Genomic DNA, 144,179 nt, shown 5'->3' with positions numbered 1-144,179 from the left:
CCATAACTTGCTTATTGCTCGTCCACCGGGGGGGGGGGGGGGCACTTCCATTCACGAGTGGATACCATGCGCGACCATGGGGTCTCGAAAAGCACCCTAAACACGTAATTTCCATATTCTGAAAATGCACCCCTTAACAAGTATTGGCTTGTGAAATCCTACCCTTAACAAGTATTGGAAACAAAACGATACTCTTGGCAAATATTCCCTGAAATGAACCCCTTAACAAGTACAGGAATGTTTTATTGTTACGGGTCATTCGGTCGTCGGCTTTACCTTATTTGGTTTATTGCGACCCCACCTTCTACACCTCGCGCAAATAGGACTCTAAACACGTGGTGTTGGGGCAAAAAGGACATCCTTTATAAAACATTTTAATTTTGTTTTATCATCCTCGCAAATTCGACCCTAAACACGTAATTTTCCTAGCGAAATAGATACCCTTTTTTCATTGTTTTTGTGTTTTTGACACCCTTATCACGTTACGTACGTAACGTGCCCTATCGTGAAAAGGACATCCTTTTTAAGTGTTTTTTGGTCGCGCATGGTATCCACTCGTCAATGTAAGTGCCCCCCCCCGGGCTTGTCCAATGTCTTTCAAACTTTCACTACTCTCTTTCGGTTATTCTCCCCTCTCTCACAACATTCATTTATTCCTTGATTCTTTATATGATAGGAGTGACAATAATTTACGCACATTTTAAAAATTACGATGAAGTCGATCTTTCAATCAAAAATTTCCCACAGTTCACAAAAAAATTAATCGAAGTCATAAATACCAGACGGAAGGCAATAGTCAAATTCGCTTGATGGGATTATAAATCAAGGGTTTCGCTGGTATCGCGATTTCAAAATTCCATCGACCAGTGCGCGCTGGGCTGAAAAAGTGTCATAAAGAAGTGTGACCTTAATTTTCGCAGAGTGTTTAGCAAAGCTTTAGAGACAAAATCAAGCAGGTATATGTAAGATAACTGTATCAAAACCAAGAAAAAGGGAAAAAAGATACAGAAAAAAGGGAAAAGGGTGGATTCTGGGAGCGTTATAATGGAACAGGGTGGAAGCGTTGTGGTGAAGTGGCTCTGACACTAGCGTTCGCCTTGTCACCAGAAGGTTGTGTGTTCGAATTATACCGCAGCCTAGAGTCCTTTTGCAAGGCCACTTTGCCACTCTCCACCCGGGTAGTAATATATGGGTATCTGGTAGGATACGAAAACCTATGTATCTCGGAACTCTTGTTGGAATGTCCCGGGTGGAATGCTCACCAGGAAGTGAAGGAAGTTCATACATTGTGTGGGGGGCACGCGACGATCCGATGATAATTGCAATAATAATCTGAATGTAAATCGCTTAGAAACATTATGTACACATGTTAATGTTCATTTATTATATATATTTTAGTGTCATTGTATCATATTTTGATATTATGTTTCAATTTATCTTAAACTTAGATTTTGTATTACATGTAAACAGGTGCGGATCCATCCTTCACCAATAATATATTATATTATAGGGGATGGGGGCCCGGATTTTTTTTAAACCACATTTTCACGGATCGGCCGCTCAAAGTTGATTTTTGTTTGTTTCTTTGAAGGGGTATTCCTAATAGTCATTTCAATGCTTCATTCTTATAAATCAACATAAATATATACTAATATCATAAGCCTTAATTAAATAGCGCGAGCTTTTTTATTTTAGTTAGTTTGTCCTTAAAACATTTTGGGCAATGTTTGGGATCCTATAAGAGATGTGTATCCAACTAAATAATTACTGCGAGCGCGAAGCGCGAGCAGAATTCTTATATTCGTCTTGATCTGATAAAAAAAGGATATGTTAATGGCTGCTTGTTAGCCATGAAGACGTTACATATTTCGACTATCAAATAATGCGAGCGCAGCGCGCGAGCTGAAAATTTTGACTTTTACACCTGAAGACTAGACATTCTAAGAGCTTTTTGCAATCGTGAAAAGGATAATTATATCACTAAATAATTGATGCGAGTGGAAAATAAATCGAGATTTACACTTAAAAATGGGACTCTCTTTTCATGTTTTGTAAATCATGAAAAGGGTGAGTAATAGGAAATCTTCCTACATTAATAATGCGAGCGCGAAGCGCGAGTAGATTTTTTGTTTTAATATATGTTTTGATCTGATCAAAACAGGATCTGTTAACGGCTGCTTGTTAGCCATTAAGACGTTACATATTTCGACTATCAAATGGTGCGAGCGGGAAGCGTGAGCTGAATTTTTTACTTTTATACCTGAAGAATATAAATTCTAAGCACTTTTTTCAATTATGAAACGGATAAGTATATCACTAAATAATAATTGATGCGACCGCGAAGCGCGAGCGGAAGAAATCGAGATTTACACTTAAAAATGGGACACTCTATTCTTGTTTTGTAAATCATGAACAGGATGAGTAATTTGAAATCTTCCTACATGAACAATGCGAGCGCAAAGCGCGAGTAATTTTTTTTTTTATTTTTAATAAACGTTTTGATCTGATCAAAACAGGATTTGTTAACGGCTGCTTGTTAGCCATGAAGACGTAACGTATTTTGACTATCAAATAATGCGAGCGCAAAGCGCGAGCTAAAAGTTTTGACCTTTTTACCTGAAGAATGGAAATTCTATCTAAGCACTTTTTGAAAAATGCGAGCGCGAGCGAACAAATTTAAGATTTACACCAAAATTTTGACACTCTATATATTCATGTTTTGTAAATCATGAAAAGGATGAGTTATTAGAAATCTTCCTACATTAATAATACGAGCGTGCAGCTCTAGCTGATACGCTTTGACAATCTGACTTGAATAGGGATATTTTGAGAAATTTATGGAATACAGGAAAATAATAGGTACCTTACAAATCAAATTTTGCGAGCGCGCAGCGCGAGCAGGAAATGGTAACATTTAGACCCTCAAACATACAGAGCACTATTTATAAATCATTTTGTATATCAAACAAATTTGCTCGATTTCCGAGCTGAAATATGTTTTGCATATTGACTTCAAAACTTGATATTTGAAGCTCCATTGAGCAATGCATGTGAATCACCTCAAAGGCAATGCGAACGTGGCGCGTGAGCGAAAAGTTTACGTAGTGACATGAAAGATTTTTTTATAATTTTGTTAGTCTTCCCCTCCTCTTATTTTATTCACTCGTCTTCCTCCTCGATTTTTATGTTTCCCCTTCTTTTGTCTCCTCTTTTTTCCCTCCTTTTCCTTGTTTTCTTTTTTTTCTCCACCAACAGGGGGATGGGGGTCGGGCCCCTCGCCCCGCCCCCCGGATCCGCTTATGCATAAAGGTCAAAATCTTTGCTCGCAGCTAGTTTATAAAAAAAAATTGCCCATATGCGATTGTTTCATGCATCGTAGTATGAAATGCCTTGGCCTTGAGTTACAATGCCTTGGATTAGACCAGTTCGTAATTACTTCATGGGAAATTTTGGTCAAATGACCTTTCATTTCTTTCATCATGATAGGCAGATTTCAAAGCAAGATATTACGTAAGCTTGCCTTACATAGCAGGATGAAGGAATTGAATAGACCAGGTGACCAGAATAGCACACCAATGAACGCTTAATGAAGGTATTTGTTGCATTCCTACTTTGAATGCATATTAGCATGTTGCACAATGTACTTGACAAACTGTGAAATACTAGTCGTTCGTGGAAGCATTGTTGTTTTTTGTGGATGTAAATGAAAACGACAATTCAAAAGAATATATGAATAATCAAGACATCAAAGTTGGTGCTTATCTCATTAGATTTTAAAGCACCATGTCACTTCAGTGCAAATGACCTTCTTCTGATCATGCGTAGAATCTCTTTATCATGCGCAGAAAGGAACTACGAACTGGCTTATTGGCCTTGGGCATTAAATCCTTCGGCCTTATTATGGGTTTTGACCTTGACTCAACACAGGTTCATACCTGATCCGACTTGTCAACATTAATATTCCTTTCCAATCCTGAGTCAACTCATCATAGATTATGAACCCTCATTTGCATTGCCCCTGCGGGAGCATAACTGAGAATGGTATACACCAAAGGAACCACGCCCTGGAATCAGGTTGGTCAATGGCGTAGGCTGTGGGAGGGGGTGCGCGTGCATCCTCCCGCTGAGGCAGAGGAGTTCCGACGCTGGCAAGCAAAACGGAATTTGTACCACTTTTTTCTGCTTTGAACACCAGCCCACGATGTGCACGCGGCCCCCATGCCGTAAAGTTCCACCTCCCCAGACTCAAACCAGCCTACGCCCTTGCTGGTATGCTCAAAAGTGGAAGTTGTATATATGAGCCATATTTCCTTTATTTTCATGATTTTTTTAGGTTTTTTATTCTATTCTATTTTTTTTATTTTATTTATTTATTTATTTTTTTGGGGGGAGGGGGCTTGTTTCTTTTTTCCTGACCAAAATCACCTTTTCTTTGCATGTCAATTTGTTTTCCCTAACCAACATCCAGTCTTCAAAATTCGTTCCTAGTGCCCTCCTCAATTGATAAAATTTTATCACTGGATGTGAGATGTTATCCAATTTTAGTTGTAGATAAAAAAAAATTGTTGTAGAAAAATTTGGGACGCGTAAAATTAAAATTAGATTTTTTTAAATTAAAATCATCGAGTGTCAGTAGGCCAACAATAAAGACCCCTCTACATAGATGGGTTTTTTTTATTGACGGGGGCATTGGACCGCTTGTTGGAATTGAGCGTAAACACTGTTATCACAATCATCAAAATTGACACATAAAATTTATTTATGGGTATTAAAGTAATTGCCGACAGATATTGATAATTTATCGTGATTGTTCGTGTAAAGTGTTTCATTGTGATATATTGCACTTTTCATCTCTGTGCATATGATTGTTAAAAACCATTTGAAACCAAATGTCTTTATTGTATTCGTACATTGACCAACAGAGGCGTCGATCCAGGGGGGGGGCGATAGCCCCACCAATGAAAATATTGGGGGGGCAAACATCGTTTTGCCCCCCAATAATTCCAAATGTGTGCAAAAATTAAATAGGATTGTCATGTAACACAGAAATCAGCAAGCGAGATTGATATACACAACTCGTTCTTTACTTAAAATCGTGCTAAAAATGTCCGGTTTTCAGATTACAATTTAAAAATTTTCGGCTCGTGCTTCGCGTTCGCATAATTTCTGAAGCAAGAACCCATACTTTTCATGATTTATTAGGTAAATAGAATGTCCCGTTTTCAGTTCTAAACCCCAAAAGAACTCCCGCTTCGGTTTGCAATAATCTTTTGTTAGATATATATCTTGTTTGTTATTAACACGCCCATTAAACTGTCAATTTGTTTCAGATCGAAATATCAAAATTTTCAGCTCGCGCTTCGCGCTCGCATCATCTGTGTAGTGAGATATGTATCCTCCTCATGAGTTACTACTAACAGTCTTAAACAATACCTTTTTCCTGTTTTCAGTTCAGTATAATAAAAAATTTCAGCTCGCGCTTTGCGCTCGCATTAATTTGCTGGTGAGAGATGTATCTCTTTCTCATGAGTCATATATATATATATATATATATATATATATATATAGTAAATAGTGGTAGTAAAATACGAGCTGTGATTGGCTGGATTTGTACCACGTGACCTCCCTTCAAAAAGTTATATTGTACATATGTACAATATAACTTTCGATTTTTGGATGGCAAAATCCATGATGGGGGGGCTTAGATTAAGGGATCTATTTACTATAATAAATAGTGAACGTTCTATCATACAATATTACTGCACTATATGAACTCCAAATATAAAATTATCCCTCGTGCAAGCCTATTTCACCTCGGCCTTCGGCCTCGGTGAAATAAACCTGCACTCGGGATAATTTTATATTTGTCGTACATATAATCCAGTATATTGTACAATAGATTGTACACTATTTATATAATATATATATATATATAGTAAATAGTGGTAGTAAAATACGAGCTGTGATTGGCTGGATTGGTACCACGTGACCTCCCTTCAAAAAGTTATATTGTACATATGTACAATATAACTTTCGATTTTTGGATGGCAAAACCCGTGTTAAATGAATGGGGAGAATATCGATTAATTTGTTTTCAATCGATATATTTGTATATCGATTTCCCAAAGTAGCATTTTTATAATTTCCGATAGCAGATAGAAATACAAATTTACGTGGTTTAACCCCTTGCAGCAGACGACAAATTGAACATCGTGTTCAATTGGAATTTCACAAATATAAAGTAAGAAGAACGTATGCCATCTAGATCTAGACTATGGTAAAATCCATGATGGGGGGCTTAGATTGAGGGATCTATTTACTATAATAAATAGTGAACGTTCTATCATACAATGAATATTACTGGACTATATGAACTCCAAATATAAAGTTATCCCTCGTGCAAGCCTATTTCACCTCGGCCTTCGGCCTCGGTGAAATAAACCTGCACTCGGGATAATTTTATATTTGTCGTACATATAATCCAGTATATTGTACAATAGATTGTACACTATTTATATAATATATTGTAAAGAAATGGATGAAGAGAGCAATGGTAGGCGGATGTAAAACTTTGTTTTTTGTGATCGAGCACCTTTCAAACGTTCAGTCATGACCCCCCCCCCCCCATCTGAAAAATGGATCGACGCCCCTGTTGACCAATAAATGAATCTTGAATCTTGAACATTACCTGCAATCATGTATCCATGCTTTACTTCACTTGCACTTCTTTCAAGGACAATTCCATCCCAACAAAAAGTCGATTTGAATAAAAAGAGAAAAATTCAACTAGCATACCACTGAAAATTTCATGAACATGATCAAAATCGGATGTAAAATAAGAAAGTTATGACATTTTAAAGTTTCGCTTCATTTCACAAAACAGTTACATGCACATCTCGGTCGGTATGCAAATGAGGAACTGATGACATCCCTCACTGCTTTTGTTTTAATTATTATATGAAATATCGTCATTGTCATATAAAATGAAGTTCCATTCCCCCTGAACACGTGGAATTCCATTATTTTAACATTTTGTGCTTCGGGCAAGGAGGTCCTTATCGTCAAATTCGTAAAAATTGAAATATTGTATAATTCAAACAATAAAAACAAAAGAAATAAACGTGAGTGACATCATCGACTCTCCCATTTGGATGTAACTGACTCGTTCTTTTAACTATTTTGTTAAATATAAGCAAAACTTTGAAATGTCATAACTTTCTTAATTTACATCCGATTCTGATGAAATTTGATTCAAACTAAATATTTTTCTGAGGTGGACTTGACCTTTAATCTTTTGGAGTTTGAACGGTTGTTATTTTTACTAAAAATTATAGTATAATATACATCATCTTAATTGAAAGAGAGAGAGAGGAAATGAGAGAGAGCATAAGGATCCGAGCAAGGTGGGGAGAGAAAAAAAAATCATCCGCAACAATCATAGGGCTCTATAGTTTTTTTAAACAATTGGATACCTAGTTAACAATAATGCATATAGCATTTCCATTTATTTGAAAAGAAAAATAAAAGAGCATTGTAGATTAAATGCCTTGCTCATGGGCATAGGTGCCGCGACCGGGGATCGAACCCCGGACTTTCCATGTATAGGCAGGCGCCTTACGGCCTTTACGGCACCTCAGTAGTAAAAATATCGCCGATACCATACAACTCGACGAGATGAGAAGCTAACTTCAGCTGATTGAAGTGCGATACATTGTTCCATTTAACATCTCTATAAAACAACAATTTTGAAGTGAATGTTCCACTTATTGCACATGATAAGAAATATGTTATGAAAGAGCGCAGCTATGAATTCAGAAGTAGAATTTCACATCAGAAACAACTATCCTTGGGGAAAGCTCCCGGGAAATATAAAGCAGGTTCGTTCACTTCAGTTCATTCAATTATATTTCAGTCCCACTCGTACAAATTTTTGTCAGTCATTCCGTACACAATTCAGCTTTCAGCTTCCTTTTTTTTTATCCATGACATTGCCATGATGAATTTCATGATCCATGATGATGTTACATGCATGTGTGTCAGTGGATCGTATCACCGAATTCTGTAAATTCAGTCTTTTACTCTTATCAGACACATTTTCTTTTGTTTTTCTTTTAGATCCAGCCACTGCCAAAAGCCAATATTTGTCAGTAATGAAATAAGTAAAGTAGGCCTAGGCCTACATGTATATATTAAAGCATGCGCATTGCTAACCCAGGACCTTACATGCAATTTGGCATACGTACCTGACAAGCGTGTAGTATGGTCAAAATAATTCTCTGAATAAATAGTTAAAAGAGAAATTAAGCACTTACCACGATTATGTCATGTATGTGGATGATGGTCTAACGAGTGGCAGTTTTTCTGACATGATCTGGGCACAGACTGGAACCTCAAAAAATTCTCTCCTACCCCCGTTTCGATCGGCCATTTTGTTACAATTCATAACAAAAATGGCCGATCGGTGACACATAGTCATAACGTGATCTGCGCGATTGGCAGGCAATCAGCGATCTCTGATTCGCTTAGCCGAGACCACTCACACAACATGCGAGGTTAGTAATACTAACCTCGCACAACGCATGTGGTTTCATAGTGGACTTTGACGTTTTCATTCATCACACGAATGTGAGGGAATAAAAAACGCCAAACATTTGAGTATTTCTCCACTAATGGAAATTTGTTTTTATGATTTAACTTTTTTTTTTAATGAATTGGAAATTATTTATAAAAGTGTTTTTATCGCTTACCTCCAAGTCTCAACCAGGATACTCCGTTCGATCCGTCCTTAATACTGCGGTGGAAAGTACGCAAACAACAATCGAAAAGCAATTTTTCGTATCGAACATTCTCAATTCAAGTCGTCAGCGCATAATAGGAAATTGTACCAAAAATCAACAGGTTGCATCTCATGTATATACTTATTGGTAAAGTACGCCATCTTTTGACAAGATGATGATGAAAGTGGATTGAACGAGCAAGAAAATAATGCTGATCGCCTAGAATGCAGCTAGCTTGCAACACCGTAAACAAAGGTACGGTAGGCACTTAAGAACCAAGTTTGAAAGGACACTCGTAAAATTACGTCACTCTCGCGATGAATAATCATTAGATCGTGGTCGTGCGTGTTCAATAAAAACTCTCTGCATGCATGCACTCAGTGTGTATTGAACACGCACGACCACGATCTAATGAATATTCATCGGCGAGAGTGACATAATTTTACGAGTATCCTTTCAAACTTGGTTCTTAAGTGCCTACCGACTTTGAAATAATATCGCGCGCCCTCTTTAGGCAAAAGTTGATATCAACGCTGATCAAGAGGCATCTACGTGAAGATCACGAAAAATGCTCTTATTTTATTAAAAACAACACCAAACAGAATTCAACAAACGATCCGTATGGTTCGGTAAGTGTCATAGAATAAATATAATGCTTAGCTACGATGTAAAGTCATAGTTATTTTAGTAAAAAGGGTGTGAAAGATTCGCGTGCACCAGGTGCATATGAATCCTTCACACACGAGACGATTTGAAACCATGAGTGAGCCGAGACGTTCTATCCGTTGTACACAGTCTATGGACAATTTACCACAGCTGTGCGAAGATCGAAGGTGCACTGCATATAGTGGTGTACCGTAAGCTTTTTCGGTATTGATATTTTCAATACCAGTATTACTAATAGCTTCAATACCGGTATACCGACTAATACCGAGTAAATTCCCAATTTATTGTGCAAACAGTGTCCAATGTTTATTTAGCCCTGATATGGCCTCAGATAAAGAGGGGATGCTTGTGGTCAGCTGAGGAATGCTCAGCATGGTCCGTTCTCATTGACAAAAACTTTCTCTTTACCAAAAGTTATACGATCATGCTCTCTCCCCAATGAGAGCTGTGAATTACCTGTGCATGGGTGCACAATTATCTCAGCAAGCACATGGTACGAAATCAATAAGTCAATTTGCCAAATGCTACACCGCACAAACTCACTGCTACTTACTTTGCTAAACGTGTGTACATGCCCTAACTTGAGTTCCAAGCACCAAAATTCCCTGCTAAAACTGTCAAGGATATATGCCTGATTTTCCCTTCACCGATCTGGCCCCACTCATTCACATTCAGATTCGCCCCTTTTGTTTACCACTCACATCAACACGTGTTCGTCGAAGGTTCAAAGTTTGTTGACCTCAAATTTTGACGTCTTGTACATAACTTTTCTTATAAATGTCCAATGTGTTGACCCCCCCTCTTGTGAATCTCCACGTTGTCTAAAAGTAACCCCCCCCCTAAACTTCTTATCCCCCAGCTGCCTCTTTCTCACTCATTTTTTCTTGCTTTTGTTTTTCTTTATCTCCCCAGCCCCTTAATTCTTCACTCTCTCTTTCCCATCGGCCCATTCTCTCCCCGTCACCACCCCTCTCTTACCACGAACAATCAACATCCTCCTCTTCTCTGAATCTCGATCTTCCCCTCTTTTTTTGTCAATTTCATCTTTCACACATGCCAAATTTTAGTTGATCAACATCTTATCACGCCATGAGACCATCATACAATCAATCCAATAGTTTATTTTATTTTATTCATGACCGCACATGCACAAAACGGATACAACACCCATCACAAATCACACAAATATTCTCAGCCACTTTCTTCCATTTACGATCACTTCACAGATCAAAATAAACAAAGAGGGATGGCGTAACATTTTTTTCCTGTTAATGTTATCAACATTTTCTGTCTTTTTTATATTTTCATATTTAATTTATTTATTCATTAATGTATTATTTTTTTTCTTTATGTATCTATTTATGTATTTATTTTTTTTTGGGGGGTCAGACGATTTTTGTAGCAGGCTTATAGTATAAAAGTAAACTTGTCATAATTGAAACAAGTCAAGAGCAGTCCAGAAAAAAACATTGCATAAAGAAAAAAGTGTTAATCCCTGTGGTTTGTCAATGCACAGCACCCCCCCCCCAAAAAAAAAAAAAAAAACTCAGTGGTCATTCCCATTGATACAAGTTAAGAGCAGTCCGAGAAAAAAAAACTTGCATAAAGAAAAAACAATTGTTAATCCCTGTGGTTTGTCTGTCAACGCCCCAAGCCAAGGTTGATAGTTTGTCGAAGCCCACAATACACCACGTGGTCAAAAGGCAGGCTAGGGAGTGTTTCAAAAGGAGTTTTGTCAGTGATTTTGTTTGTGTAGAGGGATGTTACAAGCTAGCAAACCCTCGCATGTGATTGGCGGAAAGCAAATCTGTTGTTGAAACCACTGAAAAAACTTCATGAAATGCTCTCCGTCTCGGTCGACTTCGTTGTTTACTGTACTGTAGCTGTGTACACGATACGAGTGCATGGAGCTAAGCCGACATGCACCCCAGTATCAGTAGCGGTGGGGCCGAGGCCTTATGCAGCGGCTAACGGAGCTCAGACAGTAGTTAAGGGGCGATGTATTCATTTCGAGGTTAGATTATTGGATTCTGATTTCATTAAATACGTTGAGAGAGCCAAAGAACTTATTGTTTTGACTTAATTTTACTGTAAAAATACCCATAAACGACAATACAGAAGAAAATACCGGTATGATATTTTCAACTTTTGGTATGACGGTATTTCGGTATTGAAATTTCAACGGCGGTATCCATACCGGTATGACTTTCATACCGAACGGTATTGCTAATACCGGTATATCGAAAAAGCTTAGTGTACCGTATGCACATAGTACCGTAAGTGCGTAAATAAGCTTTTACTGCCCTGCGATGATTTGGAATTCGTAATTTCGTAAAGTAATGAATTTTTTTTTAAATAATGAAATTTTCATGCGGGCGGTTTTGGAGCATGCGGGTGGTGGACGCAAATCTAAAACTTTCATTCTCTTAGCCTTAGAGGGTGAAATCGGTTTGTATTGTCGAATTTTATTTATCTACAACCGTATGAACCTTCAGGCGCCTAATGCATTTAGGGGATAAAAGTTATTTCACTATAAATGGTAAAAATTAGACATTTCTTACCAGACCTGATCTCCCGTAGATCCCTCGATCTGTTTGTTAACAAAGCAAATACAATAGACCTGAGCCTTGAACTGCTCCGTGATGACGTACTTCCGACTAGCGATGCCGTTTTGAAGAATAATTCATAGATAAAAATTATTGTTTTACAAATAGTAAAATTTAATATGTGAATATAAATAATTAGTATACTGATTTGATTATAAGTCAAACTAACATGAGATGCAAACACTGATTGCATATCGTACAAGACCAGGGGGCTTCATAAGGCTGTTCGTAAGTTAAGAGCAACTTTAAGAATGACTGATGAACCTTTCTAACATGCTAAACCATCGCCATGAATATACCATCTACCACAAAAAAAGGATCACAAGTCGTTCTTAAAGTCGCTCTTATACAGCTTTATGAAACACCCACCAGGCATGATCAGAATGACTGATTTATGATGGAACATGATGATCAGTACCCAGGCTATTCAAGAGTAAAAGATTTGGGTCTTGTTCACTAGGCCTCATAATAATAATGATAATAATAATAATGAGTTTGTATAGCACACTTTCCATTTTGCCCAAGGCGCTCAGAGCAGAATAACAACAAAAGCTAAATTTACATATATGTCTGAACAATAAGTCACTGTCTATCAAAATGCACTTTTAAACAGGTACAGTATGTTTTCAGGTTGCCCTTGCAGGTGGTCACTGAAGTCTGAGTTTTCAAACTCTGTGGAAGAGAATTCCACAGGTTAGGCCATGCATGAGCAAAGGCCCCTGCCCCCCCACATGATTTCTTAGCAACTGGAATTTGTAAGATATTAAGGCCTGGTCACACCGCCCGAGCGTTGTTGGAGCGGTCGTGGAGCGGTAGGGAGAGAGGGTCGAATTTCGTTCACAAAATTGGGGAAAAAATTGAAAACAAGAATCGAAAAACAAAAAAATTAACAATCGAAATCGAAAATGGTGAACGGTAGCGAGTGGTGATGATTTTTTTCTCTCCGCTCCACGACCGCTCCAACAACGTTCGGGCGGTGTGACCACGCCTTTAGATAATGTGGATTGTAAGGTTCTTGAGGGTTTGTAATTACACGCAGCTGCATTAAGTATTCAGTGTGGATGACTTATCATTTTGTTTTGTACATTATTTTCTTTATTGTATTGTTCAGAGAGTGTCACTCTTTTTCTTTTTTATTGCAGTTACTTGGTCATTCCCCAAAGGAATATGAGAAATGTGTCTTCAGCTATAGTATCAAGAATCAACTTCGTTTCAAAGGCAACCTCAGTAAGTCACAGTAGTTTTTATTATTTAAAAGTATAAAAGGTGGAATATAAAAAGCTGAATCAATTTGGCTATGTCTGATTATTAAAGTAGTTCTACAAATGTCCAAATAGAGAGTAGGAATGTGATTGGAAGAAGTGAAAATGAATCTAACAAGAGGAAGACAAAGAAAATGAGGAAGGAGGAGAAGGATCTGAAATTTTCTGATTTTAACTCGTTGAGAGATCAATTTTCTATAACCCCATAAAATTTTGAATGGAAATGCCTATTAACAAGAATTTGGTCTACCAGCATTTAAGTGGGAGTATTTTGCACCAAAGAGCAGGTAACTAGGCATTCATCAGGTCATTCCTAATTTTAAAATGGCAAGAGCATTTGTGGTTTAATTTGATTCTAAATTCCACTTTCACCAAGAGAAAATAACAACAATAGAATGGTATGCAACGAAAACAATTCTGTAAGTAAACAGATCTACTGAAAAGCTTCATGTATAAAGCTTATGTGATGTTGATCATGAACAGTGTACAAGTATTGTTCTTGATTTAAGATATTATTTATACAATATGCCTCCTGAGATTTGAAGACCCTTTCAAGGTTGGGCTACATGTATATCCACTTGAGCACCAAATAAATGCTGCATCTCTCTGTGTCTTCTACCGTCACTCCTTCCTGAAACCGTCCCTTGAGTTGGCTGGAATTCTTCGCCCCCCCCTTGGCCCCCAATGTCCGTTTGACCCGTGCTCTCCTGCAGCTGCCCACCCCTACAGAGTCAATGTAACATTCCATTTAGCTCCCAACGTGGACAGATTTAATAATGGTTTTAATTCATAATATGAATTCCATATTTGATAAGCTTGGGGTAAAACCTTGTACTTTTAGGACTTTAATTATGGTTTATTACTTGACAGTTTTCAACATTTAATGATGGCAACATTAGGCCCAAAGATCAATCTAAAAACAGAAATTTATAAGAACATTATGCATTGTGTCAGTATGACCATGAATTTTTTAACATACATTTAATAGTTTTCATCCCCTAATTTTTAGTTATTACATGTACCTATGATTGAGCTTTATAAATAGCATCAGCAAGCCTTCTTTCCTACTACATGTACATGTATCTCCATTAGTTGGCTTGCAAGAATTCTCATGTTTCATTTCTCTTTATTTTCTCCTGCATCCAGTACGGCAAGTAAAGAAAGATGATCGCAAGTACTACGAAGACCTGCTCAAGTACAGCCGAGATCACCTGATGCTCTACCCTTACCATCTATCGGATATCACAGTCAAAGGACTAAGGATAACACCCTTCTCTTACTATCTAAGCATGATGCATGATATCATGTCGAGTGAAAAGAGCTATGACTCACTGCCAAATTTTACTGCTGCTGATTGTAAGTTCACTGTGGTAATCACCTATTGTTTTGTAAGATGCGAACTTATGTTGACAGTACATGTATATGTAAGTTGCAAAATTTATCGTTTGTTGGTACAAATAGCAACCATACATATGGCAGAAATCATCCTGGGAGAACGTCATGAAATAGAAAGTCTGAAGAAAAAATTTGCTCTGATCCAATAAAATGCAATGATTTCAGTAGCTTTAAATTACAGTAGTCAATGAAAATTAATGGCTTTGTTTTATGGAAGGCACCCCCATTCTCTGTTTGGTCAAATTTGACAATGTGTTTTTTATGAGTTTTGTTGGAATTTCCAATCAAACATATTTTCCACCATTTCTTTTTCTTAAAGGCTCATTTTACCAACTGCATAGCATAGCATAACATTTATTTATTTTTTTGCCTCAATCCACAGGTTTAAGGTTACTTGGGATTGGAAGGAATCAGTATATTGACATCATGAATCAATGCAGATCATCAAAGGTAAATTTTTAATTCATAAACCTATATTCTTCAATATCTAATTAATTTATGCATTAAAACAATGTTTTATACTTCCATTGTTTACATACAAATCACAAGCATTAATAGACATGTTGTGTACATGAAGTACATGTATGTAGTACCGGTATCTGTTTTTTGCGAGATGAGTAAATTTCAAAAGAATGAAGGTGTGATTTGTTTTCCATCCATTACTTTAGTATTTTTATTCATACTTTATAAAGTTATATCTCTTATACCTCTCACTATTATCTCTTTATACTTGTCTTGTCACTTTTGATCATTGAATTCCTATTAGAAATAAAATCACATTTTTATTAGTATCATAGAATTATAATGAGAAATTAGAAGTGAACTACACTTCTTGATAATTTGTAATATTGAAAAGATAAATAGCTTTGTTTTATTTATTTATTTTTTTAAAGTAATAATCATTTATACAGTACATGTATGTACCAATTGGCAGCAATACAAATAAAGCGTAGATGGGGGGGGGGGGGAAGGGGATGTAATTACAATAGACACAAGACAAAAAGCGACATGTGACATTAACTATTTAACTTTCATTCTGTGTAATTTTGGGGTGAAAATCTTGTTACTTCTTGAATTATTAATTTTTTTTCATGCTACTTCTATTTAGCCCTCCCTTAATCGTTCTGGTAGTATTCAAGTAAGTGTGCACCATATTCACAGTGTAATTCAATCAACACTGACATTAGTACTGCACGTGTGACATAACAGATCTTGTATCGTGCATAATTACCACCTGAACATTTGATCTAATTAGTAATTAGTCCAATTAGACTTAGACATTTTCTTTTGTAAATAATTTTTTGTAGGCATCAAAGATATATGATTTGTCTCATTATTTTTTATATTTTTGTTTTGATATTACCCTTACACAATATAAGTCTACACTGTGCATGTACGTGGATCTCAGTTTTGTATTTTTGGTATGCTTTCTAAACATGTATTGTATATCCATGTTCTGTAATGCTCCTAAGGTCATAATTTGTAAGTTGAAGAAATCCTGCATGTTGTGTGAAATGTATGAAATGTGATTAACAAATTTTTGAATAAAGCTACTTTGAATGGTACATTGTGCTTGCCTGTCATGAGCTAACCTTACATATACTGTAAATGCTATCTCTCTGAATGTTCACTAATCTCCTGCACTTACATGTACGTACATGTAGCAATATGAATATTCACAAAAACAATAAATCTATGTTAGATTATGTACTTATATATATATTTATTATTTCACAAGTTACATGTATATGTGGTGACATACATGTAAAATGTATATCTTTTAGGAATCTGTGCTACATGTACATTTTTTATCTACATGTATCATTGATAATTATGCTTTTTTCTAAGAATTTTACGTTTGAAGCGTGTGCAGCAATATTTTGCTTGACTTGGACCCCCCCACCCACGCCCCCTCCCATTTAAAAAAAAAAGAAAACATATATTTTTTGTGCTTTAATAGCCATGTACACTATGTACATGTATGTGGGCCCATAAAATGTTACACATTACATTGCATATATTGCAAGTAATGAACACAGCAAAAGGTAAATTGGAAATACATGTATCAGAGTCAGAAAAATATCCACCTTGTAAAAGAAACAGTAATTCATACCATAACTGCACTCCTTTATACTGAGTGTTGAATGTAGACAACAACACTACAATGTTGGATGAGCTCAGAGAAACAGATAAGAGATTTAAATGAATGTAATATGTTTTCACCTATTAAACTTAACAATTAAATGCCTAAAACACAGCAGAACTCTAAACACTTTAGGTACCGGTATGTTCATTTTCTGGCATGGTTCACTAACTTTTGAGCAGTGCTGTACACCATGTATATACATGTAGTCCATGTAATATCTCACTTTGATAACATTTTTGCAATACATGTATTCGTAGCACTGTATATTTTGTATTATTTGCTACTCTGTAATCTGTCTCCAAGATTGTTGACCTGACAGTGTAATTGCAATGGCTGTTTCATACATACATGTATGTAAACATTGAATATTGTACAACTGCAATTTGTGCATGTTATTTTTGCATGAAAGTTTGTCACAGAAAGGATAAATGTACACTTTACATGTACGTGTAAAGAGTATTAAGGCCTTTTTGAATATGTATTGTACAGACTTGGTTGTACAGCAAATGAGTTGTTTCGACAATGGCATGTATAAATTTGAGCTGTGAGAGTTTTGTTCAGGGGATGTGGGGCTGGGGAAATAAAGGTACATGTACCCACATGCAAACAAAAATATAAAATGATAATGAATAAGTAAATGAATAAATAAATAAAATGAAGGAATGAATAAATAAATCAACTAATAAATAGATAAATAAATCAATCAATCAATCAACCAATCAATCAATCAATCAATCAAATAAATAAATAAATAAATAAATAAATAAATAAATAAATAAATAAATAAATAAATAAATAAATAAATAAATAAATAAATAAATAAATAAATGAATAAATAAATGGAAAAAAACATGATAAAATCAAGCAGGTCAATATCCACTTCAACTTAGATTTACCTGTACTGGTGCCTATGCAAAGTTGAAACTGATTTTTTTGTGCTAAAATTATGTAATCTTCTTGATTTGTTGCAGAAATTCTTCCGGAGGAAACCAATCCGTGACCTGCTTCCAGGCAAGCCTATAGAGGATGTGAGCGTGGAGCCATGGTGGATGGTGCAAGCTGGATACATCACCGAGGATGACATCAGGGTATCTGTTTGTTAATTTCAGTAATTTATTATGATCAATATAAACAAAGCAGCAAAGTTGTAATAATACCAACCTGCTTAGCACATTTTACTGCCAAATGCGTCCCAGGCGCTCGATTGGATATTAGTACCATGGTTTTAGCATCGCGGCCTTTTACATCACTGAGGATGACATCAGGGTATCTGTTTGTTAATTTCAACAATTTATTACGAACAATACATTGTTACAGCAAAGTTGTAATAATACCAACCTGCTTAGCACATTTTACTGCCAAATGCGTCCCAGGCGCTCGATTGGATATTAGTACCATGGTTTTAGCATCGCGGCCTTTTACATCACTGAGGATGACATCAGGGTATCTTGTTTGTTAATTTCAACAATTTATTACGAACAATACATTGTTACAGCAAAGTTGTAATAATACCAACCTGCTTAGCACATTTTACTGCCAAATGCGTCCCAGGCGCTCGATTGGATATTAGTACCATGGTTTTAGCATCGCGGCCTTTTACATCACTGAGGATGACATCAGGGTATCTGTTTGTTAATTTCAACAATTTATTACGAACAATACATTGTTACAGCAAAGTTGTAATAATACCAACCTGCTTAGCACATTTTACTGCCAAATGCGTCCCAGGCGCTCGATTGGATATTAGTACCATGGTTTTAGCCTCGCGGCCTTTTACAGCATTGTGGCATTTCCAGGTACCCATTTATCTCACCTTGGTTGAGTGCAGCACAATATTGAAGTACATGTTTATTCTATTGAGAGTGAGAATAAGGCTGCAGGGGCTACTGTACATGCTCATACATACCCACTTGTATACTGCAGGCTGGTTTGGACAAGATGACAATTTTGAGAAATTTGCGATCAATATATTTCATAAATCGTTGAAAGTAAAGTGCGAAAAAACTTACATAAACTTTTAAAACTAATTATTCTATTTGATGCATGTATGTTCAGAAAACCCAAATTAAATGTTGCTGTTTTTATAAAATGTCCAGACTTTGGACCCCCCCCCCCCCCGAAGCGTAATATGTTGTTTTTCCCTCATACATGTACCTTTTGATATCTTTTTCTTTCCTAGACTGTGTCAATAGCTGAGAAGAATGCTATAGATCGAATCATCGATACAGGGTCTCAACCAGCTGGTGCAATGGATTATTACATAGTGCATAGTAAGTATTTTGTGTACCGGGTATCCATTTTCCTGCTAGTTGGTTTCATAATTGTTAATCATAAGGCCAAATTTTGAAATGATTTTAGCAAGACAGTTTTATGTTGAGGGAAAAAACATTAATTGATTAATCGTATCCCCTAGACTTTCATTGGAATAATTAGTATTATCAGTAGTATTTGTATCTGTATTATCATGGATGCTCATGGTACCTCATGATATTTTCAGGATGGGGCAATTGCTTCCCAGCCTGAGGCGCGGTTGCATAGTCCTAGCAGTAACATATGCCTTCTTAACAACCCCATCTATCTCCATATTTTTTACCATACATTTGACAATATCTTAATACTGAAACCCACATTGGCGGAAAGAGAACTTTTAGAACCTTGTAAAGCCAAGTTTTATTGATCTCATATAAAAGACAGGAGAATTTGTTCTTCACTGGATTGGAGTGGGTACTACTGGATTTTTTTTTGTGTGTGGGGGGAGGTGAATTTTCTCTTAATATATCTGTCAATCTGAACATCCTTTTTAAGCAAATTAAAATTCACTTTCTTTATTTCACAGAACTATATCTGAAGGGTCTTGTTTATGTTGATGTGCCAATTGAAGATGATGATTATATATCAGGTATAGTGAAAACCTTATTTCATTAATGTATCAAAGTCCTCGAGACGTTTTATAGTGGAAATTAACTCCATGGAACTCTATATAGAGTATAGGAGTAGGGGGGCATGATATTAAGGTCAGCATACATATATGAGTCAGACATGCCATGTATAGAATTGGCATAGTGTTACTCTGAGAGCTGCACAAATACCATTCCTGCTTCCAGGAAGACAAAGTGGTCTTGATATATTGAGACATTCTTTGGATAGTTTAAAAACGAATTTTCAGCAAGACTTCTTTATCTTGTGCGATTACACCATGTGCATGTAATCATTTCTAAGTGCATTCAAGCTGTCATATATAGTACATGTAAATACATAGTTTGGATTTTAAAGTGAACTGTCATCTACAAAACCCCATCATTTGGCAATGTAACTATTGAGTAACATTGGCTTAATATATCACACATTATGGTGTTTCTCTGCTTTGTGCAGTACCTCCACTGGAAGGCTTTGTCATGAATCGTCTCCAAGGTGATTACTTTGAGAAGCTCCTGTATAAAATCTTTGTCTCCATCGATGAACACACAACAGTAGCAGAGGTGAGCAAAGCTACATGTACAAATGCCTAAATTAATCGAATTGGTGACTATCCAGAGAGAGTTCCATGACACAAATAATCAGTAATTGTATTGAATAAGTTTTCTGTGTCAATGAGATTTGAGGATTACAGTAGCTTATAACAGTTGTTAGTGGAAATCAATGACAATCTGCTTTATGAAAGGCTTCCCTGGTGTCACGTGGGTGAATTTAGGGTGTTGTTGGGTGAATTTCTCTCATTTTGATTTTCTTGCAGTAGATATATATTGCAACCGTATTGTTACTCAATGAAGGAAACATTATATAACACAAATGCATATTTGTCATTGTCACAATTTGCTTGTATGTGTATTGTAACAATGACATGACAGCAATCTCAATTATTTGAATTAATTGTAATCTAAATTATTTGATATTAATGCAATCTGAATTATTTGATATGATTGCAATATAAATCATTTGATGTGATTGTAATAAAAATTATTTGTTATGACTGTACATTTGATCTTAAGTATTTTATATGATAAACTGTATCAATTTAAGTTAGATGATATATGGTTGTAATATAGATAATATATAATTGTTGTATAAATTGTTTGATATGGCTGCCATCAAAATTATTTGATGTAATTTCAATATAAATCATTTGATATGATTGCAGTAAAAATTATTTGATATCTGCATTGTCTGGTATGATTGCAATTTGAATTACTTAATGTAATTGCTCTATAAATCAATTGATATGATTTCAATGTAAATTGCAAATCTGTTTGATAATGTACTTGTACATGTACATGTAGTCTAAATTGCTTGATATGATTTTAATTTTCCTCCATCTCTTCAAAACCTCTCTTTTAGCCTCTTCAAAAAAATCTCAAAACACACTTATATAACCATAAACCTTAACTTGTCTTATGCAATTAACAGCGCTTTGTATCCTCTGGAAAAAGTGCTATATAAATCCAATTATTATTATTAGTAGTAGTAAGTTAAATTAGTTGATATAATTATTATGACTGCAATTTAAATCATTTGATTTGATTTGAATCTTCCAGCTTTCCAATGTACTCCAGATTGACCTTGGTCTAGTAAAGAATGCCATCTCCATGTACTGCAGACTAGGTTTCGCTAAGAGGAAAGGACAGGACCTTGATATGGAAGCGTTACATCCATCGTGGCAAGACATTCTTCAGGCAAATGGCACCAAGAAGTATGTATATGTTTATTCTTTGCAATATGATGGCGACAGATTGTAGGGATAAACATTTTTGCCAGAGAAAATAACCAGAATATATATGCAGGTCCTCATTATACCTCCAATTATTGCTCTGGGAGAGAAAAACGGGGCTTACCACTTTTGCAAGTTTAACAGAAAATATGAACTTCTGCAACTTTCTTTCCCTCAAAATCATGGTTAATAATACTAGGTATAAAATATACTTTTGTTTATTCACATTGGGATTAGATCTACAGTTCAAGATGATCTGCTCCTCATCGACTGGGGAGCTGCTCACACCACAAACTCTGAGAAGACCTCCCCATCCAACGAGGGCTCCATCGATACCTCTGACATCGCCAGCATCGATGACTCCGACGTTTCGACATCAGCGATCACGGCGACTGGAGGACATTCAAAGAGGATAGCTTTCCTGTTTGATTCCACCCTGACAGCGTTTCTCATGATGGGAAATTTATCTCCGGTAAGATAGATTTTTTTCCCCTCATATTTTGTTTGCACAGATGATTCAGGATAATTGATATTGTCCCTTTTTTTTTATCTTTAGTCAAAGTCAATCCCCTTGTATCTCAGAAGTGTTTGATGATCAGGGGTCCGTTTCATAGATAAAAAGCTACAACTGTTGTAACTTTGCCATTATGGCAACTACCACTGTAACCTTGATTTTGATTGGCTACTGAGCCCTGTTACCATGGTATTTGCCATAATGACAAAGTTACAACTCTTTATCAATTGGGCCTCAGGAGAGCGAAAGGTGCTGCCATAATACCTTCTTTTCATTTTTCACAAAGACAGATGCAATTTCAAGATGACTAGACTAAAAAAATGTTAAGCCATTTGAAAACAAAAAACCCACTTATTTCAAATTAGGTTTCTTAAGAATCTGACTGCCAAATCCCTCCATGCGACATCAAAATTTGCTGTTTCCTGCATTATCATATCTATTAGCAATTCACTGAGCTTCTTGTACCTTTCTTTTCACAGGGTCTGAAGAGTCATGCAGTCACTATGTTTGAGGTTGGTAAACTTTCCGACGAGTCTCTGGACAGCTTCCTTGCCGAGTTGGATCGGGTAAGCTAAACGTTCTCATACCCTTGGAATCATTTCAAAGCAAAAACAAACCACCTCACTCTGCATGCCATCTCTCATTGGCAGTGTTATAAAAGCTAGTTTTGTAAATATGCCTTTGAGATTACCATGAAAATAGTGTACATTTCAGAATAAATTTGGCTTGCATTCATGAATGGAGAGATGATGCAGTAGAAATGTGCACAATGTCCTTTGTAAACAAGGAGAAGCACAGTGAATTTTCAAGACAACGATGAATGCTTGAATGTACATCATAGCTAGAAAATATTTTGAACAAATATGCGGTTTAGATTTTGACTTTGCTAGCTTTCCATAGTTGTGGTTTGATCATGTCAATCTCAATGCTTTGTAAGACAGGGCACTGAATTCACGATATGGTTTGTATTGATTTTTAAATTTATTTTTCAGGTTCCTAAAGACAGTGTAGTGGAAGGAGAAGCACAGCGATACTTTGAACATGCTGTCATACTCAAAAACACAATCACATTCCTAAGGTATGTATTCTTACCCTTATTCAATTAATTATCGACAGTTGAGGGATTTAGCGATGCTGAAATACAGTTACACCTGTAAAACAGTATCAGCTTATATGGGGTTATTCTTATAAACTATGTATTCATCCTCTTTCATTCTTATTTTACTTCTGTTTTAAAAAGTAAAATGGAAGCAACTGCGGAATCGATTGGCAACCAAAAACTTAATGGTTTATGTAATGCATACAATTTACACATGTACCTGTGTAAGATAGTTATTAATGACAATGAATTGATTTGAGCTGCGTAGCCTAATCCTCAAGCGGTAGCTCATGCGTACATGTATATTATGCTGCATACTGTCAGAGGCACTGTTTCTGCCTCAGGCATGTGCAGTATCTTCTCTTTTCCCATTGCTCTTCTTTGCGCTTTGACATCTTGATGGCCTATCAGTGGGGTTTTTCATAAAGATTTAAGTGTGACTAAGTTATGTTTATTGCCGACGTGCACATGATATAATTTAATATAAGCGCAGTTAATCCCATTAATACACAGTAGCGCATGTCCTCTTTAATGGCATGATCTAACTCGTATTTGACATGTACCTGTATCACATGTATCTGGGTATCAAAAAGTGCATCTTCAAGCTAAACTTATATCTTTTTGTAACACCCCCATTACTAGCAAGTACAAGTAGTTACGGGAGTCACATGCCCCTGTTCATTATTATTACTGTCAGATTGTTATTAGGTTGATCTTCCTTTACTCAAAAAACAACTAACTTGGCCTGATAAAGAATTTGTAATGCCATGAAATTACGATTACTAAAATGGGTCTAGGTAGAACACTGCTATCATCATTTCTGTATGCTTGTATTTCAGATACAATAAGGACATATCCCCTGATTCTGACGGTGTGAGTAAAGGTATGGGTATAGATCTGCTAAGGTGCGAGAGCTTACTGGGTCTAGAACCAGCTACGTGTGCTCGGGTACTGCAGAAAAACTATGAGTAAGTAATAGCAGCCATACCACAGGATTTTTTTTATTATCATTACGGTATGGTTATAAATTGTGCTGCCCACTGGACCAAACTTGGTTGATATTAAGCTTCCTGAAGATATAAAAAAATGTACCTCTGTCAAGACTTTCAAAAATCTTCAAAATTTTTTTTTTTAACTCTTGGCTCTTTATGCGCCTTGAGCACTCTACAGAGTGGATTTGGCACTTCATAAGTCACATTAGTATTGTTATCAAAGTTCTTTAATCTAAATGCTTACAAATTCTTGTGAAATTCTCGTACTCATGGTGAACTGTGCACTTCTAGATGCAGTTCATTGCTAACTGGTAAAAGGAGTTTCATGAAATCCTGATAAATGCTGAAACTCTATAAAAAAAGATCCTGGTAATTCATTTGTTGCTAAATTCAATCTAAGACACCTTTCCTTTCCAAAAATATGTCATATTTGATCAGAAGAAGAGTATAAAATTTTATGACTTGCTAAATTTGGGGCAAAATGCAAAAATGAACATACATTGTACATGTAAGTTTAAATAAACTAAAGGAAGATGGAAATTAAAGCAGGAACTTAAAAAAAAAATAATATAGCTCTGATTGGCTCTAGCAAGATGTAACATTTCTCTGCTCATTGCCATTTCTAGATTTTGTAGTACCAACCATCCTTTCATGAATAAAAACTACCGTAAGTAACGGTGTATTAACCGCACCCGTGTATAAACCGCACCCCCAACTTTGGACCAAAAAAAAAAAAAAAAAAAATTCTCATATTTACATGCTTATTTGAGGTACGAAGAAACAAAACTAACTTTAAGATTTCAAAGTATCCAAAGAGATTACCGGTATGCGGAAATCTGCTGTTCTTGATCAATTCATCTACAAATATTAGAAAGAACAATCCCGACAATATTGGTAACTTATACACTCACCTCACAGTCACAGTGTACACACACACAGCACTGCCATTACATGTACATTGCAAACTACGATACAGTACCAGTCATGCCAGTACATTTTATCAAATCATGATCTGTGTCTTTCCCAGCGTAGGAGGAAGAAACATTCACATTTCTTGCATCAAAATCTCACAATCAATTTCAGAAATTTGATGTCTTAGCATGAATTTTGGATACGGGATTACAGGAAGGTTCAAGAAACAAAGAAATTGACATTTTTTCCAGTTGTTTTTTACGGCTTTGTGCCGTCTCTCTCGTGCGTGGCTTACATGGTATCTTATGAAAAGCAAACAGGAAGGAAAAAAAAACAAGCTGGCGCGAAACGGGACTTTGAATAGCTATAGCGCCAGCTTAAGTCGCACTATAACCACATTACAACGCAATCTCTAACCTCACTCAACTCTCACTCAGCGGTGACAAAATATTACCGAGTATGCTTGGCGTCTCTTTTAAATTAGCCAGGGAACTTCACTACTTTGAATCGAGAATAAAGTCAAAATTAGTGTCATGAAGGTGGGTGCGTTTGTTATGGACAATATTTAATTAATCGATTCCCATTACCCGCGGCTCATACCCCTCAAAACGACATTGCCTGGGCGGCTACACCCGGCCACTCGATGTGTTGTGAACTGGCAGACAACGTACATGTACGGGAGGGGTTACGGCGGGCTGGCTCAGACCCGTCACCGTGTATAAACCGCACCCCCGACTTTTGCTACTATCCCGCCGAGAAAAAGGTGCGGTTAATACACCGTTACTTACGGTATACAAGCAATTTGTACAAAATGTATTTAAGTAGCAGTATTATAGATTATTTACGTTCAATCAATGCATCACTGTATGATCATAGCAGCAAGGATCGCATTATTGGTTTTGATGTCACCTCAGTGCATAAAGAGGCTTTGTATTTAATACAGCAGTGTTATATTAACCAATCCTCACTGCTTATAAGCTGCGTAATCGACTGATTTGTACAGAATGCATTTAACCATTGTCATTGTATACTTTACAGGATTTTGGTATCGATGGCCCCTCTTAGTAATGAGATCAGACCTATTAGTAGCTGTACGCCACAACATATAGGACCTGCTATACCAGAGGTTAGTCATATGTATATAATTTTTTTTCTTTGCAGTACATGTATTTATACTCCTCTATATAATATAGTTTCTGAATTTTATTTATTTCTGAATTTTATATTATTTGAGTTTTGTTTTTTTAATGTGGAATGTAAGGGAAATGATGTGGTATGGTAGAGTCAGTGAAGGGTTGTGTTGATTATAATTGAGTCAAAAGAACTGAACTAGGTATATTTACATGTATTTATCATCGCGGTGGGGCACCAATGAGGGTACGGATGAAAGCAATCAAGATATGAAAAGAAGGGGAGAGAGAGAGAGATAAAAGGGGGATAGAAATAGTGAGAAAAAGAGAAGATAATTCATTGCGTTCAAAGTCGATGTTTATTGTGCATTTATGTGTGTGTAAAAACCTATTTGAAAAAAAATGAAAAAATTAGAAAAATGGAAAAGAGGCTATATAAATCATGTGTTATTATATTATCATTTCTGCGGACATTTTCTTACATATCACCCATCAGCAGGGGACGTCCCCAGTCCAGGGGAGTGTTTCATCAGCATTTTTGTCTGGCAAGATGTCAGATCTGACATCTCTCTCTGACTCTGACTGGCTGTGAGTGTGAGGCACTGTTACCATGGTAACTGTCGGATAAATTGGGACTTGTCGGATAAAACGTCCGACATGTCCTTTCATGAAACGCTCCCCAGATAACCATGCCATGACCATCTCATTTCAAATCATCATATAGGAAACTCATTATTTGTCAATCAAACTCAAGTTGTTTGTTAAATGGGTAGGTAGTGTCCTTGCTGTTAATAGTGACTTATGTTTAGAAAATGAGCACGGGGCTCATTTCATAAAGCCATTTGTTAGTAACGCATAACTTTACGAGCGACCGGTTCTACTCTTTTGACCTCTACATGTATACTGAGCAACTAAGAACATGTCCCAGTGTCATGCGCAAAGTTGTTCATAATCATAACTTTATATAACATCATGAAACACCACCTCGGTTTTAATAATTAGGGGATAAAATTTAAACTTTGTTATGTAGGACACCTCACAAAAATGTCCCCACTATTGTCACAGATCGTCAAATCAGACATGTGTGTTTATTTTTGTGTGGGTGTATTTGAGCATCCATTGGCGATACAGATACACATAACGGTAGATAAATATTTTCTTCAGAATCATTACCTAATTGATATTACATCTAATATAGGATTATGCTATAATTCATCAATATTTTGTGTTTGTTTGTTTACATCAGGTGAATTCCTTGTGGTTCAAGCTATATCTATACCACCTTGTAGAGAGTGGTCCTCCGTCTCTCCTTCTAGTCAAAGGAAGCAGGTTAAGATACCTCCCTGCAATGTTTCAGGTAAGTTGTATGAACATTCTAGGAAAGTTTCTTGAACCTTACAGCGATCTGTCTATTTATTTATTTATTTTTATTTATTTATTTATTTATTTATTTATTTATTTATTTATTTATTTATTTATTTATTTATTTATTTATTTATTTATTTATTTATTTATTTATTTATTGTATTTATGTATTTATTTATGTATTTATTTATTTATTTATGTGTTTTATTTATTTATTCATTCATTCATTTATTTATTTATGTATTTATTCATTTGTTTATTTATTTATTAATTTATTTATTTGTTTATTTATTTATTTATTTATTATTCATTTATTTTTATTTATTTATTTTTTTATTTATTTATTCATTTCCAGGCAAGAAAGCATGACTGCAATAGAAACATTATAAAATAAATCTGTTATTTTAATTATGGCCATGTGTGTGAAATATAGCCATAAGCATTTTTTCAAGGCCATCTGCTGTCCAGGGTACAACACAATCGGGTCTGATCCACAAAGACTACACCCGTGAGCTGCAAAGCAGAGATGTCCTTTGAAACTCGACTAATCCTCTCTATCAAAATGGTAGAAACAAATTGTAAGCTGTCTTTAAAGACTGCTTGAGTCGGAATGTGATTGAGGTTTGGTCTGTACAGTTGGTAGAGCAGGGGTTTCAGATTCGGGTGACCCGGGGTTGATTCCCACTTGGTGCGCTAGTGCCCTTTGGTAAGCCATTAATCCTCATTACCAGGTCCCTTGAAGAGGACTTTGAGTCGTTGATCCTCTGGTTGCTTGCATACAAGCATTTATGTTTCACTACCAAATCCCTTAAATGCCCTCTTCACTGTACAATCAAACTTTTCTATGTGACCACCTAAGGGAAACCGATAAAGAGGCTACTGTAGACAGGTGACTTTATTATTATAGGCAAAAACTCCTTTCAAAAGGGAGGCAGTTTTCATGGCCGCTAAAAAAATATATCCAGATTACTCTATAATTGTATTCCCCAAGGGGTGCTACTGGACAATACTTGAGGTTCTGCAGAGTCACACTGCTGCGTCATATTGTCATCAAATTTGGTACCCACAGGCAAAATGTGGGCATGGTCATTGTCACGATAATTGTATTTATTTGTCAAATTTCTGTGTGAGCTCTATATATTGCAATGATAGATAATGCGGTGGGTTCGGGGGATACATGGGCTCGGCTGTGCGATACGCGTAGCATCTCTAGTTTTGAGTGTAGTTTATCAAATTTTGTTCAAACTTCAACCTGTATGCATCTTTTTGTTTATTCTGTTGTCATTTTAAACAGCCTTTCATTTATTTTTCCTTTACACTAAATAGTCTTCATAGTTTATCAGATTCTGTTCAAACTTTTCCCTATATAATATGCTTTCTTTTCTCCCTTTTTTCCCTTTCAAATATCCTTGCATTTATTTTCAGGAGTTTGATCGGTTATTGGTCACAACATGGGGCCACGATCCAGGCCTGGTCAGTACATCAAATGCCCTCTTTACAATAAACGATGCCCTCGCTCACTCAGCTGTGCTGATTCAGGTGAGTTTCTAAAAGTCCTTCAGGAGTATTTTAATGTTCTACATGAATATTTTACGTGTACTTTCGATTATTCTACAAGCAGTATGTCTACTTATCAGAGTCCTATACCTTCTGGTGTACTGTCAGTTTGGTCCAACTGTTTGGTCTACTTTAAATTTGGTCTAATATCCACTTTATACTCTAATTCTTATTCACTCTAATGCTCAGTCTTATTTCCACTACGTCTGTATATTATTTTCAAATGCAAATTTGTTCATATATTTAAATATGCAGACCTCTTGATGTTAGACCAAATGGATGTTTAGAGGAAATGGGTATAGTCCAACTGCAAATCTAGACAAAATAGTATGGGCTAAATGGCGATTAGACTAAATTCTTAGTAGACGAACTTGTATTAGACCATGTGGGATGAGACAAAGTGGAGATTACACACACCAGGGGCCTGTTGCATAAAACTTTTTATCTGAGAAAACTATGGTAAACACTGGAAACTCAGGTTAGTCTGATTTCTGCCATTGACTTTAACACAGGGCAAAAACTCTGGTAAAAACAACCTGAGTTTTCTCAGGTAAAAAGTTTTATGCAACAGGCCCCAGGTGTAGACCAAGTGGCAGTCTAATTTTTGCATTTTTGCAGTGTTATTTTTTTCTAAATGCATCTCTAAGCCTATTTATTGATTTATTTTTTACCCCCTTTTTTGCATTCCCCTTTATTCCAAAGTGCAATATTTTGTGTATAAAGAGTATTTATATATTTGATTTATCTCTTGGGAGCGGCATGTGTGGGGGTTCATGCCTTCGGGCAATAGTGCTGACTTTTGCTTTTGTGCCCCAAGACCCACATGCCGTTCCGGCATTTCTTTGCATGTTCATGTACTGAATTTTTTTTTCTGATGTAATGTGTTTTACTTTTTTATATTGGTCGAATAAATAATGACCCTTTTGACAACCCACCCCCATGAGAAGTTTTCGGCCGATCTTGTTTTTTTTTTTTTTACCTGTGTAATACTCAACATAAACAAACGGCAACTGATTCTAGCTGCATTTGGGTCTTTCCATGAAGTTGGAGCACAAATCAAGTGTAGGTCAACCTAAGTTTTATTGCCATAATTTGACTTAATTTACGACCAAATGTAAATATCCCTATGCTGCACGGACACCGTGTCCATGTAACGGCGTTATTTTGCTAAATGAATTTATGAAAATTCAAGCTAAATGACCCCAAAGTCCCCCAAAAATATATGGTCTTAATACAAATTTAAAGCCTTGAGGTGCCTCACATCATGTCTTGCTAGAATATTCATCAGGGAGTGGAAAATGTAAAGCAAACAATGCAACCCAATGATAATTAATCTGCAATGGGACATGTTCCAAGCACCTTAAAAACTGGATTATTATTTTTTCTGTTGTTTTTTTATTGCAATTGTAATTTGCAGGCGCATGGTTGGCTCAGTGATGGGGAGACAGTATGCGTACCATTTCCTTTGGATGAAAGCTCAAGAATAGGTATGTGGCCTCTGGTGTGTTTTCATGAAACCGCATTAGGGATACTCTGGCATTTGAATATTAGATGAGGAGGCATCGTGGTCTAGTGATTATGACTCACATCTCTCAATAAGAGGGATGTGGGTTGGAATCAGCGTTCTCGCCAGTGTATAATACGCATGGTTCAAACACCATGCGTGCGGAAATGGAAATTTCAGCGACATGCGTGGAAAAATTAAATGGAAATATTCAGAAAAAAATAATACACCATGAACTCATCTTAGTGATATCAACTTCATTTATCGGGTTGCTCCGAAGTCCCACCAACTTAAGACCACTTACAGGCCTACTATGGCTAGGAAAGTGGCAAGGCGCCCAGCTAGCTCGCGGCTGCTATTTCGGGCATATGACGGCACGTAAGGTCGTTCCGTTGCCTATTACCCCGTTTGCCCCGCACAACACACCGGCTATGCTCCATGGTGAAACGTCAGATCACAGACTCACACAAAACTTACATGTCGATCTACACGCCATTACGTTGTTTGGTGTTGGAACACACAGTCGTAAATCACTAGGAAGTGTCTGATATATTTTGCATTTGTGTATGTGCACGAAAGCCACACGCATGCGCTCAGCTAGCTCAGCGAATTAAGTTGGATGACACGTCTCGACTCTATTGACCAACTCCATTACATATCACATGACCCTCAATCATGAACGCTGTTTTGTTCCGAAGTTGAATGCATTTCGTGATTACCCTTTTCTTGATGAAAAGGCCGTCGCTTCAGCACTCCACACGGGAGGGGTGAACCCCCACTCCCGCACCCACCCCCCAGGAGTGGCAGCACAAGTCCCCGACACGGGTGAATTTCAGGGTTCCCACGGTCATGGAAAATCCTGGAAAGTCAGGAAATTTGGAAAATTTGTGAAAAGTCATGGAATTGCATTTTCCTCATGGCTATGGCAGCTTTACGTTTTGTCGTGTCTCGCAAAGTTCTCTCATACTTAATTATATCCACTGGTGATATATGATTTTGTGTCTAAACTATGGTTTCAAGGGTCAAATTATATATAAGGACAAGTTACAATGACACTCATTGGTCTAGTATGTTCAAAATTCCAAGATGGCTTCCAAAAATGGAGTACAAAATGTCTGATGTTTGTTACTTTTTTTTTATTAAAGGACATAGTTCATTCAATATCTGTCTGGGGAATATGAGTTTGGTGTCTAAACCATGGTTTAAAGGGTCAAGTAATACACTAGGGTTAGTTACAAGACCAGTCAGTTGTCTGTATGTTCAAAAATCCAAGATGACTTAGTGTTAGGGCTAGCAAGGTTGAAATAACAAAAAAAGTTTTTTGTGAATACATGTATAACACAGCCACAATCCACATTCCTCACTCAAAATACTCATGGCCATGAATAAATTGATTGCTCCTGACATTAAATTCGGACAACCAGACTACAGAAAATTTCATCTTATTTGCAATGATATAAGATGTTAATCAGTCAAAGTATTTTAACATGTCACATTTTGTAACCAGTTTTGCATTCTTAGTTGTTTTTAGAGAATTTAAATGTCAAGTTTAGTACAATTTTACTCAACATTCATGGCAATTAGTTGACATATCAAGTCACAACTGATCAAGCACTACCAGCATGGCTATCAGAACACAATACATTCATAAGGTTCTGAATCTCTTAGTTACACAAGATGTTTCAATTGCTATTTTAGCATCAAGTAATGTGTCCTCTCTGGAAAAGTTACTTGAAAATGAAGTTTAATGAAATACCAAAATAGGCATCAAATGTCCAATTTTCAAGATATCCTCATTATTTTTGGAGCATATAGAGAAATACACTTGTTAATTTAGCTGGTGTGAGTGGGGTCCTCAAGTTGTATCACAAATGGCCTCGTTTTTTTGTAATGTAGAGTGAAATGCAGCACTATGTTGAGAATTTTAGGATGAGGATATTTTTGTTAGCCTTTATTTTTCATGTCATCTTATTGTAAAACTAATGTCACTTTTTTGTAATAATTGGCTCATGTGTGACATATGTAAAGTGTTTCATCTTCATATAATTCAGGGTTCCCCCCAGAAATTTGAAAACAAAATTCCATGACTTTTATGTGGAAGTTTTGTAGTAAAGGTGAATTCAGGATCCTAATTTCAATATGCCTGGAAAATTTGACATTTACATTTACATGTATTGTATAGTTCACTTTTGTGACAAGATCTGCATGCTATGCTCTGAAAATTTGGAAATAGTTCATGGAAATCTGTCAGTTTAAGAAATTACATGAGTTTGTGTTCAAGACAATTTTGAATCTTGATGTTGGTGAAACGAAAATGGCACTGTACCCTGGTCAGAAACAGACCATATACCAATGATAATACATGTAGATGTACATGTCATGAGTAAGGCAGTGGGTGGAATGGATGGCTGTGAGGGGAGGTTATGGAGGCCATCATAATGTGTCTGATTTTGGAAACGGTGCCAGAAAGCAAGTCATGGAAAGCAGCAATTTAGTCATGGAAAAGTCAGGGAAAAGTCATGGAATTCTGTTTTCAAATTTCTGTGGGAACCCTGAATTTTTTTCTGGCGAGAACGCTGGTTGGAGGACCAGCCATGTTTTTTTCCACCAGTAAGAAATTTACCCACATTGTGCTTCACTCAACCCAGGGGAGGTGAATGGGTACCAGGTAGGAATAATTCCTTGAAATGCACCGAGAGCTGAAAGGCTGCTTGAGCTACAGCTGGGGTGATAATGATAACAACAATGCACCTCAGAATAGGCTATTTCTAGATAGATGGCACGATATGAATGCCTATAATTATTATTAGTATTATTGATACAATAAAGTCTTGAAATCAAACTGAATTAGTTTTGCAAATTATACTCATCAGTAAGTAAATTACTAGGAATTATGGTCAAAAGGTACATGTGCAATAGTAACAGTTGTAAACCGAAGGAGGTAGTCAGGGATGTTCCAATGGTTATGAAGGTACTCATCGCATTGCAAAAATCACAAAATTTATCAAAAAATCACATCTTTATTTCATCCTCCAGATGGTATCTGCCTTCCATATACATATAATCTGATAGTGAATTTAAGTATTGGCATGCACCTCTAGGGGATATATTACAAAACCAAACTTACATTTGCTTTAGGGAGGTATGTATTGCAATTTCCCGGTAGCTGAAATCTGATTTTGAAAGTAAATTGTTTAAGTATGCCAACAAAAATAAGCACACAGGAGCACATTTTATGATATACCATTGAGAATAGCTTCATAAGTGACAGAGTGCTTCTTACATGTATTTTATGCCAAGCAAGTACTGAGGGTTTACTTATTTTCTACCTAAACCATGTCGTGTAGAATATTCATTTATGTACAGATATTAACACTTTGTTCTTCTTTTGGTAGGATAACTGCATTAGGAGGAAAACTGAACATGCAGCTGTGCATTTCATGTTATTGACTGCCCTGTTACTTGTCTTCCCCTTTGCCTGTTTGCAGGTTACCTAACAAGGAGTTCCATGCACACTCACAGAACAGTCAAGAAGCTTGAGGATGAGCTGGACCTCACCCACTCCTGTGGCTACATCACCCTCCTCAAATCAGGCTGTCTGTCATCTTCGCAGCATCCTCAGCCAAGTAGCCAAGATGGCAAGGATGGCCCCAACGATGACGAGGATGCTCAGAGCCGGCTGACTGCATCGCAGCTCAGCGAGGCGGCCGATGACGAGGAAGGTCTGGGGGAGGCAGCGGATGGTGCAGAGAGCAAGAGCCTGGATGTGGAGAAGGCTAAAGATTCGATGCAGCTACCGCTAGGATCAAGACAGGTATGCCCATGGGTTGATTTGATCTTCCAAACTGTCCTTGTGTTTAAGCTGGTGTAGCTCTTCATGCGTTACGTTCGCATTATTGCACATCCGTAGGCGTGTTTCGTTCGCATTTTTGCACAACCACACATTTCCCATAGACGTCCCCTGTCCCATTGTTTTTCGAACAATTGCATGCCCCGGAGCATGCCTATAGCTACAATGTATAGCCTGGCGCTTTTGTATACCGTACATGTGTACCGATCGATCGCGCGTGCGACATTAGTTTAGCGTTCGACGGATTATCGCAGTTTACAAATTACAGAATCGTTGAGTTTTCCCCAAAAAATCAATACATCCTGATCACAGCCAGGAAGTTCATTGAAAAAGGAGAGGAGAAAATCAATAAAACCCTCACAAACAATACCATGGCCAGGTTTATTGTTAGGAGTCTGTGACTCATGGCACGTATGTGAATGAGAGGGGATCACTGCTAAAATAATGCAACACACGGGGTTTACGGGTGAACGCATGAAGAGTTAAAGCGGTTTCTCCCGAGGTTACAAAGTACACCATTATTACCGCAGCTTTAGCTCAAACTGCCACTTTTTTCATCATCGCCAATGCATTCAAAGAATGGACCCTATAGGGAACCCTTTCACCACATTTTGGTTGAGGGCAGCGCAGTTTATTACTGAAGACTGAAAAACAGGCTGGGACTAGGATTCAAGACTCAAACCTCCAATGCTCTGTTTGAAAGATGAGAATCATGACAGTGCCAATGGATTTTGCTTGGTTAAAGACTCTGCTAAATCCGGTACCATTCTTGCCTTCAGATGGCCACAAATACCATGGATATTATACAATTACCTTTGTCCACTACCTTTACTTATAAGTTTTTGTAGGCTTCTTTTTTAATAGACAAAAGACTGTTGTTGTTGGCTGGAAATGAAGTCCTCTCGGACTGCAATGTCAACAGTCTCCATCTGAAGAAGTGTACTTCAACGTAATACACTGTCCATTAAATTCTTTATGAGGAAGCGACTGAATTTTCTAGATATGCTCTCCTCTTTCCATGGATGTCTTATTGTTAGCAAGGAGAATAGATTGGCCTATGTAATTCAATTATGATTTATTATAAAAGTGACTCTGCCTAGATCAAATGTCAATACCACAGATATTTGTTTGACTCGGGCGAGATTTGACTCAGAATATGTAAGAAAAGACATGTTTTGCATATTCTGGTTTGAAATATTCTTTCATCAGGCAGTTACTTTACTGATGGAAGGTTGACTTAAGCAGAGACTACTTAATTATGGTTATTTCATTTTGAAGGTACCGGATGAAAGGGAGAGGATCAACTCTGAAGAGCTGGAATCAAACTGGGTTCTCTTGGACCTTAGCTTCGGGGTCCCTCTCTTTGATGAGGTGGTCAATCAGGAAGTTTGCCAGAGGATAGCCGAAAAGCGCCTGTGCCAGAAGAAGAGCTTGGAGTGCTTACTTCATTCAAGTCGGAAGCTGTCACTCCAACTGCTCAATTTTATTGCAAGGCAACAGGTGAGAAATGATAGAGGGTTTTAACGAAAAAAAAATTAACTCATATAATAAAACTGATAATGTAACTTATAAAGCATGAAATGCACTCTTTAGAGTACTCGGCATTTGATTTATTGATGATGTTGGTGATGATGAGCAGGATTTTTAACAAATAGCTCCAACAAAAACGTTGAAAGGTGTAGTTTCGCCCCAAAAGGACCATGGTCTGATTTGTCTTGTTGAATTTTGATGAATCTTAACTAATGGTTTCCATAGTTGATTTTCATTGGATAAATCAATATTCTGTGGAAGACCAGTCATAGAATGTAATAATTTGCTTTTCATAGTTGATATTATACATGTAGATAAATACCAGTTGTGGTACCCATTTCAAAATGAGTTCAAGCAGAATCTAATGAAATTACATGTACATGTACCACTAAAGTGTTTGTATGTTACAATATGTGCCAAATAGCTCTGGAAGAAAATGCTTAATTGCTGAGAAATTAGCAAAATAAGCACTGAATTCCATCAAATGTCGGGTATTTTTCGAAGCAATATTAATACACTGTCCCACATATGCTTTTCTGTGTTAGTGATCATCAGAATTATCATTTTTTTTTTAAGGTAAGAAATCATGATTTTACAAAGATGAGTTCACATTAATGGACCAGATCTAAATATATTATGATATTTTGACAATGAACATTGATTTAAGAGACTTTCTCATGAATGTTTTTTCTTGCATGTTTTTTCTTGCATGTTTTTTCTTGCAACTACTGCCTTTTACCTTTAATTAGATGCATCCCAACCCTTTCCCTGATAAGAATATTCTTTTCCCTTTCAACCTTCTCCCTGTCACAGGACTTACCCGTGGTGCCAGACTTGCCGGCCGATGCTGCCATGATGCCGTCATCGACCCAGCGCAGCCAATCACCGACCCTTCCCTACCCCACAAGGAATCTGGTATTCCATGACGGCAAGCTAGGCGTTTGGGACCCCACAGCTAGGTGAACGCCTATACCCTACTAGTGCTGTAGCTTACTAGACAAAGCATACATGTGGTCCTCAATACACAAAGCTTTGCGAATAATCGTGCAACTGTTTTTGTGCCTCTGGCTGCTCTAGATGGATGCCGGAAGCATTTTGATGTGTATCCGGGTCGTCAGTATGTCTACCCCATTTTCTTTCTCGAGATAGTAAACCCTTTGAGTGCTGATGTTGTAATCTTGCACATTCGTACAATTAAATCCAACGATCATAGTAATTAGTTTTCTTCCCTAACTTCAAACTAGATATACAATAGTTCTTGGATAGCAACTATATAAAAATAATCAGTATCAATGTTGTGATGTAGAAATTTTGAATTAAAGAAAATAGCATTGAACTAATTGTCATTATCATCCCCCAAAATCAATTCAGCATGCAAAGAGCCTTGAGGAACCACCTCCAAACTCTGTCCACGTATGCATACAGTACAGAGGATGATCTTGGGCCCCCGTAACACAAAGGTTAGCAGTTAATCGCGAAATGAAATGGCCTATCAAGATCATCGTTGCATGCGCATTTTACTTGGTGGACTGACTAGGAACCAATCAGAATTTTTCTTTCAAATTAGCGATGAATTGCTAACCTTTGTGTTAAGCGGCCAATGTTAGTTTATCTGGGTATTAAAGAAGGGTAAAGTTCTCAAAGGTTCTTATATTCCAGAGAATATATCTTTCTCACAATAACTGGAGGGAAAAAAAAATGAAGGATCAAATTCAGACTTTGGTTTTGCTGTTTGAGATTGACGATGGTCTGATTGGAGTTTGATCTTCAGGAGCAAAATACTGCACTACTCTATGACTGATCCAGAAGATCACGTTTTATTCCATATTCCAGGTGAGTGTCTCATGAAAAAATTTTACCAACAGGTTTTTGCATCTGACAAATCTTCTTGATTTTGATTTAAAAAGCACTGTTACTATGGCGACTGCCAGATTAAACGTCTGACGTCCTTTCATGAGACGCTTCCTTGGCGTTTGTAGAGGCACGCAGGACTTCAAAATCATTTTCAAAAAACATCTCTCCGACAACTGTTTTGTGGCCAGCTTTGTGAACATCCCTGCTATTAAGTGAGTGTTCTCGGGACTGCTTTGACTTTTAAGCTACAGCACTAAATCTTATCTAATCTTGTGATCAACATGTCTTTACCATGTCATCTCAACTGAGGAATTTGGTGCAATGAAAAAGTGTAATTGGTTATGATTTAGATTGTATTTCTGAAGCCAGATATGACAGGTGTTCCATTTTTTTTTATATAAAAATGCACTATGGAGCTTCTAATTTGTAATATAATGGCATCTAAATCACACTGAAAGAAAGATGTCTAAAATAGTATATACATGGAATTCCTGTGAGAACATGTAGAGACATTGTGTCATATAATGTAATACATACAGGGTAAATGTACATGTATGTATTCCCGTAACACAAAGGTTAGCGATTAATCGCTATATGAAATAGCCTATCATTATCATCATTGCATGAGCATTTGGCTCAGTAGACTGACTGGGAGCCAATCAGAATAGTTCTTTCAAAATAACAATTGATCTCTAACCTTCATGTTACAGGGCCCTGTTTATTGTTGATAATAGATCACTAATCATGACATCATCAAATCTGTAAATACATGTAGATTTCAAAAATATTTGTAATTATTATGGCATTTATCACTTATTACTAGACCAATCCGATGCACAAAAATTTCCCCTTTTTTTCTGAGATCCACAATAAGTCTGTGAGGGTGAGAGATAACTGTGATGCTGTGTGCAATACATGTGTTCAAGTAAAGGATGTAGTCGAGGCTGGAACTTCTCCTGTAGTCTTTGTACAAGTGACTTGGGCCAAGGCCGGCAAAATGTTGACTCATGGCCAGCCTTGACTGCTTCATGCTAACAAATGTTTCAGTTCAATGGGGGATACTTTTTAAATGGTTTACCCCCTTTGTATTTATCTTACCTCTATTTTCGAAGGTTGAATAAATAGATTATTATAGGTCTGTACTTAAGTTATAGAGACCTGGGGGCATTATCTACTTTTCATCCAACCCCCCTTCCTTAAAAAAAAAATGTTGCTGTGAAATCTTACGGACTTCATTGACTGGTGGATATTTCATAAAGCTGTTTGTAAGTTAAGAGCAAATTTGAGAATGACTGGTGATCCTTTCGTGTGGTAATTGATGTAACACTAAAATGTTCATTGGTGATGGCTTAGCGCGTAAGAAAGGTTCGCCAGTCGTTCTTAAACGGTGTGTGTTTCAAAAAATCTGTTCATAAATTACGAGTGAGTATACAAATGTCTGGTGACCCTTTCTTAGAAACTAAATCAACACCAATGGAAATTAGATGTGTATCGCTTACCACAAGAATGGATCACCGGTCATCCTTAAATTCGCTCGTAACTTACGAACAGCTTTATGAAACACACACCTGGTGGGTGTTTCATAAAGCTGCTCGTAAAGTAACGCACAACTTTACAAACAACTTGAACATGTTGTTATTTCCTAAATTAATGACATAGGGATGTATCATTTAGCCCAAGAAGGGGTCACCAGTCATCCTTAAAGTCGCTCTTAACTGACGAACAGCTTTATGAAACACACACCTGGGGGCCGTTTCATAAAGCTGTTCGTAAGTTAAGAGTGACTTTAAGAACGACTGGTGAACCTTTCTTACGCGCTAAACCATCGCCAATGGTGTATACCATTTACCACAAGAAAGGATCACCAGTCGCTCTTAACTTACGACCAGCTTTATGAAACACACACCTGGTACCTGATTCTTACGAACTGGATGCCCTGTTTCATTTGGTCCTAATGATCATTGGACCAATATTGCACAAAGATCTGATGCTGTATGTACAGTTTCAATACATTAAGTGCATTTAACCAAAGTTCATCACTGAATCATTATTCTTGCTTTGAAGCCAATAAAGTAGTCATGTTAATGGCTTCCAAAGTATTGCAAAGATCAAAATGTCTGAAAAATAAAATGGTAAAAGTGAATTAAAGGGGGAGAGACATGCTTCATTTGGTTGTTGAACTATTTGTAAATTTTACTAGAAATAAATTGTCATAATTTGATTGAGCCCTTTGGAGCAGATTTCATTTCAATATACACATGAAACACATTTTCTGTAGTTCTGAACCTGAGGTAATAATGGTCTTTGTCACCAATCAGGTTCAAAAGCCTAAAAAAATGATTGAATGAAATCACCGAGGGAATATGTACATGTATGCAGGGACAAGCATGCATATTTCTGTCAAGTCGGGCAAGTCATGACCAAGTTCCAAGGGGGCCAAACAACTCGTGTGTACATAAACGTACCGGATAATTCTGATGAAAGATGAATACAATAAACAGAGGTGGCATACAATTGCTTGAACAGAAATAGACAAATATAGATTTTAAGGAAGATGTAATGAAGAATACTGCTAAGAAATACACCTTCGAAAGGCATTTCTGGAGCAAGAAATTACACGACGAAATTGAAATAAATTAGAAGTAAAACGTGCTGACTTTTCAATGTCTGAAGGATTTTGACATCAGAACTCAATGATCACCAGCATTTTCTGATCTAAGTGTACATGTATCTTTTATTTGCATACATGTAATATGCAGTATATCAATCTATACACATAGTTTCTTTCTTTTAGGCCTTCATTTATTTCAAAGAAAAATCATTGTTGCGTACAATCTGGGGCCCGTAACACGAAGCTTATCAATCATTCATTTTGCGCCTGATTGATTGACATCTACTAATACACAATTAATCACGAAAATCAAGCATTGGATTAATTGCTATCTATTGTGTTGCGGGACCCTGATGTCAAAATTGAGTATCTTTTTTCCTTTTATTTTTAAGTTTGTACCCCGTTGAGTATTGTGCTGCAGGTCAAGTGTATGAAATTATAGTGCGTAGAATCAGTGACCAAATGTGTATCATTCTTGAATGAAAACTTATAGACAAGGTGTGATGTTTTGATCTACATTGATATTGTAAATATTGTATGATACTGACTGCAGTACTTTGCTTTTAATTTCTGGTGTTTTACTTTCATCTACAGTAATGAGATGCATTGATCTTGCCATATGATTGCTTCAGTAAGTCTTGACATGTCATTCGATAGTGCATTCTGCTACATGTATGTACACGCAAGTGACATCGATCCTTCAGGTTAATCTTGAGAGACTGGTTGACTAATATGTATTCAAACCCATGAATTAATCAGTTTTTTTGTCTCACCTGCGAAGCAAAGTGAGACTATAGGCGCCGCTTTTCCGACGGCGGCGGCGTCAACATCAAATCTTAACCTGAGGTTAAGTTTTTGAAATGACATCATAACTTAAAAAGTATATGGACCTAGTTAATAAAACTTGGCCATAAGGTTAATCAAGTATTACTGAACATCCTGTTAGAGTTTCATGTCACATGACCAAGGTCAAAGGTCATTTAGGGTCAATGAACTTAGACCATGTTGGAGGAATCAACATCGAAATCTTAACCTGAGGTTAAGTTTTTGAAATGTCATCATAACTTAGAAAATATATGGACCTAGTTCATGAAACTTGGACATAAGGTTAATCAAGTATCACTGAACATCCTGCATGAGTTTCACGTCACATGACCAAGGTCAAAGGTCATTTAGGGTCAATGAACTTTGGCCGAATTGGGGATATCTGTTGAATTCCCATCATAACTTTGAAAGTTTATGGATCTGATTCATGAAACTTGGACATAATAGTAATCAAGCATCACTGAAAATTTTGTGCAAGTTTCAGGTCTCATAATTAAGGTCAATGGTCATTTAGGGTCAATGAACTCTGGCCGAATCGGGGGGTATCTGTTGAATTACCATCATAACTTTGAAAGTTTATTGGTCTAGTTCATTAAACTTAGACATTAGAGTAATCAAGTATCACTGAACATCCTGTTCGAGTTTCAGGTCACATGATCAAGGTCAAAGGTCATGTAAGGTCAATGAACTTTGGCCATGTTGGGTTTTTTGTTGAATAATCATCATATCTCTGTAAGTTTATTGGTCTAGTTCATAAAAAGTGGACATAAGAGTAACCATGTATCACTGAACATCTTGTGCGAGTTAGAGTAGTATTGAAAGTCAGCACTGCTGCTATATTGAACCGCGTGATGCAGGTGAGATGGCCAGAGGCATTCCACTTGTTTTATCATAGTTATCACAAAGAGTGATTACAAATATCACTTTTCTAAGGGTTGTTGATAGTGTGAAGCCCAGGTTGTAGAGAAGATTTTGTGATTCATGTGCCAGCTTATTATTTTAAAACTCATATCCTACAATTGTGCTGTGACTAGAAGAATCATTAAAAAAAATGATTCTACGGGAGTTAGTCTCCAGGCACAGACCTTAAGTTTTTGCAATTGGCATAGTGCATTAAACAGAGTCTGAAGTATTGAGACTAGATTCATTGTGTACTGCATTCGCCTTTACCACTGAGAGAGAGTTTGGAGTCTAGTTTTCACTCTAGACATGGTGTAATTAGTTGAATTGTCAAAATTGGGTCTGTGCTTGCAGACTAATACATTTTTAAGGCTTTCTTTTAACATTAGCTTTTTTTCCTATTATGAGCCCGTAAAATTCCTGTCATAGATTTTATCAATGCATATTTCATGTCCAAAAGGGATGAATAGATTGCACATATTGTGTCCCAATACTTTCTACCCATTCCATGCCTGTTGAGCGAGTGTATTTTTAAGGGCAATATCTTGGGGACCCAATTTATTATTTTAGCTTCTCAAAATGTAAATTGTTGCTGATTTACATTCGTATTTAATTTTTAGACCAACATCTTTGGTACAAATTGTGTTTTCCATGTATGATATGATATCTCATATAGTGTTATAATGAGTTAAAACTTTCGAATGGACATCATTTATAGGTACATAAATCTATATATGGACTTCTTAGTTAACAAGAGGCCTTACACGTTACAAAGAAAGAACAAGCAATTAAATTTGAATTTATAGAGGTGTAAATTTGACTTTTCTGAATGCATAGATGTTCAAAATCATTCAATTTCATTACTTTTAAAGTTTTGCCATGTTAGCCACTCATTCTCATTGCTTCCAACCATCAAACTGTTTTAAAATACAGCAGTATCATCTATTTCACTGTAGAAACAGAAGTTATGAAGATGTTATTTATTGTTCTTCCTGTTTAACTCAAATATGTTGATGAGAAAATAAGACATATTCATATTTTAAAGATCATATACAGACTCCACAGAATATCTGCCTCATTGAGTTGAAGGGGTTGTCAATCTCATTATGTATAGAATGAATAAATTATTTGAAGATATATTTGTTGCATGACACACTTTGAAATGACCAATGAAAAATAACTTAATTGAAAGGAAATATTATGAAGAGATGGATTGATACAACTGTATGGACAAGGTCTTCTTATTTCCTTTTTTGATAACACTGGAGTAGAGTCTTGTCAGAATATTCCATTTTCTAACAAAATATACATAGTGATGATAAATCTTCATTGTTTGAACAGTGGACAATGCTAAATCTTTTTTTTTAACAATGTGATATGTCAATACTGTATCAAGTCAGTATAGCAATTTAACTGATGAAAATACAGCCGAAAGAATTGTTTGCCAGCAGTATTAAACCAACTCACAGTATATTTTTCTTTCCTTGCTTTGAAAGATATTGAAAATACAAAAGCAATCAATGAATGATTCCTAAATTGGTGTAAATTAGTCTGTTAAAATGTACAGAATAATTTGTGAGTATATCATGGCAGATGACTTAAATGTACATTCGCTTTGTGTATGGATTTCTGACATAATGCTTGATATACATGTACGATCTGTAATTTGCTTTATTTCTAGACTAGTATCGTTTGTGTATATTGTACATGTATGTAACTATATATATATTATATAAATTCGGATCTGATATATAATTTGTTCCGGAAATAAAATACATATACTGCAGTTAGATACAAGAAATGTGCTCTCTACGTTTGTTTTTTCTTGTTGTACAGTTCATCTCAGACAAGGGGACCCATGGTTAGAGGTAGCTCACAATCATCAATTAAAACTTGATTCTAATAGACTACCTCTTCTTTATTTGAGAGTAAATTCCTTGTAAAATCAAGAAAAAATTCAGCTCATGAATATCAAGAAAACAAAAGCAGTTTGAAATGATTGGTTTATAAGCCTTTTTATTCTGAAACACAGTGAAATAAATATTCAAAGTATTCAAAATATGCAAGAGTGCCATCCATTTTCTTGCCCCATGTCTTCAAATCTTGACAAATTATTTGGCAAAACCTGATTTAGACATTTTAATTTGAAGTGCTCTTGCTCAACAATCATGCTGACCTTGTTGTGGAAATCAAAAATGACATAAAAGAAGAAAGGGAAACAAATATGGAGGTGAATTGAATATGAATAATTTGCCTCTGCTAGAGAAGGTAATTCTCTAAAAAAATATTCTTGTTGGCCTATAATTATCTGAGGTGGCAGATCACTGTACCACATTGTTTAAGGGAAAAAAAAGTTTTTGTCTGTGTTTAGTGTAACATTAGATGATTAATTTGAGATATCTCAAGAGTAAAAAAAAATCGAGAAGGCTCTCCCATTGGACAGTGTTATATATGCCATTGTGTTTACAACTCTCCATAGAGTAATAGCTCTATGCACTCTCCTGAAGATTTACAGCATAAATGAGAACTTGAAATAATAATAATGGTAGTGTAGTAGGTTTCACGGTACACTATGTATCTTTCTTGGCAAGTGTTGGTCCTGAAAAGGACCACCCAATTTCAGGACCAACACTTGCCCAAGAAAGATACATGGTGTACCGTGAAACCTACTACACTATTCTTCGCCATGGAAACCTTCAGATGTTATAATAATAATGGTGACTACTTATATAGCGGACAGGCCCACCTTTCGGTACTCATGGTGCTTTAAAAAGGCACTGCTATTATTATTACCCCGGCTAAGCTAGGCAACCGATTAAGGCGCACACAGCTTTTTGAGGAATTACTTTCTGCCGGTTCCCATTTACATCACCTGGGTCGAGTGCAGCACGCAGTGAATGAAACTGGGATTTGAACCCACGACCCTCTGTTTCAAAGTCCGGAGACTAATCCACTGGGCCACAACGCTCCAAATATAAATTTCTGATATGATTTCATTTGCAACTCCCATGTTTTCATGTTATTTATTCTCAGGGTAAAAGTTCTTGTGAGATTAACATCCCATACTTTAACTTGGCTTCGTTTTGATTTTCTATTAATTTATCCACATCTCATCAATTCTTTTCTTTTTCACTCTTTGTTTACCTTCTCTGTCTGTCGGTATCACCTTCTTACTCTGGTCTCCTCACTATCTGCGTCAGTCTTTGTCATCTTCTCTATGTCTTTCTATCACTCTTTATGTGTCTGTCCCTCCCTGTTCATGTGCGTCTCTTTCAATTGATCTATACGTCTTTCTTTCTTTCTTTATATTTCCATCTCTCCCCCTCCCTCCCTTTCTTTCTTTCTTTCTTTCTTTCCTTCCTTCCTTCCTTCCTTCCTTCCTTCTTTCTTTCTTTCTTTCCTTCCTTCTTTCTTTCTCTCTTTCTCTCTCTCTCTCTCTCTCTCTTTCTTTCTTTCTCTCTCTCTCTCTCTTCCACTCTCTGTTTATGTATTTCTGTCTGGTAAATTGCCAATCCGTCTACTGCCAGTCTACTTTCATTAGGTCTAACGAAAGTAGACCAACATTTCGTCTAACTACCATTTGGTCCAATTACCTTCTGGTCCAATCATCACTTTGTCTAATCATTTCTCCTATGACCATCTCGTCTCATAACCATTTTGTCTAATATCCATTTCATTTACACTTAATTTGCTGGTTATTAGACGAACTGGTGAGTGGACGAATAGGCAATTAGGCCATGTGGATAGTGGACGAACTAATGGTAGACCAAATAATAGTAGACGAGTTGGCAATTGGATGAATTGTGATTAGACGAATTGGAAATACACCGTCGGTTTCTTTCAGTTCTCATGTGTTCTGATTAATTCATTTCAAGCAGTACTTCTGATCCGCAAATGAGACTTTAGTACATAAGAATTTATTCACTTCGTATATACAAGTGTATGCCTTAAAAAAACATATCATACAATACAATATTCTAAACAAATTATATATCAATATGCACCATCATGAATATCCAAAACGTAAAATAACTTAAGTTTTGTGTGTGTTTTGTTATTATTGTCATTTGCATTGGTATTCCCTGAAACATTTGCCCGTCTATTACTGTAAGGATTCATTTTTTAGTCATGCCTGACTATTAAAGCTCAATAATGTTAATTCAAACATGTCAAAGGTTAGAATCTTCTCTACAGCGATTCTTAAATTCAATTGTCGATAGGGGTATTGTGAAATCGGGCTCTATATTACCCCCCCCCCACACACACATACACACACACCCTAACAGGCACACTCACATGGCTCCTGGTTTAGTCCAAACAATTCATATTCTAACTACTTACATGACACATAGAAGTTGATAAGCATAGATTTCTTGATTACGTATACAATGGCAATGAGTTAAATCAATTGTGATTCACTTTATCTAGCGCTATAGTAATCGGAAAGAAAAAGTATATCACTTTGTAATAATAAAATATAGTTCCATACACCATATAAAAATCTATGAAACATGAGAAAATGATGACATACAAGCATGTAGCTTATATACATCGTGTATATTTTGAGCATTTCAGGGTTCTTTACAGAATAGATTTTTTTGTTTAATTGTCATCTTTGGATTGGAGCGATATACATGTATGTGTTTTGGTAAACCAACCCGGAAACGAACACAACCAGATGTCAATATTGATATATGTTTTATAGGACAGGTGAATATTTATCGTGTAAATACTATAAACTGGAAACGCCGTAGTTAGATTTTATGATACACTTAAAATCAATGTACAGTGTGCATGTAATTGAACTTGAATTTTGTTGTGAAGATTATAACAAGGCGCAAATATTATAGCTAGGAACGCAGACAAGCCACTCACATTCCTGTTCAGAAGATTGGATCAATATCAATATCCCTTTAAGTGTGAACCTGCAAGATCAAATCTCTATAATCTTATCGTTAGTGGGGATAAAAACTTTTAGTAGAACATCAATCCTCTTTAAATAGGTAAAAGAAAATGACCCGTACTCAGGCATGAATATACTTTTTTACCCATCTGCAAATATGTTACAACTGTTGACAACTGAAACGAAGTGATAGCTGTACAAAGTTCACCGAAATTGCAAATGTTGATAGTCAGCTGAGTGAGCAAAACGCCTAGTCAATTCACCGTGCTGGCGTTAAAGATATGATCCGGGCTGAGAATAGTATGATTTAAACAGATGAAGAAAAATCGGACAAACAAAACACCGAAAATTTTATTAAAATCGGACAGGGCATAACAAAGTTGTGGCATTTTAAAGTTTTGCAATTTTCCGGGGAAATAGATCTCGCCAAGTATTCATGAATATCAATGAGCAAATTGTTATGTCATATCACCACTTGTTCTTTTGTTTTTTTTACTATAAGAAATCCGATTTATTCATTTTTTTCTACCAAGACTGAAAAGATCTCGGAGGAGCAACTGCCCCTCTCCCTTGCGTGCCAGGAGACTTCATTCATAAAAATATTGGTAAAAGTAATACGTGTCTGTATTATGTATGTGTCTGACCGACAAAAAAGTTAAATCTACCACAATTCTGATTGATAATGACCATTGTTATCGGGCGGACACAATTTGCCAACCGATAACTTTTACTTTGACCATACCTTTAAGAGTATTGGAGGAATAAAAAAAGGCCCATCTCCGGTACACAAATATTCTAAACTGAAAGTGGACACGGTGAAGGTCACAGGGCCCGTTCCCTCATGTTTTATTTGACAATGTTTTATTGCGTGTCTTGAAATATTTACAGTTGAAAAGAGTTGTTTGGTTTTAGAAACGCGTGTTCTCGACGTAGTCAAGTTCCCCTGGGTTTTCAATGTCTTCATCCTCGTTTTCATTGTCGTCATCATCCTGACTGGTGTAGACATATAACATGAAGAAGATCATACATAGAGGTATGATGATAAGGGCAAGGGCTTCCTTATCTGTAGGTAAAGAAAGACACGATGAGAGTTATAATCAGTCACAATGTTTATGTTTTCTTTTCTAGTGGAATACAGAGCCTCGTAATAGCTCAGCACAATATTTCAACAACTAAAAAATTAAAAATATGAATCAATCCCGTTTTAAATCACATTAACGCATGTTTGCAATGTTTTCATCAAAACTCTGGTATAGTTTTGCGAATTTCTGAAGACTATCTATTGGGCATATGCTGCCATAAGAAAATCTCGGCAGAAATTACGGGCATGGAGCACCTGTCAAAATAAAGCAAAACCTTTTGATCATAGGGACGTTCTCATCGAAAATATAGTCAGAAGTTTAAATGTATTATTTTCTTATTGCCACAAACATGACAAAGCAAAGTTTTAGCTTAGCCCAATACTACACACCCTCAGACACCCACATGCACATCCACACACAAAAGTAGAGTGATAAAAAGTTACATACTGATATTTTCTAGCGGTTCGGCTGAAACGAAACCTGGAACGATTGTCACCAAGAGTGAAAGAACCGTCATCCAAAACTTCATGATGAAGGCCTATTGAATTCTAAAATGAAAAAAAAATGGGCTGATATGGTAACAAAATAATTGTCAACGAGGGATGGGTAAGTGACAAAAGGGGACGAGGAATATCCTCACGTTATATAGGTATGACAGCAAAACGGTAAATCACTTAACGCTTAAATTTCTTTGATATTTCAGAAATACTTTGAGAATTTTCGACCTGCTTTGACTTTTCTATGTATTTTTTTATATAACTTGTGTAGAAGCCGTAGTGGTATTGACTCTCGCCTCGTAAACAGAGGGTCGTGTGTTCGAATCCCACCGCGGTCGCTGGCGTCCTTTGGAAAGGCGTTAATTCACACTTTCCCACTCACGACCCAGGCATGCCAGGTGCTAAATATAATGTGAAAGTCATTCTGTGTGCGCCTCATCGGCGATTGACTGGAATGCTCCCCAGGGAGTGGAGAATGTGCACACATTGTGTGCGGGAATGACTAATTACATCCGATGACCGGGGTAATAACATATCTGTAAATCGCTTGGTTCCGATGTATTAAGCGCTATATATATATATATATATATATATATATATATATATATATATATATATATATATATATATATATATATATATATACAATATTAATATTCATTATTATTAGTAGTAGTTTATGAGCTTGAACAACGTTTTCCCTTTGACTCAACCATTATGAGCGAATAAAAAGGGCATTAGGTCGATGCCTCTTTTTCATAGAATGACAATCCTGTTTTCAGATCCTTGAATTATACTTAAAAATACATCTGGTTTGAAATTACGATAACTATAAAGGCATATAGTCCAATTTAAAAGAGGTTCGAGCCTTATTAGCTTAATAACAAGACGGTCCCGCATGAAACTAATAATATCTGACTTAAACATAATAATAATGATTATAGTAGATGCTTATATAGCGAATAATATTCTACAGAATCTATATGCGCTCTACAGAGGAGGTAATTAAGTCTTATACAGGTATACTTAGAATAAAATACATAAATACTAAATGAAAGATTAACAAAACATTACAACATACCTATCCTAAACCAAATAATCTAACATGAGAACAAGTACGTTTTTAAAGATTTGAGAAAGGTGGAAGTACATGTGATGGCCCTCAGATTATTAGGCAGTTTATTCCATGTACATGTTTGCGAAAACTTATCACGCACATAGGCCATACAGATTTCCAATCGCTTTGTGAAGACATGTTTAATGAAACTTACCGCTTTCCAATATTAGAAATACAGTAGCGTTATCCTCTACTCTGGATCCCGAATAAACAAGTATACACTACTCCGATTTATTGCGTTTACAAAGGCCTGATTGTCATTATAATTTGCATGAACCTGGAAAGTTTAGGTGGGGTTCAAGCGTCCTAGCAAACTGAGGCCATTTTAAATACCATTTCGACAACACACTGGATGAATGCGCTATTGAAAAGCTACACCCACTATTTGTGGTATATGAAAAAGTAAGGAATGACAATTGCAACGGTTCGTTGCTTCTCTTCAAAAGAGAGGTTTCAACATAAAAGCAGACGAATAAATGCAGTTCGTCAACAGCGTGTGAATGATCATGAGCTATAATCGGCCTACATGCAAATCACAGTTAATAATAAAAATAATAAATAATATATACTGATTTATATAGCGCAGAAACTATGTGCATATATTCTTCTTCGCTGCAATTAATCCGACGACATTTTCTGTCCTGCCGTATTGAGCTATTCCGTCAAAGAATATATATTTATAAATCATATTGAGCTACATGTACAGATTTCTGTAGCAGATCGACGGGTGGGGGTGTTTAATCCCTATGGGGCCCAGGAAGCGAGGGAAGGCGATTTTTTTGGCCTGCATGCACCCATGCAAGTGCCCCGACCGGCCCTTAAAGTAACAAAATTACTACTTGAAGATGAAAAATAAACAAATTAAGGCATTTATCGTGACTTAATAAAAAATCAGTTTCGTAACAGCACTGAAAAAAATGAAAAAATTTCTCCCCTGACGAGCGAGGCACTTAAGCTTATCCTTCAAATTAGTGCGTCCATCTACGAGTATGGTCCATGCAACCTTGCAACTTATCTTTTGGTAAACGCTTTCACTTTTTTTTCTAGCAATACTGTATTTTTCATTGTTCAAGCAATGCGTAAATGCAGGGGCAGCTATCCGAGGGCAGGGGCAATGGGGGAAATGCTCCTTTAATTTACAGGACTGGTGTTCAGTGTCCTCAGTTTCATCTTAAAAGGTACCGTTTTGTGTGAATGAGCTGTAGTTACCATTCATCAGATAAGTTGTCATTCTTTAAAGCACTCTTTTCATTCCCCATGATGATTTTAAGAACCCCTGAAATGGCGTCATATGTTTCTCATTAGTCTGCGAGATACCTATGAGACACCGCTAAATCTTTCTTTTCCCATATATCAAAGGGCTGCTTCAGGCTTATGATAAACTGATTTGCACGGATAAAACCAGATAACAAAGCAGTGACAATTTCATAATACGAGTGACAAGAAAGTTATGATATTTTAAAATAAAAGGCCACCCCAGGCTGAAAATTTTATGAATTGAACGGAGAAAGTAAGATCAAACAATTAAAACACTGAAATTTTCATCCAAATCGGATAAGGAATGAAAAAAAGTAGTAATTTTTTTTGCCTTTTCTTTACTATATGTGAAACGGTTCTACGCATGATTTCATGAAAGAGAAAGAATAAGATGAGAAAGTTGTCCTTCGAATGGTTATTAGGGCTAATTGTCCTGGAAGGTAGTCGTCTGTCAGTACTGCCTTCATGGTAGTTGTCCTAAGATATTAGTTGTCCGTGGTATTTTTCCGGAGGATAGTTGTCTGTCGGTGGGGGTAGTTGTTCTGGCGGATCCATCAGCCAAGCTAATGAATATTCATGAGAGCGTACATAAATCATTAAATTGAATTTATTGAATTTCACATTAATTTAAATTAAAAAAAGGTGTACAAACCAGTATGTATCAAGCAGTGGGGGATAACAAAGGTAACAGTACTATATGGGTTACCCCCTTACAACCACAAACAGAGGTTTGCATGTACATACAAACTAAACACGTCACATTATAACTTTTTTTTTCATAAAACATTGCTAAGATATTAAACCTTGTAAAAACAGTAAACTCGTATTCCTTATTGAATATGTTAAAAAAACTTTAAAATTCTGTAACTTTCTCATTCGTTATCCGATTTTGATGAAATTTTCAGCATTTTGCGCGATGATATCTACAAGATACCTAATTAAAATCACGTTTATTCCTAAAACTTTGAAATAGACCATTGTGTGGTACAGAGAGGAAATTAATTGCTCGTTTAACCCAAGGGCCAAGGCTATTGGCCCTTCGATATTGTGCTGGTACTTCATAATTATCTATCCTAACACTCACACATACATTGTATATGTATATACATATATATATATATAGAGAGAGAGAGAGAGGGGGGGATGGAGGGAGGGGGGGGTGAGTTAGTTGAGGCCAGAAATTTACATACCCCCAGGAAATTCAAGGAAAATTTGACACTTGCAAAACACCATAACATTTACTGTCTTATGAAATATGGGTGCTATCATGACGAATTTGATATGCCCCCGATTGCGCGTTTCCGTTTTACACCCTGGCGAAGGCATTTTCCGGAAAAGTAGCCAAAAAGCGACTAGTGAAGAGTCTACGTCTACGTTTGTTTACATTATCAGCTGGGCGCGCGATCCAAAGTCCGCACAGAAGTTATCCGCAGAACATACCGTACTTGCAAGTGCAGCTGAGCTTATACTTTCCAGGTTCAATACGAATGTTTGCCTTGATCATTTGCCTTGCCGATTTGCTGATGTCTGTCTTTCTCTCTATCTGTCTATATATCTATCTCTCAAATTCTATCTCTATCTATCTATGTAACTGCAGTATCTATCTATCTAATAATCTTCTCTGTCTCTCATTCTTTATCTAACATCTATCTATCTCAAATTCTCTATCTCTCTCTATCTATCCATCCATCTGTCTGTCTTTCTCTATTTCTCTCTCTCTACCTACCTATGTAACTACAGTATCTATCTGTTAATTTGTCGCTCTTCTCTCTCATTCTCGATCTATCTGACATCTATCTCTCAAATTCTCTATCTATCTCTCTATCCATCTATCTATCCATCTGTCTGTCTTTCTCTATTTCTCTCTATCTATTTATCTATTTTTTAACTAGAGTATCTATCTATCTGTTAATTTGTTAATAATCTTCTCTGTCTCTCTCATTCTTTAATTATCTATTTAATATCTCTCTCTCTCTCTCTCTCTCTATCTATCTATCCATCTGTCTGTCTTTCTCTTATTCTCTCTATCTATTTTTTTAACTTATCTATCTGTTAATTTGTTAATATTCTTTGTCTCTCTCCCTTTTTATCTATCTAACATCTATCTATCTCTCATCTATCTATCTCTATCTATCTATCCATCTGTCTGTCTTTCTCTATTTCTCTCTATCTATATATCTATCTATGTATCTATCTATCTGTTAATTTGTCTATCTTCTCTGTCTCTCTCATTCTTTATCTTTCTATCTATCTAACATCTATCTATCTGTCTCTCAAATTCTCTATCTCTCTCCTTATCTAGCATCTGTCTGTCTTTTTTCTCTCTTCCTCTTTGTCCGTCCATATTTCTATCTACATATCTCTCTCTATCTATATCTATCTATCCTTCTCTCTCTCTTTCTCTCTCCCTCTATATATCGACCTCTCTGTCTCTCTCCCCTCTCTCTATTTATCTATCCATCCATCTCTCCCTCTCTCTATTTCTATCTATCTATCTATCTATCTGTCTATCTTGTCTCTATCTATTTATCAGTCTTCTATCTATCTTTCGGCAGCTTCTAAGTGTATCAATCCACCAAACTTCAATTTGTCTTTCCATTATAAGTATATGTTTATTTTGATTTTGTCTGTCATTCTATTCATTTAGTTAATAATTTATTTTTAGAAAAAAAAACCTCATAAACAACGCGACTGCAAAAGCATGTTCGGATTTCACTCCTGACTGCCGCTCTCTCTGTACATGAAGTGCCGAGGAACTCTGTGCTCTGATCAGTAACTGTGCAAATTGCATGCGGTGGTGGACTCGCCTGTGTCGCACGCTGCATGCAACCAGCGACGTGTGTAGACTCTTCACTAGTCGCTTTTTGGCTACTTTTCCGGAAAATGCCTTCGCCAGGGTGTAAAACGGAAACGCGCCCCCCGATTGCTTTGTCATCGGAGCTGAAAAATATTTAGGTGTCATTTATCCCCCCAAAAAAAAATCTTCATATTTTAGACAAATTGAAAATAAAAACTTGACAAACATTTCAGATTACACTTTTTTGTTCAGTGATGACAAATCATAATAGAAAATGCAATATAATTCATAAAGTTGACATAAATATATTTCCATGAAACGATGTTTGAAAATACAATAAAAATATGTACATTTGGCACAAACTTTTTTTTTTTCTTCTTGGAAAATTCTTCCTGAAATATACTCTAATCCAATCATGAGAAAGAGAGAGAGAAAGAGGGGGGGGGTGACTGAAGCCCGTGCGTTGTGTGTAAACGTCTCTCCCGTGTTTCATAGATGCAGGCTATGTTACAATGGAAAACACTCCGTCCCTCGGATAGGACGTTAAATGGAGGCCCCGTGCAGAGGAGAGTCACCACCTCTGCACGTTAAGAACCTACTGCACTATTCGTATAAGAGTAAGGGAAAACCCCGGTGTAGTGGTCCACCTACATCCCCCAATCAGTTATATCGGGAGGAGAGACCTGCGGGTCATAGTGATTAAGTTCGCTTTTCGCCTCTCAGGCACAGGTGACGCCAAACAAATAATAATAAGAGCTTATTAATACGCTATTTCATTTGACACCAAATTCGTCATGGTAGTATTTATACTTCTGAAGATATAGCTAAAGGAGAATGAAACCTTTGGAACAAGATAGCTTGTGTGAACAAAGAAAAATCAAAGAAACAGATCAACAAAAGTTTGAGAAAAATCGGACAAATATTGAGAAAGTTATGAGCATTTGAATATCGCGATCACTAATGCTAAGGAGATCCTCAAATTGACAATGCGACAAAGGTGTGTGATGTCACTTGTGAACAACTCTCCCCACTACTTTAGTATATATTTCACTTAAATTGCCTCTTTTATCACATCTATCAGTAGATCATGTGTTCTTTCTAGAGGAGGGCATGCAATACAGATTTTTAAAGAATACATCATGGATAAAGAGTTTGTATCATAATAAGAAAAACAAAAAGAGATATATAAATATATATATATTTATACTTCTGAAGATATAGCTTTAGTTTATAGTCCATCGAAGGGAAAGTTGTTCACATGTTACATAACCCATCCTTGTCGCATTGCCAATGGGAGGATCTCCATAGCATTAGTGATTGCAATATTCAAATGCTCATAACTTTCTCATTAATTGTCCGATTTTCCCAAGCTTTCTTGGTTCTTATTCTTTGATTTTTCTATTTCGACACACGCCTACTTGTTATAAAGGTTCAATTTCCCCTTTAATTTTGCGATGTTTGGCAACGCACACATCAGGCGCGGATCCAGGAGGGGGCCGAGCCGGCCCCGCCCCCCCCCCTATTTTTTGACAACCTGCAGAAAAAAGTGTACTCTTTATCTTAATAGTAACTACGAAAAACAGAAAGAAAAGTATGAAAGAGGTATTATACCCATGATGTGCAATTTACAGCCTCGTAACGGCCGGCCCGACCCCGAAAGGAAACAAGAAAAAGATGAGGGAAAGAATTGAAAAATAGACTTAATATCAAAATTTTCGCTAGTGCTTCGCGCTCGCATTGCCTGTGTAATGAATCCCATTTAAGAGGATTAAATGACACTTCATATATCCAGTTCTGAAATCAATTTGCATACAATATTTTAGCTCGCACATCAAGCTTTCATTATTTTGATTTACACAAATTGTTATATCAAAATTTTCAGCTCGCGCTGCGCGCTCGCATCTTTTGATTTGTGAGATACCTATCCTGTTTGGAAATTCTTGCCAAAATTTGTCAAAATGCTTCTTTATTATGTCAGTATAAAAAAAATTAAGCTCGTGCTTTGCGCTCGCATTTAATTGTTTCAGACACACAGCTTGTTGTTTATTTCAATAAAAACGCGCTTAGACTGTCCCGAGTTTTCAGGTCGGAATATCAAAAATTTTGAGCTCGCGCTTCGCACTATCATTATTTAATTGGTGATACTTGTATCCTCTTCATTAATCACAAAAACAGTCCTAATTGATTCCCTTTTCACGTGACTATAATAAAATTTCGGCTCGCGCTTCGCGCTCGCATTGTTTAGTTGGATACTTATCTTTGTACAAGATTATAAAACTGCTCAGAATCTTCAGTTCTAAGGACATAATATATCAAAGAATTTTAACTCGCCCTTCGCTTTCGCATTATATAATAAGACCACATGAGATACCTTATCTTGTTTATAACAATAAAAACTTACATATACTTAAGACTTCAGTCTTTAGTTAGGATAACCCCCTGAAATCCCCCCCCCCACAAAAAAAAATAAATAAAAAAAATAAGATTATAGCGGCCAATCGAGAAAAATGTTGATGAAAATTTTTTCGGCTCCCCCCCTATTGGCGAAAGCTGGATCCGCCCCTGCACATTTAATTGAAACTTGTAAACTTTTTTACTTTTTTACCCCAGACAAAAAAAAAATTTGTGTTCGCGTAAGCACGAACAAAACCAAATTATTTTAATAGCATTTGAAGGATAAGACTCCAGAGCATGTATTGACACCAAAATATTGAGATCATAATTTGAAACAAAAATTTTACAGACTTTTCATTTCTATACCATTTTTTCATACGCACTGTAGAACTTGGGAAATTATTTAGAGATTTACTTAACTGTACAGCGGAGAATTCTCTATTTATGCATAAAATAATTTATTAAAAATGAATTTAAATAAGTTATGAAAAATCAGCAATACACCTTTCAACTGTATGCACACACACCCTCACATGCAAATTGACTAGTGCTTTTCTGAAAACTAAACATGAGTTTTATCAGCAATAGTTATGAAATAATATCTCATGATTAATTCACCTTCAACAAAATAACCAGGGGGCCATTTCATAAAACTGCTTGCAACAACTATTTTGCCAAAAGAAAACAGCTTAAAGCTACTGAACTCATTCGGTTTGAATGGCTGATAGTGAATTTGATAAAGAAGTTATGTATTGTTTTGTCGCTAGTCTATATAAAACGGTACCCATGGGACTTTGTGCCAGTGATCATGACAATGTCCCTTTCACTGGCGTACCTAGGATTTTACAAAAGGGGGGCAAATTTTTTGGAGGATATTTCATCCGCGAAAAAAATCGTCAAGCAAAAAACAAAAGAACAAAAAAGGGTCTTTAGGTTCAAAACAGGGGGCACACGTCTGTTTTCATTGCATTTTTACATTACAAATTATATTGATTTTGCTTCTAAGGGGGGGACGTCCCCCGGATGAGCTATTACTCATCAGGGGGGGGGGATCTGCCCCCCCCCCGGTACACTTGTGCCCACTTTGTTTTAATATACAGTGCGTCCCAGAAAAAACGAAACCGAGATTTAATGATGATTTATCATAACTTAATCATAAATAAAATAGACAAATGACCTTCCAACGTATAGCATCTCCTCTTTCATCTGATACTACTTAGATTATTCCTCATTAACGCATGAGTGAGCAAAAACAATTCAAAGAAAGAGATTCAAAGATGCCAAAAACTCATTTTGCGGGGGGTATCTTTATACCTCAATCACAAAAAATGGTCAAGAAGTAAAAAAGTTATGATCCCTCGAAACAATGCTTGTGTTTTCTCCAGTTTCCCACAGAAGCTAACGCACGGTAACAAAAGAGTTAATGCATGGCTGATCGTCAACAAAACGGAGCGTCGAGTGAGTTTGAACGCGAGCCTGTAAAACATCTTCATTTTATGAAATTATTGAAATTCAAGCCTCATTTCAAATAACCAGAACTTTGTTATTCCTTGACCATTTTCTGTAATTGAGGTATCAAATTAAAGAGCAGATATTGAGCTTTTTAAAAATGTGGTTTCCGTTTTAAAACCCAGATATGGCCCGCCAAGTGACTTTTTGGTATCCCCTTTTCAAATTGTTTTTGCTCACTCATGCGTGAATGAGAAAAATTTAAGTAATTCTAGGTGAAAGAGGAGATTCTAAGCTTTAAAATGGTAGGTAATTTGTCTATTGTATTTGTGGTTAAGTTATGATAAATCATCGATAAATCTTCGTTTATTGTGGGACGCACTGTAGAATTAATGTTAACTTGCCAAAACCTGATGATCTGTAGTTCTGTAAGAACTCGGGTAGGCTTTTCACCTCAACAAATATTAAAATAAGAAACCCAGGCTTTCGTCTTTGGTTCTTTTAGGACCTTGTCACACGTGAATCTTGAATCATCATTGTAATAATGACTGCGATTCTAATCGTAACTGTGATTTAACGCTCGTGATTCTAATCATTGGCTTGGTTTCACACGTGCTAAATATTCGTCATTAGCCTTATTTTTTTCACTGAAATCATCATTCAGATTACGATTTCTTTTAAAGGAATGAAAGGGCGGTTTGAACAGTATACTGACTTTTAGCAAAGGGCTATGTTTAAATCATGACTTCCATTCGACGTTGTCCGCAAATGACAATCATGACAATAGGATCATTGAAGGATTAAAGGAAAGCCTGCACGCACTTAGGGATTTCGAATATAGCGAGGAACGTTTCACCGACCCATTTGCTGTGTTACTTATATCCAGATGGGGAGTTTAAAACAGTCGGTGAATCTATCATGGCCGGTAACCTTTGTAAAATCGTAACTTCTCAGAGTTTTCCTATTGTGTTAATAACGTTTATCAGGGCATGTGGTCATGTAGGGATTATTAAGACAATGGGTATCTACTTGGAAGATATCAACCTGAGTCTCAGAACGACACCAACTGACATAGGAATCGCTCTTGGTCTTCTTAGTGCCTTCAGCAATTTTCCAGGTGAGAACAATCAATTGATCTTTAACGGGAAAGTTCAGCATGACAGAAAGTTTGTTGTTATAAAAATGATTCGCCTACAAATATTGGTAGGGTTTGAGGAAAAAACATCAAAGATTAACAGGCACTGGCGTAAATCCGTATTGATGGGTGGGGGGGATGACTGAAATATTTTGGCAATTTTTTTGCAATCATGTTTTTAGATATGCAAGGAATTGTCATTGATATGTCCACACTGGCGTTCCGTGGGTCACGGCATTGTGGTGGCACCAGCAAATTTTTTGAATCACTGAGTGAGCGCGCGAAGTGCGAGCTGAGTTATATTCACACCTAAAAAAGGACATTATAATCAAATTTATATGTAATCATGATAGGTACATGCCTTGCTAAACAATGCGAGCGCTAAGCGCGAGCTGAAATTTTCGTATATTTTTACAACAAACAGCGAGATTTTAAGGAATATATTTTAGGAATCCTTAAGAGTATGCATATCTCACCATAGTCATCTAATGCGAGTGCCAAGCGCTTGCTGATTTTATTAGAATTACATCTGAACACATGTAACACTCTTTGTAGTCATTGCAACATCATGATTATCATACGCATCTCACCAATCAAATATGGCGAGCGCGAAGCGCGAGCTGAAAATTTAGATAATTCAGACCTGAAGTGGGGCATTCTAAGGTTTCTTTGTAGGAATTAACTAGGACCATATAGGTATTTCATTACCAATTGATGCGAGCGCGAAGCGTGAGCTGAAAATTTTTCATATTCAGATCAGAAGAAGGGACATTTTAAGGACTGATTTTAGGAATTCACGAAGAGCAGACATATATCACCAATGCACTAATGCGAACGTAATCACGGACAGGAAATGTTTATATACGGAGACCTTAACATGGGGCAATCACTTTTTGAGTCATGTAAAGGTAAAAGAAGCATAATATTATGTCAATATATGATAACTCAAGTGCTAGAAAATATATTTGGTTTATATTGACTTGAAAACATGATGTTTTAGTACAACAGGATTATATATCTTGTTAAACAGACAATGCGAGCACTAGGAACAATGAAGACGTAGGCCCTGGGCAAATTATGTTTCATATAAAAGTCATGCTAGAAATGTTTCTTATGTAATGTACTAGTAACATAAATAATTATAATATAACATTATGATGAATTATATTTTCTTCTTTCCCCACTGCGTTTCTCTTCCTTTCTCCCTCATTTCTCCTTTTCCCCGTTTTTTTTTTTTTTTTTTTTTTTTTTGGGGGGGGGGGGTGGTCAGCCGATGGGGGAATGTGCCCCAATGCCCCTCCGATATCTTTTTTACCCCATGATGGTTTAATGGTTTTATTAGAGATTACTTTCAAAATGTTTTGACATTCCATCTTAATCCCTCCCCCCAAAACCCCAACATTGATGAATTGGAAGAAACGGGGGTTTCTCTTCAATGTTATAATAAGGACAAAAGTATTTCGATTGCAAATGGTGAACTGGCTCTTTATTTGCATTTTATGATCCAATGATATTGTTTTATTATTTTGTTAAGCGGTATTTTAAGAAGAATTTTCACCAACAAAACAATTATCTCTTGTGATTTTTTTTTTCATTTCTTCCGTAAAAGTGGGGGGATGTTTGTACAGGCCACCCCCCCCCTCCTCGAAAAGTGTGGGGGGATATATCCCCCTCCCCGGGATTTACGCCAGTGTTAACAGGGGCGGGTGCAGCTTTAGCCAATGGGGCCGGAAGTCGAAAAAATAACCCATATTTTACCCGATCGGCCACTCAAAGTTGATTTTTGTTTCTTTGAAGGGGTAGTCCTAATAATCACTTCCTAGCTTTATTCTTATAAAACAAAACAATATATATAACAATCTCATGAGCCCGTATTAAATAGAGCGAGTGCGAGATTTTTTTCAATTGTTAATCCTGAACAAGATGCACAAGTTAATTAAATAATTATTGCGAGTGCGAAGTGCAAGCAGAAAATTCAAATAAATGTTCGGGCATAATAAAAGGACCTGTTAAGGACCGTCTCCAGTCAGCCAAGAATATTTGCAAATTGCCCCTAAGCGGTTAAAGAAGACTACTTCAACAATCAAATAACACGAGCACGAAGCAAGCTGAAATTTTTTAAATAAACTATCATGAAAAAGGATTCACATTTACTATACGGCGGCCGTACGACTACCTTAGCTGGTACAAAAAATGTTAAAACAGCTGTTTTTGATTCGCCGCATGGCGCGCCGTAGAGCAAATGTGACCGAGGTATTACCAGAAATAGTTGCGAGTGCGAATCGCGAGCAGAAATGTGTATATACTAATTCCGCTTCTAAGAGTTTTCATTTTTCGCTTCTTCTTTTGTTTTTCTTATTCTCTCCCTTTTTGTGCACGGCCATTTGAGGGGGGGGGGGGGCAGCTGCTTTGCCCTCTGGATCTGCCTAAGTACTGTATACTTACCTGAAATAATTAATAATTGACATTTTTAAGGATTTATTTACGTTGGATCTACAGTGCGTCTCAAAAAAACTATACACTTTTGAAAGGGCTGCCAAACAAAAAATATGTCACATTTATTGGGGGAAAATATATGTATATATGGAAAGCCAATTGAGTCAACTTTAAGATGACACAAAAAAGTTTGAAAACTATTCATGCTTAAGTGAGCACTACCCATTTTTGTGCACGGCCATTTGAGGGGGGGGGGCAGCTGCTTTGCCCTCTGGATCTGCCTAAGTACTGTATACTTACCTGAAATAATTAATAATTGACATTTTTAAGGATTTATTTACGTTGGATCTACAGTGCGTCTCAAAAAAACTATACACTTTTGAAAGGGCTGCCAAACAAAAAATATGTCACATTTATTGGGGGAAAATATATGTATATATGGAAAGCCAATTGAGTCAACTTTGAGATGACACAAAAAAGTTTGAAAACTATTCATGCTTAAGTGAGCACTACCCATTTAAACAAAGGGTATGAAAATGGGTGCAAAGGTAACAATGGCAGAGGTAATAATGGCAAAGGTAAAAATGGCAGAGGTAATAATGGCAGAGGTAATAATGGCAGAGGTGAGAATGGCAAAGGTAAAAATGGCAGAGGTATATGGCAGAGGTAAAAATGGCAGAGGTATTATGGCAGCGGTAAAAATGGCAGAGCTAATTGCAGAGGTAAGAATGACAGAGGTATACATGGCCAGTCTTAAACCCCCATACCATAAATCCAAAAGCCCTTCCATGTACAGTAGATTAGATACGAAAGGTTTTGAGAAGAAAATAAGAATTGTAATGTTTGACTAAAGGGTAACATTTTCTTATTTGTTTATCTGGCTTGAAAAAATAGAAATTGTTAAGGTCTTCGTTTGATAATCACATCTTTATGGAATACACGAAGTAAAAAGGAACTTGGCATCGATAAATTAATATTTTGTATACAAAATGAACCATTTATTTGAATTTGTTTGAAATTTATGCTATTTTTCAATTATGATGTATCTGTGCATGTGATACTTGTGTATGGAATGAGTTGAGAAATAAAAATAATCTTGAAAAAGAGAAAAAAATAGATTACTTCTTATTCAAAAAAGGTTAATAAGAACAGTTTGTAATGCACATTTCAATAGTCACACAAACAAGTTATTTCTTAATAGTAAAATATTGAAAATTTGTGACTTGGCTCTTATGTACAATTACCATTAAAATCTCTTGTCAAATATTTGTAATAATATCTTCAACACAAATCCTTTTACCACTCACACTTTACGCGTCATTCAGATCTTCACCAATATCTTCGAAAAATAAAATTACCCTAATTCTCTACGTTGTAGAGGAATCAAGCTGTGGAATGATTTAAATAATATTAAAAAAAGTAAAACCCTAAATAAAAAACTTTTGAACTTTTCTCTCAGTACAAAAACTCCTGCCAATGGCACACTTTAGTTCACTATGATTTATACTAGTTTGCTTGTTTGTTTATTTCCCCTCTATTATCCCATTGTTTCTTTTTCTCTCTCTTTGTTTTAATTGTATTTCAATGTTATTTGTTGCTCACATCTTTATGTATATATTGTATTTACTTGTATTAAATTGTATCACTGTGGTGCCCCACCCAAAAGTTTACAATTGAACACTTTCATGGGCTCCCAATCCCATGTTTTTATCTAATCTGTATATAGCTGTATTTTTATGATTGATTGATTGAAATTAATTTTGAATTGAATTGAATTAAATGAAAAAAAAAATAATGAAAGCTCGATGTCCGAGCTGAAATATGTTTTGTATAATAGACTTCAAAACTTGATATTTAAGCTCCATATCAGCCTATTGAACAGATATGAATCTCATCGAACAGGCGATTCTGCGCGAATCGCAAGCGGAATTTTTATAAAGTAACATGAAAGATTTTTTCCAAGTCTTCCCCTCACATTCACTCGTCTTCCTCTTATTTTCCTCTTCTTTTTTCCTTCTGTCTTTCTCATTCTTTTCTTTTTTTTGCTTCTTTCTCCTTTTTTTTGGCTCCGCCATCTTCTTAGGGGGCACGGGGGGGGGGGTCCCCCCATAGCTATACGCCACTGATGTGCATCGAGCTGCATGCAGGGATCATTAGTTTGTTGAATGTTCGAGTTCAAGAATGATTTGTCAAGGTGTTAGGTATTTTCCTCAATAAGTTGCACGAAATGTTAAAGTTTGTTTATATAAATAAAAATAGAAAAAAACGGTTTTTCTTTATTCAGTACAGGGCAATCCTCGAGAGCGAAAAAGAAAAATGAGAGAGAGAGAGATCGATAGGATAGGAAGTAAAGCCTCGTGCGCGTACGCGCTAGAGGAGCTAGAAGAGCAAGAAAAGGCAACCCCACCTCGAAGAATTCCACAAAAAAGGAAAATGTGGTCGAGGGAATAAATGACCCGAAGGCACGAGTTTGGACAGTATGTCAGTCTATTAACCTGTTCCAAAAGATGGTTAAGCAGTTAACCCCTGAAAATAAATAACAGCAAGAAAAGGAAACTCAAAAAAGAAGAAGAAAAATAAGGCACGGAAAAGGAAAGGATATATGAAAACGAATAATAAAAAAACTCCCCTTCACCCAAAACAATATGGAACGGACGAAGAAATGTAAGTGAACGAACATAGAAGTGAAAAGAAAGAGACATGGAAAAGAAATGAAAGAACAGATTGATTTCGTGTTTTTAGGGAGGGGGGTGAATGAGGCTACTTTATGGTGTTTCTTCATTTCTCCATTTTTTCTCTCTCTCTTTGGTTTTTTTTCGGGGGGAGGAGAGTTTCGTTGTTTTTGTTTGTTCGTTGTCTTTTAGGCCTATTTTTTCGTTTTTATAATTGCGAGCAGTGTCCAGGAAGCCTATATATATAATATACCGCTGGACCGACACGAGCGCCACTGTCGCTCAGTAGTCCAGAACTGCTTGTTAACTCGTCAGGTCGTGAACTGATCGCGCCATGCGCAAGCTATTCGTGAAGTTCTAAACTAGTCGTGAACTGCTCGAGCGTCAATTGCCACCTTTCGCAAACCTCAGGAACGGTAACGTTAGGGTCCCCTAACGTAAAAGTTAACGATTAATCATACACTTGATTTATAAGATTGATTGTACATTATTGTCAATAGAATCAAACGTAGAAACTGCTCTACAATCATTGCTAATTAAGCTTTGTGTTAAAGGACCTTATAGATTTGCTTTTCGTGTGCAAAATTCTTTCACGCGACACCCTCACTATATATACGTGAATGTAATATTACGACTGATGGTCATCATCGCACGTGCCCCCTGAGCCGGCGGCGAACCTCTACAATGACAGCTGGCTGGAGATAATCGAAATGCAGGGCCCACAATAGATTATGACATTAATAAGAAAGTGCATGGGGTTTTTTTTCAAACAAATCGAGTACATATTGAGTGAGGAAAAACTTACTGAATTAAGGCTTAAATATAGATCATTTCAGTACATCGAATCGATGTTGCATCTAATGTGGATTATTGGTGGATCACTGGAAATTGATTCCATGGATTAGCTCACCTCTCCAGCCGATACCATTTTGCATGCGTCGATATGTACACAGCATGCCGTAGGCCAAATTCGTCTGAACTTCAGTCGATTCTGCGGGGTTTTTTCTTTTGTTTACTCCTTCTGCACAAACGATCTGCCTCTATCACAAAAGGTAATGGGCATTAGGGCATTATGTTTTACTTCCACCAAAATGGGGGATTAGATTCAAATTCCAGGGGAGCACCATTTCCTTTATGAGTGGATACCAGGCACGACCATGGGGTTCCAAAAAGCACCCTAAAGAAAGGAAGCAAGTCTTTTCCAAATTATGAAAAATGCATCTCTTAACAAGTATTCGGCTTGTGAAACCCAACAAGTATTTGAATTATATCCCTTATTTCCGTATTTTAACATCGTTTTTGACACCCGTATAACGTTACATAGGCCTATACGTAACGTACTTACCCTGTCCCCTTTTACCCTTGGTCGCGCATGGTACGCGCATGGTATCCACTCATCAATGGAAGTGGACCCCCTGGGCGGCCTCTCGAGCTCTGGGAGGAACCAAATGTGGCTTTGTTACCACAGTAGCAACCTCAATCTTGCACACGAAACGCATATTGAATGTTTTCGTTGCAGATGCGAAACGAAAAAAAATCTCATGTCACACAATTTGCCTTGTAGGACAGAGTTTTACGACCATGACGACGGGCCCCAAAAGTCTCTTCTAAAATCAACTAACGTCGTTAATAAGCGTTCGCGTTCTCCCACGAAAGGTCCGGAATACGCGTGCCCTCATATATAGGAAGGAACAGTCACGCTGCATCAATTCGTTAACATGCCGTGACCAACTCGTGATCTCGACGTGAGCTGTTCATGAACCATTCTTGGCAGTTCGTGACAGTCGTGGCATGGCGCAAGCTGGCACGCGTCCTCTCTCATCGTCCCGACGAGTTCAAGAATATTTCAAAATTCTTGTCTCGACATGGCAAGCAGTCACGGCGGGATTACGCACACTTCACGCCAGTTCATGACTAGTTTGCGAATTGGCACGGCTCGAGTCATGCCAATGCTTGCCAGTTGCCACGGAATTATCATTCACGTGCCAGCCTATCTTAAGGAATAACAATTGCATCGGTTCGTTGCTTCTCTTCAAAAGGGAGGTTCAACATTAAAAACAGACAAATATTTGCACTGTTGGTCGATAAACGTGTGAATGATAATCACAAATTTTGCATTGAGGTGAGCTAGATTATCGTCCCAACGATCCCATGATTTTTGTAATGTAATGTAATGTAAACACCAATGTGCGCTACCATTAACACACTGAAATAGACGAGTTCGGGATTTCTTTGAACCACTTGCATAACTTGGATAACAGAAAAAGGGGGGAATCACCCTGATAAATGGTTTACTGTTAAAATAGCAGAAAAAAATATATTGATGAAGATTTGCGGAAAACCCATCAAAGATTAAGAAAGTTATTAGAAGGTTGAGTTTTTGATCTGTGATATATACTAGTAACTACCACGTATTTTATGCACCAAAATGTCTACTTTTATATTTTTAGTACACCATGTATGGAGAAAACTGCTCGCAAATGACATCCCCATTAACGTAAAATTTTAGTAGATTTTTAAATCTTGCCATTTTTACATCTGCCATATTTACCTCTGCCATTTTTACCTCTGCAATTTTAACCTCTGCCTTTTTTACCTTTGCCAATTTTTATCTTTGTCATTTTTACTTCTGCCATACATTTGCCATTTTATCTCTGCCATTTTCACCTCTGGTATTTTTACCTTTGCCATTTTTGCCTCTGCCATTTTTACTTTTGCCATTTTTACCTCTGCCATTTTTACTTTTGCCATTTTTACCTCTGCCATTTTTACACCGAGCCGATAATAAGACATGAAAATTATACATTCCGAGCACTTTTTGCATTCATGAAAACGATGTCTCTAACTAGAGAATTACAGTGTGAGCGCAAGCTGACTGCATTAAGTGACTCATGAATAGTATACATATCTCGCCAATTCATACATAAGAGCGCAAGCTAAAAAAATTGTGATAATCCAAACTGAAAACAATAGAAATTCTAAGCATTTTTTTGTAACCAGGAACAGAATGAGTACCTTCCTAACCATTAGTTGATGCGAGCACGAAACGCGAGCCAATAACATTGTGGTATTCCCAGCTGAAAACTAGACATTCTAAACATGAACACTACATTCAAGTAACTAAACAACAATTGAGGCGAGCGCGAAGCGTGAGCCAAAAATTTGTGATTTTTTTACTTAAAATGTATCATGTCTTACATCGAACATGGTATTTCATTATGAAATTGGGCACATTTCATTTTGACAAAAAGGAATGTTTTCCCTACGAGGATTTTTCTTTTGTGGGGGGCAATTAAGTGCCCCCTGTCCCCCTCTCCTGTTCTGACGCCCCTAGTCAAATAATATTATCAATATCCATGAATACAACATCGTATTTAGTTATTTGTCAATAGCCAATCAATGGGTAGAGGTTGTTTTTTTTTTAATGGCTTTTTCATAACTGAAAAAAATTAGTAATGTCGCCCCTGATGAAGCACTTATGCTTAAAAGTTCAATTAGTGTGTTTAGTTTATCCACACTGTGCTGCACTCGACCCAGGTGAGGTGAATGGGTACCCGGCAGGATTAATTCCTTGAATGCATGAGCGCTGAGAGGCAGCTCAAGCTAAAGCCGGGGTAATAATAATAATAACAACGCGCCTCGGAATAGAATATTTCTAGATAGATGGCGCTATATAAATGCCTATTATTATTATTATTATTATTATTAGTTTATTTGCAAGTAGGATCCATGCGACCTCGAAACTAATCTTTTGGTAATTAAACCCTTTCACTTTATTTTTTTAAGTTTTTTCTAGCGGTAGTATATTTTTAATTGTTCAAACAGTGCATTAAAGCAGGGGCAGCGATCCAGAGGCAGGGGCAAGGGGACATAGGAACAGGGGCAGTGGAACCGAGGGGGCGGGGGGGCAAGTGCCCCCTCAAAAAAAATCTGCGTAAAAAATCCCTTTTTTCAAAACGAAATGTGCCCTTCTTTTAAAAAAAATTAAGTAAAACGTTATACATATTAGGTGAGAAAATCACAAAATATTTGACTGGCGCTTATCGCTCGCATCATTTTTTGTTCAGTATAAGGTATTCATCCTGTTTATGATGACAAAAGTGTATAAAATGTCCAGTTTTCAGGTTGGAATATCGCACATTTTTGGCCAGTGTTTCGCGCTCGCATCAAAGATTGTTTATATGTACTCATTCTGTTAATATTTTCAAACAGTGCTACTTAGAACATCCAGATTTCATGTCATAAAATCCTATAATTCTCTGGCTCGTGCTTCCTCCTCGCATCAATATTTTTTATATAAGATACTCATCCTGCTCATACAAATATACTTAGAATGTCCAGTTTTCAGGTTGTAATATTACACATTTTTGCCTCGTGTTTCGCCCTCGCATTAATTATTGTTTGCTTAGGCAGTCATTATATGATCCTGGTTAAAGAAAATGCCTTGAATGTCCAGTTTTCTGGTTAGAACATCACACATTTTCAGCAGTAGCACTTCGCGTTCGCATTATTCGAAAGGTGAGATATGTAGCCCGTATCCTATTCATGAGTCACTAAATGCAGTCTTTAAAAGGGTCCTTTCTGGTATATTAAAAATTTCAGCTCGCACGTACTTTGCGCTTGCGTTAATTCTTTAGTCAGATTCACATCCTTTTTCATGATTGCAAAAACTGCTCGGACGTTTACTTTTAATGCATGTCTTATTACATGAAATTTCTAAAAGTTTGAGCTCGTGATTCGCGCTCGCAACATCTCGCAAGGATGCCATTTTAAGGCAGTTTTTCCACTAGGGTGCGGACAAAATCAGGAAGGGTTGCAGAGGCAATTTCTGTCATTTTGGCATGTTGTGCGCGCCAAATCCTGAAATGATCTTGTCCGAGAACACGACTAGGACTATCTACATCTTGCCCTAAATATCTAAAGAAAGAAAAAAAAGGCGTTTGGCGCGGACAGCATGCAGATCGTAAAAGGAAAGAACAGGGGGGTGTATCACAAATATTTAAGTATGACTTAGAGTCGAGTCGCACTTAAATACTGAGTTGCGTACGATATGAAAGGATTGACTGCATTGGTCAGATCGTGTCATGGGACGCGCACTACTGCGTATCTATCAAGATCGCGCGTTGCATATCAAGTACGCGTCGACATTTAAGTGCGACTTAAGTCATACTTAAATCTTTGTGAAACACCCCCTGTTGTTTTTATTCTCCCTCCCCTTCCCCTTTTCATTAACCCTCACACTATTGGCCCTTTGCTGTTGTGCTGGTACTTTATAAAAATCTCTCTCTCACTCCTTGATTCTGACCCCACTTGTAATTTCTCCCTACACTCACACATATACCAGGTCCATGCACGCACCCTTACACCCAAATTGACTCCTGTACAAAGTTTCGATCTGAATAGGTGGCTGAAGAAAAATGATAATGAATATTTTCACCCTTATCAGCAATATTTATGATACCATTTCTCATGATCAATTCACCTCTAACAAATTGCAAACCAGGGGCCCATTTCATAAAAATTCTTACATCATCTGATTTACAAAAACTGTTTCAAGCTACAATTTATTCGCTTTGCTTGATTGGCTAAAAGTGAATTTGTCATAGAACTTGAGGTTTCATGAAACGGGACCCATAGGACTTTACGCCAGTGATCATGACAATGTCCCAAATTTATGATATCAGTGTTTTGGCCTACCTACCAAAACCTGACGATCCGTACGAGTAGCTTTTCACAAAAGATACAGCCCTGTTTAAGAATATGAACTAGCTAAGCCTTAGGGTATTCGCCCACATACTACATAAACATAACGAACTCTAACTTTCGTCTTCGCTGCTTTATAGAATAGTGTAACGTATTAAATTTGTGTCACGGGAGGATCAAGCAATCGCAAAGGGGGGGGGGGGCGATTCCCGTGTTATTTTATCCACAAACTTCCCGATCGGCCGCCCAAAGTTGAAAGTTGATTTTGTTTATTCCTTGAAGGGGAAAGTTCTCACAGTCACTTCTTATCTATATTCTTATAAATGTATAATAATCTCATAAGCCCCATATGAATAGTGCGAGCGCAAGCTAAAATCGTTGGAAATTTCATGTATTCTATCCTGAAAATTGAAAAATTTGGGCAATATTTGTGATCCTGAAGAAAATGCGGATGTAAGTACATAAATTCTGCGAGTGCGAGCAGAAAATTTTTAATATGCGTTCTGGCCTGGGGTGGTATTCTGAAAGCTCAATTAGCGGTCAATTAGCGCTCAATTAGCATTTTGGTATTCTGAAAAGACTTAAGTGCCCCTTTTCTTATTTGGCAGGTTTGCGTTGCGCGCACTTGCAATAGTATACGCGTTATGACCGCGCGAAGACTTAATTGAGTAGTTACGAGACTTTTGGTATTCTGAAAAGTCTCATAGCGCTCAATTAGCGGACTTTGCAGTGGAGAAAGATAATGGTGATAAGAGGTCCATTAAGTCTCATGATATCTTGCTACATGTGGCTTTCATTTCGTATAAATATCATCAAATCGGTTTAATACTAGAGGAAGGAAGATAATAAAGGAGAGAGCTAAAAAGGGAATAGAATAAAGAGGGAAAAGGTGGTGTATAAACAAGTAAAATAAGGAATAGGGCCTATGGATTATATTTGGTAATAAATAAATTAGAAAAGGGGGAGAAAGGAGACAGAAATATTTGTGTACGTATAGGGAAAACATGACTATTATTTTCTATATTTTCTTTTATTATTAGCATCATAAACTATTTTGTTTTTGCACATTTTTTTTTGACAATAATGAAATTGCCAAATCACGGTAGATGCAGCAATGTGCAGGGGTAAATTAAACCTTGTTTCTGACAATGAAAAAAATACGCATAGACCCCTTTAGTATTCCCTTTAGTTTTTAAACGGATATAGAATAAAATACAAAAGAAAAAAATAGTGAGTGATGCCATCGTTTTCCCCACCTATAAAAACCTGTGTCATAACGTTTGTACTTCAAATTTCAATACAATTTCGGCTTTTTTTAATTATGCTTGTTTGATTTTTAAAATATGTTTATTCAAATTTTGTTGGAGAAGATTTCTCATATAAATGAAAAGTATGTAGTTTTTTGTACAATAAGTAAGAATTAAGTTATAGAAGAACCCCCCCATCATGGCCCCGAGACAGAGGCGAATAAAATATTGTAAAAAAAAAGAAAAAGAAAGAAAGCTACAAATTGATTCAATGGATAGGGGGTTGTGAAAATCAGAACACGTTGGAAAAAAGAGAAAAGCACAAAGGTACAATAAATGAGAGAGAAGGGGAAAAGACAAAAGTTAATTTCAACAACATAAAGAACCTCTAATCTCCGATGCAAATATGCTTAAGCATTATTTTTCAGCAAAAATTCTTTGTATCAAGATCGTGGTGCAGTGCACCTGCAGCAGCCGGGCGCTGCGCTGCAAGGCAGCAAAGTGAAGAAACACTGCGCGCTAGGAGAAAAAAATACGTTGTAAGAGCGCATTTGATTGGCTAATTCGGCTCAGTAGGGGAGTCGCCTAAAGGGACTTAATTGAGCGCTAATAGAGTTTTCAGAATACGAATTTGGAGGTACATTAGCGCTCCATTAAATGGGTAACTTAAAAGGATATTTAAATGGAAACTTACGAGACTTTTCAGAATATCCCCCCCCCCTGATCGAAAAGAGACCTGTTATAAGGACTGTTTGTATTTACCCATAAAAACGAAACCCATTGCCATAATGACATAATGAGAGTGCGAAGCGCGTGCTATTTTTGTTTACATTAAGACCTAAAAATTAACATTCTAAGCACTGTAATAATATACATGATAGGTAAAAAAATGTAAGCGCAAAGTGCGAGCGGAAGAATTATAATCAAACCTAAAAACGGGACACTCTATTCATGTTTTGTAAATCATGATTAGGATGAGTACCTACGTACATTATTGATGCCAGCGCGAACATGTTTTTTGTTGTTGATATTTTGATCTGATACTGGATAATGATTTAAATAAAGAAGAAGCTACATATCTCAATAAACATGTGTGCGAGTGTTTTAGATTTACACCTAGAATTTGGACTTTCTGATTACATTTTTAGCATGAAAATAAATAATGCGAGCGCAAAGCGCGAGTTGAAAATATGTGATATTACGATCTGAATAAGGGTCAATTTAAGCAAAAATGCAAGCACTGAGTGAGAAAGTTATGAAGTGGATATTAATCATATTTGATAAATGATACGAGCGCGAGGTGCGAGCTGATATTTTTATTAATATCATTCTGACCTAGGACCAGGACACTCTAAGGACATTTGTCATCATATGAAAATGATGACTATCTTCCTATTCCTCTTTCTAAGCGGCGTATAAAACTTGTCGATATTTCTTTATGAACATGATGAAAAGAGGTCAATCTAATTTTAGGGAAAATCATGAAAATGTTATCTTATTTAATTTTACGAATGCCGGCCATAAAAATGGCTAGCTGATAGGTTTGGGCAATGTAAAAGGGATATTTTGACAACTTTATGGAATACGTTAAGAGAATAGGTACTTGAATAATCAAATATGCAAGCGTGCAGCTCGAGCTGAAAATGGTGATAATTAGACAATAACACTGATATTTTACAGAGCTGAAAAGTGTTTTGTACAGTATGTTGACTTCAAACCTTGACTTCAAAATTTTTAAGCTCCATATCAACCTATATCGTTGTATATTAAGCTAGATATGTAGGCCTATCTGCGAGCGCGAACGATAAATTATAAGTAATGCCATAAAATATTTTTTCCCAAGTACCCCCCTCATAATATTTTATCCTCTCGTCTTTCTCTTGTTTTCCTCTTCTGTTTTCTCCTCTCCTTTCTCTACCTTTTATTCCTCCTTTCCCTTTTTTGCCAATAGGGGTAGGGTGGCCCCTTGCGCCCAATAGATCCGCCTATGGATCGCTGCCCCGATGTTTTTTTTACCAGGACCTCCATTCGGCGTTGTCTGCACAAATAACAATAGGATCATAAAATTATTTTTTTTTAAAATGTTATTGGGTCTACAAAGGTACTACAAATAACGTGAGAGGCGTGTTTCAATCATGCGATCGAACTTTCTGTGTTACTTTATTACCAGATAGTGAGTTTCAGACAGTCGGTAAATCTATCATGGCTGGTAACCTTTTAGAAATCGTAACTTCTCAGAGTTTTCCTATTGTCTTAATAACGTTTATCAGGGCATGTGGTCATGTAGGGATTATTAAGACAATGGGTATCTACCTGGAAGATATCAACCTGAGTCTTAGAACGACACCAACAGATATAGGACTCGCTCTTGGTCTTTTCAATGCCTTCAGCGACTTTCCAGGTGAGAATAATCAGTTGATCTTTAAGGGTAAGAAAATCATTTTAAAAAATATTTCAAAAATAAAGAGATCGAGGCTTGAAGAAAATCATCAATTTAAAGTGTATTATAGGGCCTACATAACATGCGGGGAACCTGCTCGCCATATGCCGTCACAAATCCAAAGCTTCAATCTAAAAACGTTCTTCTAGCATGTCTAGGAATTTATAGAGTTTTTAAAAAACCTTCACATTTTTTTTCTAATTTTATTTTCAAGCCCGAGAAAAAAAATCTAAGCCGATACAATCTTCGTTTTCATTTATAGTCAGAATTGTGCATGTGAGGAGTAGCCTTTCATTTTGGTCTTTTTTTTTGAAAGGACCCTTTTCCTCTTCGCCCGCCTTTTTTTTGTATCTTACTCTATTGCATCGATGAACGAAATATGCAGGTGAAAATGCTATAGCTGCTTTTCTTTTCATTTTAGAGAGTAAATCTACTATACTGCATAGCCACTCGAGAAGACGAAGCGGTTGGCCCCCAAAACTTGCCACACCTTATTTTCAAAACATGTATTTTGGATAAGACCTAATTTTGTGCATAATTCCATGCCATTGATGGGCCACCATCGCGGCGCATCCAGCGACCTGTGAGGGAGAGGCTGTTTCTCAATTCACATTTTCGTACATATTTTTATCCATCAACCGGGGTTTTATTTCCGATTGGTCTAATCCAAACTATTCAATTACCAACTCCTTTTCTATCATCTGGTTTACCATCAGTTCTTCCACTGACCATTATTGCAACTTCCTCCATTCACCATTTCGTATTTTAACCAGTACGTAATCGGTCTAATATCGCCATTTAGTCCATATACCATCTAGTCTAATTGGATGAAATGAAGGAAACGAAAATGGATTTTAGACAGTCTGGTTATGAGACGAAATGGTCAACGACGAACTGGTGACTAGACAAAGTGATTATAGGACCAAATGTTTGTTAGACCAAGTGTTGATGGACGGAATTAGTGGCGGACCTTGACCCGGAGTAGACAATGAATGGAGGGGCACTGTTTTGTACGTTTGTGAACAATGCTGTGCCCCTCCAATGCTTAGTCTCGTCCGGTTCACGGTTCGCTCCTGGACGGAATGGCATTAGACTAAATGAAGGTAGATGATGATGGATGGACGAGTTGGCAACCCGGGGGGGGGGGGCACTCAGTATATAATGCATAGTGGGTATGTGCCGCGGAGGGGACCCCCATTTTTACACCCACATTTCCGTTCCAAGGCATAGCATTTAAAAAACCCCAACGAAAGCCGCTCCAAGGCATAGCATTTTGTTCTTATCGAGAAAAAAGAAGAAAGAAATCCGCTCCAAAGCTTCGCATATTTTTCGCTACGCCGTTCCGGTCGCATTGATCTGCTGCAATTTTGGTGAAAAGCGGCCGCCGAGCGCTGTCCGACCATCGTCTCTGCCGAGCGCACCCGGCGGAGGCCGCGCTCGCTGCATCATGCACGCATACCCGTTCCATAGGGGTGCATACGCACGTACTCACACGCTGGCGATCCGTTCCAAGGACCCCCGTTTTCACAAAATTGTAGTTCCGAAGCCCGTTCCGAGGACCCTCCTTTTTACAATAAGCCCGCCCCAAGGCCCCCTTTTTTTGTCTCGCCCGTGGCACACCCCTACTACTTTTTTGGTCGAGTGCCCCCCCCCCCCGGGGTTGGCAATAGACGAATCGGAAGTTTACCCAACCGGCGACCTTCATCTCCGGTCAAGATTACCAAGTCAATCAATTCTAGAGATTTCTGTGCCAATTAATATTCATCATCTTCTCCTTTCAAAAATTTTATTGTAGTAAACTCTAGATTTGGAAAAAAGTTCCAGTTCGGTCACTTAAAATCGAAGTATGTGTAGGGCGGTAGGAAGTATCCGCGGTTAGCGATGTCCGAAAACAGGCTACATTGTTTGCTGTGTTCATAAACGATTTTATAGAATTTATCAGTGAACGATATTGATTAGTTCACGACAGTTAAACAAAAATGTCTGGTATGATTTATGAGATAATAATGAAAGATTTATGAGATAGTAAAGAAACTTTTTGATCAAGATATATATCAGACAAGTTGGTTAACGAAGATAAGCAAACTCTTGATAGATTGGGCATGACAAATTTATATGCCATTTTTGATTCCTTTAAAACAAGCTGTAGATCTACGAATAAAGGATTAACAGTTACAAAATTGGTTTACGTTCATAAACTAAAACTCTCAGTGTGCTAACTACAGAATTTCTAAAGAAAATGTTCGTCTAGAAAGTTACCTCAACCATATGAATTAAAAAGATAGAATCACTTTTTGTAGATTCGGTTGTGGAAATCTTCGGCTTCCTATTGTCTCAGGAAGATATGAAAATCGTCAAAGAAATATGTGGCTTTGTACATTATGCAACCAATTGGTGATGAATCCAACTATCTATTCATTTGTCCTTCTTTTGCCAAATAAAAAAAAGTTTCATCTTAAAATATATTACACTGCAAGTCCGAATACACTAAGAATGAATCAGCTATTTAATTGTGAGAAACCAGACATCCGTTCCAACCTTTTTAAAGGTCAAGTCCACCTCAGAAAAATGTTGATTTGAATCAATAGAGGAAAATCAGACAAGCACAATGCTGAAAATTTCATCAAAATCGGATGTAAAATAAGAAAGTTATGACATTTCAAAGTTTCGCTTATTTTTAACAAAATAGTAATATATGAACGAGCCAGTTACATCCAAATGAGAGAGTCGATGATGTCACTCACTCACTATTTCTTTTGTTTTTTTTATTGTTTGAATTATACAATATTTCAATTTTTACGAATTTGACGATTAGAACCTCCTTGTCTGAAGCACAAAATGTTAAAATAATGGAATTCCACGTGTTTAGGGAGGAATGAAACTTCATTTTACATGACAATGACGAGAAAATAAAAATATTTCATATTTCATATAATAAAATACAAAAGAAATAGTGAGTGAGTGATGTCATCAACTCTCTCATTTGGATGTAACTGGCTCGTTCTTATAACTATTTTGCTGAAAATAGGCGAAACTTTAAAATGCCATAACTTTCTTATTTTACATCCGATTTTGATAAAATTTTCAGTGTTGTGCTTGTTGAATTTTTCTCTTTTTATTCAAATCAAGTTTTTGTTGGGGTGGACTTGTCCTTTAAGTCTTGCATGAAAATCTTGTTTCGTTTTGAAATAAGTTATGCTCGAAATACAATATTTTGAGCTTCTAATTGAATAGTGGTATAACAGCCAATGAAATGCTGATGCCAATACATGCCTTCTGTTAGACATAATACATGTATGTATATAATTATGCTAATTACAAGTTTTAAGCAGCGGTTTTTTAAGCTTCAGGGCATTAATCCAATATTTTAACTGTAGGCCTAATTTTCAAATTTTCTAAAACTTTGCTACGCTATGATATTTTAAGCTTTTCAACTGTGGTATAATAACCAACGATATGATGATGTCGTTATTTACATTTTTCTTTTGTAGTTATGTGTAAATTTTGATTACATTTTCGAAATTTCAAGGTATACTATTTCAACCACAATTATCAAATTATTTTAATGCTAGAAATTGTATACATTTTTTGTTTACTTTTATAAAATGTATCTGCTTGTAAATTACTTGATGAAATGCTATTGATGATTTTTGTATGAATATTTTCTCCAAATACCCACTCTTTGGGTGACATAGGAATAAATGTCGTTGTCATTGTCATCGTCTCCGTTATTGGATTTTTTTCAGTGTACGAGGCCCAAATGTTTTTTACCGTGACTTCCATTCGGCGTTGTCTGCACAAATGACAATAGGATCATGGAATTATTCAAGAAAAGGCTGTAGGGTCTAGTAAAGTATTACAAATAACGTGAGAGACATGTTTCAATCACGCGATCGAATTTTCTGTGTCACTTCATTACCACATAGGGCAGAGGTTCTCAAACTTTTTATTTAAAGGGCCAGATTAGACTCCAAGTAAACCTGAAAGGGCCAGGGTGAAGTGGATACTTAGAAAAAGATGTGCGCGAAGTGCAAAGACCTTAATTGCGGTCAGGGTCCTAGATGCTCTCTTGTGCAATCTTGCCCTTAATTTGGGAGCATTTAATCCAACAAATTTATAACAGTTTCATAATTATGTTTTGACTGTCATTACTTTTATTAAGGTTAGGTCTAACATGGATACACAATGTAATCATATTGAGCTATGTTTCATATTGTGACTTAAAAATGATTTTAAAACCCCAGCAGAGTCTCGCGGGCCGGATTGAGAAACTCCAAGGGCCGGATCCGGCCCGCGGGCCGTAGTTTGAGAACCCCTGACATAGGGAGTCTCAGACAGTCGGTAAATCTATCATGGCTGGTTACCTTTACAAAATCGTATAGTTTTTTTTTTTTGCTTTTATTTTGTCTTTTATTATATTTTGCTTTTATCTGTACGTTAACTACTTGATGAAATACTATTGATGATTTTTGTATGATTATTTTCTCAAATACCCACTCTCTGGATGACATTGGAATAAATGCCATTGTCATTGTTATTGTCATTGTCTCCGTTATTAGATTTTTTTCAGTGTACGAGGCCCAAACACACGCCCCAACTTTTTTAAGTAAGTCTACAATTGTCATACCACGGAACTGTGTTTTGATAACTGTGTGTGGTTGCGCGCGAGTGCGTGTGAGTGTTTGGGGTCTATTGGGGGTTTGTGGGCGTGTGTGTGGATGTGCGAGAGAGGATGTGAATGTGTGCAAGGAAGATTGCGTGAGAAGCATGGGTGCGGGTGTGTGTTTGTGTATAAGACATGACTGTGTGAGCGGGGGAGACATAAACCAGAAAGGTCAGAAGACAAAAATTGGCCTATGGATACAAAACAAAATTTTAAATAATAACATTAAATTTTTATTTCTATTTTCCAAGTAATCCCCCTCACCTTATTTTATTCATTTGTCTTCTTCCTCTGGTTTTCCTCTTTTTTCTCTACTTTTATTTTTTCCCTTTCCCTTGTTTTTTGCTCCGCCAACAGGGGGGGGGGGGCGGCCCCTTGCCCCCCCCCCCCGATCCGCCTATGGATCGTCGCCCCGATGTTTATTTACCATGACTTCCATTCGGCGTTGTCTGCACAAATGACAATAGGATCATGGAATTATTCAAGAAAAGGCTCTAGGGTCTAGTAAAGTATTACAAATAACGTGAGAGACATGTTTCAATCACGCGATCGAATTTTCTGTGTTTCTTCATTACCAGATAGTGAGTTTCAGACAGTCGGTAAATCTATCATGGCTGGTTACCTTTGCAAAATCGTATGTTTTTTTTTTGCTTTTATTTTGTTCTTTTATGTTATTTTGCTTTTATCTGTACGTAAATTACTTGATGAAATACTATTGATGATTTTTGTATGATTTTTGCAGAGGTAAAAATGGCAGAGGTATAAATGGCAAAGGTAAAAATGGCAGAGGTAAAAATGGCAAAGGTAAAAATGGCAGAGGTAAAAATGGCAGAGGTAATAATGGCAGAGGTAAAAATGGCAGAGGTAATAATGGCAGAGGTAAAAATGGCAGAGGTAAAAATGGCAGAGGTAATAATGGCAGAGGTAAAAATGGCAGAGGTATAAATGGCAAAGGTAAAAATGACAGAGGTAATATGGCAGAGGTAAAAATGGCAGAGGTAATAATGGCAGAGGTAAAAATGGCAGAGTTAAAATTGGCAGAGCTCATAATGGTTTAGGTAAAAAGAGTCTTAAACCCCCATGAAAAAAAAATCAAACAGCCCCCGCATGTAAGCCCTACATAGATTAACTAAGAAAGGTTCTAAGAAAATAAAAATAATGGAAAGGGTGACATTCTTAAAATCATAGATAGATCGTCTGCACCAAATTGATAATCTTTTGGCTAGAATATCTTTTTTTCTGGACTCTCATGGACGGCCTTCTCATGTCAAATCGTTGTATTAGTATTCAAATTTGAAGCACACTCTTGATCGCAATTGTACTTAATTTATTACAGGGGAAGTTCAACATCAGTTAAAAGTCATTGTAGAATAGCAAAAAAAATAAAATGATATTGGTGAGGGTTTTAGGAAATCAATCAAAGATTAAAAAAGCTATACTTTTATATTTTAATGATGACGTCATTTGCGAGCAGCTTTCCCATAAAATATTAATAAAATGTAATTTTCTAGAAAAAAAATCAAAATGTTTTTTTTTATCTTCAGGATATATCAAGAGACAATCATTTCATTGACGCTCCTGAAATATTTTTTAAAAACAATTATGAACCATTATTTAGTGCATAAAATGTCATGGGACAGCTTCCCATTATGACGTCAAACCCTTTGGGAACCTGGCATCCATTTGTACTAGCTGCATTGAGGTATTGCTCTAAAGAATGAACAATAATTGTATCATTTACATTTAACGTATCACACTAATCAGGGGCAGATCCAGGATTTTCCAGGGGGGGGCACATTTTCCTGAAAAATGACACGCAAAAAAAGTTTTCCGCCTACTAACTCGTCCACAAAAATAATTAGCAAGCAGAAAAGGGTCTCGCTTTAAAAAGGGGCACACTTGAGTTAGCATATTTGCTAAGATTTTAATTGTACCTCTCAAGGGGGGGGGGGGCACGGGCCAGCTGTTCCCCATGGATCCGCCAGTGACATCAATATCTATTCATCATGATCCATCATGATATGGAAATAAAAAAATACTTTTATTACAGAATGTTCAGTTATTTTTTATCCAGTTTAAATTATGAAAGTAGTTCGACGTAGACACGAACTTGTTCGTTTCCGAGAGGGTTAGTGGCTGCACACATTGGTGTTTACATTTTAAAAAATCGTGGGTTTCATGTAAAGCGTTGTTCTGCTTACGAGCTTAAGATCCTTTCATCATGCAGTCACTAATTGAAATCATTTTGGCAAGAAAATGCTTGAGTTTAGTCATATATAAATGACAGAGTATAGATCTTAAATGACGAAAAACAACATAATATTTAATCAGTTTTTATAGCCCATTTCGTCGACAAGAGTTCGGCCATGGATGATAATTATTATGATGTAGCCTATCTTTATCATCTTTACCTCTGCCATTGTTACCTCTGCCATTTTTACCTCTGCCATTTTTATCTCTGCCATTATTACCTCTGCCATTTTTACCTCTGCCATTTTTACCTTTGCCATTTTTACCTTTGCCATTTTTACCTCTGCCATTTTTACCTCTGCCATTTTTACCTCTGCCATTTTCACCTCTGCCATTTTTACCTTTGCCATTTTTACCTTTGCCATTTTTACCTTTGCCATTTTTACCTCTGCCATTATTACCTCTGCCATTTTTACCTCTGCCATTATTACCTCTGCCATTTTTACCTTTGCCATTTTTACCTCTGCCATTATTACCTCTGCCATTTTTACCTCTGCCATTATTACCTCTGCCATTTTTACCTCTGCCATTTTTACCTGGCACCTCCCCTCCACTCCCTCTTCACAATTTTTGGCAACAACTTCATTATTGATGGTCTTTTTCACTTGTTTTGGTGTCTGTTCATATGTTTTTTTTTGGGGGGGGGAGGCAATTTGTTTTTCCTAAAATAAGTACTTTTACCATTATTTGTATAGTTAAAAGGTGATTTAACTTAAATTTACCAGTTTTAGAGCTATTTTAAGCCAAAAAATAGGTTTCATCGCCTTGTGGTTCTTGAATACTAGACGATACCAGTTGAACAGTAGCAAGCAGCTTCATATATAGTTATATTGCTTTTATTCCTGTTAATTGGGTTTAGCGGATATTTGCGAAATACATCTAATCGAATGAAAGAAAATAGGCCTATCATATTTAGGGTGTGTACGGTATACAATGTCCTGTAATACTACACTGCATCCATGTATATCCATGCATTGATAACCATGACATTAAAGCCTGTATATAAACTAAAGTATCAGATAAATGAGCTCCTGAGGTTTAGAATTAGATTGTGAATTGTGAATTTGATTGTTTGTTACTTGATGTACATGGTGAAACCATAAACATCACATGTATAGACCAATTTCACAACGTGAGAGGGCAGCAGACTGGTCGCCATGCTGCGGTGGGCGAATCAACTTTTATAGTACACAAGTCAATAGGGTATTTGGTACATTCGTTCGATTTTTTTTTTTTTTGGACCAATTGAGCAGATTTCTTGTAAGATTCACAATGAGCATTAATCGGAGAAGTTCAGGTCGCAGCTGTGCTGTGTTCAATTGCCACAACAATTGGAGAAAGCTTCAGGATTGGAAGCAAAGTGAATGTGAAATTCACTCGCCTTGGACTCATGAAGCCTGTTTGTGTGTGAAGCCGTACTCCCTGCATAGGTTTCCAGGCCGTGATGAAGGAATGCGTCGCCAGTGGATAAAAAACATCAACAGAAAGGACTTAGATGGAAATATCAGTCCCTCTCTCTCTCTCCCTCTCTCACACTATCCCTCTCTCTCTCTCCCTCTCATCCATTTCTCTGTATTACACTATCCCTCTCCCTCTCTCACACACTCTCTCGCTAGCCCCCCCCCCCCTCTCTCACTACCCCCCCCCCCCTTTCTCACTATTCCCCTCTCCCCTCTCACTATCTACCTCCTCTCACACATACTCTCTCCCCCTCTCCCCTCTCTCTCCCTCTCACTCTATGTCTCGTTCACTCTCCCGCTACTCTAACACAATTTACTAGCAACAAGAAGTGAGCTCCCTGATGAAAACCAACAGCGATTCTTGGTCATCATCAACTCACTTTTACTGACAAAACTAAGGGGAAAAGTAGCCATAGTGCAAAAATTCATCATACCTTCATCGGTCAGATATGGCCATTGTCTTACATCGTCTACCCAGGTGTCCATGCTTTACTTTATTGTTTTATGATGAAGTTAATGACACAATATCAGAGCTTATCTGTAATCTTTCATTGAATTTGTACACAGAGCCAATCGCGGTCAGCGCACTTGCCCACCGCAGCAATGGCGTCGCCGATAGAGGGCCAAATACATAAACCGGCCGTGAAATTGGTCTATACGTACTGTACATCACATTTATAGACATATCTTCTTCTTAATTATGGAGGAGATTTTTTTTTTACCTAGTTGTGGTGTATAACCCTATGTTTATAGGGTCAGGTAACTACCACGGTAATGCTGATCAACGGCCAATCAGAATCAAGGGTTCCATGCAAGTTACCAGTGGACGGCAAAGTTACCATAATAGCAACATTAAATTTTATTCAATAGGGCCCAAAATAGCTATCTGCCCCCTGAAATAGCATAATTGACAATACTTGTCTTGAATTTCTTAAACAAAACATATCTCGAAGTTCTGAGGCATCTAATTCTAAACCTAAGAGTTTTATAGTTTATATATAGACCTTGTTATGTGTCATGGTGGTCAATGCATGGATATACATTGTATATAGTGCAGTTAATAACCCCTACACAGCAAAAACTGCAGTGTTAACCGATATACATAGAGGATCACACCAGTTATTTTATACCGGTGTTAAGTTGGTGGTGTTAGTTTTACACCTATAGGTGTTATTACAACACCTTTTGTTATTACATTTACACTCTTTGGTGTTATGTTTAATCTCTAGGATGTAATTTTAACACCTCAGGGTGTTGTCCTCTATTAACACCAATTGGTGTCAGTTTTAACACCGCAGATTTTACAGTGTAGTGAAAATAAATTGTCAGAATTGTTTCGTTTAGATAGACAACAAAAGATCACTGACAAGTGTAGAAACCTATTTCTATCCTGTCCGCCCGTGACATTGAACATTTAATGGATTAGTAGGTAACCATGGCAACAGAATTCTATGAACATTTGATAATTTTTTATTTCTATTGCTCGGTGACACCGAGCAATATGAAATAAGATTTGCATGCACGCATCAAATTGCAAAAAATCTACGTATGAGTTGTACACAAGGCTGTAAGGAATAAGTCATCATGAATCTTAGACCAGGGCTCCGTAACACAAAGATTACCAATTAATCGCTAAATGAACTGACCAATCAATATGAATGTTACACGCGCATTTGGTTTAAAATACCGACCAGGGACCAATCAGTGCTGTTATTTCATATTTGAAATTCATCGCAAACCTCTGTGTTAAGCCCCTTTCACAATTGACGTACGACCTGTTTACGACCGCCTGCAACAGTTTTTGCTTGTTGTTGCACGATCGATCTCTTGGTGTCTTGCGAGCTCTCGCAGTCGTTGTAGACGAATGCACGAATTTGAGGTGGTCGGAGGTGGTCGTGACTGGTTGCATCTGAATTTGAACATGTTCAAAATCCAAACGCGATCAAATACGATTGATTTACTCGCATCAGGTCGTACCATCGGTCGGGTGATCATCGTGTGAGTGTTGTTCAACGTTGTACGACTTGGTGCGAGAGGTGGCACAACTACGTATAGTCGCATTTAGTCGACTGGAGGTCGTACAACACTGGCACATGTGCTAGAGACCTACAGAGACCAGTCTTGCGACTGGGTGCGATAATATAAGACTGTTACAAGACCGATCGAAATTACGGCTTACAACATTTCACTACCGTTGCATTCGTATTTATGCGACCGTTCAGCCCCTTTCACAATTGACGTCCGACCAGTTTACGACCGGCTGCAACAGTTTTTTCTTGCTGTTGCACGATCGATCTCTAGGTGTCTTGCGAGCACTCGCAGTCGTTGTAGACGGTCGCACGAACTCGAGGTGGTCGTGACTGGTCACATCTGAACTTTGAACATGTTCAAAATCCGAACGCGATCAAATACGATCGATTCACTCGCATCAGGTTGTATCCGGGGTCTTACCATCGGTCGTGCGATCATCGTGCGAGTGTTTTGCAACGTTGCACGACTTGGTGTGAGAGGTTGCAAAACTAAGTTTACTCGACTGGAGGTCGTACATCACTTGCACATGTGCTAGCGACCTACATGTACAGAGCATGTCTTGCGAATGGGTGCGACAATATATGGGCCATAAGACTGTTGCAAGACCGATCGCAACGGCTTACAACATTGCACTACCGTTTCATTCGCATGTATGCGACCGTTCCCCTCGCAATCCCTCGTGCAACACTCGCATGTGATCGCACGAGCACAATAGGATCATAAGCGACTTACTCGTGCAACGGGTTTTACTGGTTGTTTTTGTTGTACGACAGCTGTTGCAACTGTGAAAGCCTCTGTGCGATCTTATGAGATGACTGGCGATTGATGCCTGTTGCAGCCTGTCGCACGACCAAAACGTCGCAAATGGTCGTACGTCAATTGTGAAAGGGGCTTTACGGAGCCCAGGTCTGGTTTTTAATTGAAGGACTGGTGATTATATCATGCTATTTTTACCATGCAAATGCTATAAAACATATATCAGTCGTTGGACTGTTTGGTGAAATAATTATGTTCATCAACATGATCAATGTACTCGGCATTCTACTGATGGAATCAAACATTAAACGATATTATCCAAAGAAAAGGGGATTCAAAGCTGATTTCCCCCATTTTTTTTTATTTCCTCCAATAGGGCATGTATTTGCCTAAACATTTGAACAATGATGAAATTGACATAATACAACGCCTATCATACACACATAGTATAATTTTGAACAAAGTAGGTCTATACAGGGTGTTTCAAGCAAAAGGCAACCCATCCTAGAGTGACCATGCCCCACGCCCACCAGCTCCTGCCGCTCACATGCAACAGCAAAACAAATGTGCGCGGAACACGGCCCCTCCAACAATAATTGATCACCTCTCACACGATTATTTTGGACTTGCCAAAGACACATGAAAGAGGATAGAGAAAATGTTTACCACACACGCATCCCTCAAAAATAAAATAACGACCCCGGAAAACGGCTCAAAATTGTGCCCACACATTGCACAAGCGCCTGCTAAATGTAGTAAAAGTCTTAACTTAAATGTGTAACATACCGACTTATGCGAAAAACAAAATTGCATGTCAGCATAAAGGTTTATAATACTGTACATGTACTTTTCTTGGTACAGCTCCAGTAATTGCCGCCCTCTTTCGTCGTCGTTCAATCCGCCGTTTCCTGCTGATATCTGGGGCGTGTCTATCTCCATTGGGAGTGGCGTTGACTTCCGTAGCAACTACCAACGCTCAAGTGGCAACATTTCTTTCAATTACAGGTGATCTTCTACATCCATTAGAAAAATACATTTTTTTCGGTTTTACTGTTGCCTCGTTTTGTCACGTGACCCCAAAATAATCGCTTGTCACGTTGTCGTTTTCAAGGAAACGATGAGTAAGGCCGATTTAAGTCCGAAGCAAATTCAACGACCGGTCCGAAAGTATAACCCACTGGCAAGTCATTACACATTTCATAACAACTGAATCCTCATCGGAGATGGTGAAAACTTTTGCACTTTTTCTTCAGTTTTTCTTTGATCATGTATAATTAGAAAACTTTTTCTGTAGTCAGGGTTGAAGCCGTCCCTAAAATATTGAATTGGGTGAGAGCGAAGTCTTTTGAAGCGGGCCGGGTCCATGGTCCACCTAATGGCTGTGGAAGTTCACGAACTCTAGACGAGTTATAGTGCAATATAGGCTTTATTTTTTACTAATTTTCATTATAAACCTTGTTCTACATAATAACGAATAAAGTAGCTTTGACCTAATTATATAGGAGAGACACATCCTTGTTCATCCAAATCGATAACCTCATTTTCTATTACGAATTGGAGGGTAGTCTATGTCCATTCTGGTGGTTCTAAAGTTGATTTCTATTACAGATAAAGGGCATCACGTGTTTCAACCTTATCTTTTTTTTTACAACGTATAGGTTTTGGAAACTGCGTCGTAATGGTTTGTACTATAATGACATTACATCGTGTTGCTTCGAGCAACTATAATCTACTCTTTAGCCTTGGTATGACAGGATATGGGACCGGTATGGTCATGATACCACTTTTTGCTGAATTGCTCCGTAATATCTATGGCTGGAGAGGTGGTCTCCTTATCATTAGTGGCCTGATGGCGCACCTGATTCCATGTGCTGTTGGTATTATGCTGGACTCAGATGAGAATACGGAACGTGGCTATCAGGGACTTCCAAACAGCTCAACTGGTACAGAAGAAGACCTTGTAGAAGAGGGCATAGTAGAAGAAGAAGTAGTAGAGGAGGAAGAAGAAAATACAAAGCTGGCAAGTCGTACGGGTTCCTGTCGGAATACAGAAGGTAAGAAGTTACATTTAGTTGAAATGGGGAGGAACGTAACGGACGCAAAACCTACAAATAGGATAATGGTAAACCAACCGATAGTGGAACTTGTATCCCTGTGAAAAGGGAGGTGTGATTAGATTGATGATGTTTTTTTCTTCCTTGTCTGAAACATGTGAGTTTGTCAGAGAGTGTGTGAATAAAGTCGGAACCTTAAGTGGGGGCTTCTTTTTAAAAATCCTAGATCCACCACTGTGGATATCCTTTCACGACTGTATCATCAGGTTCCAACACTTTTCTGAAACTGCCAGAAGACTATTTCACATACTTGAAATTATTAAATACATTCCTATTTTATGAACAGATGAATTGATTTGAACGCTTGCAACTACCCATCTTTCGTATATAGCAATTCGATCATTACCATGGTTACGTTGAGACGATGTTTCATTAGAGATTCTCTTGAAACTTGATTTTTGTTTTGATCTGACTTGAAAATTAATTAACACTTACACATGTCATATTTCCGTAAGTTCATATATTTCGGGCATCGGGCATAAAACAGGACATTTCAACGACAGGTCTTGTAGAAAACACAAATAAATGGGAATATCCGACCCTTTTTCACAGTGTATATCTATACACTGATGCACGTATCTGAGAACCTATACATCTGATGTTCTACTTGTAAACTAACGACTTTTCCATCCCCCCCCTCTCACTGCCATACAACTTAATTCCCCTCTAGGAAACAACTGCGAGCCTCGATATCTTGAAACTTTCGCTAGGATCGTCAGCAGTATTCAACAGTCAGATTTTTACGTGGACCCTCTGTTGAATGTGATAATAGTTCTCGATATGACTTTCTATGTGCTCCATAGCGGCTGGCATTCCTTTCTCGTACCACATGCTCTGCAGAGAGGAATCTCTATCCGTGACACCCTGATCATGACATTTACAGCAGCGATAGGGAATACCTTCAGCAGGGTCGCTGTAGGTGTCCTCACCAACAACCGTTTCCATCCGGTCACTATATTTCTCTTCGCTACATTGCTGGACATAGCTGCTCTCCTCTGCGATGTTTATATTATCAACTACTACCTTATCTTAGTGACGTCATGTGTCTCCGCAATGTCGATCGGTGGAAGGGCAGTCTTGGGGGCGCTGATTCTGAGGGAAAGAGTGTCTCCAGAGAAATTCCACATCGCCTACTCAGTCGACAAATTTTTTCAAGGTTGTGGGATGTTTCTTGGTGGTTACTTAGGAGGTAAGATATATATATATATATACATATAAATCAAAGAGTTGTGCGTGGGCGTCATAATAGAGAAACAAAGATTATGTCTTCCCGCGGCGTTTCTATTAAGTCTTCTTTTGTTTATATATATATATATATATATATATATATATATATATATATATATATATATATATATATATATATATATATATATATATATATATATATATATATATATATATATATATATATTAGTCATGTAAGGGTGTACATTATTTTGGCTAAACAAAGTACGAATTTAATGAATATGGTAGAAATTAAAGCAGCTATTAAGCACTGCACAATAAAACAAAGATTAGCATAAATGCACAAGTGTTTTTCGACTAAACTTAATTTCAAGTCGATAATTGTAAGTAGTTAGTTAAAAAAAACATCTTATGCCATGAATGTGCTCAGTTAAAAGCTTACGATGCAAAGAATTTCACCAAGGAAATTATTCACCTCGTATAAAGACAATAAACACAGTTTCCTTTGATCTCGAACCTTTCGTTTTAGCCGAGGTAACTTAAACCCTCGCTATCCTTATCCAGCTCTTCTTCACATTGCCTTTTATTTCACTTTGTATTTCCTCTGTTCAGGTTGGACTGCCGATTACTTTTCATCCTTTGATGCTACGTTCAAGCTCTTAACCCTCATCGATATCTTCATTCTCGTCCTCATCACAGTAATCAAATGCAAGCCAAAACCTAACACCACCTAATCACTCAAAATATTTTTTTTGTTTGGGGGGGGATGTTGTTGCAAGGAATTAGACCTCATGTCCACTCCATTTAAACCACGTAGGCTGCAGTCTTTTCAAACAACCCCTATTTTGTTTCGCCTGGACTTAATAATTGGTGGATTTCTCTTTTCAACTCGTTGGTTGTCTGTATGAGAGATGTTATCAAAACCTACACACAAGCGGTTATGCATCTTCGAAACAAGGGCCTGCAGAGACTCCAATTTCATAGGCCGATCCAGGAGGGGGCGGGGCCGAGGGTCCCGCCCCCCCCCCCCCCCGCCCGTCCACTATTGGCGGAGAAAAAAAAAGAAAAAAAGGAAAGAGCGGAGAAAAAGAAGAGGAGGAAGAAGATTGAATAAAAAGATTAAAAGGAGGGGAAGACTTGGAAAATAAAAAGAACCTTTCATTGTTTCTATTAAATGTTCGCTCTCGCTTCGCGTTCGCATTGCCTATTACATAACTTTCTGATCTAAAGATTCTCCCGCCTGCGCGTTTCCGTTTTACACCCTGGCGAAGGCATTTTCCGGAAAAGTAGCCAAAAAGCGACTAGTGAAGAGTCTACACACGTCGCTGGTTGCATGCAGCGTGCGACACAGGCGAGTCCACCACCGCATGCAATTTGCACAGTTACTGATCAGAGCACAGAGTTCCTCGGCACTTCATGTACAGAGAGAGCGGCAGTCAGGAGTGAAATCCGAACATGCTTTTGCAGTCGCGTTGTTTATGATAGTTTTTTTTTTCTAAAAATAAATTATTAACTAAATGAATAGAATGACAGGCAAAATCAAAATAAACAGATACTTATAATGGAAAGACAAACTGAAGTTTGATGGATTGATACACTTAGAAGCTGCCGAAAGATAGATATAGAAGACTGATAAATATATAGATAGGGATAGATAGAGACAAGATAGACAGATAGATAGATAGAAAGAGAGAGAGAGAGAGAGGTAGATAGATAGATAGAAAGAGAGAGAAAGAGGGAGAGATGGATGGATAGATAGATAAATAGAGAGAGGGGGAGAGACAGAGAGGTCGATATATAGAGGGAGAGGGGGGGGGGGGAGAGAGAGAGAGAGAGAAGGATAGATAGAGAGGGAGAGAGATATGATGTAGATAGAAATATGGACGGACAAAGAGAGAGAGAAAAAAAGACAGACAGATGCTAGAGAGGGAGAGAGATAGAGAATTTGAGAGACAGATATAGATAGATGTTAGATAGAAAGATAAAGAATGAGAGAGACAGAGATAGACAAATTAACAGATACATAGATAGATAGAGAGAAATAGAGAAAGACAGACAGATGGATAGATAGAGATAGATAGATGAGAGATGTCAGATAGATCAACAATAAGAGAGAAGAGCGACAAATTAACAGATAGATACTGTAGTTACATAGGTAGGTAGAGAGAGAGAAATAGAGAAAGACAGATAGATGTTAGATAGATAAAGAGGGAGAGAGACAACTGAGATTATTAACAAATTAACAGATAGATAGATAAGTTAAAAAATAGATAAATAGAGAGAAATAGAGAAAGACAGACAGATGGATAGAGAGATAGATAGATGTCAGATAGATCAAGAATGAGAGAGAAGAGCGACAAATTAACAGATAGATACCGTAGTTACATATAGGTAGAGAGAGAGAAATAGAGAAAGACAGACAGATGGATGGATAGATAGAGAGAGATAGAGAATTTGAGATAGATAGATGTTAGATAAAGAATGAGAGAGACAGAGAAGATTATTAGATAGATAGATACTGCAGTTACATAGATAGATAGAGATAGAATTTGAGAGATAGATATATAGACAGATAGAGAGAAAGACAGACATCAGCAAATCGGCAAGGCAAATGATCAGGGCAAACATTCGTATTGAACCTGGAAAGTATAAGCTCAGCTGCATTTGTTCTGCGGATAACTTCGGTGCGGACTTTGGATCGCGCGCCCATCTGATAATGTAAACAAACGTAGACGTAGACTCTTCACTAGTCGCTTTTTGGCTACTTTTCCGGAAAATGCCTTCGCCAGGGTGTAAAACGGAAACGCGCCGCCCGCCTTGATTCCCTAGACTCCAACTCAGCGGACATCACGAGCGCGAAGTCCCTTGCGGCGGGGTACAGGTCTCGCTACAAAGCCCCCGAAGCTTTAGGGTTTTTATTTTCTCTCTTGCTATCTCAGGCTAATTTTTCAATATATGAAGGCGTAATGAGTCAAAAATTTAGAGGGGGCTAGATATATGGTTTATCGCGTAAAATTGATTTTTAAAAAGTTGCAAGCGAAGGGGACGAGCAAAAAAATCGACACTTTTACTGAAAAAAATCCAACTTTGTGGCACATATTGACAAATATGAAAAATGATGTCATATTTCACTCTTTTCTCTTTTGTTCTTGGTCATGACTTTTTTTTTGGGGGGGGGGGCATATATGCTTTTGGATGGTAGTTAGCAATTAAGAATTGAATGAATCAAATCACACACGTAGGCCTTAGGAAAACTGTACCTGTAGGGATGATGCTAGCTCGCTAGCTCGCGCCCGCTATTTTTTGTCTCACCTGCGAAGCAAAATGAGACTATAGGCGCCGCTTTTCCGACGGCGGCGGCGACGGCGTCAACATCAAATCTTAACCTGAGGTTAAGTTTTTGAAATGACATCATAGCTTAGAAAGTATATGGACCTAGTTAATAAAACTTGGCCATAAAGTTAATCAAGTATTACTGAACATCCTATTAGAGTTTCATGTCACATGACTAAGGTCAAAGTTCATTTAGGGTCAATGAACTTAGACCATGTTGGAGGAATCAACATCGAAATCTTAACCTGAGGTTAAGTTTTTGAAATGTCATCATAACTTATAAAATATATGGACCTAGTTCATGAAACTTGGACATGAGGTTAATTAAGTGTCACTGAACATCCTGCATGAGTTTCACGTCACATGACCAAGGTCAAAGGTCATTTAGGGTCAATGAACTTTGACCGAATTGGGGATATCTGTTGAATTCCCATCATAACTTTGAAAGTTTATGGATCTGATTCATGAAACTTGGACATAATATTAATCAAGCATCACTGAAAATTTTGTGTGCAAGTTTTAGGTCTCATGATTAAAGTCAAAGGTCATTTAGGGTCAATGAACTTTGGCCGAATCGGGGGTATCTGTTGAATTACCATCATAACTTTGAAAGTTTATTGGTCTAGTTCATTAAACTTGGACATTAGAATAATCAAGTATCACTGAACATCCTGTGCGCGTTTCAGGTCACATGACCAAGGTCAATGAACTTTGGCCGAATTGGGTGTATCTGTTGAATTACCATCATAACTTTGAAAGTTTATGGATCTGATTCGTGAAACTTGTACATAACAGTAATCAAGTATCACTGAACCTCCTGTTCGAGTTTCAGGTCACATGATCAGGGTCAAAGGTCATGTAAGGTCAATGAACTTTGGCCATGTTGGGGTTTTTTGTTGAATAACCATCATATCTCTGTAAGTTTATTGGTCTAGTTCATAAAAAAGTGTACATAAGAGAAACCATGTATCACTGAACATCTGGTGCGAGAGAGTAGTATTCAAAGTCAGCACTGCTGCTATATTGAACCGCGTGATGCAGGTGAGACGGCCAGAGGCATTCTACATGTTTATTATTTACGATTACGAGATCGCGCGGAGCGTTGGCGCTCTACTTAAGTGTAAGGTCTGAACTTGAATATCGGCTTGGATATGAAAATTTGATTCCAATAAGTTTAAAAAACACATCTTACGCATGTTAAGCGTGAGACAGTGCCTAGTGCGAGAGATATCAAATCTCGAGCGGGAGAACGGGAGATTTTGCGAAAATGGGCTTTCGGCGGGAGATCTCCCGCCGGAAGCGGGAAAGTTGGGGTCTCTGTCTGCCTGTGCGTCAATTTTATTTTTGTTTTTGTTTTATAGAGAACCTTGTGTCACGGTCGCGCGCATGCACACAGGCGTCTCAATCAACCTCAGAAGCGTTGAGTCTTGTCGATGCCCTTGCGGCTGCTTCCCGAGCGAAACGAGGAATATAGCGTAGCAAAGCGCAGCGAGCCCGTACTATAAACGCATTTTTAATTTTAGTCAGTTCCAGATTTTAAAAAATGTGCTTAGAAAAAGTGCTTTAGGCATTTGTGTTAATGCTGATTTATGAATTGTTTTAAGGTAATTCAGGAGTGCTGAACCCAAAAATGCTGTTTGCCAAACTTGATTCCGACGTTTTCATCCTCAAATCGGCAAAAAACAAAATGACGGCATTTTTAATGCAGTTTCCCATATTAAACGATTTTTATGGGTGATTATATTTAAAAAATTAGGATCTATGCGATATTTTTGATACCCAGGGTTGCAAACATAATGTGTCCGATTGATTCATCAGCCATCTTTAATTATAAGATGGCTGCCATGATTCACAGCTGCTGATAAATAATATGGCAAAATGTTTGATAATTTTGGGGAGATGCTGGCATATTCAAATTGGATATCTTTAACGTGTCCGCCATTTTTTCCTCGCCTGCATAGCAGAAGCAAGACATGGACGTCGCTTTTCCGACGGCGGCGGCGAAGTCAACCAATCTTAACCGAGGTTAAGTTTTTGAAATTTCATAACTTTTAGGGTTTAGATGTATATTTCATGAAACTTAGGCATGTTAGGATTAACAAAGTCTATTGACACAAGTTATAGTTACAAAACGTTGTCAAGGTTACCGGGAAATCCAACATAGCGTCCACAACGGCAGTCGTTGTACCGTCAACTCCAAAAATAAAATAAATCCTCATGATCAAAATAATCAAAACGCTTTCATGGCAAATGACGAATCAGGGCATGTTACAAGATATAATGGCGTCTATAATGGACGTTGTAACTTGAAATGGTCCAAATTCATATAATATCCACCTGGAAGAAATACCTTTGGGGTCTACCGAGAATAAAATAAAACATATAGAAAATCATGATTCCAAAGGGAAAAATTACATCGGAAAAATGTCAAGGTTTATCAGTGGTGCAGTTTTGCCCGCCCCCCCCAAAAAAAAAATATTAATAATGATGGCTTAAAAAATAATTGCTATTTCTTAAAAATCTGGCTGCAAAGTTCATATAATATATACCTACAATGTAAGAACATTTTTGTGCCTTTCTCATGAGGGTCATATGATATAGGTGAAGACAGATCACAGGGAACCATGTTGTCCATTTTATCCAAAAATTGAAGAACGCTCCAAAGATTACATTAAAATTGGTCACCATTGTTACAAAAATGACAATACTTCATATCCCATCTAGTGCCACTATTTTGGTGTCTCTGTTTCTAAGACTCATGAAAATAGGTTTTACAAGAATTAGTGACATAAGTAGGTGGTGGTGCAACAATAAGTAAACATCCAAAAACAAACTTTAAAAAAACTGTGTCGGTTTGTAATTAACAACAAACATTTCATACTCCATTTTTGCAAACCATCCTGGATTTTTGGACATGGAGGACTTTTTTTTACTTGTCCCATTAAACCATAGGTTAGACACCAACATCATATGCCATTGCAGGTATTAAACAAACTATGTTGGGTTTGGGGGGTTTTAGATAACAACAGCTATTTTAGACTCCAATTTTGAAAGCCATCTTGGATTTTTGGACATAGTGGACTGTTGACTGTCCATGTAACTTGTCCCGGTTTAATTCTTGACCCTTAAAATCAACAGTGAATACAACCCAAATAAAAGGCACTAAAATACGTAAAAGATGAATTATGAATTTTTAGGCCATGGCAGCCATTTTTACGCAACCTTGGATTTTCAGGTACTCTGGAGTGCTTATGTTCACTTTTTTCTTTTTCGCCCTCCACAATTGAATACATGTATGTACCGAAAAATGTGTCTAGGGTAGATAAAGTGCCAGTTATTTTAATTTTTAGTTAATGGCGGCCATCTTAGACGCCATCTTAAAAATGACCACTTTCCTGTTATTTTTGAGATCAAATAGTACCAAAAACCGTTGACAAACATTTTTGTTACAAGTTCTGGGGGTCAGAATAGAGTAAAAATGGGTGTAGAATGGCGGCCATTTTATTTTTGCCAATTTTAGGATTTTAACATCAAAATCAAGGTTGGCAAACAGCAAATTTGGACTCAGCGCCCTCAAATTAGTTAAAGCACTTCTCAATTCAGCATTAACACGATTTGCCTAAGGCAGTCTACTTTTCTCAAATCTGGACCTGACTATTTAAAAAAATCACACTTCAGATGTGGCGAAGCTGCTCGCACATTAGGTCACAAAAATAAATTTGCTGATTATTTTTGTAATTCTTTGAATGGTGTATTGTTATTAAACCTCCATCAATATGTTTTATCATCATACAAATACGTTGTACGTCTTTATTTTTTCTGTACCAAGCATTATGTCTGTGCATTGTGGACTAAATATGTGAGTTGAATGCATTTTTTATTGCAATTGATAATTCTACAGAGAAATATATAATAAATTGCATAATTATTTCAATTAACAACGTATGCTTATTTTTTTCTGATGTGTGGAGACGGAGTAGTAACTTACATCTCTTACATTAGCATTGGAAGCCGGTGATTACTTTGTTTTATAATCATAGGCCCGTATTCTGAAGTCGGGTTTAACTTAAACTCAGGTTTAAAGTTGTGATCTAAGTATGGGAAGCCAAAAGTATCAAAAGTTTTATTAAGTTGCATGTTTCTTAAGTTTACTATGCTCTTTCCTGATTCATCGATGGTGAAGACAATCATCTTTTTATACTTCCTAGACAATTATGAATGATTTGATAGCCAAGCTGAAGTATGATATCTCTACTGTAAGTGAATTATGTAACAATTGGCTCTCCATACTTAAACCACAACTTTAAACCTGAGTTTAAGTTAAACCTGACTTCAGAATATGGGCCATAGACTCGAGCCTTACTATGTTTCCCTCAGCATTCATGAATGATACAAAATACAAAAAAACATATCAAGCCTACGTAATACAACAGTGTACGATACTTCTTCAGTAGTATAGATTTTATGTATTTTAAAGGTCGATGACCTTGGTATACATTTAATTTATTTGGTGGGGGGTGATTGTACAGTGCGTCCCAGAAAAAACGAAACCGAGATTTAGTGATGATTTATCATAACTTAATCATAAATAAAATAGACAAATGACCTACCAACGTAAAGCTTAGAATCTCCTCTTTTATCTGGTACTACTAAGATTATTCCTCATTCACGCATGAGTGAGCAAAAATAATTCAAAGAAAGGATGCCAAAAACTCATTTGGCGGGGGGTATCTAAATTTCAAAAAGAAAGTCACATGATTAAAAGTTCAATATCTGCTCTTTTATTTAATACCTTAATCACAAAATGGTCAAGAATTAAAAAGGTTATGATCCCTCCAAACAATGCTTGTATTTCCATAATTTCAGTAAATAAACGTGTTTTCACCAGTTTCCCACAGAAGCTATCGCACGGTAACAAAAGAGTTAATGCATGGCAGATCGTCAACAAAACGGGGCGTCGAGTGAGTTTGAACGCTAGCCTGTAAAACTTCTTCATCTTATTAAATTATTGAAATTCAAGCGTTATTTCAAATAACCAGAACTTTGTTATTCCTTGACCATTTTCTGTAATTGAGGTATCAAATTAAAGAGCAGATATTGAACTTATTTGCAATGTGGTTTTCTTTTTAAAACCCAGATACGGCCCGCCAAGTGACTTTTTGAAATCCCCTTTTCAAATTGTTTTTGCTCACTCATGCTTGAATGAAAAATCATTTACGTGATTTCAAATGAAAGAGGAGATTCTAAGCTTAAAAATGGTAGGTCATTTGTCTATTGTATTTGTGATTAAGTTATGATAAATCATCGATAAATCTCGGTTTCCTTTTTGGTGGGACGCACTGTATAGGGCCAGTTAAGATCATGATTTTGTTTAACAAATAGGGGCGATTAGCATTACCGCTAAAAGGGAACAATGTCTTGATCGCTTGAGCATGAAGGTGGCATGGATTTCTAATGTTTTCATTGTTTTATTGAAGCAATACTATGCATATTACCCCCAGATATTACCATGGATATGTAATGGTTTGGTTTACTGTCTTGTCTACAAATTATCGTTTCTAATAAAATAGGATTAAAAGAAAACAAGATAAAATGATACAAGGTAACACTAAATTATCAGTTTTTATACACAATACAAAAAAGAGAAAACTTGTGATTCGATCGAACAAAGGCAAGTAAGAAAACGATATATAGAACTGCAACGGTTGAAAAAAAAACCCGTGTTGGTTCAGTAATCAATTCAGCTGCCAAATTGTGCTATTTATATTGTCGGCGGCTTTTTATCGCAAGAGTAAAATTTTGATATATACGAATTCTGTTTTTTATTGTTCAAGTCCATTCATACACATCACTGTACATTGCAAACTCTGATTTTGGGGGTTTGTAAGAATATTGTAGAGTATTTTTTTTCTATTGTTACTTTATATGGTAGGACGCTGGCTACGTGCATCGACCACGCAGTACCATCGTGCGTTTAACACGCATTATTTATATGACGCAGTTCAAGATCTTGTTGGTATGTTTCTTCTGCTATTAACATTTTTTTCAACGGATTGTTGGTTTATCAATGATATAATGTGCTACACGCGACAGTGATATCACACATTCTTCAGGTTAATTTGTTGTGTTACTTATCGATCAAAACAAGGTTTTTAAATTTGCAGTGCCTCTTTTAACATGGCTGGTAACTTTCACGCGATGGTAACTTCTGAGAGTTTTCTAATAGTGTTAGTAACATTTCTAAGAACCTGTGGCCATGTGGGAATTATCAAGACTATGGGTATTTACTTGGAAGACATCAACCGAAGTCTTAGAACGACACCAACCGATATAGGAATCGCTCTTGGTCTTCTGAGTGCATTCAGCAGTTTTCCAGGTGAGAATAAATATGTAATCCGTTTTGATAAGATAACACATTAACGAAACTGATTTTTTTATATTTTAAATGCACGGACGTTCCCACTCGGAAGGGGCGACCGGGGAAAGATGAATATGGTAACCCTTTCCCTGTGCGCTTCGCGCATGACATGTTAGATCATCTCAATTCACACCTGGGCTCCTCCATAAGACAGTATACGTGGAACACCTAAACGACAACCTGAAGATAAGTAAAATACCCCACCCCTTTCGTAAAACTATACTGTACAATAACACGAGTGCCTCACCATTTCGTACATGGGAGTTACATACAGTGGTGCCCAATGGTTAGTGAACTCCGCCAGTGTACAATTTCTGCCATGTTTTTGGTATTCAATTGTGAAGTCAGATGATTCGATATTCGTTTGTTTCCCTGGGCTCCCCGAACATAGTGTTGTTGTCTGCATAGAACACTCGGTATACAGACGTTCACTAACTTTTTAGCACAATTGTATTTAAAAGAAACTGGAAAAGGCACAATTAGCCCAGTCATTTTAGTCCAAATCATGACCAAACTTGGAACAAATTGCAACAGATTTTTTTTTATAATTATGCATTTCTGTGAGGTCCCTAGTACAACATACTAAAAGTCCCAAACTTTCCGAATAGGGGAAAGGCATCTAATTTGCATAAATCCAAGATGGCTGCCAAAATTAATTGATATGCCTTCTCCTTAATATTTTTTGTACAGATAATGGAAAAATCTTGAAATGAATACGCAATCCACTATGATTAAGATATCATAAATCGATTGCAATCGTTTCCGGGACTGTCCGGTTAATATTTTTCGAAAAATGTGAGAATTTATGCCAAATTCCGTGTTTTCGGTCAAAATTTGTATGTGCGTTGATATCTTTTTGTTTGATCATTAGCATCAACAGCTAATGTAAAATATCAGCATTCGAAAAAGAAAGGCGATGTATCAACGAGAAAATTGATATGCTTCAAACAGTAATAATGTCTTAACTTGCTTAGAATAAGGGCTAATACATCTGAATGTAGTATGCGATATTGCGATAAAGTGACATCAAACACCAACCTCCGAGTCTTAGTCACACTTCTGATATCGACTACAACGTGATCGCTGGCATGCCTTTGAAGATAGTACAATAGATTAAATCGGTCTTGCCTCGCCTCTGTCGGTGTTGACTAACACGCGTAAATACAATGACGTGTAGCGATAGAAAGGTGTATATGACTTAAATTGATATGTGGGCAAAGGGCCTTTTCTACATATTAAAGCAACTTTTGTGTTAATAAACTCTCTTGGAAAAGGTAAGAGGATGCATTGCTCTGCATGCTGCATGCAATTACGTTCAAGAACATCAAAGCATAGTCCCGCAATAGCTTGTCAAAGTAAAACCCCTTTTCCGGAGCTCAACTATTAAAAATATCGTGCTTTTTGGAGCCCCCAATGTGACAAAGCGGTGTTTTGCTACAAAGAAAACACTTTTATTGTCTTGAAATCACTTGGAGGCAAAAGAGCAGGCTTTTCTCTATCATTTATTTATTTATTTATTCAAATATATTTATACAGGATGACAAGATCAGTTAAAAACTGTTTTACATCATGGTCCTGACATTAAAAACATAAATACATGTAAATCAATAATATATTATAGATGAGATAAAAATCAGAGTAATATCTAAAAGATTGTGTTTGAAATGATACAATGCAATACAAGAGCATTTACAATATGTTATACAAAGAAATAAAGTAAATGTAATTAAATTTAAGTATTAAATAACCAAAAAAGTACACGATTCATGGACGAAATGTATGAATTAATGATTATAGAACTATAAAAAATCGGTAAAACTCAGGCTAATAAAACATATTCACAAGTTGAACATTGATATGTAATAGGAATTAAAAAAAGTGGTATAATTTACATTAAAGTATGAGAATACATAACACTTGTGTTCCATGTATTTATATGAAGCAAATTGAATTATAAAATATATAAAAAAAATAATACATAATAAATTGTAACGAATTACGACAAAGATAGAGGTACTAAAAGAAAAAGAAAACAAGGTTTGGATCGAAGTGTATTAGAAAAAAATGGTAGGTTAAAAGTACATGAAACTGTATATCGGGTTTTGGGCTACAAATCCATTCCTTAATAATTAAAGCTCTCAGGTAATGTAGTACGTATGAATTGCACATCAGGGTTTGGGAATTAATTTCTTGTATTTAAATTTAAAATTATCGAATGATGTTGCATTTTGGAGACTGGGTGGAAGCTCGTTCCATACTTTAGCACCAGCATATTTAAATGATTGTTTGAATAATTCTAGCTTAGGTTTAGGTATTATTACATTTAAAGAATCTGCGTTTCTTGTGTTAAAACCATGGCGGTCACAATACATCTCAATTTCATTACATAATCTTCCAGGAGCTGTGCCATTAATGCATTTGTACATGAGTGTTGCAAGAAAGTAGTTGCATCTTTGTTCAATGTTTGGCCACGACAAGTCAGTCATTAACTTAGTTCCATTGTATTTATCATAATCAAAGTTTTTCGTTACAATTCGTGCTGCTCTTTTCTGTATTCTCAACAATTTCTTTTTGTAAACTTCCGGGCAATTACCCCATACAGAACATGCGTAATCATAGCATGGTTGAATTGTGGATTTATACAATATATTCAATAAGTTAGAGTTAACAAATTTACTAAGTTTGGCAAGAATATGGACTTTGTATGCGACTGATTTACATAGAATATTAGTGTGAGCATTCCATTTCAACTTATCATCAATCATGAGTCCAAGATATTTTACGTTATCGACTTGCTCAATCTTGTGCCCTTCAATATAAATGTTAAGTTCATTTAAGGATTTTGATTTTAATAGCATCACCTTAGTTTTATCTTTATTAATTCGAAGTCTGTTATTAACATACCATTTATTGATTTCAACCATGTTTGCCTGTAATTTTGCATTTGCATCAGTATTATCTTTTCCACTAACATAAACAACCACATCATCAGCGAATATATTGCATGAACCATTTGTAACATATTCCGAAATATCATTAATAAAGATAAGGAAAAGGGTGGGGCCAAGGGCACTACCCTGAGGAATACCTATAGTAAGGTTCCTCATCTGTGATCGTTTACCTTGATGTTGTACAGTTTGCTTTCTATTAGCAATATAACTCTGAAACCATCCAAGCTGATTGCTACGTATTCCATATTTTTCTAATTTATTAATCAGTAAATCATAATCAATGCAATCAAAGCATTTGGAAATGTCTAAGAAGCAAGCAGCTACCTTTTCACTCTCATTTATGGCTTCATAAAAATCATCAAGTATACGATGTAGACTAGTAGAGGTAGAGTGATTAGGTAAAAAGGCCGACTGGTCGACATTGGTCATGTCATGTTCATTTAAGTATTTCAATAGTTGGGATTGAACCTCTTTTTCGATGATCTTAGCAACATGGCTCACAACAGAAATAGGCCTGTAATTATTTTTATCTTTCTTTGATCCCTTGCCTTTATAAACCGGGGTTGTTCGTGCTATTTTCCAGTCGTCGGGTATTTCGCCAGAAGATAAACTTTTATTATAGATTAGGGTTAGAGAATCACATATGTATGGTGCTGCGATATTTAATAATTTTGTATCTAGGCCTAAAACATCCACCTTACTGCTTTTGTCAAGGTGAGTTAGATGTTTTAAAGTTTTGTTTATCTCAATATTTCTAAATTCAAAAGAATAAACACATTCAGGATGTTTCCATTCAAATTTTTTTTCAGGAAAAGTGTTTGCTATCATTTGACCAATGTTTGCAAAATGCTTGTTTATTTCATCACAGTCAACCTCACATGTGTTATTCTCATATGTATTGTTGCCTGTTACAGCGTGTAACTCATTCCATAGTTTTTTTGGATCATTGTTGTGTTCATGAGATATATTATTGTAGTACTCTTTTTTCTTTTCCCTTATCATACAAGTACTTTTGTTTCTTATTCTCCGATATTCATTTAGAGTTTCTTGACATTTAGAGGTATCAAATTTACGTTTTAAATAATCTCTCCTATAAATTAGATTAACGATGTCTGGGGTTACCCAGGGATTAAATCGCTTTTTCATTCTTGCTTCTTTCATTGGAGCAAATTCATTACTTATTTCTAGAAAAGCATCCTTCCATTTTGTCCATGCTGTCTGAACACACAAGTCCTTTAATACATTATTACCGATAACATCGAAACACTTGGTATTTTTCAATCTTTCGATAAAATCATATTCATTAAAATGTTTATAATCTCTAAAACGCCTGACGGTATGATCCTTTGTTTGTTTCTTAAAATTAACACATGTATATATCAAGTAATGGTCACTTAGTGAAATGTTTGCTACATCACACATGCTATGCTTATTTGGAATCGAACTCAGAATATGATCAATGCATTTTGATGACGTAAGAGTAACCCTTGTTGGTTTATCAACCAGTTGGGTGAGGAGAAATAAGTTTTCAATATTAGCAATAAGATTATTGGGTTGTAAATCATTATTTCTATAATCAATATTTGTATCACCAAGGAGAATCAGTTCTTCATTCACGTTTCTTTTTTTTCTATTATATCTAGTATTTTTTCTGAGTATACGTCGTCGGCATCAGGTGGCCTATATAGACAACCGACAATTAATTTATTATCCTTGTCAGGAGAAAATTCGATCCAAGTTGCTTCTAATGAGTTATCAATAAGATCACTCCTTAGAGTATACTCAATGCTACGGTTTATATACATGCAAACACCACCTCCTCTTCTCCCATCTGGTCTATCATGTCTTGTAAGGTCTATCAGCTACATATAAAGAAGTGATGGCACAGCAAATCCTGCCCCCTCAGGGATATGCCGAAGTCACCAACCCCTTTTGGTATTTTGCTCATTTCTCGGAAAATTCGCAATTTTTAGCCCCATTGAGGCAATAGGCGTTTCCCCTTTGCAGTAAACCGATTTAATTGTTTTGTAAGCACTTGGGGATGAAAATAGATTTTCTTCTATCAGCTAAAATTAAAGAAGTGCTGGCACAGCAAAATCTATAACCTACGGGGTTTGCTAAAGTCAATCACCCCTTTTCCATATTTTGCCAATGTATGGAAAAATTTTGGAGCCCCATTGAGGTAAAAGGCGTTTCCCTTTGCAGTAGATCACTTTTGTTCTTTGTAACCACTTGGAGATAACAATATTAGATTTTCCTCTATCAGCTACGTAAAAAGAAGTGCTGCTGGCAAATCAATCCTACATCATTTAGGGGGCTGCTGAAATCACCCACCCCTTTTGCGTATTTTACCCATTTCTTGTAAAATTCTATATTTTGCCTATTTATGGAAAAATCTATCAATTCAGAGCCCTCATTGATGCAAAAATGTTTTTGTTTATACATAGCAAACCATTTTTATTGTTTCGTAACAACTTGGAGATAAAAAAGAAGATTTTCCTTTATCAGCTACATATAAAAAAGTGCTGGCTCGGCAAAGCCTACCCCTTAGGGGTTCCCTAAGTCTCCCCACCCATTTTGCTATTTTATCCTCCTTATTTTACTTATAATATATGGGGAATATCTGCCAATTTGGAGCCCCTATTGAGGCAAAACGTTCTTTCTGCTCTATCGCAAACCTCTTTCATTGAGATTATCCTCTATCAACTACAGCAAAGAAGTGCTGAGCAAAGCCTACCCCCTCAGGGGTTCCCGAAGTCTCTCCACCCTTTTTTGCTTGTTTTCCTTATCGCAGTTTTTGACCCCCCCCCCCCGCTATTCAGGCAAAAGGCATTTCTGCTATATGGTTATGTCACTTTTATTATTTGAAACTTAAAGATGAGTAGGTTTAGTCTATCAGCGCATCAACCCCTTTCCTCTTTAGGGGCTCCAAATTCACAGATTTTCCCATAAATTGGCAAAATACGGAAAAAGTGTGACTTCGCTATATAGTTTAATACTAGTATAAATAGGATGTGGCAGGTCTAATATTAGCTACAACTTATTTTTCTCTTGAACTCTGAGATCGAGCAAGCAGCAAATGTCATTATTTTGGTGTACAACGTCACGTGACTAGAATTAGATAGTTTCCGTGCCTATATAGGCCCTTTTCATGTTAAACAATTAATACAGTCTAAACAGAATCGAATTTATGCGTTTAATGTTAATAGTAGCAATGTTCTTGTAGTACAAACATTTGCTTACTGATATTTATGATATAGCGATAGTTTGAGGAAGCCAATGTTTATAGTATATAGAGGCCGGAATTGATATGATTTGTAATCGGGTCTGAGTACATAGTATACACTAGCGTCGTCTGCTACGTAAACTTAATGAGCGAATATGACCAAAATTACGTCCATTATGTTTATGCAAATTAGAACACTTTCCCCATTCGGATTTTCTGGGACTTTTAGTATGGTCTTCTACGGACCTCAAAGAAATGTTCTGCATTGAAGTAAATTCTGTTGCAATTTGTTCCAAGTGAAAATTTAAAATGACTGGACTAAATGTCGTGATTGGTCTTATATAGCTTGCCGACGTCTATGATGGGGATTCATGTGATCAAAATAATCTTATTCAAGCAAGTATGTCCGCAGCCTATCCGCTTGAAGTAAATTGGGTGGTTACCCCAGAAATGAAAATAGGCAAGTCTGTTTATGTGAGTAAAATTGACCAGGGTAATTCTACAATACTTTATATGGAAATTTGGTGTGCATGATGAATAAGACCTTGCAATCAATACGTAAATGTGTGTGTGGGAGGGAGGGGGGCTGTTACACCCACAAATGTAATAACGCCCACAAATGTAATAACACTTTACCCACAAATGTAATAACGCCCACAAATGTAATAACACTGTACCCACAAATGTAATAATGCACTTTACCCACAAATGTAATAAATATTTGATCGCCCACAAATGTAATAATGACTTTACCCACAAATGTTATATATTTGAAGGAATTTGTGGCAAATCCGTTTTAAACTAAAATCCTATAGTAATGCGGTCATATAGCACAAAAGTGCAGTCTCTTTTCTTGACCCGAATAATTAACAAATTATAATATAAGTCCAAAGTCTTTATTCCAGACCCGGTTGTTTAAAAAAATTGTAATATAAAATCCAAAGTCTTTATTCCAGACCCGGTTGTTTAAAAAATAATAATATGAGCCCAAAGTCTTTTTTCCAAACCTGGTTGTTTCAAAAATTATAACTTAAGTACAAAGTCTTTTTCCCAGACCCGGTTGTTTCAAAAATTATAATATTAGTCCAAAGTCTTTTTTACAGACCAGGTTGTTTAAAAAACTATAATATACATGTGAGTCCAAAGTCTTTTTTCCAGACCCGGTTGTTTAAAAAATTGTAATATAAGTCCAAAGTCTTTTTTCCAGACCCAGTTGTTTCAAAAATTATGATATAAATCCCAAGTCTTTACTCCATACCCGGTTGTTTCAAAAATCATGATATAAATCCAAAGTCTTTATTCCAGACCCGGTTGTTTAAAAAATTATAATATAAATCCAAAGTCTTTATTCCAGACCCGGTTGTTTAAAAAATAATAATATAAGCCCAAAGTCTTTTCTCCATACCCGGTTGTTTAAAAAATCATGATATAAATCCAAAGTCTTTATTCCAGACCCGTTTGTTTAAAAAATAATAATATGAGCCCAAAGTCTTTATTCCAGACCCGGTTGTTTCAAAAATTATAATATAAATCCAAAGTCTTTATTCCAGACCCGGTTGTTTAAAAAATCATAATATAAATGCAAAGTTTTTTTCCAGACCCGGTTATTTCAAAAATTATAATAATCATAAAAAGAAACACCCACGATCATATTAATGTTGAATAACATGGAAATATAGCGTAGTCTTTCTGTCAGACCCAGTTATGAAAATCATTTAAAACACCACAATAACAACAACAAAACAAAGACCCTGCAACCATTAAAAAAAAATCTTGTATATTCCTTCCTTTTTTCTATGAAAAAAAACACAAATAACAAAACATTTAAATACATATGAAAAACTGAGAAATAAGATATCAGTAAACAGGGAATTACTTCTCGAAAACGATAAGGTTGTTGATCGGCCATCTATGATAAAGTATATAAACGAAAAACATTCTAACAAGAGGGGATAACAATTACATTCCATGTATTTATTTGGCAATAAGTCATGATTCACTATTTTTGCCACCCACTGTATGAGAAGTAGGGTAACAATTTTATTTAGTATCATATTTATTACTTCTTTTTTATTATTATTTCTTGTGTATTCATTCCTTTTTTTCTATGAAAAAACCCGAAACAAAACCTTTAAATACATATAAAACAAACAAACTGAGGAATAAGATATCAGCACACAATATGGGGATTACTTCCCGAAGACGATAAGGTTGTTGATCGACGATCTTTGAGATATTATATGAAAGAAAATCATTCTATCAAGAGGGAATAACGCTTTAATAAGTTCTTCGGTACTTTAAATATTCAGTGTACAAAGCACCATTTGTAATATATTCTGCATTTCTTTTTATTAGTTACAATTCCAATAATCTCAGTGGCCTAAGATATATTTTCTGGAGTTATATTGACCCGTAAAGTTAAGATAGAGAGATAGAGGGGATTTATGTGATCAAGAAGGAAAAAAAACTGATTTGAAATGACTGAAAGAGAGACAGGCAAAGAAAGAAGAGCCCCCTCCACACCCGTACCAGAGTTACGGGGTTAGGCTGTCCCGTCGGTGGATTCACGTCCATCAACATCTTGAGGTTTGGTCTTGCCAGGGGACAAACGTCTTTAAATATGGTGTAGTCTTTGGTCTAGACCCAATTATTTCAAAATAGGAAATTATTAGAAACGATAAAAACAGACAAACAATATTAACAAAGACGCCACAATATCATTGATTTAGAATGACGTTGTTGTTGTTATTTTGGGTTTTTAAGGGCTGTACTATTCAGATCTGAATATTTACGCCTTTATTAATTTGTCGTTTTTGTGGTATAAGTTATCACAGGGTTTTTATAGTTTGGGAGATGCTGGTGTCTACGTTTAAAGATCATTCTTTTGCTTAATTTGTATTTTTAAGAGAACTAGAGGTGGGGTAAAGAGAACTCTCTAAGCCCAAGCATTTAAACTGGGTTTAATTTTAAAGATTGTTCTTAGCTTTGATTTTTTTTAAATATTTTTTATCTTATAAATAACTGGGTCTACACGAAGGTCAAAGCATAATACTCAAGTTATTCAACAGGAATAAGAATATGACAAAGTCTTATGTTTTTTAAGATTTTTTAAATTAATTTCTAAATGACTTGGTCTTGAATAGAGACAACGCTCTAAACATGTGCTTTTCTACTTGGTCTTAATTTGGAGGATTGTTGGTTCTTAGATTCGTGGTTGGGGGTTGGGTTTTTATTGTTTTTTATTCTTGAAATAATTTTGTCTGGAAGAAAGTCTACAATCGAACTCCATATTATATTTATGCAGAATTTTAGTTGCTATCTTGTTTTATTGTCGCACGATGTTCTGAAATAAATATTCACCTAGAAGACTTTTGTCATTCATGCAAAACCTTTCGGATGTATTATAAAATGTAATAACTGCATGGCACCGCTCAATAACGAAACGATTTTTAGAAATATATTTTCTTGCAGTTTTCTACTTAATCATAACTTACAAACTACTATATTTGAATATATTTGTGTGGGTATACACACATATATACATATCAACTATTGGAAGTTGTATTACTATAGCAACTATTATTCATCAACTGAATCAGACGCGCGTTGGATGTACACACGATATAATATATTACAATACTTGTGGGTTTTTTTTCATCTCTAACCGCCCACAATATCTTGTAACTAACCTTGGATGATTGGTCGCAAAGCATCACACTATATCTTTTATCAAGCTATTATGCATGTGATAGAATATTTTACATTTGTTAAAGCCTTGACTTTAAGAAAGGGAAAAAAGAGGAGACATCTCCCCATATCTTGCTGGGGTTCCCTTCTTTCATTTTTCCTTGCGGAAGAGTAATAGAAACAAAATTAAAATAATAAAATAACCACCCAAATGTATTGACACTTCCCTTTTTGTATTTGCTGGATTTCATGTTTGAAGCTCTTTCTATATACAGACAAGTGTCCATCGACTGACTGAGGGTCACAAGGAGGAGGAAGGGCTTCCTCCCACCGGGGCCCCTTTTTATTTTCCACGTTAGGTAGGTTAAAGGCGTTTGTCCCCTGGAAAGATCAAACCTCAAGATGTTGATGGACCTGAATCCACCGACGGGACAGTCGTAACCCCGTAACTCTGGTACGGGTGTGGGGGGGGGCTCTTCTTTCTTTGCCTGTCTCTCTTTCAGTCATTCCAAATCAGTTCATTTTCCATATCTTATCACTTCTTGATCTCATAAATCCTTTCTTTCTCTGTCTTTACGTACTTTACGGGTCAATAAAACCCCAGAAAATTATCTTAGGCCACTGAGATTAATTGAATTGTAAAGAAAAAAAAACAAATATATCACAAATGATGCTTGGTACACTGAGAATTCAGAGTATATACAAAAAACCTGTTAAAATGCTAGCCCCCCCCCCCTTGTTAGAATGATTTTCTTTCATATAATAACACATAGATCATCGATCAACGACCTTATAGTATTAAATGTTTGTTTTGTTCGTTTTTTCATAGAAAAAAAAGGAATGAATATACAAAAAATGATTGAAAAAAGGGGGAAAAATAGAAATAAGAAATGAAATTAATATTATTCAATACAATTGTTACCCAACTCTTTATACAGTGAGTGGCAAAAATAGTCAATTATGACTTATTGCCAAATAAAAACAAGGAATGGAATGGTTATTCCACAGTAGTTAGATTATTGGGTATTCGTTTTAGAATATTTGTAAAAAAACCATTTATTTAAATAACCAATTCTGGAGAAAGGACGTTTGCTTTACCCATAAATAATTGCAATGTTTTGTAGGGGTCTTAGTATTATTATAAAAAAATCTGGGAGTGGGGTAAAGACATATTTTTTTACTGGGTGTAAATTTTGAAAATTGGTTTTAGATTTGATTTTCTTTTTTAATTCATTTTTAGATGACCTGGTCTGGAGGAAAGACTACGTTTTAAGACTCATGTTATTTGAAAAGAATATGATAGGGTCTTATGTTAGAATATTTTTTTTTGTTGTAATTTTTGTAATGATTAGATCTGGAATAAAGACAACGTTCTAAACCTCTTTTTAAAAACAGGTTCTTAGGTTCAATAATTGCTTGGTCTTAGATTTAGAGTTATTTCTATTTCTACTATAAGCGTTATTTTGAAAAACAAATGACTGGGTCTGGCTGAAAGACTACGGTATATGTCCATGCTATCCAGCATTGATAAGATTATGGGGTCTTTTTCGGTTTTTGTTGTTGTTGTATTGTTATTTACAATTTTTGAATAACAGGGTTTGGAGAAAAGGCTAAGCTCGATTTTTTTTCCACTGGAATATCATTATGGTATCTTAGTTTGGACTTATAATTTTTAAAATAACCGGGTCTGGAAAAAAGACTTTGGACTTATATTATAATTTTTGAAACTACCGGGTCTGGAAAAAGACTTTGGATTTTTGTGCTATATGAAGGCATTACTATAGGGTTTTACTTTTTAGTTTTAAATAACCGGGTCTGGAGAAAAGACTTTGCTTGATTCTCAATTTACTCATAGCATATATATTCACAATACGTTCCGTAAAATTTAAAACAACAACAACAAAGACATTGATTTCACCAGTTTTGATTAACAGGGTCTGGAGAGAAGACTAAGCTCGATTCTCATTTTTATTCCACTAAAACATCATTATCGTATCTTCGTTTGGACTTATATCATAATATTTGGAATAACCGGGTCTGGAATAAAGACTTCGGACTTATAATTTTTTTTAACAACCGGGTCTGGAAAAAAGACTTTGGACTTATATTATAATTTTTGAAGCAACTGGGTCTGGAATAAAGACTTTGGGCTTATATTATTATTTTTTTAACTGGAATAAAGACTTTGGTTTTGTATTGTAATTTTTGAAACAACCGGGTCTGGAAAAAAGACATCGGACTTATTTTATAATTTTTGAAACAGCCGTGTCTGGAAAAACAACTTTGGACTGATATTATAATTTGTTAATTAACCGGGTCAGGAAAAGAGACTGCACTTTTGTGCTATATGCACGCATTACTATAGAATTTTGGTTTAGAACGGATTTGCCAAAAAGCCCTTCAAATTTATAACATTTGTGGGTAAAGTCATTATTACATTTGTGGACGATCAAAAATTATTACATTTGTGGGTGAAATTATTACATTTGTGGGTAAAGTCATTATTACATTTGTGGGTGAAATTATTACATTTGTGGGTAAAGTGTTACTACATTTGTGGGCGTTATTACCTTTGTGGGTGCAACAGGGGTACCCTCCATCAATCCACTTAGCATTTGTTTCATTCATCCTGAAAACGACATCAAAATCCGCCGAAATCGTGCGACAAATTCCTCGATTTCAGTATCATTTTGTATGTCTCTGTCATTTAGAGATTTCCATTGTATTTGCCCTTATTGTTGATGTACACATGTATCTTATTCATTGGGGTAAATCCTTGCGTCACGCCTCTTGTTCGGGGGAGGGGTCTATTTGTTCATCCCCCTACCTTCAATTGCATGAGATACCGTGGCCGAATGGTCTTATGCACCTGGCTATCCGTGGAAAGTCCGGGGTTCGATTACCGGCCATGGCGCCTTTGCCCGTGAGCAATGCCCCTTTACCCTGCATTCAATAAATGGAAATGATATACGCATTATTGATAACTAGGTATGCACTGGTTAAAAAAAAGACGTCACGGATATATACCCGTGATTATATTTATCATCAGTAATATCAAAAGTCACATACACATTTGAAATACTGATGTTCACCATCTTTACAGCTCCAATAATTGCTGCCCTCTACCAACGTCGTTCAATCCGTCGTTTCCTCCTTGTGTCTGGGGCGTGTCTAACTCCAGTAGGAGTGGCGTTAACATCCATGGCAACCACCAACGCTCAAATGGCAATATTTCTTTCAATTACAGGTAATCTCCCTCTTTCAATCAGTATGGTTTTTGTCTTTATCTTCCTCTTGATCTTTATCCACTCTTCCAAAATACTTGTCTCCCTTTATCCCAACACATCATCATCTTCTGCTAAAGGGTGACCGAAAAACGGTTTCAACAGAGCTTGATTACAATATGCTACATTTGAAACGTTTTCACTGTTTTACGATTTTAGAAGCACTGTAAGTGGCTTGCAGCAAACACTGGCGTTACGTTTTCATGCCATTGTTCATTGGTAAATATTTATGTATATTTAATCGCTACAGTGAGCTTGAAAACTTCTACGAGTATAACGATTTCTGCATTCCTGAGTTGAAATAATTTTCAGGTTCCGTTTTTTTTTATCCCTCAACATAATATTGAACATTCGTCTTTGCCAAGGTATATGTCGTAGTCACACGGTCTGGCCTTTCATCTTAATTTACTTGTCTGTCTTCATGACGTCATGACTATAGTGCCAAAACCATATGCATTAAATGCGAGAAATCTGGTGTAATCTTGGGTTAAGCTACATGATTTAGAATTAAAATGATGTGTATATCCCACAAATCTGTCCATTTGATTTCTTTTGCAGAAAAACACACAGCAAAAGCTTTTAATACAGTATTTCTTTTTTTCAACATATCGTTTGTTCTTCTGATAGGTCTTGGACATTGTGTCATAATGGTTTGTTCTATCATTTCATTACATCGTGTTGCTTCAAACAATTACAATCTACTCTTCAGTCTTGGAAAGACTGGATATGGGACTGGTATGGTTCTAATACCATTTTTGGCTGAACTGTTGCGTAAAGCTTATGGCTGGAGAGGTGGATTGCTTATCATGAGTGGACTGATGGCACATATTATTCCTTGTGCTGTTGGTATAAAGCTGGACTCTGATGAGAATATCGAACGTGATTATCGGCAAGTTCTGAGTAGTTCCATTGGTAGTGATAGAGAAGATGAAGAAGAACAAGGAGAGGAAGAAACGGGGAAAGGAAAACATGACTGTAATAGCTGCATCCGTCGGGATACAAAAGGTGAGGAAATCAAGACAAATATATGATTATATTGGCATTCAGGATCATGTAGGGCAATGTCATAATTTCATGTCATAAGTTCATGTCCCGCCCCCACCGCACCCTTGGCGCACAGACGCCGGAGGAGGTGATTGAAATGTATTTAGCCTATAAACATGATAAAACATAACCATGATAACTGACGGAAGTTGCAAATGTGATGACCCTCAGCGACTTGACCGTGTGAGAGGGCTCTGATTTTTATTAAGAAAAGGTGTGGCTCTTTCAGGGGCCCTCCCATGAACCGTAGGGAATCCTGGATCTGGCCAATAGTGGTTATTGTCTATTCTAAAATATCAGCACTGCCCTGAGACTGTTAGAAGTGTTAGGTTGCAATTATAATACAGACTATTGTTATGACTGCTATAAACTCGTCATACTTTGCCAAATTTTCTGATACATTATACACGTAAATCCTCACTTAACATATATATGCGTCACTAGAATTTCACATAGATATTGATGGGTCCGTTGGGACAATAATCATGCTTCAAATTTTGCTTGAAAAGTTTCTATCGGACTCGGGAATCGTTCTATTTTTAATAGAAATATTCCTCGAAGTGTTCACAATGAGAAAGATAACATCAGGTATTTTACTTCGAGTGCTATACACGTATCTAATATTTCTAAATCGACGACTTAGAACTCGAGTATTCTTTCACTTCTTTACAACTGAATATCACTCCAGGAAACGACTATCAGCCTGGAGCTTTGGCACGGATCACCACCAGTATTCGCCAGTCAGATTTCTACTCGGACCCTCTGTTGAACGTGATAATCAGTCTCAACATGACTTTCTTTGTGTTCTATAGCGGCTGGCACTCCTTTCTCGTACCACATACACTCCAGAGAGGAATCTCTATCCGAGACACCCTGATCATTACATTTACAGCAGCAATAGGGAATACCTTCAGCAGGGTTGCTGTAGGTGTCCTCACCAACAACCGTTTCCATCCGGTCACTATATTTCTCTTCGCTACAGTGGTGGACATAGTTGCACTCCTCTGCGATATTTATGTCGTCAACTACTACCTTATCTTAGTGACGTCTTGTGTCTCTGCAATGTCGATAGGAGGAAGGGCAATTTTGGGCGCGCTGATTTTGAGGGACAGAGCGTCTCCAGAGAAATTCCACATCGCCTTTTCTGTCGATAAAGTCTTTCAAGGATTTGGGATGTTTGCTGGTGGTTACTTTGGAGGTAAGGCATATCCACTCGGTTGATAGTATATCATTCGAACACATCGGGTAAAGTCAAATCAGCAAAGCATTGGACATGTTTTAAAAAGAAAGATTAAAATCCCATGTTTCTTTTAATTAAATGTGACTGATAGTCCAACAGGTCATCAGGGGAGCGTTTCATGAAAGGACTTGTCGGACGTTTTATCCGACAAGTCCCATTTCATCCGAAACAGTTACTATAGTAACAGTACCTCTCAGCCAATCAACATAAGAGAAAGATGTCAGATCTGACAACTTGTCGGATGAAAATGTTGATGAAACACTCCCCGGGACTGTGATAGTTGAAAGATTAAAATACAATGAACTGCTGAAAAGTTGAGTGTGTTATCCGGCTCTGCTTGACATGATTGCTTATTTTACTTTGTATTTTCTTTGTCCAGGTTGGATTGCCGATCACTTCTCAACCTATGACGCTACGTTTAAATTCCTAACTTTCATCGACGTCTTCATTCTCGGACTGATAACAGTAATCAAGATCAAGCCGAAACCCAATCCCACCTGACCATTCAGAAGGGACCTAAATATTACCTTCCGTTCGTGGTTATTCAAGTGCAAACGAAAACCTGACAATACCTATTGTACATGCTAAATGCTAATTTTTGAAAATGGTCGGAAAATCTTTCAAATGAGAAAAGATGATTCTGATTGGATCTGAGCTTCTGTCATAGTATATGTGGAAATAAATTTACGAGATGCTGCACAGACACCATGATTACTTTCAAGATTTATCTTTCTTGTTTCAGCCAACCATGGAAGAATAATCATCTGAAAACGCTATCTACATGAATCTCAGAAAAGTCATGTAAAGTGATTGAAGTCCTAGCTATCTGTCTCACATAAGCGGCATGCTCTGCGAAGTTTTGCTCCTAACTCAAGAACACCTCTATGCGAAGAGATTGGTGCTCCATCTCTGCTGAAGAATGGCTAATTCAATAAGACCTCTCAACCAAGCCAGGTGTACTCAATGGTCAGTTCACTTCGGTCCTCCCAGTGAAGATGCATCGCATCTACCAGACCTTGGAGAAAGCCTATATACTCATCCTGCATTCGATATTGGCAGAAAGATTCTTGGAACTTCCTACGAACCTGATCAAATTCAGCATGTGATACTGATTAACTTTCTGCAGACCCAAGTGAGCTTGCTCACTAAGGCAAGGAAGGTTCGAATATCCCGAAGGATCGTAATTCCGAAGATTCGTTAGTCCGAAAACGAAATAAGGTTCGCAATTCTAAAGGTTCGTGAGTCCAAAAACGAAATGAGGTTCGTCAATCCGAAAATGAAATAAGGTTAACTAAGAGAGGGGACAAGGGCACTTGCACCCCCCCCCCAAAAAAAAAAAATAAAGAAAATCTGTAGCATCGAAATACTTTTTTTCTAATATGAGAAATACCCCTTTTTTCGGAATAAAATACCCTTTTAAAGTAAACATTTTAGATTAGAGAAATCCCGATCTTTGGGGTTGTTAGCAGTTATTGTTTAGCAAGGTACTCTCCGTTTCTGTTTTAAAAAGGCTTAGAATGTGCAGTTTTAAGGCTGGAATCTCTTTTTTAGCTTGCGCTTCACACTCGCATTATTCGATGTATCCTATACACGAGTCACTAAACGCAGTCATTAACAGGTGCCTTTTCTGGTCAGTATATTTTAGCTCGCACTTCACGATCAAATTAATTCTTCAGTTAGATGCACATCTTTTTAATGATAGCAAAAATGTTCAGAATGTCATTTCTTATAAAAATGTCAAAAATTAGAGCTTGAGATAGCTCAGTCGGTAGAGCGGGGGATTCGTATTCCGGTGACCCGGGTTCGATTCCCACTTGGTGCGCTAGTGCCCATTGGTAAGGCATTAATCCTCAGTACTAAGTCCTTCGCAGAGGACCTTAATCCGTCGGTCCTCTGGTTGCTTGCTTACAAGCATTCGTGCTTTCTTAGCAATCACCACCAATCAATCAATCAGATTCACGCTCAAACATCAATTTTCGCCCCTAGGTAGAATATCAATTCGACCCGCCCAGTAAGTTGCAGATCGATTCGGCGCCCCCACGGATCCGCGCCTACCCTGTCCTCTGTCATATGTATCAACTTAAAACATGTAAAATATGTACCAATTATAAAATTCATTTATATGAATATTGTAAGCCTTTTAAAGCATTACAAGGGAATAAAGCAAATTCTCTTGTTGAATGATATTCATATTTTCGCTTTAAATGATACAATATTAGACAATTGTATTACAGATACCGAAATTTTTGTTCCTCAATATACATTGCTAGGAAGAGACAGGGATAGAAATGGAGGTAAAATGGCTATTTATGTTCACAAGTCTATCGAATTATGCGCTTTGTCACTTTTCGTTAGAAGTAAGTTAGTTTTACTTTGTAAATTGGTGTAGGCGACCAAATTTAAAAAAAATAACTGCTTGTTCCTATGAGGACCTATTAGTAAAATATACTCGTGTGGGGTTGTTCAGAATGGTTTGAGCACTGGCCGATCCAGGGGGGGGGGGCAGCCTTGCCCGTGCCCCCTCCCTTTGAGTGGGACAATAAATTTTTCTAAAGTAAATCTGTACTTTTTTTACTTGTCAATTGTTCTCGTGGACGAAGTCCCCTTATAAACTTTAGTTAAAACTTTGTTTTTTGCTTGTTTTTTTGTTTGGTTGTCAAATTTATCCTTGAGAAAATGTGCCCCCCCCCCTCGAAAAATCATGGATCCGCCCCTGTGTATGAGTGATCATTATGCCAGTTATCTGAGATGGAAAGGTAAACATACTTGTTCAGAAGAAACGGTTATATTGTCTAGAAAGTCGAAACATGTTGACTTAAGAGGCATTCAGAATGGATTTACATAATCAACAATGGGAGAAAGTCAAAGAATGTAGTAAAGTCAATGATGCAAGATGCAACTGATGAATGGGAAAGATTGCTTCAAGAAGTAGTGAACACATATTTGCCTATAAAGACAAGGAGAGTGAGGAGAATGCAATCCCCGTAGATGTACAATGAAATACTGTCATTAAAGGAGAATGAAACCATTTAAACAAGATAGCTTGTGTGAAAACAGAAAAATCAAAGAAACAGATCAACGAAAATTTGAGAAAAATCGGACAAATAATGAGAAAGTTATGAGCATCTGAATATTGCAATCACTAATGCTATGGAGATAGCAAATTGGCAATGCGACAAAGATGTGTGATGTCACTTGTGAACAACTCTCCCCATTACTTTAGTATATATTTCACTGGAATTGCCTCTTTTATCACATCTATCCATAGATCATGTGTTCTTTCTACATGAGGGCATGTAATACATATTTTTTTAAGAATACATCATGGACAAAGAGTTTGTATCATCATAAGAAAAAGCAAAAGGAGACATTTTGAGGGTATTTTATAGTCCAGCAAAGGGAAAGTTGTTCATCAGTGACATCACACATCCTTGCAATCACTAATGCTATGGAGATCCTCCTATTGGTAATGCGACAATTCAATTCAATTCAATTCGTTTATTGGAATTGAAAATAAACGAATTGAATTGAATTGTCGCATTGCCAATAGGAGGATCTCCATAGCATTAGTGATTGCAATATTCAAATGCTCATAACTTTCTCATTATTTGTCCGATTTTTCTCAAACTTTCTTTATTCTTATTCTTTGATTTGTCTGTTTCTACACAAGCCTATTTGATTCACAGGTTTCATTCCCCTTTAATGAAACAAAGAGATAAAGCAAAACGTTGAAGCCAAAACGAGATATAGTGTTCAATTATGGAAGCTACATACATGACATAAACGTTTGAAAATAAGGAAATCTAAACAAAAACATATCTGTGAAAAGTTATCTAAAGTTACCAATGGGATTGAGGAATGGGCAATGATTGTAATTCTACTAGAAGCACTTTCCCTAAACAAAACTCAAATGATATTGCTGATGAGTTTAATTATTATTAATCATTTTTTTTTTCAATTCAATTCATTTCGGTTTATTAGATATAAAACAGAATACAATGCTGTAGTCCGAAGACTAATTGTGCAAAGTTTACATTGAACATTATTTACATTTGAAGATTGTTTACACACTTAAAAAAAATATTCACATATAAATGAGAAACAGTTGGTTGATTGAGTCATGCATAAGTGAGATTTCAGTAGATGATAGTATTAGCATGGGATTCAGATAATTGTGTATTGGGGGAAAAAACTGTTTTAAACTTAAAATCATACAACAAAAAGGTCAGAAATATGATTCAGATTTGATTTCTATGATGAAGTTATGAAATAGAGATTTAAAATTTAGTTATTGCAACATAATTAATCATAGTTATAGAACATTTAAATAAAAAAAATTTAAGATATGAAGTCCATTAAGAATGGAACAGAGATTATTTTGAGATATGGGATTTAGGCTGATAAAATAATTCATAATATAAAGAAAATCAAAATTGACAATTGATGAGAACAAATACATGCAATATAAATTAAAAATCATTCACATAGCTAAACATTTACAACTGAACATTAACCAGTTTGACAAGTGACGGTACACTTGACTTCCTATATCTTTCAGTTCTAGTATAAGGAAGGTCCAAGTGATGAAAATTCCTTATATACCGTATGCATGGTGGTGGATACTACATTAACTTCACAGTAAGCTAGTATGTCTCATCCAGCTGTCCAGTTGACAGAGCACACTGGTCTTGAATGGACAATGATGGCTAGTACATTAAACTGTACTATTGTTTTTTTTCTGGATCTCATTCACAACAATGCCAAAGTTACAGTACACCTTGTCTAGTTGGTTGTACTCGACATATTCGGCATTTCCAAAAAATACATGAATTATAGTACAATACAAATTACATGACAATATGATATACGTTACATAATAAAAAGGACCTGGAATAGAGATGAAGGGGCTGCCTGGTTTTGGAAAAGGTTAACTAAAATTACCATGACCCACATGTCTTCCTTCCCACACCCCTTTACCTCGATCCAGGTTAATAATCACTTTGCAAATATATCTTCAAACATCGGTAGTACTCACAACAAAGCTAAGAATAGACTTGATTCTCAGGATATTAGGTCTCCTATTAAATTTGAATTCTTATATAATCGCCACCTAGTGTCTTAAAGCAAACTAAAAAGTCATCTGGTTTAGATGGAATTTCTATGTTTATATCAAGTAATCGATGACTGTGATGATTGAACCCTTTACTTATTTAATGACTAAATCCTTATCGGAAGGAATAGTGCCTGACAAATGTAAAGCGGCACATGTAATACCCATAAACAAAAAGGGAGGCAAATCAGATTATAATAACTACATGCCGATCTCGCTGTTGCCTTGTGCCTCTAAAGTTTTGAAAGGAATAGTTCAAAGACAATTACTCGATTATTTGAAGATGCATTCCTTACTCTGCCAAAATCAGTCTGGATATCGCCCCAAAACAGTCCACTGTAACTGCACTAGCCACAGGCACAGAATGATGACTGGATCAACGCAATAGATAGTGGCTCCAACGTTTGGCACTATTTTCGAAGATTTGAAAAAAAAAGCGTTAGACATGGTCGACCTTTTATTACTTATTTCTAAACTTGAGTCTATCGATGTCAAGAGTAAAGAATTACAAGGGTTAACAAACCATTTATCCAACAGGAAAATTAGAACTTGTATCAATAATGTACTTTCTGAAGAAATGGCGAGAACGAAAGGTGTACCACAAGGTTCTTTACTGGAACCGCTGTTGTTCATCATTTTTTTATAAATGACATAAATTTTGCTCTCGATGAGTGCCGAGTTCAACTTCATGCAGATGACACGGCCATTCATTATTTGCATAAAAATCCGGAAGTTTTGAAAAATGTCCTAAATAAAGAGTTTAAAAGTCTAGTAACGTGGATGAATAATAATAAATAAATAAAAAAACTGCTTAAAAAGTTTTTTTTTTAATATAAAATTCAAAGATCAGCAGCTGTCTCAAGTACCAGCTTTAAATATCTTGGTATTCATGTAGATAATAAATTACGATGGGATGTACACATCGAAGAGATGTGTAGCAAGATTAGTAAAATGATCAGTTATCTAGGTAGATTAAGACAGTATGCGAACATGTCTGAACTTAAATAGGTATATAAATATATCTTATTACACCATTCTGATTATGGTGATGTGATTCGGCAGTCTACCAGCACTTTTTTTATCACAACTGCAGAAAATCCCAAACATAGCTGGACGAATAATAACCAATGTTAACCCATACTCTCATTCTTCTCCGAATCAAATTCACAGCCGCCTTGACTGGCAAATTAACTCTATTTGACAGTCAAAAATACATCTCCTACTCTTCACTTATAAAGTAGTAAATAAATTGTCCCCAGAATATTTGAAAGACATATTCGGTTTTTAATCTGTTCTACATTCCCTCTGAAATTTTAACTATTGGAAAGGAAGATTCGTGTACAGAGCTTCCTCAGAATATGATAAATTACCCACTATTCTGCGTCGCCTTCCCACTCTAACTTTAGAAATCACCTTCAAAATCTTTACACACTATCGTTTTTATTAAAGTTGTAGCTATATATATATATTTTTTTCTTTTCATATACGTTTTACTTTGGTACATATATATTTTTTTTCAATTCGTTATATCATTATCAATGGATATATTTCATGTCATGATTTGTTAAATTGTTTTACATTGCACTGGCCCCAGCAATAATTAAAGTTGCAGCTGAATATGGGCTACCAGTCGTAATTTTATCTCGCTAGTATACTGTACATTTTTATTTGTAAAATATTATGATATTTTTAATCTTACGGAAATGAACACAACAACAGTAGCCATACATAAAGGCATTCAGTTGAGGAATATTCCTCAGAACCCGATGTTTATGAAAATATTTTAAAACACAAATTCATATTCAGGGTCATCTCCGATAGTTGGTATCCGATTCATTTGTTGGTGCTGAGCCACTACCGATTGGTTCTCGTACAATTCATCCCCGACCTTTGGCACGGAACCAGTTCCCAATGTATTATAAACTGCTGCTGGAGTGCTAGATGGCATTAAATCCATATATGGGCTCTCTTGCTGCTGCTCTTTGATTTTTGAGAAAGCAAACCTGTGTAAAAGAACAAAATTTGTTCCATTAGTGGTCAAAAGTGTTTAATGATTATTTATCATATTCGTTAAACATAATAATGTACAATTAGTTGAAAGCTGGCATATTGTGACCATAGGTCATATAAAGAATGGAATGAGCACAAACCATGGCATTTGAATTGTTCATGACCGCCGGCATTCTGCCACCCCCCCCCCCCCCCCCCGTTTTTGAGTAAAGGTTGCCAATGGCGAGCTTACAGTTTGATTAATGTTGCAAGCTGGATTTAAAGGTAAATGCTAGTTTTGGTAACGATATCAAAATGAGTTCGTACAGAATCCAATGAAATGACCACTAAAGTGTCTGTTTGTATAAATAAAACGCATGTGCCAAAGGATTCTGGAAGAAATTGTGTAATTGCTGAGAAATCAGCAAATAAGCGCGGGATTCGGGTAGGGCGTCGGGCCCGACGCCCTAAGCAATGATTATACATTGTCCCACGTGCGCTTATCTGTGTTGGGGATTTTCGGTGTGAACATATTTCAGCGTAGATTTCAAGATTTCACAAAGTCCAGTTAATGTAACTGTACCAGATCTAGATCCTCGATGGTATACTGGCAATTAAGCCTTGTTTTACAGACTTTCTCATGAAATCAGTGTTAACTGCAACTACTGGAATTTCTCTTTAATACGTAAAGTGATATGTGAAATACATTAGCATGACATGATCGTGTACGTAATAGAAAGATTATGTCCTTTTTGGAAAGAAGTTTGTATGACTTTGTTATGCGTGTGCGGGATCATGGAATTTCATTCAATGTGTAAAATCTTTTTTTTTTTGGAAAATAAATGCAGCACTAAGCATGAACAAACTACTACATCATTTCATACTTAGAACCGGTATGATGGGTCATTTGGAAAGAGCCTTACATAGGCATACATTTGCAGAAGATAAGTTCATTACTAACAGTAACCTTAGTTTTCCCTATCATTATCACTATTTCAGTTAAAAAGTTTCTTGAAAATGTAAATACATACCTAAGCTTTATGTAGAGTAGGGTGATCACAACCCCAAGCGTAAGCAGAAACAGTGAGAAGACGCCAAAACCAATCGCCAATGCTTAGAATAAAAGAATAAAGTATCATCTGGTGATGGTGATGCATCGTTTAACGCAAGGGATACTCATGAAGTAGGTGCACAGGCATACACTCAAACATTCTCAAGACACATGGAGGCCGTTCTCATTATGATTTCAAAAACTAGTTTACGGGAAGCCGATTCAGGAAACCAGTTTGGAAGATCGCTTTGCTAGCGTTCCCACTTGATCACACGAAAGTGGTTAAATCATATCACGCAAAGCGCTCTTGTTGCTATGGAAACGCTCTCAGTGGGATGACACGTTTCGCGCGAAAACCGAAACCGCAGCATAGGCATTCTAGACCTGTCGTGTGGAGTAGCGCGCTCAAAATGTGCGAAGATCGCTTCCCGAAGAACGGTTCTGTCCTCACTTATGTTAAAACCAGTTTAAGCGATCTTGAAAACTACATCGCGAGGTGGTTTTCCAAAATGGTTTGGAAGATCGCTTCCAAGACCGCTTCCGCCTTTCTCACTACGTGTGAAACTAGTTTCCACTAAACTAGTTTCCAGTAAACTAGTTTTAGGAATGTAGTGAGAACAGCCTCATGCACGCACACACCACCATGACCACTCTCACCACACACTATCTCATAGGCAGAGATTTCGTGCGAATTTGGGAGCTTGGGAGTGCACCGTATCCAACCATGGTCCCCAAATTATGGCACGATATGGTCAATTTCGTTATATGAAATAAAAGGGACGGTGTCACCCCGGGGGGGGGGCACTCAGTATATAATGCATAGTAGGTATGTGCCGCGGAGAGGACCCCCCATTTTTACACTCAAATTTCCGTTCCAAGGCATAGCATTTTTGTCTTATTGAGAAAAAGAACAAAGAAAGCCGCTCCAAGGCATAGCATTTTCTTCTTATCGTGTAAATGGAAGAAAGAAATCCGCCCCAAAGCTTCGCATATTTTCCGTTACGCCGTTCCGGTCGCATTGATCTGCTGCAATGAGCCGCAATTTTGGTGAAAAGCGGCCGCTGAGCGATGTCCGACCATTGCCTTTGTGCTAGCGCACCCGGCGCCCGTTCCGCCGGGCTAGCTGCATGCACGTATGCCCTTTCCATAGGGATGCATATACGCACTCACATGGAGGCGACTCGTTCCAGGAACCCTGTTTTCACAAACATTTGTAGTTCCGAAGCCCTCCTTTTTTACAATTAGCCCGCTCCAAAGCCCCCGTTTTTTGCCTCGCCCGTGGCACACCCCCACCACTTTTTTGGTCGAGTGCCCCCCCCCGGGGGGTCACAAGCAATTCACTTTTATTTAGCTGTTTCTGTTTATGGTAACTCCTGTAGAACTCGGCAGGACAGCGTTTTGCTGGTAAACGCCAAGCTGGTATATAACCAATTATCTAGAAAACATTTTACGTCTACTTTAATCAGTCATAATGGCTGACCTTATAGACGACAGATATTCCTCTCGAATCAAACTTTGATTAAACGAAAAATCATTTGAAAGTCGGTATCTTTTATATGTGAAATCATGTTGCAGCGATTGTTGAAATTTTCATTGAAAGATATCTGATTTGGAAACCAAATGATACAGTTGTAGTAAACCACTTTAAACCGGAACGATTGTTGTGGAGTGCAAATGCTCTGTGTACTTCGACTACATCTTAGCCCTCTTCACTTAAAAAAGGATGCTTGGGGTATGTAAAGTTATTTATGTGATTTTGGGTGAATGGTGACCCAAATTTTAGGTAAATAAAAACCCAGGTTTTAACAGACGGGCCTAGCCGATAGTTCGTTTACTTTTGAATATAGACTAGATAGTGATATCGGACAACTATGCACTCTAAAAAGTATTTGGTAAAAAAAATGCTCCATCACGGGGGTAATTATGTGTCTGACAATTGGCTATTTCTTTTGTGGATTTTCATTTATCCAGTGTGATGAAAATTTCGCCCATTCTGAAGTAATTGCTGCCTAATTTTATTTTTACCTTACTGGACGATATGTTTCCCGCATTGGGTAAAATACTGCCCGAAAATGGTTGGACACATAATTACCCTCGTGCTAGTTAAAATTTTACCCAATATTTTTTTTTTACAGAGCATAGGCGTATCAAAATGCCAAAAGGAAGGAATTTGTCTTTCAGGCAATTTCGCAAGCATTCACAATAAAAAAAAGAGTTTGGAATATTTCTTTTCCGGAGGCACATGCTAGACAATAAAAAAACTATAGTAAAGGTGAATGCAGACTGAGGTCTTCCAAGTTTGAGAGTGTCATCAATTACTCATACTACCGTGCATGTAATTACCTTCACATAATTCGGGACACTTCAATGGTGAGGATGATGGACCAGTTCTCTCTGTTGACGTAGCAATGTGCGATGTTGGAATATTGGAACGTGACGTAACAGAATGTGGAGATGAAGCCGGAGATGTTAAAGAAGTAAATACTGGATCGGAGGTTGTCCCTGATGGAAAAAAAACAAGAGTGGTAGACAGTTTGGTTCCTGGTTTTCACTAGCTGAAAGGGTACGCCTCATAAAAATATATAAGTGAGAGCTCAAGAAAAAAAACACGTTATATAATTCATGAAGTTTTACTAGAATAAAATGAGTAAGCAGACGTGTTATAGCATGTATTTCACTAATATATCCACTCAATGCAGGAAATGATTCTTCATTTTTTTTTTTGAGGGGGGGGGTCTATTACAAGGTCAAGATGACGATTTGTGATCGCAAGGGAGTTTACTACTGAACCATTTGTAATGTACTCAAACACTACTATTTAATGTTTGGATTTTCCAGGAAAGGGGATTGGTCAATAACATTTTAGGCAAGGTATGGGAACGATATTTTAGAGAGTATATATTTGTAATAAAGCCCTCTGTTACACCCACAGATGTGTTAAGACAATTTTTATTGTAAGGCAAATGTAATAAGATCCCACAACTATAAAACCGGAATTGTTGTTTTGCAGTGCAATTGCTTTGTGTACCTCGATTACATCTTAGTCCTCTTCATATATATATATATATATATATATATATATATATATATATATATATATATATATATATATATATATATATATATATATATATATTATAAGGAATGCTTGGGGTATGTGATGTTATTTATGTGATTTTGAGTGATTGTGACCCAACCATGCCAACCTTTACGTAAGCAAAGTCCCATGTTTGATCCTAACAGACGGACCCAGCCGATAGTTCGGTTTACCTTTGAATATAGACTAGTTAGTGAAATCGGACTACTATACACTCTCAAAGTATTGGGTAAAATGCTCCATGAGGGTGATTATGTGTCCAACAATTGGGTATTTCTTTTGTGGATTTTTATTTATCCAGTGTAATGAAAATTTTTCCCATTCTAAAGTAATTACTGCTTGTTTAATATTATTTTTTTTTTTACCTTACTGGACAATATGCTTCCCGCATTGAGCAAAATACTGCCACAAATTGGTTGGACAACTGATAATAATAAAAAATAATAATTAGACTTATATCGCGCCAAAGCAACAGTACTATGTAGAGTGCTCAGGGCGTTTTTTTTAAGGAAATTATAAAGGAAATTTAGAAGAATTGAACAGAAATCAAGCACTGATTAATGTTTTCAGGGATGCTATTCCATAACTTGGAGGATGAGTAAAACAGATGATTTTTCCTTCCAGGTTTTGGGAACTTTGAGGCAACGAGAGAACTGGGAGAGGAGAAACGTAGGGATCTTGCCCGGTGGGGTCATTCAATATGATTTGGGGACCGCATGACCGTTACCAAAATCCCGGGAAAAGGGGTCAATTTCACGGAATGTCCGCGGACAGAAACTCCTCGAAGTAGTGATAATAGGGGTGCTCACCGTCCTCGATCTGATGGAAATAGGGGTCAGGAAAAAGGGGAGAACGATCACGAGATGTAAAATCCGTCGCCGAGGCACCAGCCGCAGAGGGCGCGCTCAACATGCTCTGTATCTTTATGTGTACATTTCTACATTTATTTTTACAAAGAATTCTACTTTTCTTATTTTTCAAGAAAAATAAATTTCTTCTGGATTATTGTATCAGTATATGGCCCTTGGTCATCTTTAAGGACTGAGCACTCTGACGCCTGTGTTGCAATTTTCTCTAATGAGGAAAGGGTGTAAATGCCCTGTCCTTGAAATATGGTAAATAGGGGTAAGTTTGCGAAATGGGCAAAAGTGTCCTTAAAATTAGGGGTGTTTCAAGGTACCATTTTACCGCAATTTTGTCCTTGTTTTGCGTGAAAATAGGGGGGTAAATTTCACAAAATGTCCTTGAAAATGACTGCAATAGGGGGTTACTTGCATTTGTGGTAACGGTCATACGCGTCCCCCTTTGCGGGTGAGTGACCCCACCGGGGGATCTTGAAGGGGTTTAAATTTGATCAGTGAAATGCGTTACTTGGGAGAAGATCCATGGACACAATGCAAAGTTTATGTTGTTTTACAGGGAGCCAATGTAAGGATATTTAAATAGGAGTAATGTGAGCCTCTCGAGCCCTTTTCCTTGTTTTTCTGAGTACGGATGTTGTCATTATACCATGGAGAATCAACATGAATTCAGACTTTTTTTTTTTCGGGGACGCTTGAATATCGAGAATCGTTCACAGCTCTGAGTGTTATAACGATGTACGGCGGTGTCGACACTGACAAAAGTCCGCACTCTCTGTCCCAGGGGCAACGATGTCACATTCGGTGATGTCGTTCGCAAAAAGTCACCCTGTCGATGTTGCGACGGATTATAGTAGACTTGGACCGACTCGGCTTGGGAAAGTTGGCCTTCCATAAGATGGTGGAGTGGTCAGAGATGCCAGGTGTGACTCGAGTCTTCGATAGGAGAGCTCGATAATCGGAGCCCTTAACCATGACAACATCAAGAATGCGACCTCTGTCGTGTGTAGGAGAATCAACTAGCTGAGAGATGGCGTGACCGCTAATTAAGTCATTGATCTTCAGTGTGTTAGGTGAAGAGTTATTGCCTAGTGAATGTTCAGGTCGCCAGTGATGATAAAAGGTGGAGTTCGATATATGCTTCTATCCAGGAATTCAGAGAATTCATCTACGGATATGGAAAAACTTTGTCCGCCAGGTGGCCTGTAGATTACAGAGATGTCCATACAATTAACATGGTCATGATGGTTGGAGATGGTTGCGGATAGACATTCGAAATTGTCGATTTTTTTCATGCGGCTTAGTGGCAACGTGGAGACTGTCCTTGTGAAGAAAAGTCACTTCACCGCCACGCAAAGAGACCCTGGGACAATGCTTGAAAGTGTAGGAGTCAGGACACAGATCACCAACGACTGCATCGTCATCTGGGGAGCGTTTCATGAAGGGAGTTTGTCCGACAAGTTCTATTTTATCCGACAATTACCATAGTAACAGTACCTCTCAGCCAATCAGAATCAAGGAAAGATGTCAGATCTGACAACTTGTCGGACAAAAATGTTGATGAAACGCTCCCCAGATGTCAGCCATGTCTCACTATGATTACAGACAAAACCTAATTTGTAATCTATAACAAAATTTTGATATATAGTTGATTTTTTTCTACGGAGAGAACGGGAATTAATGCTGCCAAATTCAAGATGCCCCTTAAAGCGACAACGCCCTCCTCTCTTACCCCCAGGGGCGTCAATCCATTTTTCAGATGGGGGGGGGGGCAAAATCATAAATCAATTTTCCAAAGGTCCAAAGGCGCTCGTCACACAAACACACACATATGCCTATATATATGTGTACATATATATATACACACACCCACACACACACACACACACACACACACACACACACACATATATATATATATATATATATATATATATATATACATATCTCACCAGCAGATTAATGCGAGCGCGAAGCGCGAGCTGAAAATTTTGATAATTCGACGTTAAAAAATTGAGTTTAATGGACGTTTTTATATCCAACAAAAGATTATTGCAAATCGAAGTGGGAGTTCTTTTGAGGTTTAGAACTGAAAACGGGACCATATTCACCTATTTAATCATGGAAATTGTGGGTTTTTGTTACAAAAATGATGCGAGCGCGAAGGCGAGCTGAAATTTTTTGATATTTCAATCTGAAAAGTGGACAAATTGAGCACGATTTTAGACAAAGAACGAGTTGTGTATCTCAATCTCGCTTGCTGATTTCTGTGTAACATTACAATCTTATTTTATTTTTAGCACATGCGGAATTATTGGGGGGGGGGGCAAAATGATATGTTTGCCCCCCAATATTTTCATTGGTGGGGCGATCGCCCCCCCTGCCCCCCCCCCCCCATAATCGACGCCTCTGCTTACCCCGATGAGTCGTCCGCCTTCTGCATGGTCTACAAATTTCGAGAGACACCTACCGGTCCCATACAGTGGGATTTTCTTCCAGCTATCTTCTAGTGGAACAACCATCCCTAACATTCAGTGCATGAAGTGTCCGTCTTATGTGTAATGTGATGTAATATAATCAACTTGAAAGGTAAGATCCACTAGAAGAAGGCCCAGGATTAGGATTGATGTCTCCCGAGATCCGTAGCAAAATGCGAAATCTAGAAACAGAGTTGGCATTCCGCTGAATCGGTGTACCCACATACTTATGCTTACCATTATGGTTCAGGTTTAACAGCACTACACGTACCGGCAGTATAATGAACAAGTTAAGCACTTGAATCAGTAGTGTAAGACATAATAAAAATGAAAACAATAGATACAAAGGCTGTCAGGCTAGCCACCTTCATTAGTAAAGCGCGCACAACCTTAGACTGTGCTTTAACTTATAAAACAATTGTTCAACATGCATGTGAAAATGGCTATTTATAACACAGTAATGGAATGGTGAAATTTTAAAAAAATCCTAAGATATCAAATAAATGAAAAATATAGAAAGAAATGTGACCATAATGGTCTAGTAGGATCCTGAAGACATGTACAAAGATATCACGTATCAATAATGAGAGAACATATGCATGAACAATAAAAAATACATATCATGCAGATAGAAACTAAGAGCTCTGTGGGAAGGCATCCACCAGGCGCACTCAACCCCCCCCCCCCACACACACACAAGTTACCCCCATGCTGGTTACAATTTTAACCGATATTGTTTTCTTTTACAGTGTATAGTCCTAGGCGTATTAAAATGCCAAAACGAAGGAATTTGTCTTTTAAGCAAAGGTTTAATGTCGATTTCGCATTCATTCACAATAAAAAAAAAGAGTTTGGAATATCGCTTTTCCGCAGGCGCATGCTACAAAATGAAAACATTATGGCCAAGATTAATTCAGACCGAGATCTTCCAAGTTTGAGTCTCTTCAATTACTCACTCTACCGTACATGTTATTACCTATATGTGATTCGGGTGAGGATGATAGACCTGCCATTCCAATACCAACAATAAGTCGACTCAAATGAATATTGAGATTTTTATTGAGCTTGAAAATTATTTCCCTAAGCGTTAAAATGATACATAATGTGTTAAAATTGACCAACAATAACCATTACAAGTACTTGATTGAATGCAGAGGAAATTCAGCAATAGCTTAAAAAATAAGGAGAAAACAAGATTTGAAGTTTGGGGTTCACTCAAGTGTGTGAGATGTGCATACTGCGTAATCTCAGTAAAAGCAGTTTGGAAAAAGTAGTGTTCAAGAAACCTTTGTATCTTTTGTTTTATTAATCTTCCAAGACTTCAAATTTCCACAGTATGAACAGGAATAAGAATTGCCCTTTCAGATAAGTTATTCTTTCATTTTTGGATTTTGGAGACTTAATTATTTTAAGAGAAAACTTTACCTGGAGACTTAGTGGGGTGGTAGGTCACAGTTTTCTCTGTTGACGTAGCTATGTGCGATGTTGGAATATTGGAACGTGACGTAACAGCATATGGAGATGAAGCCGAAGATGTTGAAGAAGTTAATACAGGCTCGGCATGCTCGGAGCTTGTCCCTGGTGGAAAGAAAACAGGAGACATTTTGTTTCCTATTTTCACTAGCCGAAAGGTTAAGCATATTAAACAAATATAAGTGAGAGCTCAAGAGAAGAAAACACGTCATATTAGTAATAAAGGTTGACTAGAATGAACTTCAAGCAAACCGACTGAGAAGACGTGTTGTAACATGTATTTTACTAATATATCCACTGAATACAGGAAATGATATTTTATTTCGTAAGATAATTACTATTTTGGTTATTAACAGAAAACTTTACCTGGCGACTTATTGGTGGTTTTGGGGTGGTAGGTCACAGTTCTCTCTGTTGACGTAGCAACGTGCGATGTTGGAATATCGGAACGTGACGTAACAGAATGTGGAGATGAAGCCGAAGATGTTGAAGAAGTAAATACTGGCTTGGAGCTTGTCCCTAATAGAAAAGAAACAAAAACAGGAGACATTTCGTTTCCTGGCTTTTACTAGCTGAAAGGTTAAGCCCAATAAAAAAAATATTTATATATATGAGAGTTCAAGAAAAAAAAACACATTATATAATAAATACAGGTTGACTAGAATGAAAATCAGGCATAATGACGTTGAAGACGTGTTGTAACATGTATTTTACTACCATATCCACTGAATACAGGAAATGATATTTTATTTCGTAAGATAATTACTATTTTGGTTATTAACAAAAAACTTTACCTGGCGACTTATAGGTGGTTTTGGGGTGGTAGGTCACAGTTCTCTCTGTTGACGTAGCAACGTGCGATGTTGGAATATCGGAACGTGACGTAACAGAATGTAGAGATGAAGCCGAAGATGTTGAAGTAAATACTGGCTTGGAGCTTGTCCCTGATGGAAAAGAAACAAAACAAAACAAAACCGGAAACATTTGGAGACTGAGCAGACGTGTTGTAACATGTATTTTACTCTTATATGCACTGAATACAGGAAAAGATATTTCATTTTGTTAGAATAGTCTCCGGTTATTCATTTATTATTGCTATGGGGGGGGGGGGGAAGATCAAGGTGACGTTTTACCATTGCAAACGAGACTACTACTGAACTATTTGTAGTATACTCAAACACCATTATTTAATGTTTGGATTTTCCAGGGTAGGGGATTGGTCATTAACATTTCAGGCAAGGCATGGGAACGATTTATTAAGAGTGCAGATATGTGATACCCATAAATGTAATAAAAATTTTACCCACGAATGTAGCAATTTCACCCGCAAATGTAAAAATGCACTTTACCCTCAAATGTTATTACTTTTTTAACCAAATATTGTAACAATGACTATACCCACACGAATTTGAAGGGGTTTTTGACGAAGCTGTTCTCAACTTAAACCCTATACTAATGCGTTCATATAGCTGACAGTCACAGTCTTTTCTCCAGACCCGGTTATAGAAAACATCTAATGAATCTTCAAAACAAAGACCCCAAAATCAAATCTTCTTAATGTTGAAAAACATAAAAAAATATAACGTAGTCTTTTCTCCAGACCCAGATATTTCAAATAGCAAATAATAAAACAAAACCGAAAATTAATCATTATGATCAAATAAGACCCCGCGATCTTATTTATGTAGGATAACTGTTGTTGTTGTTGTTTTTAGCTTATACGGCGCGTATCATTCATTAGTGAATATTTGCGCCAGGAAATAACAAGGAAATAAAGCATAGTCTTTCCTCCATACCAAGTTATTAAACAATCATGAAAACCCTTATGAACTAAATTGTATGTAATACCTTACGCACAGATTATGTGTAAAAAATAACCTATATAAGCATGTATTAAAAATCAAATAATTTTGAACGAATCAAAATATGAATTTAAATTTGTGACTTATCAGCTGCGTAAAGTCAAATCTTTTAATTACACACATGAATTCAAACGGGTGAAAAACGCTATTCATTATTCATGGAAATAACTAAATAATATGATGGGTAACAAACTTAATTCTACATCTATTGACTCAACTATTACTCCTGCTCAAACATTGTCTGACAATTCAATTTTATTTCAAATGCATTTAATAATTATTTTGTAACTATTGGTGAAAAAGTGATAAATCAATGTAATGCTATCAACTCTTCATCCGTACTTGAGGTATTCGGAAAAGTTTCATCTGGTTCCTCATAAGTTACCCACTTAATAGAGCGGTAATCATGCTTATAGACCTCCAATTCGTATTCTGAAAACCAGCACTCATCAAGAGGTCAAAAAGTCAATGATACGAGTCCATGGGGTTCTATAACCATGATAACGATGACCCACAGGACAATCGCCCCCTGACATCTATTTCAAGGAAAATATTATCCCCATGTTTTTATCGTCGGGTACTGTTACCCCCCTCCCCCCGGAAATATACCCTCTAGACGACATACGGAGCCTCTAAAATGCCATCGACTTGACAACATGGTGATATACTTTATCTTGCCATGTCGACTAAATAAGCTTATTATGTCCGCATGGCGAGATACGGTATCCTGCCAAGTCAGTCCACTTATAGAAAGTTATATGTCAACATGGCGAGATATATTGTATCTTGCCAAGTCGACTTAAATATGTTACATGTCAACATGGCGATATATCGGGATTCTTGCCGGGACTTCATATCTCGCCATGTGGACATATCGACTTGACAAGAGAGAATATATCGCAATGTCGAAATAATAATCTTATTAATTACTTAGGCGGCTGAAGCGGGGGAGGGGGGCTCCCTCCCCCTAAATTTGAGGTGGGAGGACGGTCCCCCCTAAATTTTTAGTTGAGAACCTTTTTTTGGTCGTCAGTTTCTTTTCTTCGTCCCCCCCCCCTAAATTGAGGTAGACCACCCTAAAATAATCCCCCCCCCCTAATTTTGGTTGATAACCTTTTTTTTTCCTTGTCAAAATATTTTGGTGGTCCCTCCTAAAATTTTGGTTGATTTGCTTGTCAATTTTTTACCTGTGTCCATCCCAAACTTTCAGGTGGACCCCCTAAATGTTTTGCCTTCGGCCGCCAATGATTGATTAAGACATGGTAAGATAAAGTACCATGCCATGTCGTCACGTTAAGGCATTTTCACAATTATTATTTTCATAATTATCTGGAGTAATTGTCTGGAGAGTAAATTTCCGGGGGGGGGGCCGCCGCCACATTACGAAAATTTCCCGTTTGATTCTCGACCGCACTTCCGACTGCAAACTGCGGTCGGATACCCCGTTTTTTCGTTTGGAAACTCTCAAACAACATTTCCAACCCCGATAAACCCATCTTGGCCAGGTAATGCACCATCCCGAGTTTGCTCAATCTCGAGATTTTAGCCCGATCAGCCCTCTTCGCGATTAATCTCGAGATTCAAGAAACCCCGTCTTCACCATCGCACGAAGAGCGATTTCTGCTCGAGCGAGGCAACAAGCCCGATATTCCGAGCATGCGCACTTTCGATCTTGGAGTTTCAACTGCCCGCGCTTTTGAATAACTTCCCGCGATATGCAACCAAGTACATGTACTCTTTTCACTAGCACTTTCGCCGAATTCGACCGTTGTTATGCAACAATCCTCTCAGCTCAGCAGCGCTATAATTATAACCGAGTGAAGTATTCTTCGTTTAATATGATGGCGGAGGAGGCAACGACAGAGGGGGAGAGAGAGAGAGAGGAGGAGGAGGAAAGAAATGCTATTTGCTCACATTTTGCGAAGGAATAAGACGACACTGCTGTCAGTATTGTTATTGACTATGACCATCGTCGATAAAGAGCGCCTCCCCCATCGGTCTGGTCTCTCCCAAAATCCATTCACTGGGGGGCTGGACACCATCGTTGCTGATTGGGGAATTGATGAACGCTATTCGCGATAAAGTTGACTTTCGCAAGCGTTCGGTACAATCAAGGAGCTTGGTACAATCACGATGTGTTTATGTTTTGACCAAGGCGGAAATGGAACGCGAATTGCATTATGGACTGAAGGTCATGAATAAATTAACCCGAGTCCAAACCCGAGTGCGTCTGCACCTACGAAATAGCGCGATAATTCGTAAATAGCGCGCTATTTTGCAAATAAACCCGAGTTGACTTGGGATTGCAATCTCGAGATTAATCCTACGAACTAGCGCGATAATTGCGTCTGCATTACAAACAATCTCGAGATTTTTCAGATCGGGATAATTTGCCGGATCAGAAATAGCGCGCTAATTTGAAAACTCGGGATGGTGCAGACGGCCCTTATTTCACCACCACGGGCCAGCCAAACGAGCGTTGAGCCAAGGACGAAATGATAAACAACAGCTGTGCTATTACGTAAGACTTGTCTGCCTGTAGAAGGATCTTCGGAATGAAATTATTGTATTCGATATTAATCACGTTTTCAAAGGCATATTACATTCAGACATCCAATACTCCATTTTCAATTTCGAACGAAGAAAATCAACCTCGAAATAAGGAAAGTAAGCGGAATAAAAATTACGGTATGCTTAGCATGCAAGGACCGCGATGCATCCCATATAGTTTCTGTCCGTCCAGCAAGAAAATATGGGATGCATGCCGTTCACTACAGTCTTAACGAAAAAAAGGGATGAAGGAAGGAAGAGAGAGAGAGAAAGAAAAAAAGAAAGAAAGAAAGAAAGAAAGGAAGAAAAAGTTTCTATCAACGCGTGTATACATGGAACTCCAAGCACTCACCAGAACTACACACATCGCAATCCATCGTGTGTGGCCCCCTGCAACTGCCCCTGCTGTCACCGTTGATGCTGGGGTGTATTATCTTCGGACCGAGGTCAAGAAACAGGTGTTTCTATACTTGAAATTTCATGCTTGAGGGCAATAGGGTTTGTAGTACTGGGAGAAGAGATTTGATGATAAGGGAAACTGGGGTATACTGCTCTTAAAAGCAAGATTTTCGTCATCCGGGGGTAACAGTCCCCGGCGGTAACAAAAATGGGGATAATATTTTCCTTGATGTAGTTGTCAGGGGGTGATTCCCCTAATTGGGTTATTGTTATAGAACGCAGGCGCGGATCCAGGATTTCGTGGGGAGGGAGGGGGAGCAAATTTGACCTGATGTTTGGCGCCCATGTGGACTTTTCGAAAAATGGCGCCCACTCCCTACCGGCCAGGCTAACTTAAATTATCTTATAGTCACATTAAAAAAAAATTAAGACCACTTTTTAATGTGTTCTTGAGAAAAAAAATCCATGAATACATAAATACCAAAAGGTAGGGGGGACACAGGGGCGGTTCCAGCCTTCGCCAATAGGGGAGGGGTGAGGCGGAAATTTGTTTCAGCCATATTTTCCCCGATCGGCAGCTCGAAGATAATTTTTGTTTGTTTCTTTGAAGGGGTAGTCCTCATTAGTCACTCCTTGGCTTTATTATTATAAATTAATACATAATATCATAATACTCATTTATATGCGAGCGCGAAGCGCGAGCTAATTTGGGGGGAGATTTTATGTATTTCTTTCCTAAAATCCCTCCCCCTCCCATTCTCTCTCTCTTTTTATTCTCTTCTTTTCCCCTCTTCCTCTATCCCTCTTTTTTCTTATCTTTTCTTCCCATCTTCCTCTCTATTTAAATATTCTTCTCTTCCTCTTTTTATTCTCTCCCTTTTCCGTCTCCCCCCCTCTTTTTTGAGCTGGGGGTGGAAGGTGGGTGAGGCTGTTCCCCCTCGCCCCCATGGATCCGCGGTTACACTTCGTATTTCCGAAGCTTCGTAATTCCGAAGGTTCTTTATTCCGAAGGTTCGTAATTCCGAAACACGTAAATTGCCTATACCTCGATGTTCGTTAATCCGAAAACGAAAAAGGGTTCGTTAATCCGAACATTTGTGGCGTAATTCCGACGATTCGTTATTCCGAAGGTTCGATAATCCGAAAACGAAATAAGGTTCGTTGTTCCGAAGGTTCGTTAATCCGAAAACGAAATAAGGTTCGTTGTTCCGAAGGTTCGTTAATCCGAAAACGAAAAAAGGTTCGTTATTCCGAAGGTTCGTTGATCCGAAAACGAAATAAGGTTCGTTTTTCCGAAGGTTCGTTAATCCGAAAACGAAATAAGGTTCGTTAATCCGAAAATTAAATAAGGTTCGTATTTCCGAAAATGAAAATAATTCATTTTGGTAACAAAAGCTCTGATAAGCTCTGATCTGATCTAAAGGGGACATTTTAAGAACTTTTTGCAGTTAGCCATGAAGACGATGCGTGTTTTAGCCAATGGCGGCGGAACGTATTTTTTTTGGGGGGGGGGGCAAAGTAAAAAAAACAGGGGCCAATTTGGTGCAAACGGATATTTTCATCATTAGATTATCATCTGTGTAAAGAGGTTGTGTGTTTTTGTAGTAACTAAATTGAGCACAATTTTTTAAGTGATCACTAAACATGCTGAAGTTATATATTTACGTTTCATTTCTGCGAGCGTAGAGAGCAAGCGGTTTGGGGGAAAAAGTCAAATCTGAAGATGTTAAATTCACCTTTTTGGTCAATACTGTGAAAAGGGCATCCTTGTGAGATGTTGCGAGCGAATCACGTGCTCAAACTTTTGGAAATTTCATTTGGGCCTAGAATGATGATATTGATAAAGATATCATTTACCCAGGGAAGCCACTTCAGTTCTGAAAACTATTCTCCCAGCTATTATTATTTTTTTTACAAGAATGCTATAGAATGTCCAGTTTTCAGGTTAGCCCACGTTTCTCGCTCGCATCAGGTATTGTTTATTGAGGAACTCATTCTATTCCTGGTTACAAAAAAGAAGTATGAAATGTCCAGTTTTCAGGTTGGAATATCACAAATTTTAAGCTTGCGGTTCGCGCTCTCATTATTTAGTTCGTGAGATATATATTCTATTCATGAGTCACTAAATGCAGTCCTTAAAAGATTACTTTCTGAAGCCTGTTGCATAAAACTTTTTACCTGAGAAAACTCTGGTAAAAACTGAAAACTAAGGTTAGTCTGATTTCCGCCAATTACTTTAGCACAGGGCAAAAACTCCTGTAAAAACAACCTGAGTTTTCTCAGGTAAAAAGTTTCATGCAACGGGCCCCAGGTCAGTATATAAACAAATTACAACTTGCCCTCGCATTAATTCTTTAGAAAGATACACATCTTTCTCACGATTACAAAAAATGCTCCGAATGCTCACTTCACGTCTTGTTACATGACATGTCTACTAGTTTCAGCTTGCGATTCGCGCTTTAAACATCTCACAAGGATCATTATTAGTATTATTTTTATTACCAGCAGAAGCTGTTATTAAAAATGACATCCCCTCCAATACAAATCCTATTATCTAGAGGTTGCTCGCACGCTTCCAACACACTTGATCCCCTGCATCTTTAATTAAACCATTTGCTTATAGGCAGCAATTGCTCAGATAAAATCGAAATTAGCCTATGCTTGATCAGGGCGCCATTCTTAATGAAATGCATGCTTTGGCCCCAACACACATCATCGATCGTTATTACTATCATTGCATAATATCGTGTAATCTTGTAATGGCAACATCGTTTTTGTTACCAAAATGAATTATTTTCATTTTCGGAAATACGAACCTTATTTAATTTTCGGATTAACGAACCTTATTTCGTTTTCGGATTAACGAACCTTATTTCGTTTTCGGATTAACGAACCTTATTTCGTTTTCGGATTAACGAACCTTCGGAATTACGAACCTTATTTCGTTTTCGGATTAACGAACCTTCGGAATTACGAACCTTATTTTGTTTTCGGATTAACGAACCTTCGGAATTACGAACCTTATTTCGTTTTCGGATTAACGAACCTTCGGAATTACGAACCTTCGGAATTACGAACCTTCGGAAATACGAACCTTCGGAATAACCGAACCTTCGGAATTACGAAGCTTCGGAATTACGAATGTATGCGGGATCCGCACCTGAAAGAACCCCATGGTCTCGAATCATTTGACCTTTGGACCTCTCGATGACATTTGATATATCTGATCATAATTTTACACGCACTGCGGACTATCGGACCCGCGGTCTATTGGATCCGCGGACTATCCGACCCGGCTTATGCCGAAAGGGTGGGTGCTGTCGCGTTAGGGGGTGTTGACACTAACGCAAAGATTCGTCCAACCCCCCCCCCCCCGGTTTGGCCGAAAGGGTATGTTGGGAGCGTTAGGGCGCGTCAGTGTCGACAACGCCCCCAAATGGCACAACCGGGGGGGGGCTTTTCCCGAACCTTCGCGTTCAGTACACTCAGCGGCTAATTGTGAAGGCGTACGGCCTAGTACAGTACGGCCGGACGGCTAGCCAGGGCGGCAGGGCGATGGCACGATCCGCTCATCGCTGCAGAAGCATATCTGAACAGTGGCGACAGAAATGATCCGAGTTTAAAGAAGCTTAACTTACCTAGAATCAAAATGAATCGTTAAAATGTCTAAAGAATATTTTCAAGCAAGTACTTGCATCACTCTTTCTTGAAAAATGCATGATTCTGCGGAAAAGGAACTCAATTTCGTCGTATCACCGTTTCGACATTACCAGAGACAATGTAGCACGGCGTGCGTTTGGGCACTGCGCAATACCAGGGGATATATACTTGGTTTAAGATATTGATTCGGGCCTAATTACTGGTGGCAGGCCATAGATATTGATTCAAGCCAACCCATTGCTATTTTTTATGTTGATATGGCTGATTGACAAAGTGTATGCATATGATTGTCCATCTAACACTGATTCTATTTTTGGTAATTAGTGAACTTCCTTTTCCCTAATTGGGAAGAAAAGTCACCAATTTTGGACTATATTTTGACTGGCGGAAGGATTAGGGCTATTTTGCTGTTTGAGTTGATGAATCTGCTCCCCCGACGATGTCTTCAAACACGCCAATTTATTTTTAAAATGAGCCGGTCGAGGGACCCTTTTCTGGTCAGATATGGATTGCCAGATATAAATCCTATCCACTGGTAGTAAACATTAGACCCCCGAATTTCATCCTTATTTTTTATGAATTTTTTAAAGTGCCAATTTAACACATGAGTCTATGGGGAATGAATTAGGCCTGTGAGACATGTAACCTTGACCATAGCCTATTACATGGGGAATTCCCTAGTGGATGAAATACCTGCCCAACTCTTCAGTAGCAGATTGCTTTCACTAGTATACATGTTTCAATCATCAAGAGGTCCAAAAACTGAACTTCATGGCTATATACAAGGCTACATAGGGGGTATAACAAGTAACAAGTTGTTATTAGTAACTAACTCTGTGTTTGTGTACCTAGGCTAGGCTGTGTAGGCTGAGCGTTTGTTTGTCACTGGGTTGCTTGCATGTTGTCGTGTGTTTTGGTATACCGACGAGCACTGCTTTAAATCGTGTATTGCACCCATTACAAGATAAAGTACACATTAGATAGGCCTTGCATCACTTGGCTTGTGACATTGGTTCATGGGGAAGGGAATGAGAAGAGAAATCTTTAGAATTTGGCTGAAGAGTGGTGGATTCAAGAGGGAGGGGGTAGAGAAAAGCATAGTTAGTATGTAGGGGGGGGGGGCTGAGAATGAGTTCTACTGCTATCTTGTTCAACTTCTACTGACTTCTAGCCAGACTAGCCCCCATCCATTTAGAATACAAGCCATCTAACCCCCTCTCTCCCTGTCTCTTTCTCTTACACCCTGGCTTGGGCCCTTGTCATAGGAAGATGTGCATGTATAGTATGCTTGTATGTTGATTCTCATTTCTTTTTATTGTTATCTAATTAAACTCATGTGAATCTGGTATTTATATTGTGGGCAGATCTTGAATCCAGATATGCACACTATTCATATCTACAATTTGCATTATAGGATTTGGGCCCTACATTGTATCCATTGTTGAGCTACATATAGGCATGTAGGATGTGTGTAAATCCATAGGGCATTATAGACATTAGGAGTAACATTAGAAATGGTCATTACATAACACATCTGTATATTTCATGCATTTCTTTGTGATAAAGTGACTGTACAGATGTTAATGAAAAGCCAGGAAGGTAAATTAAAAAGAAACCTTCATGTGCCATGCAATACAGGTTTCACGGGCCTAATTACTGGTGGCAGGCCATAGATATTGATTCGAGCCAACCCATTGCTATTTTTTTATGTTGATATGGCTGATACACAAAGTGTATGCATATGATTGTCCATCTAACACTGATTCTATTTTTGGTAATTAGTGAACTTCCTTTTCCCTAATTGGGAAGAAAAGTCACCAATTTTGGACTATATTTTGACTGGCGGAAGGATTAGGGCTATTTTGCTGTTTGAGTTGATGAATCTGCTCCCCCCGACGATGTCTTCAAACACGCCAATTTATTTTTAAAATGAGCCGGTCGAGGGACCCTTTTCTGGTCAGATATGGATTGCCAGATATAAATCCTATCCACTGGTAGTAAACATTCGACCCCCGAATTTCATCCTTATTTTTTATGAATTTTTTAAAGTGCAAATTTAACACATGAGTCTATGGGGAATGAATTAGGCCTGTGAGACCACTTAGAGAAGAAAAGACCACGACATGGCCGCAATGCACGAATAGCTCAATTGGTTGAGAGCGGCGCCTCGAAACCGGTGGTTGTAGGTTCGAACCCTCTCACTTCGATCGATGATTTTTTTTTATTTATTATTATAATTCATTATTAGGTGATCTGTCAATCGACAGATCAACTATTAATTTCGTACGAATTTTCTTTTTTATTTCTTTATTTATTCTTTATTTTTTCATTTTTTCACCCTTTTCTTGTTAGCGTAAAATCTCAAAATCTACATCATCAACTTTCTTCAAAATATCATCAGGTATGGGGACTTATCATGTCATCAGTATGAAACAAGTTCAAGGTCAAAAGGTCATCATGACGTCATCTAGACGCCATTTTGTAAAATCACATTATCAATCATATCTTCATTATTAATTATCAAAAAATAACAATATTTACATCACATTAACTTCAGGTCAAGGGTCAACTGCCCATGTCATCAAAGGTCATGTAAAGGTCACGACGTGCACGTACGCGCGCGTCAAAATTTTAAAATGCTCAAAATCACTTTTCGACCAAAACAGAGTACGAATCAGGTCATTTTAAGCATTTAAAAAATTTGCGCGCGCGTTCTCGCGTGTAATTGCACTATAAAACATAGGATCGCCATTTTTTATATCAATGCACTGATAATTTAATTCTGAACAATTTGATACCTTGATCAACCTTCTACGACAAGTAATAAAGGAATTAGCCTCCATCAAAGTTTACAGCACGCGCGCACTAAACATAGACAATATATGTGCAAAAACATGCCTATATAAAATTCATTATAGCTTTTAAAGTAGTCCGTTGACCCCCATTTTTTCATATTCGAATAGAGTATGGATGGGAGATGTGATTTCATGTCGCATTTGACCCGAATTTTTTATCATGACGTCATCAAAATGGCGTCGGAACTCAAAATTCCCATTTTGCTACTTATGACGTCATTATAATTATGCAAATTTGACTTTAACTCTGTAAATATTGGTCAATTCTCGATCAGTTTTCAATATGTTGTAGATAAGGACATACTCTTTCTAATTTGATGCCTTTATTCACTTTTAAAGGAATTGATCATCCTGGAAAACTTCAAGTTATAGAGGCATGTCATTTTCGCTCATTTTGTGTGCAATCTCTATGGGAAATGGCTTTTTCTCAAAACCGGATTCTACATTCCTCTATTTCGCGAGCCATATCTTTATTTTATTTAAACGGATTTCTTTGAGCCTTAAGTATGTTGTAGCTGAGATTCTAAGCTATCGGAATGTTGCATTTATATTCCGATCAGATGCCTGGATAATCCTTTTATTTTACTTGCAAAATTGGATTAGAGATCCTCTTAATTTGCTTATGTGTAGAGTCCTTGGCAATACCTGTCAAAAGTGATCGTAAACAGCACACTCACCTTTGACCTGTGACTCACTATCAAGTCTCTGATATCTTACATAGCTCTCCCCCCCCCCCCCCTCTCTCTCTCTCTCCTTTTTTTTTACATCATCACAAGACGGATGAAAACTACAACTTTCCTTTTTAACACACTTATCAAAGTTTTCTTCTCGAGTAAACATGAGTTTGTGAACGTCGTCAACTTAATACTTTTGTGGGTTTCTATCTCACCTGGAGCAAACGTCATAGCCTACATTGTATCTTCCACCTCATCTCATATACAAGTTTTGTACTACCGTTTTATCTGTTATTCACCAAGAGAAAAATCAAAAAGAACGTTTCTGCTAGCCAATTCAGTTTTCTTATAACATCTGTGTGGTTTTGTGTCAAATATTAGGATCGTACAATAATTGGAACATTTTGGAGGATTTCTACTTGGATTTGTCTACATGCCTTAAGTCGGTAAGGTGCTTGGATATTGTCATTCAATCATATAACCAACCCCCGTTTCAGTATAAAGTTAAAATATTGCATATTAAAATATAAAATACATGTATATCATGATACTGTATATATCTGTCACATAACTTTCCCTTTTCTCGATTTTCAAGTTATCAACACATTCTTTTCAGAATGACAGAGTTAGATTTCATCATGATGATCATATTAATCTAAATTAACATGTAGATTGTATTCATGATCATGAGAATCAGAGACAGATCACCTAATTCGTCCTCGTGACGAATTAAAATTCTAGTTATTATTATTGTCATTATTTTATATTATGTTGATGATGATATTCATCTTTGATATTTTATTATTATAATGATCATTATTATCATCGTTCTTATCTTTATTATTATTATTATTGTTATTATCACTATCATTATTAGTACTATTATTATTATTATTAACATTATTATTCTTATCATTATTATTATTATTATCATCATCATTAAGTATTATTTTTATCATTATTATCATAATTAGCATTATCATTATTTTTTATTATCATTATGATCCATAGGACTAGTAACATGTTAGTATTTGGATTAATTATTATAATTATTGTAATTAAAATAATTCCTTCGTTTTTTTTCTTTTCTTCTTCTTCTTCCTCTTCTTATTCCTCCTCTTATTATTATTATCATTATTATTATTATTATCATTAAGCCTTTTTTATCATTATTATTATAATTATCATTATAATTATTATTATTTTTGTTATTATGATCCATAGGAGAAGGAGCATGCTATTATTTAGATTATTATTATTATTGTAATTAAAATAATTCCTTCGTTTTTTATTTTCTTCTTCTGCTTCTTCTCCTTCTTCTTCCTCTGCATCCCTCTTCCTCTCCTTCCTATTATTATTATTATAAGTATCATTATTATTATTATTATTGTTATTATCATTATCATTATTATCATTGTTATAATTATTATCATTATTATTATTATCATTAAGTATTATTTTCATCATTTTTATTATAATTATCATTATCATTATTATTTTTTAATTATTGTAATTATGATCCATTGGAGTAGTAGCATGCCATTATTTGGATTAATTATTATTGTTATGTAATCAAAATAATTGCTTCGGTTTTTCTTCTTCTTCTTCTTCTTCTTCTTCCTCTGCATCCCTCTTCCTCTCCTTCATATTATTATAATTACTATCATTATAATTATTACTAAATTTGTATTTTTATAACTATCGTTGTCTGTGATATTTTTTTGTTATTGTTGTTCTTCATCATTATCGTATACTCCTTCTTTTTCTTCTACATCATTTTCTTCTTCTACTACTACTACTACGTCTACTTCATCTTTTTCTTCTTCTTCCCTCTTCGTCTCCTTCATATTATGATTATTTTTTTACTGTCATTATTAATCATTGTTGTTGATGATATTATTTTTCTTGTTATTGTTGTTGTTCTTCATCATCATTATCTTATTCTCCTTCTCCTCCTCCTCCTCCTTCTTCTTCTTCTGCTTCTTTTTCTTCTTATTGTTATTGTAATTATTATTATAATTATTATTAATATTACCATTATTATTATTATTATCATTATTATTGTAATTATTATTATTATTATTGTTAGTATTATTATTGTTATTATTAAAAACAAAATAAAACGCACCCTTTCGGCACTTCTGGGGGGGGGGCTTTGGACGAATGGATGCGTTCCAGTGAACGCGACGTGACGCGACATCACCCACCCTTTCGGCATAAGCCATCGGACCCGCGGTCTATTGGGATGTCTCCGCATGTGCAGATACCTTTTCGAAATCTCACTCTTCGACGCATTGACACATTCAGGCAAAAGTCTATCTCTTTTTTTCTGTTTTATTGGTTTTCATAAAATAATAGTTACAAACAATATAGGCTGACAATAATATCAAGACAATTATGTCAAATTAACTTAATAATCAGCCACAAACATCAATCCTCAAACCATACATGTACCACTCACACATACACAAACTCACACACACAACACACGCCTTCCTAATGTTAAAAGCTGGCATAAAGTTTTACTTTCTTCATACTTTCCTACGTTTAAAATGAGGACTCTCATTACTGCATAACATGTACAAAATAAGTAAAATAATTGAACCGGGATAAAAAATTTTCTTAAAACTGTATGCTCCATTTCTTGAAATGAGCACTCAACGTATTTTCTTTTAGCTGTCTTATATTCTACATTTTGTTTTGATTTAACCATTGAGATAAAACCTCAAACCTCAGCTCTTACTCTTTACGTCCCGTATGTACACTAAACAAATAATTGAATATTGAGAATACTAATTCCCGGGATATGTCGGAATTAGTATATATTTTATCTATCAAATTTTCCCAGAGAGGGACTCGGCCTACTTTGTTACAGTTGCAAAATAAATGATAAATGGTCCAATGTTTCAGGTTCTTCTGAGCAAAAATAACAATTGGGGAATCTCGTTTCCTTATCTTGAATAAAAAAGCATTGACTCCAATAACATTGTGAAAAATCTTAAAACAAAAACTTCTCAGTTGAGTTTCTATTGTACATCTAAAGTTATCCCTGGGTATTATGGACCAGTCTATCTCTTTAGGTTGGTGCCCAAAAAGCTCCCAAAAAAGTATATCTCTTTGTAAAAAGAATGCTCAGTTCAGCTAGTAT

The 144,179-nt window shown here is 36.9% G+C and overlaps 5 protein-coding genes and 1 long non-coding RNA gene across 7 annotated transcripts; 4 read left to right on the top strand and 2 right to left on the bottom strand.

The window, feature by feature from the left end:
- The first annotated feature begins 7,709 nt into the window (after nucleotides 1-7,709).
- Nucleotides 7,710-39,638, top strand: LOC121430774 (protein FAM91A1-like). Of its 2 annotated transcripts, XM_041628165.1 has the most exons (21): nucleotides 7,710-7,877; nucleotides 13,192-13,276; nucleotides 14,458-14,667; nucleotides 15,089-15,156; nucleotides 15,815-15,844; nucleotides 17,824-17,940; nucleotides 19,032-19,122; nucleotides 19,689-19,751; nucleotides 20,225-20,331; nucleotides 21,385-21,539; nucleotides 21,795-22,029; nucleotides 22,551-22,637; nucleotides 23,064-23,149; nucleotides 24,010-24,138; nucleotides 26,113-26,200; nucleotides 27,451-27,561; nucleotides 28,995-29,108; nucleotides 30,544-30,613; nucleotides 34,119-34,444; nucleotides 35,759-35,980; nucleotides 36,824-39,638. In XM_041628165.1, exons 1-21 carry the CDS (start codon nucleotides 7,806-7,808, stop codon nucleotides 36,971-36,973), a joined length of 2,616 nt encoding a protein of 871 aa, XP_041484099.1. In that variant the 5' UTR covers nucleotides 7,710-7,805; the 3' UTR covers nucleotides 36,974-39,638. The 2 variants fall into 2 exon arrangements, with proteins under 2 accessions (XP_041484099.1, XP_041484100.1); XM_041628166.1 differs by lacking the exon at nucleotides 15,815-15,844.
- Nucleotides 39,639-46,095: 6,457 nt separating this feature from the next.
- On the bottom strand, nucleotides 46,096-50,199 carry LOC121431007. Its single transcript, XR_005972089.1, has 3 exons — nucleotides 49,954-50,199; nucleotides 48,633-48,733; nucleotides 46,096-48,166 (listed from the first exon to the last, which is right to left on the bottom strand). It is a non-coding gene; the product is annotated as an uncharacterized LOC121431007 (long non-coding RNA).
- An 8,378-nt stretch (nucleotides 50,200-58,577) lies between these two features.
- Nucleotides 58,578-86,212, top strand: LOC121431278 (the record flags this gene model as incomplete). Its single annotated transcript, XM_041628787.1, has 3 exons — nucleotides 58,578-58,813; nucleotides 85,351-85,494; nucleotides 86,148-86,212. Coding segments are annotated over exons 1-3 (408 nt in total), but the record flags the coding sequence as incomplete, so codon positions are not given.
- On the top strand, nucleotides 86,189-88,749 carry LOC121430506 (monocarboxylate transporter 9-like). The gene is made up of 3 exons (XM_041627787.1): nucleotides 86,189-86,543; nucleotides 87,274-87,792; nucleotides 88,404-88,749. The coding sequence occupies exons 1-3, from the start codon at nucleotides 86,237-86,239 to the stop codon at nucleotides 88,523-88,525; spliced, it is 948 nt and encodes a 315-aa protein (XP_041483721.1). The 5' UTR covers nucleotides 86,189-86,236; the 3' UTR covers nucleotides 88,526-88,749.
- Nucleotides 88,750-97,051: 8,302 nt separating this feature from the next.
- On the top strand, nucleotides 97,052-114,212 carry LOC121431391 (monocarboxylate transporter 13-like). Its single transcript, XM_041628948.1, has 5 exons — nucleotides 97,052-97,500; nucleotides 110,510-110,653; nucleotides 111,318-111,695; nucleotides 112,423-112,932; nucleotides 113,354-114,212. The coding sequence occupies exons 1-5, from the start codon at nucleotides 97,302-97,304 to the stop codon at nucleotides 113,473-113,475; spliced, it is 1,353 nt and encodes a 450-aa protein (XP_041484882.1). The 5' UTR covers nucleotides 97,052-97,301; the 3' UTR covers nucleotides 113,476-114,212.
- A 5,274-nt stretch (nucleotides 114,213-119,486) lies between these two features.
- LOC121431276 (uncharacterized serine-rich protein C215.13-like) lies at nucleotides 119,487-141,262 on the bottom strand. The gene is made up of 7 exons (XM_041628785.1): nucleotides 141,247-141,262; nucleotides 129,826-129,975; nucleotides 129,398-129,550; nucleotides 128,984-129,136; nucleotides 123,468-123,626; nucleotides 121,105-121,186; nucleotides 119,487-120,087 (listed from the first exon to the last, which is right to left on the bottom strand). Exons 1-7 carry the CDS (start codon nucleotides 141,260-141,262, stop codon nucleotides 119,868-119,870), a joined length of 933 nt encoding a protein of 310 aa, XP_041484719.1. The 3' UTR covers nucleotides 119,487-119,867.
- Between the last annotated feature and the right edge of the window lie 2,917 nt (nucleotides 141,263-144,179).

This window comes from Lytechinus variegatus, chromosome 17 (assembly GCF_018143015.1).
Source record: "Lytechinus variegatus isolate NC3 chromosome 17, Lvar_3.0, whole genome shotgun sequence".
Classification (NCBI taxonomy): domain Eukaryota; kingdom Metazoa; phylum Echinodermata; class Echinoidea; order Temnopleuroida; family Toxopneustidae; genus Lytechinus; species Lytechinus variegatus.
Note: the sequence above shows the minus strand (reverse complement) of the source record. Positions and strands in the feature narration are given on the sequence as shown.

Coding starts and splice junctions, on each gene's coding strand:
- LOC121430774 (XM_041628165.1), top strand. CDS start 7,806: ATGAATTCAGAAGTAGAATTTCACATCAGAAACAACTATCCTTGGGGA. Junction 14,668..15,088: donor AAATTTTACTGCTGCTGATT/GTAAGTTCACTG, acceptor CTCAATCCACAG/GTTTAAGGTTACTTGGGATT. Junction 22,030..22,550: donor TGATGGGAAATTTATCTCCG/GTAAGATAGATT, acceptor TTCTTTTCACAG/GGTCTGAAGAGTCATGCAGT.
- LOC121430506 (XM_041627787.1), top strand. CDS start 86,237: ATGACAGGATATGGGACCGGTATGGTCATGATACCACTTTTTGCTGAA. Junction 86,544..87,273: donor TTCCTGTCGGAATACAGAAG/GTAAGAAGTTAC, acceptor ATTCCCCTCTAG/GAAACAACTGCGAGCCTCGA. Junction 87,793..88,403: donor TCTTGGTGGTTACTTAGGAG/GTAAGATATATA, acceptor TCCTCTGTTCAG/GTTGGACTGCCGATTACTTT.
- LOC121431391 (XM_041628948.1), top strand. CDS start 97,302: ATGGCTGGTAACTTTCACGCGATGGTAACTTCTGAGAGTTTTCTAATA. Junction 97,501..110,509: donor TGCATTCAGCAGTTTTCCAG/GTGAGAATAAAT, acceptor CCATCTTTACAG/CTCCAATAATTGCTGCCCTC. Junction 111,696..112,422: donor CATCCGTCGGGATACAAAAG/GTGAGGAAATCA, acceptor ATATCACTCCAG/GAAACGACTATCAGCCTGGA.
- LOC121431276 (XM_041628785.1), bottom strand. Junction 129,551..129,825: donor AACCACCTATAAGTCGCCAG/GTAAAGTTTTTT, acceptor CTTTTCTATTAG/GGACAAGCTCCAAGCCAGTA. Junction 120,088..121,104: donor CTACTCTACATAAAGCTTAG/GTATGTATTTAC, acceptor TCTTTTACACAG/GTTTGCTTTCTCAAAAATCA.